We start from the raw sequence: 128300 nt of genomic DNA on the forward strand, positions 1-128300 counted from the left end.
AGGAAGGAAGGAAGGAAGGAAGGAAGGAAGGAAGGAAGGAAGGAAGGAAGGAAGGAAGGAAGGAAGGAAGGAAGGAAGGAAGGAAGGGAAGGAAAAATTTAAATGAATGAATGAATAGATAGATAGATAGATAGATAGATAGATAGATAGATAGATAGATAGATAGAGATAGATGATAGATAGATGATAGATAGATAGATAGATAGATAGATAGATAGATAGATAGATAGATAGATAGATAGATAGATAGATAAAGACAGTTAGATACGTATGTGCTGAGGGGCAGGGAGAGAAGATGAATGAAGGGAGCAAGTCAGGGTGTCGCAGAAGGAAGTGGGAGAAGAGGAGAAGAGGGCGCAGTCCGGGAAGGCTTCTTGGAGGAGATGGGCCTTCAAGAATAATAATAATGTTGGTATTCGTTAAGCGCTTTCTATGTGCCAAGCACTGTTCTAAGCGCTGAGGTAGATACAAGGTCATCACATTGTCCCTCGTAGGGCTCACAGTCTTCATCCCCATTTCACAGACGAGGGAACTGAGGCACAGAGAAGTTTCGTGACATAAGGCTTTGAAGTGGGGGAGGACAATTATGTGTCAGATAGGAGGAGGGAGGGCATTCCAGGCCGGGGGCAGGACGTGGGCGAGAGGTGGGCAGTGAGACCAACGAGATGGAGACGATATGATATTGCTGCCTTTCTACTTGTTTAGTTTGGTTGTCCGTCTCCCCCCTTCTAGACCTTGAGCCCGTCGTTGGGTAGGGATTGACTCTATCTATTGCTGAATTGGACCTTCCAAGCGCTTAGTAAAGTGCTCTGCACAGAGTAAACGCTCAACAGATACCACTGAACGAATGAAGGGAGGAATGGCGGGACGGTGAGAAGGTTGGCGTTAGAGAAATGAAGTGAATGGGTTGGAGGAGGAGAGGAGCGAGATGAGGTAGGAGGGGGCAAGGGGATCAACTGCTTTAAAGCCAAATTAAGTGCCCCGTGCCAGGGTAGATATGTGATCATTCGATTGGACACAAGTACATGGCTCGGTGGAAAGAGCCCCGGCTTGGGAGTCGGCGGTCATGGGTTCGAATCCTGACTTTGCCACTCGTCCGCTGTGTGACTGTGGGCAAGTCGCTTCACTTCTCTGGGCCTCAGTTCCCTCATCTGGAAAATGGGGATGAAGACTGGGAGCCTCACGTGGGACCACCTGATGACCCTGTATCTCCCCCAGCGCTTAGAACGGTGCTCGGCACGTAGTGAGCGCTTAACAAACGCCAACATTATTATTATTATACAGGACCCATAGCCTAGAATGGTCTGGGGACTCACATTCTGGGGACAGTCTTCCATTTTTTTGCACATTTGGAGGGGGGAACTCTTCCAGTGATTTCAAAGTTGAAAATGCCAAGTATATGGAGGGGGAGGAAGAGAATGAGCCCCCTTTTCCTCTGCTTCCCCTCCCCTCCCCATCGCCCTGAATCGCTCCCTTTGCTCTACCCCCCTCCCCACCCCACAGCACCGGTGAATATATGTACGTACCTAGAGTTCTATTTATTTATATTAATGATGTGTCTATGTCCATAATTCTATTTATTTATATCGATGCTATTGGTGCCTGTCTACTTGTGTTGATGTCTGTCCCCCCTTCCTAGACTGTGAGCCCGGAGCGAGCAGGGAATGTCTCTATCTGTTGCTGAATTGTACTTTCCAAGTGCTTAGTAATAATAATGTTAATAATGTTGGTATTTGTTAAGCACTTCCTATGTGCAGAGCGCTGTTCTAAGCGCTGGGGTAGACACGGGGGAATCGGGTTGTCCCACGTGAGGCTCACAGTTAATCCCCATTTTACAGATGAGGGAACTGAGGCCCAGTGAAGTGACTCGCCCACAGTCACACAGCTGACAAGGGGCAGAGCCGGGAGTCGAACCCATGACCTCTGACTCTGAAGCCCAGGCTCTTCCCAGCGTGGCTCAATGCCCTGTACAAGTAAGTGCTCAATAAATATGGGTGGATAATAAAGGTGGTATTTGTTAAGCGCTTACTATCTCTATCTGTTGCCGACTTGTTCATCCCAAGCGCTTAGTACAGTGCTCTGCACATAGTAAGCGCTCAATAAATACTATTGAATGAATACTACGTGCAAAGCACTGTCCTAAACGCTGGGGGGATACAAGGTGATGAGGTTGTCCCACATGGGGCTCACAGTTTTCATCCCCATTTTCCAGATGAGGGAACTGAGGCACAGAGAAGTGAAGTGACTTGCCCAGAGTCACACAGCTGACCAGCGGCAGAGTCGGGATTCGAACCCATGACCTCTGACTCCCAAGCCCGGGCTCTTTCCACCGAGCCACGCTGCTTATGAATTAGGAATATGGGCCACCAAAATAGAACCCCAGAAACTCATCCAACGTGATGGCTGGAAGCTGGAGTCGGCAGCCCCGGGAAGTCGGCGGGGGTCCCTCGGCCTGGGGCAGAGGCGGAGCGGCCTGAGAAGCGGCACGGCCCAGTGGATAGAGCACGGGCCTGGAGTCAGAAGGACCTGGGTTCGATTCCCTGTTCTGCCACTTGTCTGCTGGGTGACCTCGGGCAAGACATTTCATTTCTCTGGGCTTCAGTTACTTCCTCTGAAAAATGGGGGTTAAGATTTAAGATTGTGAGAAGCGGCATGGCTCAGTGGAAAGAGCACGGGCTTTGGAGTCAGAGGTCAGGGGTTCGAATCCCGGCTCGGCCACTCGTCAGCTGTGTGACTGTGGGCGAGTCACTTAATAATAGTAATAATGTTGGTATTTGTTAAGCGCTTACTATGTGCAGAGCACTGTTCTCAGCACTGGGGTAGACACAGGGGAATCAGGTGGTCCCACGTGGGGCTCACAGTCTTAATCCCCATTTTACAGATGAGGGAACTGAGGCGCAGAGAAGTGAAGTGACTTGCCCACAGTCACACAGCTGACGAGTGGCAGAGCCGGGAGTCGAACCCATGACCTCTGACTCCAAAGCCCGTGCTCTTTCCACTGAGCCACGCTGCTTCTCCACTTCACTTCTCGGTGCCTCAGTTACCCCATCTGTAAAATGGGGATGAAGACCGTGAGCCCCACGTGGGACCACCTGATCCCCCTGTGTCTACCCCAGCGCTTAGAACAGTGCTCGGCACGTAGTAAGCGCTTACCAAATACCAACATTATTATTGTGAGCTCCATGTGGGACAGGGACTGTGTCCAACCTGATTACCTTACACCTAACTCAACACCTCCCCTCTCAGGACGGCACCCGGAGGGTTTCCAGTCTTCTACCGGTCTGGGCTACGGGAGGGAGAGTGAAGCAGAGGCCTGTCTGTGCCATTCCGAGCTTGGCCAGTGGCTAGAGAATAGAATAATAATAATAATAACGTTGGTATTTGTTAAGCGCTTACTATGTGCCGAGCACTGTTCTAAGCGCTGGGGTAGACATAGGGGAATCAGGTTGTCCCACGTGGGGCTCACGGTCTTCATCCCCATTTTCCAGATGAGGGAACTGAGGCGCAGGGATATTAAGTGACTCGCCCACAGTCACACAGCCGACAAGTGGCAGAGCCGGGATTCGAACTCATGAGCCCTGACTCCAAAGCCCGTGCTCTTTCCACTGAGCCACGCTGCTTCTCTTGAAGCAATCTCTGCTTCTCTTGAAGCAATCTCTTGAATAGAAGGCAATCCGCTACAAGTAATGTAATATAATAGTGATTGTATTTGTTAAGCATTCATTCATCCATCCAATAGTATTTATTGAGCGCTTACTATGTGCAGAGCACTGTACTAAGCGCTTGGAATGAACAAGTCGGCAACAGATAGAGACGGTCCCCGCCCTCTGACGGGCTCACGGTCTAATCGGGGGAGACGGACGGACGAGAACAGTGGCGATAAATAGAGTCAAGGGGAAGAACATCTTGTAAAAACCGATGGCGACCAAATAGAATCGGCGCTTACCATGTGCCAAGCACTGTTCTAAGCTCTGGGTTAGATAGAGGTTATCAGCCTGTCCCACCTGGGGTTCACAGTCTTAATCCCCATTTTCCAAATGAGGCAACTGAGACACAAAGATGTGATGTGACTGGCCCAAAGTCACCCAGCCGACAAGTGGCGGAGCCGGGATTAGAATCCACCACCTCTGCCTCCCAAGCGCTCAATAAATACTACTGAATGAAGATAGTGAGGGTGTTTGATGATAGTGATGCCTGTCGACTTGTTTTGTTTTATTGTCTGGCCCCCTTCTAGACTGTGAGCCCTCTGTTGGGTCGGGATTGTCTCCACCGGTTGCTCAAACTGTCCGTTCCAAGCACTTAGTCCACTGCTCTGCACATAGTAAGCGCTCAATAAATACTATTGAATGAAGATAGTGATGATATTTGATGATAGTGATGCCTGTCGACTCGTTTGGTTTTATTGTCAGAGAAGCAGCGTGGCTCAGTGGAAAGAGCCCGGGCTTGGGAGTCGGAGGTCATGGGTTCGAATTCCGGCTCGACCACTTGTCAGCTGGGTGACTGTGGGCGAGTCACTTCACTTCTCGGTGCCTCAGTTCCCTCATCTGTAAAATGGGGGTGAAGACTGGGAGCCCCACGTGGGACCGCCTGATTCCCCTGTGTCTACCCCAGCGCTTAGAACGGTGCTCGGCACATAGTAAGCGCTTAACAAATACCAACATTATTATTATTATTATTATTGTCTGTCCCTCCTTCTAGACTGTGAGCCCTTTGTTGGGGCGGGATTGTCTCCACTTGTTGCTCGAACTGTACGTTCCAAGCGCTTAGTCCAGTGCTCTGCACACAGTAAGCGCTTAATAAATACGATTGCATGAATGAATGTTAGAGAGGAGGGAACTGAGGCCCAGAGAAGAGGAGTGACTTGTGAGGAGCAGCGTGGCTCCGTGGAAAGAGCCCGGGCTTGGGAGTCAGAGGTCATGAGTTCGACTCCCGGCTCTGCCACTTGTCAGCTGGGGGACTGTGGGCGAGTCACTTCACTTCGCCTCAGTGACCTCAGCTGTACAATGGGGTTGAAGACCGTGAGCCTCACGTGGGACGACCTGATGCCCCTGTATCTCCCCCAGCGCTTAGAACAGTGCTCTGCACCTAGTAAGCGCTTAACAAATAGCAACTTTATTGTTATGATTATAAGGTCACACAGCAGCTGGGATTAGAAGCAAAGTCCTGATTTGGGACGAGGGGGGCGGGTGAACGACAGGATGATTAGGATCCTGTAAAGGGGCCTCTGAGGTAAATAGCAGTGCGTTGCCAGGGTCGCCTAGGCAACGGCCTCCGGCCGCGGGGGCTCCTGGGACTCGTAGTCCCGCGCCGTGGAGGGGCTCCCGCGGGGCATCCTGGGACCCGTAGTCCTGCGCTGGCGCGGGGACCGCGCGAGCGGGGCCGGCCGCGCGCCGAGCGGAACTACGCGTCCCAGAGGCCCCCGCGCTCGGGAGGAGGAACTACGCTTCCCAGAGGCCCCCGCGCGAGGTCCTCCCTCCCCCCCTCCCCCCGAGGGAAGATGGCGGCGGCGCGGGCGTGGGTGGTGGTGGCGGCGGCGGCGGCGGGGCTGCTGGGGCTGCTGGCCGGGGCGGCGCGGGGCGGGAAGTATTCGCGGGAGACCAACGAGCGGCCGAGGGACGGGGAGTTCCGGGTGCTCAAGCTCAACCAGGTCTGGGAGAAAGCGCAGCGGGTGAGTGTCGGGGGCCAGCGGCGCGCGTCCCCGCCGGCCGGAGCGGGAGCGCGTGGCGGCGGGGGCGCGTCTCGCCGGGGAAACAGCGCCGCCCAGCGGGCGGAGGCCGCCACACGGGGCTCCCGCCGGCCCGTCCTAGGCCTCGGCGGCATCGCCAGGGGGCTGCTGGAGAAGCGCTTCCTAGGTGCGCAGCACTGTTAATAATGCTGGTATTTGTTAAGCGCCTCCTATGGGCCGAGCACTCTTCTGAGCGCTGGGGTAGACCCAGGGGAATCAGGTGGTCCCCCGTGGGGCTCCCGGTCTTCATCCCCATTTTCCAGATGAGGGAACTGAGGCCCGGAGAAGTCAAGTGACTCGCCCACGGTCACCCAGCCGACGAGGGGCAGAGCTGGGAGTCGAACTGTTCTAAGAGACAGGGGAAGAATCATCATAATGTTGGTATTTGTTGAGCGCTTTCTAGGTGCACAGCGCTGTTCTGAGCGCTGGGGGAGAGACAGGGGAATAATCATAATAATGTTGGTATTTGTTGAGCGCTTACTAGGTGCACAGCGCTGTTTTAAGCGCTGGGGGAGAGACAGGGGAATAATCATAATAATGTTGGTATTTGTTGAGCGCTTACTAGGTGCAGAGTGCTGTTCTAAGCGCTGGGGGAGATACAGGGTCATCAGGTTGTCCCACGGGAGGCTCCCAGTCTTCATCCCCATTTCACAGATGAGGTCACTGAGGCCCAGAGAAGTGAAGTGACTTGCCCACGGTCCCACGGCTGACAAGTGGCCGAGCCGGGCTTCGAACCCATGACCTCTGACTCCCAAGCCCGTACACTTTCCACCGAGCCACGCTGCTTCTCTATTGCCCTAGCGCTTAGAACAGTGCTTGACACAGAGTAAGTGCTTAACAAATACCAACCTCATTATTATTATTATTACTGTTGTTATCCTAGTACTTAGAGCAACACTTGGCACAGAGTAAGCGCTGAACAAATACCAGCCTCATTATTATTATTATTATTACTGTTATCATCCTAGTACTTAGAGCAGCGCTTGACCCAGAGTAAGCGCTGAACAAATGCCAACCTCATTATTATTATTATTATTATTACTGTTGTTATCCTAGTACTTAGAGCAGTGCTTGGCAGAGAGTAAGTGCTGAACAAATACCAACATCATTATTATTATTATTATCCTAGCGCTTAGAACAGTGCTTGGCACATAGTAAGCCCTTAATAAATACCAGCATTATTATTGTCATTGCCCTAGCGCTTAGAACAGTGCTTGGCACACAGTAAGCGCTTAACAAACATCATTATTATTGTTATTATCCTAGTACTTAGAACAGTGCTTGGCACAGAGTAAGTGCTGAACGAATACCAACATCATTATTATTATTATTATTATTATTATTATTATTATTATCCTAGTACTTAGAACAGTGCTTGGAACATAGTAAGCGCTGAACGAATGCCAATATTATCCTAACGCTTAGAACAGTGCTTGGCACAGAGTAAGCGCTTAACACATACCAACCTCATTATTATTATTATTATTGTTATTATCCTAGTACTTAGAAAAGCGGAAAGAGCCCGGGCTTTGGAGTCAGAGGTCATGGGTTCGAATCCCGGCTCTGCCACTTGCCAGCTGTGTGACTGTGGGCAAGTCACTTCACGTCTCGGTGCCTCAGTTCCCTCATCTGTAAAATGGGGATGAAGACTGGGAGCCCCACATGGGACGACCTGATTCCCCTCTGTCTACTCCAGCGCTTAGAACAGTGCTCTGCACCTAGTAAGCACTTAACAAATACCAACGTTATTATTATTATTATTCAAATCGGGTTGGAAGCGGTCCCCGTCCCACATGGGCCTCACCGTCTCCATCCCTCATTTGCAGAAGATAATATTCGTTTATTCATTCATTAAGTCGTATTTATTGCGCGCTTACCATGTGCAGAGCACTGTACTAAGCGCTTGGAATGGACAGTTCGGCAACAGAATAATAATAATGAGGATGATGATGGTATTTAAGCGCTTAGGATGTGCCAGGCACCGTACTGAGCACCGGGGTGGGTACAAGCAAATCGGGTTGGAAACGGTCCCCGTCCCACACGGGGTTCTCAATCTCAATCCCCATTTTACAGATAATGATAATAATGATATTGATGGTATTTAAGTGCTCACGATGTGCCAGGCACTGTACTAAGCGCCGGGGTGGAGACATTCAAATCGGGTTGGAAACGGTCCCCGTCCCACGTGGGGTTCACAATCTCAATCCCCATTTTACAGATAATGATGATGATGATGATGATGGTATTTAAGTGCTCACGATGCGCCAGGCACTGTACTAAGCGCTGGGGTGAATCCATATGGGGCTCACAGTCTCAACCCCCATTTTGCAGAGGAGGGAACCGAGGCCCAGAGAAGTGAAGTGACTAGCCCAAGATCACACAGGAAACAAGTGGCGGAGCCGGGATTAGATAATAATGATGGTATTTATTAAGCGCTTACTATGTGCCAGGCACTGTACTAAGCGCTGGGGGAGATATAAGATAATCAGGTCACCATCCCGGTCCCACATAAGGCTGACAGTCTTCACCCCCGTTTTCCAGATGAGGGAACCGAGGCCCAGAGAAGTGAAGTGACTTAATAATAATAATAATAACGTTGGTATTTAATGTTAAGCGCTCACTATGTGCAGAGCACCGTTCTAAGCGCGGGGGGAGATACAGGGTCATCGGGTTGTCCCCCTTGGGGCTCCCGGTCTTCATCCCCATTTTCCAGATGAGGGAACTGAGACACCGAGAAGCGAAGCGACTCGCCCACGGTCACCCGGCCGACGAGGGGCCGAGCCGGGATTTGAACCCGTGACCCCTGACTCCCAAGCCCGGGCTCTTCCCACTGAGCACGCTGCCGTCTCCCAGCAGGCAAGTTGCGGAGCTGAGATTAGATAATGATGATGGTATTTATTAAGGGCTTATCGTGTGCCGGGCACCGTACTGAGCACTGGGGTCGATCCAAGATAATCAGGTCAGACACCATCCCTGTCCCACGTGAGGCTGACGGGCTTCACCCCCGTTTTCCAGATGAGGGAACCGAGGCCCAGAGAAGCGAAGCGACTCGCCCGGCGTCACCCGGCAGACAGGTGGCGGAGCCGGGATTAGAACCCGGGACCTCCGACTCCCAGGCGCGGGTTCTGTCCGCGCCGCCGGGCCGCCTCTCGGTCGCCGGACCCGCAGAGCGAGGGGAGGGACGGTTTTTCCGCCGGAGGGAACCGAGGCCCCGCGACGCGACTCGCCCGAGGTCACCCGGCAGACAGGTGGCGGAGCCGGGATTAGAACCCGGGACCTGCGACTCCCGGGCCCGGGCTCTTGCCGCCAAGTCGCGCCGCGTACTGAGGCAGGCTACTCCTGGGCCCCTCCTCGCGACCGTCGACGGTCGTCCGGGCCTCCGAACGGCCCGGGGCTCTCGGCGCCGGACCCAAGGTTGGACTTAAACCTTGGGCGAGCCGCTTCGCGCCTGGTCGAGCCCAAGGAGAGCTGAACGGGGACGGGGCCGGTGAACCTTCAACGTGACGACGGATGGTAAAGCGAAACGGCGCGGCTCAGTGGAAGGAGCCCCGGGCTTGGGAGTCGGAGGTCGTGGGTTCGAATGCCGGCCCCGCCGCCTGTCGGGTGGGGGACTTGGGGCAAGTCGCTTCGTTCCTTCGTTCAGTGGTATTTACTGAGCGCTTACCGTGCGCGGGGCGCCGGACTGAGCGCTTGGAACGTGCAAGTCGGTGACAGGTAGAGACGGTCCCTGCCCTTGGACGGGCTCATCGGGGGAGGCGTTTGTTTGTTAAGCGCTCACTGTGTGCCGAGCACCGTTCTAGGCGCGGGGGGGAGATACGGGGTCATCAGGTTGTCCCACGGGAGGCTCCCAGTCTTCATCCCCATTTTCCAGAGGAGGTCACTGAGGCCCAGAGAAGTGAAGTGACCTGCCCACAGTGACACGGCTGACGAGTGGCAGAGCGGGGATTCGAACCCATGACCTCTGCCTCCCAAGCCCGGGCTCTTTCCACTGGGCCACGCTGCTTCACTTCTCTGTGCCTCAGTGACCTCATCTGGCAAATGGGGATGAAGACTGTGAGCCTCACGTGGGACAACCTGATTCTCCTGTACCTTAGAACAGCGCTCTGCGCGCAGTAAGCGCTTAACAAATACCACCGGTATTATTATCATCCCCATTTTGCAGATGAGGGAACTGAGGGCCAGCGAAGTGAAGCGGCTTGCCCGAGGCCACACAACAGACAAGTGGCGGAGCCGGGATTAGAACCCGTGACCTTCTGACCCCCAGGCCCGGGTTCTATCCGCTCCGCCGGGCTGCTCCTCGTTTGCCGGACCGGGAGAGTGACGGGAGGGACGGTAACGGGAATGGGAGAATCGCCGTCCCTCTGAAGCATTTACTTTGTGCTAGACACTGTGCCTGACCCACATGGGCCGAGGGTCTAGAGGGCGCCGGGCCTGGGCGTCCGGAGGGCCCGGGTTCGGATCCCGGCTCCGCCACGCGTCTGCTGTGCGAGCTCGGGCAAGTCGCTTCCCTTCTCTGGGCCTCAGTCGCCTCGTCTGTAAGATGGGGGTGAAGACTGCGCTCCCTGAGCGGGAAAGGGACCGTGTTCGACGCGATCTGCTCGTATCCAGTACAGCGCCCGTCACATGGTAGGAACTTTCCCAAGTACCATAAGTAAATGCCCAGAAAGAGAGTGAGAAAGAGAGAGGGGAAGGAAAGAAAGAAGAAAGGGAGGGAGGGAATGAAAAGAAAAGGAAGGAAAGAAAAGAAAAGAAAGGAAGAAGGAAGGAAGGAAGAAGGAAGGAAGGAAGGAAGAAGGAAGGAAGGAAGGAAGGAAGGAAGGAAGGAAGGAAGGAAGGAAGGAAGGAAGGAAGGAAGGAAGGAAAGAAGGAAGGAAGAAGGAAGGGAAGGAAGGAAAAAGAAGGAAGGAAAGAAAAGAAGGGAAGGAGGAAGGAAGGAAGGAAGGAAGGAAGGAAGGAAAGGAAGGAAGGAAGGAAGGAAGGAAGGAAGGAAGGAAGGAAGGAAGGAAGGAAGGAAGGAAGGAAGGAAGGAAGGAAGGAAGGAAGGAGGGAAGGAAATGGAAGGAGGGAAGGAAATGAAAGGAGGGAAGGAAATGAAAGGAGGGAAGGAAATGAAAGGAGGGAAGGAAATGAAAAGAAAGGTAGAAAGGAAAAGAAAGAGAAGGAAGGAAAAGAAAAGAAAGGTAGAAAGGAAAGACAGAATGTTTGTGAGCTGACATGGTGCCCTCCGGTGAAAGGACAAGTCCCTTGTCTGGTTCCCCATTCCCTTCCGGGGTGCGTGGGCTATGTGCTGACCGCTTCTTCTTTCTCTTCTCCTTGCGAGCGGCGCGTGCCCGAGGCACCGGACCGCACCCACAGCCCCCCACCCCCACCGCACCCAAGCCACCACTGCCGTCTGTTGCCGAATCGTCCAATCCAAGCGCTTACTACAGTGCTCTGCACCTAGTAAGCGCTCAGGAAATACGGTTGAATGAATGAATGAATGAATGAATCTGGGGGCCGGGACGGTCAACTGCCCCCGTAGAGCTCTCTGGGTTTCCGTTCTTGTGTTTTTGTGGTATTTGGTAAGCGCTTCCTCCGTGTCAGCCGCTGGCCTCGTGGCTAGAAGCCGGGCCTGGGAGTCAGAAGGTCGTGGGTTCGAATCCCGGCTCCTCCACCTGTCTGCTGGGTGACCTTGGGCAAGTCACTTCACTGGGCCTCAGTTACCTCCTCTATAAAATAATAATAATAATTATGGTGTCTGTTAAGTGCTTACTATGTGCAGAGCGTGGCTCAGTGGAAAGAGCCTGGGATTGGGAGTCAGAGGTCATGGGTTCGACTCCCGGCTCTGCCGCTTGTCAGCTGTGTGACCGTGGGCGAGTCTCTTCGCTTCTCTGGGCCTCAGTGACCTCATCTGTAAAATGGGGATTAACTGTGAGCCTCCCGTGGGACGGCCCGATGACCCGTATCTCCCCCAGCGCTTAGAACGGTGCCCTGCACATGGTAAGCGCTTAACAAATACCAACGTTATTGTCGTTATTCATTCATTCAGTGGCACTGAGAGCTTACTACGTGCAGAGCGCTGTACTAAGCGCTTGGAATGGACGATTCGGCAACAGATGGAGACCGTCCCTGCCCAGTGACGGGCTCCCGGTCTAATCGGGGCCCACAGTCACTATTCTAAGCGCTGGGGTAGATCCAGGGTAACCACACTGTCTCACGTGGGGCTCGCGGTTTTAATCCCCGTTTTCCAGATGAGGTCACTGAGGCCCAGAGAAGTGAAGTGACTTGCCCACAGTCACCCAGCTGACAGGCGTGACGGAGCCGGGATTTGAACCCACGACCTCTGACTCCCAGGCCCGGGCCCTTTCCGCCGAGCCACGCTGCCGACACGCCGGCCCCAGACTCGATATTCCCCTTAGGGCCGCCTCCCCCCCGCCGGGCTCTCCTCGCTGGGGAAGGCCTGGGGGGAGTTCGCCCAATCCACACCCGCTTCGTTTATTAGTAATCATTAATCATTATGGTTTCTGTTAAGCTCTTACAATGTGCCAGGCACTATACTCAGCGCCGGAGTGGATACAGGCAAATCGGGTTTGGACCCAGTCCCTGACCCACATGGGGTTCACGGTCTCAATCCCCATTTTACAGGTGAAGGGACTGAGGCCCGGACGAGGGAAGTGACTTAATGATGTTGGTGCCCGTTAAGCGCTCGCTAGGTGCCGAGCACCGTTCCGAGCGCCGGGGGAGATCCGGGGTCATCGGGCCGTCCCACGGGAGGCTCCCGGTGGATCCCCATTTGACAGATGAGGGACCCGAGGCCCAGAGAAGTGACTCGCCCCGGCCGACGAGCGGCGGGGCCGGGGGTCGAACCCGTGACCTCCGACTCCCGAGCCCGGGCTCTCGCCGCGCCGCTCCTCTAAGGCCACAGCGGCAGGCAGGCGGCGGAGCCGGGATCAGAACCCATGCCCTTCTGACTCCCGGGCCGGGGCCTCGCCGCTTTCCCGGCGGCCGAGCGGCGGCCGACCCCGGGAGCTCTCCCCCTGTCTTTGCCCCCCTTGGTACCTGTCGATCGGTCCGACCTATCGAGCGCTTGCCGTGTGCGGTTGAGAAGCAGCGGGGCTCGGGAGTCGGCGGTCGCGAGTTCGAATCCCGGCCCCCCCCCCCCCCCCCGGCCACTCGTCGGCCGTGGGACCGTGGGCGGATCGCTTCTCCCTGCCTCGGCGACCTCATCGGGAAAACGGGGATCCCCTGGGAGCCTCACGTGGGACGGCCCGACGGCCCCGTCGTCTCCCGCGGCGCTTAGAACGGTGCTCGGCACGTAGCGAGCGCTTCGATGCCGACGCTGGCGTTACTGACCCAGTTCCCCGGGGCCCCCGCCCCGTCCTCCCTCCCCAGCTCCAGCTCTCGGCCGTGAAACTGGCCGAACTCCACAGCGACCTGAAGGTCCAAGAGAAGGACGAGCTCACCTGGAAGAAGCTCAGGGCGGACGGCCTGGACGAGGACGGAGAGAAGGAGGCCCGACTGCGACGCGATTTCCACGGTAACGGGCCCCCCGCGGGGTCGGCGGCGGCCCGCCGTCGCGGCGGGGGAGGCCCCGGGACCCTCGTTCGGTCACTCGGCGCTATTCGCTGAGCGCTCGCCCGGCGCGGAGCGCTGTCCTGGGCGCTTGGAAAGTACGGCGGGGCAGCGGAGAGAGACGATCCCCGCCCACCGACGGGCTCACGGTCTAGAAGCGGGGAGACGGGCGACAAAACAAGTAGGCGGCCATAGCATCGAAATAAACAGACTCATCGGTATATAATAAGGATTCATTCATTCAATAGTATTTACCGAGCGCTTACTATGGGCAGAGCACTGGACTAAGCGCTTGGGAGGAACAAGTCGGCAACGGATAGAGACGGTCCCCGCCGTTTGACGGGCTCACGGTCTGATGATGACAACGTTGGTATTTGTTAAGCGCTTACTATGGGCAGAGCGCCGTTCTAAGCGCTGGGGGGAGATTCAGGGGAATCAGGTGGTCCCACGGGAGGCTCCCGGTCTTCATCCCCATTTTACAGATGAGGGAACTGAGGCCCAGGGAAGTGACTTGCCCACAGTCACCCGGCTGACACGTGGCAGAGCCGGCACTCGAACCCATGACCGCTGACTCCCGAGCCCACGCCCTTTCCACCGAGCCACGCCGCTTCTCTGTATATGCACATCCTCGTCGTTAAAGTAGATCGTCCGAGAAGCGGCGTGGCTCGGTGGAAAGAGCCCGGGCTTTGGGGTCGGCGGTGGTGGGTTCGAATCCCCGCTCGGCCGTTTGTCAGCTGTGTGACTTTGGGCGAGTCGCTTCACCCCTCGGTGCCTCAGTCACCCCATCTGTAAAATGGGGGTGAAGACCGGGAGCCCCGCGTGGGACCACCTGATCCCCCGGTGTCTCCCCCAGCGCTTAGAACGGTGCTCGGCACGTAGTGAGCGCTTAACAAATACCAACGGTATTATTATATGGAAATATACACAAGTGCTGGGGGACGGGGAGGGAGGCGGGGCGGTGGGGAGGGGAGGGGAGGAGGAGCGGAGGAGAAGGGGGCTCGGTGGGGGAAGGCCTCCCGGAGGAGGGGAGCGCTCGGTAGGGCTCCGAAGAGGGGAAGAGAGCGAGTTTGGCGGAGGCGAGGCGGGAGGGGGTTCCGGCACCGCGGGGGGGACGCGGGCCGGGGGTCGACGGCGGGACGGGCGAGGCCGGGGGACGGCCGGGGGGTGAGGGGCGGCGGAGGAGCGGAGCGTGCGGGCCGCACTGGAGAAGGGGCGGGGGGGGGAGGGAGGAGGGGGCCGGGGGATGGACGGCTCGGAGGCCCCTTCGGGGTGGTCCCGTAGCCAAATGCCCACCGATCCGGCTCGGGAAGTAGCCGTGCCCGGCTCCCGGGGAGCTCCGGGCGCGAAGCCATCGTGCCGAGCTTCCGGAGAGCCCCGGGAAGATTTCCTTCCTGCCGAGAAGGGTCTCCCCAGCGCGGGGTCATCGTGGCGGGGCCCGGTGCCCCGACGCCGTCCGTCCATCTCCTCCCGGAGCCCCGGGGTGTCTCCCCCGCTCCCCCCCGGCTAGGCGGGCCTCGAGCGCCGCCTCGGACGGGAGCGGTCCCCGGCAGTGGGAAGCGGATCGCGCCCGGGCTCGCCGTCCGCGCTCGGTGACCCTCCCTTCGGCCTCCAGTGATCCTCACGAGATACGGGCTGGACGGCAAGAAGGACGCCCAGCCGGCGGACACCAACTTCATCGACGGCGGCTCGGAGAGCGACGTCCTGGACGACCCGCGGCTGGAGAAGCTCTGGAACAAGGTATACGGGCAAGCGGTCGGCGGGTCGATCGATCGGCCGGCCGACCGGCAGGTCGGTCGATGGGTTCTTCGCCTGTCGGACCGGTCGCGCGCTCGATTGGTTGACGGGTCGTTTGGTTGACCGGTCGGTCCATCGACGGACTGGATGCCGTCGCTTTTTTTTTTCTTTTTGCTCACATGTTTGATTTTAACGGTATTCGTTAAGCCCGTACCGGTCGTCGGGCACCGTATAGGTATTGCGTCCCCATTTTGCAGATGGGGGAACTGAGGCCCAAGGGAGTAAAGCGACTTGCCCGAAGTCGCACGCGGTAGGAGACCGAGAGCCCGTCGGTGGGCAGGGACCGTCTCTGTTGCCGAACTGTCCGTTCCGGGCGCTTAGTACAGTGCTCTGCTCGTGGTAGGCGCTCGGTAAATGCTATGGAATGAATGAACGGAGCCGAAATTAAAACCCAGATCCGCCGACTCCCGGGCCCGTGCCTTTTCCACTGGGCCGGGCTGCTTCCCTGTTCCAATGAGTAATAACGGCGTTCGTTAAGCCGAGCGCCGTTCTAAGCGCCCTTCTAAGCGCCGAGGGGGATGCAAGGTGATGAGGTTGTCCCACGTGGAGCTCGCGGTCTTAATCCCCATTTAACAGGTGAGGGAACCGAGGCACAGAGAAATGAAGCCCCTTGCGCAAAGTCAGTTGAGGAGGGGCGGAGCCGGGATTCGAACCCGCGACCTCCGAAGCCCGGGGCTCTCTCCGCCGAGCCCCGCTGCCTCCCTCTCCCAGGCGCGCAGCGCTGTGCGCGAAGTAAGCAGTGAGTGGCAGGGATCGACCGAGGGATGGCTGGATTCGCCGGGGCTCTGTCGTTTTTCGGATTCCTTTTCTCCGTAGGCCAAAACGTCCGGGAAGTTCTCCGGCGAGGAGCTGGATAAGCTGTGGCGAGAATTCGAGCATCACAAGGAGAAAGTCGAGGAGTACAACATGCTCCTGGAGACCGTGAGCCGGATAGAAGGTGCTGGTCGCCACGCCGGGGAGGCGGAGGGGGCCGGGGCACCCCCCCCCACCCCCCCCCCCCCTTCGTACATCCGGCCGTACTTATTGAGCGCTTAGCCCGCGACGGGCTCCCGGTCTAGAGGCGGGAGGCAGACACCAACGCGAGTAAACGGACGTCAGCCTAAATAATGACGGTGGTATCCGGCTAAACGCTTCCTACGTGCAGAGCACCGTTGTCAGCGCCGGGGGAGACACGGGGGCATCGGGTCGTCCCGCGGGAGCCTCGCGGGCTTCATCCCCATTTCCCAGGCGAGGGAACTGAGGCACGGGGAAGTGACCCGCCCGCGGCCACACGGCCGGCAAGCGGCGGGGGCGGGGTTCGAACCCACGGCCTCCCGACTCCCGGGCCCTCTCCGCTGGGTTATGGATGTTTACACGTATATAGGAGGGTGGTGGGGCGGGATTCCCGCCGTGGAAGGTCGAGGGCGGGTGAGGCAGGCTGACTTGATTATAAATAATAATAGTAATCATAACTGCGCTAGTTGTTAAGCCCTTGCTACGGGCCAGGCGCCGTACCGAGAGCTGGGGTGGATAGAATTGAGAGGCAGCGTGGCTCGGCGGAAAGAGCACGGGCTTCGGAGTCAGGGCTCATGAGTTCGAATCCCGGCTCTGCCACTCGTCGGCCGTGTGACCGCGGGCGAGTCACTTCACTTCTCGGTGCCTCAGTTCCCTCATCTGGAAAATGGGGATGAAGACCGGGAGCCCCAGGTGGGACGACCCGATTCCCCTGGGTCTCCCCCAGCGCTTAGAACGGTGCTCGGCACATAGTGAGCGCTTAACAAATACCAACGTTATTATTATTAGAATCAAATGGGGTTGGACTCAGTCCCCGACCCTCGCGGGGCTCACGGTCTCCAGCCCCATTGGCCGACGAGAAGCAGCGCGGCTCAGCGGGGAGAGCCCGGGCTTGGGAGTCGGAGGTCACGGGTTCGAATCCCCCCGGCTCCGCCGCTCGTCGGCTGTGTGCCTTTGAGCAAGTCACTTGACTTCCCTGTGCCTCAGTGACCTCATCTGTAAAACGGGGATTAAAACCGTGAGCCCCGGGCGGGGCAGCCGGATTCATTCAGTGGTATCCATCGAGCGCTTACCGCGTGCAGAGCCCTGGACTGAGCGCTTGGAATGAACGAGTCGGCAACAGATAGAGACGGTCCCTGCCCTCTGACGGGCGCACGGTCTAATTGATGAGCTTGTAATAATAATAATAATAACAATAATAATGTTGGTATTTGTTAAGCGCTGACTATGTGCCGAGCACTGTTCTAAGCGCTGGGGTAAACACAGGGGAATCAGGTGGTCCCACGTGGGGCTCAGGGTCTTCATCCCCATTTTCCAGATGAGGTCACTGAGGCCCAGAGAAGTGAAGTGACTCGCCCACGGTCACTCAGCTGACAAGCGGCCGAGCCGGGATTTGAACTCATGACCTCTGACTCCAAAGCCCAGGCTCTTTCCACTGAGCCACGCTGCTCCTCGGATTCCCCCCAGCGCGTAGAACAGTGCTTGGCACATGGTGAGCGCTTAACCAATACCATCATTATTATCATCACGAGGGAGCCGAGGCCCAGAGAGGTGAAGTGACCGGCCCTCGGGCACGCGACAGACGAGTGGCCGGGATCAGAACCCCTGACCTTCTGACGCCCAGGCGCGGGCCCTACCCACTAGGCCACGCTGCATCTCCTGATTTTCTTCCGGCTCCCCTCGCACCCGCCCCGGCCGACGGGTCCGACGCCTGCCAGGGCCGGGGGTGACTGCCAGCCCCAGGGCGCCGGGCAGCGGAGGGGCAGCACGGCCTAGCGACCGGCTCCCTGCGGGCCGGGAACGCGTCCGATCGTATATCGGCCTCTCCCAGCGCGCTTAACGCAGTGCTCCGCGGACGGGGAAGCAGCGTGGCTCAGTGGAAAGAGCCCGGGCTTCGGAGTGGGGGGGGGGGGGGTCGTGGGTTCGACTCCCGGCTCCGCCGCCTGTCAGCCGGGTGACTGTGGGCGACTCGCTTCGCTTCTCTGGGCCTCAGTGACCTCATCTGGAAAATGGGGATTAACCGGGAGCCTCCCGTGGGACGACCCGATGAGCCCGTATCTCCCCCGGCGCTTAGAACGGGGCTCTGCCCGTAGTGAGCGCTTAACAAATACCGACATCGTTATTATTATTATTATTATAGTTAGGGCTCCATAAATGCAGTTAATAATAATAACGAGGCCAGGCCTGGGAGCCTGGAAGGACTTGGGTTAATAATCATCACGATATTGTTAAGCGCTTACTATGTGCAGAGCACCGTTCTAAGCGCTGGGGGGATACAAGGTCATCAGGGTGTCCCACGTAGGGCTCACAGTCGTCATCCCCATTTTCCAGATGAGGGCACTGAGGCCCAGAGAAGTGAAGCGACTCGCCCGCAGTCGCACAGCTGCCGAGGGGCAGAAGCGGCATTAGAATCCGTGACCTCTGACTCCGAAGCCCGGGCTCCGGCCTGCTGGGGGACCTTGGGCGGGTCACTTCACTTCTCTGGGCCTCAGCGCCCTCAGCCGTAAAATGGGGATGAAGACTGAGAGCCCCATGAGGGACAGGGACTGGGTCCAACCTGATTAGTTTGTACCTACCCCGGTGCTTCGAACAGTGCCCGGCACGGGGAAGCAGCGTGGCTCAGTGGACAGACCCCGGGCTTGGGAGTCAGAGGTCGTGGGTTCTAATCCCGGCTCCGCCACCTGTCTGCTGTGTGACCTGGGGCAAGTGACTTCACTTCTCTGTGCCTCCGTGCCCTCATCTGTCAAATGAGGCTGAAGACCGTGAGCCTCACGTGGGACGACCCGATTCCCCCGTATCTCCCCCGGCGCTTAGTACGGTGCTCTGCACCTGGTAAGCGCTTAACAAATACCCTAATAATAATGTGGTAAGGGCTTAACAAGTACCATAAATAAATTGGAAAAAGAAACCAAAAACGCGCTCGGACATTTGGCAGAAAAAAACGATCATTCGCCAGCGCGGAGAAGTGAACGTGTGGCCTGAGCCGACTGTCGAATCCGACGTGAGGGGCGGTGGGGGTGGGGGGGGGGGGGGTCATACATTCATTCGGCCATATTTATTGCGTGCTTACTGCGTGCGAAGCACCGTACTAAACACTTGGGAGAGTACACAGTGACAATAAACAGACACGTTCCCTGCCTACAGCGAGTTTACAATCTCATGCCCTAGTGGATAGAACCTGGGCCCGGGAGTGAGAAGGACCTGGGTTCTCATCGCGGCTCCACCCCTTGTCTGCCGTGTGATCCTGGGCAAGTCACTTCACTCCTCTGGGCCTCAGTTCTCCGCAAAAGGGGGATAAAAAAAAAAAAATTACGGCATTGGTTAAGCACTTACTGGGTGCAAAGCACCGTTCTAAGCTCTGGAGTTGATACAAGGAAATCGGGACGTCCCCCGTGGGGCTCCCGGTCTTCATCCCCATTTGACAGGTGAGGTCACTGAGGCCCAGAGAAGTGACTTGTCCAGAGTCACCCGGCTGACAAGGGCCAGAGCGGGGATTCGAACCCGTGACCTCTGACTCCCAAGCCCGGGCTCCTTCCACCGAGCCACGCCGCTCGTGAGTAGAGGCCTCCGGCGGGTGGCGAGGGGCGGGGGGTTCCTCCCACGCTGGCGACCGCCGGGTTTGGTGTCGGACCCCCTTTTCTCCGCCCAGAGATCCACAAGAACGCGATCGGCCCGGCGCACGAGGTTCCGGTGAAGGAGGACGTCCTGCAGGGCAAGCACGCCGACCTCAAAGACAAGCTGCGCAGCATCCACCAGGGCTTCGACCGCCTCCGCACCGTCAGCCACCGGGGCTACGACGCCAGCAGCGGTCAGGGCCGCGCCCGGGGGCGGGTCCCGGCGGGGGGGGGGGGGGGCCCGGGGGACTCCGGGGTTTGGACTGGGAGCCCCCGGGGGACAGGGATCGCCTCTATCTGTTCCCGAATAATGTTGGTATTCAATCAGTTCATTCAATAGTATTTAGTGAGCGCTTACTATGTGGTATCTCCGTTCTAAGCGCTGGGGGGAGGGGCGGGGGATACGGGGTTCGACTCCCCGCTCCGCCCCTTGTCAGCCGGGTGACTGTGGGCGACTCACTTCGCTTCTCTGGGCCTCAGTGACCTCATCTGGAAAATGGGGATGAACCGGGAGCCTCCCGCGGGCCGACCCGATGACCCCGTATCTCCCCCGGCGCTTAGAACGGGGCTCTGCACATCGCGAGCGCTTGACAGATACGAGTATTATCATTATTACAGGGTCATCGGGTTGTGCCACGTGAGGCTCACCGTCTTAATCCCCTTTTTCCAGATGAGGTCACTGAGGCCCAGTGAAGTGACTCGCCCACAGTCCCACAGCCGACAAGTGGCAGAGCGGGGATTCGAACCCACGACCCCTGACTCCCAAGCCCGGGCTTTTCCCGCTGAGCCGTGCTGCTTCCCGTTCCCGTTGGAATGCTTGTACATTCCCGGCGCTTAGTACATAGTGGGCCCTCGGTAAATACGCTTGAATGAACGAGAGGGACCCCCCCCCCCCCCACCCGAGCCCCCCGGGCTCCCGGCCAGCTCGTGCCAAAGCTTAGAATGATAATATCATTATTATTATGGTATTAACGTTGGTATCTGTCAAGCGCTTACTCTGTGCCGAGCGCCGTTCTAAGCGCCGGGGGAGATACGGGGTCATCGGGTCGGCCCGCGGGAGGCTCGCGCCTAATCCCCGTTTAACGGATGAGGGAACCGAAGCCCAGAGAAGGGAAGCGACTCGCCCACGGTCACGCAGCCGACAAGGGGAATTCGAACCCGTGCCCGCTGCGTGCATAGCGATAAGGGTCCTCATTAAGCGCTTACCCCGCGCCGGGCACCGTTCTAGGTCAGTCGGGTCGGACGCGGTCCCCGCCTCACCCGGGGCTACCGGACCCCATGGCTCGGTGGCAAGAGCCCGGCCTCGGGAGCCCGAGGTCGTGGGTTCTGATCCCGGCGCTGCTGCCTGTCAGCTGTGGGACTCTGGGCGAGTCGCTTCACTTCTCTGGGCCTCAGTCAGCCCATCTGTAAAATGGGGATCGAGACTGCGAGCCCCACGTGGGACAACCCGATCGACCTTGTATCCCCCCCCCAGCGGTTAGAACGGCGCTTCGCGCGCAGTAAGCGCTTAACTGATGCCATCATCGTAGTAAGCGCATAACGGATACCGTTATCCATCTGACAGGGATCTGAGTGCCCCGTTCGATGAGGGAGCTGAGGCCCAGAGAATAATAATAACGTTGGGATTCGTTAAGCGCTCACTAAGTGCCGAGCACCGTTCTAAGCGCTGTGGGGGGAGATACGGGGTCATCAGGTTGTCCCCCGTGGGGCTCCCGGTCTTCGTCCCCATTTTCCAGATGAGGGAACTGGGGCCCGGAGAAGTCAAGTGGCTCGCCCGAAGTCACACAGCTGACAGCCTGCGGAGCGGGATTAGAACCCTTGACCTCTGACTCCCAGGCCCGGGCTCTCAGTAGTCTCGGGGTTCATAATAACAATGGTAACGTTGGTATCCGTTAAGCGCTGACTATGCGCCGAGCACCGTTCCGAGCGCTGGGGGAGACGCAGGGGAATCAGGCCGTCCCACGTGAGGCTCCCGGTCTTCGTCCCCATTTTCCAGATGAGGTCACTGAGGCCCGGAGAAGTCAAGCGCCTCGCCCACAGTCCCGCGGCTGCCAAGCGGCGGAGCCGGGAGTCGAACCCATGATCTCCGACTCCCAAGCGCGGGCTCTTTCCACTGAGCCACGCTGCTTCTGACGCGGTCCTATTTATCGAGCGCTTACCGTGTGCAGAACGCTGCACTAAGCGCTTGGGAAAGTACGATACGACAATAAACGGTGACGTCGGGTGCTCGCTCATCCTTTCCTTTAAAACCTCCGCAGAGGGGCCGGGGCGGGGCGGGCTTCTCCAGCCGGGCGCGCCTGTGGTTTTTTCATTCATTCCTTCGTTCAGCCGTATTCACTGAGCGCTTCCCGCGTGCGGAGCGCCGTACTGAGCGCTCGGAAAGCACAGTTGTTTCCCCCCCCCCCCCGCTAGAGTTCGAGGAGCCGCGAGTGATCGACCTGTGGGACCTGGCCCGGACGGCCAACTTCACCAAGAAGGAGCTGGAATCTTTCCGGGTAGGACGAGACCCCGGCGGCAAGACCTCCCCTCCCCTCCCGCGCCCCGGGAGAAGGACCGACAGAGTCGGGGGACGCGACCCCCGCCCTCCGGCCCGGCTCCGTGGAAAGAGCCCGGGCTCGGGAGTCAGAGGTCGTGGGTCCCAATCCCGGCTCCGCCGCTCGGCAGCTGGGTGACTTGGGGCCAGGCGCCTCGCTCGGCGACCTCAGCCGGGAAGTGGGGATGAAGAGCGGGAGCCCCGCGGGGGGACGACCTGATCACCCGGCGCTCAGAACGGTGCTTGGCACACAGTGAGCGCTCCACGAAGACCGCAGTCCGAAATCACCGTCATCCAAAAGCTTTGATCCGGCCAGCCTCGGCGGCGGTCCCGGAGGGGGAGCCGGGAGCCCCTCGCCCACCCCCCGGGCTCGCCGGGGGCGGGGGGGGGGGGGGGTCGTCGCGCTCAGCCTCGTCGCCATCGGGGCCGCGCCCGACCGGCGGCTCGTTGCGGGCGGGGGACGTGTCCCTTTATTATTGGACTGTGCCTTTCCCAGCGCTCAGTACAGTGCTCCGCACACGGTAAGTGCTCGGGAAATAAGGCTGAGTGAACTGTGACACTGCCGCCTCCCGAGCGCTTATACGGTGCCTGCGGTCAGGCGTATTTATTGAGCGTTGAGCGCTTACTGTCTGCTAAGCACTCGGGCGAAGCGGCGCGGCTCAGTGCGAGGAGCCCGGGCTCGGGAGTCAGAAGTCCTGGGTTCTGATCCCGGCTCCGCCGCTTGTCTGATGGGCGACCTTGGGCCAGTCACTTAACTTCTCTGTGCCTCAGTGACCTCATCTGTCAAATGGAGATTAAGACCGGGAGCCCCACGTGGGACAACCCGATCACCTTGTATCTCCCCCGGCGCCTAGAACAGTGCTTGGCACGTAGTAAGCGCTTAACAAATACCATCGTCGTCGTCGTCATTACCGTGAGCCCCACAAGGGACGGGGGCTGTGCCCAACCTGATTTGCTTGTCACAATAATAATAATAATAATCATGATGATGATGTTGGTATTCGTTAAGCGCTTACTATGTGCAGGGCACCGTTCTAAGCGCTGGGAGAGAGACCGGGTCATCGGGCTGTCCCACGTGAGGCTCACGGTCTTCAGCCCCCTTTGACAGATGAGGGAACTGAGGCACAGGGAAGTGTAGTGACTCGCCCACAGTCACACAGCTGACGGGCGGCAGAGCCGGGAGTCGAACCCGTGACCTCTGACTCCGAAGCTCTTTCCACTGAGCCACGCTGCTTCCCTTGCTTGTATCCACCCCAGCGCTTAGTACAGTGCCTGGCACATAGTAAGCGCCTAACTACCGCAGTTATTAACAGACACGTTCCCTTCCCTCGAGGTAACGGTGTAGAGACGAGCTGACCGCAGCGAGCGCTCAATAAATAGGACCGACGGCCCGCTTCAGGCGGCTCAGTCCGAATCAACCGTCTGGCCTTGCCAAGGGCTCGTATTTATTGAGCACCCGCCGCACGGGGGGCACTGTAGTAGGCTCCTTCCCGGGGGGGGGCGGGGGGCAGGGAGACCTCGACGGCCCAGGCCGAGCCCGGCCTTCCTCGCGTCCGCCGTCCGAGCCCGGCCCCCGGCCGCTCACCGAGACGCCCGTCGTCGGGTAGGGACTGTCTCCCTCTGTTGCCGCATTGTGCTTTATTGATGATGATAATAATAATGTCGGTATCCGTTAAGCGCTCACTATGTGCCGAGCACCGTTCTAAGCGCCGGGGTAGACACGGGGGAATCGGGTCGTCCCACGTGGGGCTCACGGTCTTCGTCCCCATTTTCCAGATGAGGGAACTGAGGCACCGAGAAGTGAAGTGACTGGCCCGCGGTCACCCGGCTGACCGAGCGGCGGAGCCGGGAATCGAACCCGTGACCTCCGCCTCCCAAGCCCGGGCTCTTTCCCCCGAGCCCCGCTGCTTCCCACAGTCCCACAGCTGACCGGGGGGGGGGGGGCGGAGCCGGGATCGGAACCCGTGACCCCCGCCTCCCAAGCCCGGGCTCTTTCCCCCGAGCCCCGCTGCTTCCCACAGTCCCACAGCTGACCGGGGGGGGGGGGGGGGGCGGAGCCGGGATCGGAACCCGTGACCCCCGCCTCCCAAGCCCGGGCTCTTTCCCCCGAGCCCCGCCCGCCTTCCGGTGCTTTGCCCGCGGCGAGCGCTCAGTAAATAGCGTCGGATGAACGACTGAGTGAATCTCCGCCGCCGCCACAGGAGGAGCTCAGACACTTCGAGGCGAAGATCGAAAAGCACCAGCACTACCAGAAGCAGCTGGAGATCTCCCAGGAGAAACTGAGGCACCTGGCGGGCACCGGCGACAAGGAGCACCTGAGCCACAACAAGGAGAAGTACGCCCTGCTGGAGGAGAAGACCAAGGCGCTGGGCTACAAGGTGAGGGCCGGGGGCTCGGTCGGGGGCCCCTCACCCGGCTAAATCGTAACAACTGAGGCGTCTAAGCGCCCGCTGCGCGCCAGGCACCGTGCTAAGCGCCGGGGCGGACAAGCGGATCGGGGTGGATACCGTCCCCGGCCCACGTGGGATTCCCGGCCTTGACCTCGATTTCACCAAGAAGCAGCTCGGCTCGGCGGGGAGAGCCCGGGCTTGGGAGGCGGGGGTCGTGGGTTCGGATGCCGGCTCCGCCGCCCGTCAGCTGGGGGGCTGTGGGAAGCAGCGGGGCCCGGTGGAATGAGCCCGGGCTTGGGAGGCGGAGGTCGTGCGTTCGAAACCCGGCTCCGCCACGCGGCAGCTGGGGGGCCGGGGGGCGAGTCACTTCACTTCTCTGGGTCTCAGCGACCTCATCCGGAAAATGGGGATGAAGACTGTGAGCCTCGCGTGGGACGACCCGATCACCCCGTATGTCACCTAGTAAGCGCTTAACAAGTACCGACATCGTTATTATTATTATTATTACTTCACTTCTCTGGGTCTCAGTCCCCTCATCTGGAAGATGGGGATTAAGACAGGCTCACGTGGGACGACCCGATGACCCTGTATCTGTCCCAGCGCTTAGAACGGTGCTCTGCACGTAGTAAGCGCTTAACGAATACCGACATCGTTATTATTATCACTTGACTTCTCTGGGCCTCAGTTCCCTCATCTGGAAAATGGGGATGAAGACTGTGAGCCCCACGTGGGACAACCTCACTCCCCTGTATCTGCCCCCGCGCTTAGAACGGTGCTCTGCACGTAGTAAGCGCTTAACAGTGAGGGAACCGAGGTCCAGAGAAGTGAAGTGGCTTGCCCAGGCCGCACGGCAGGCTGGTGGCGGAGCCGGGATTAGAACCCGGGTCCTCCGGCCTCCCAGGCCCGGGGTCCAGCCACTTAGGCCACGCTGCTTTCTGCGCCGCTCGTACTTGCTCCTTCATTCATCCTCCCTCCCATCCCCACAGCACACATGTATGGATGGTGATGGTGTTGGTATCCGTTAAGCGCTCACTAGGCGCCGAGCACCGTGCTAAGCGCCGGGGGAGATACGGGGTCATCGGGTCGTCCCACGGGAGGCTCACGGTCTTCAACCCCATTTTCCAGATGAGGTCACCGAGGCGAAGTGAAGTGACTGGCCCGCGGTCACCCAGCTGACGAGTGGCGGAGCCGGGATTCGAACCCACGACCTCCGGCTCCCCAGCCCGGGCCCTTTCCACCGAGCCACGCGGCTTCTCCGAGCCACGCCGCTCTGTACAGCCCTGCAGTTCGTCGATTTCTGTATTCTCGTTAAGGTCTCTCTCCTCCTCTAGACTGTGAGCCCTTTGCGGGCGTCGGTTTGTTGTTATAGCGTACTCTCCCGAGCGCTTAGTACAGCGCTCTGCACACTGCAAGCGCTCAATAAATAACAGCTGAATGAACGAAGGAGTGCTTCCCGGCCCTCTGGGCCACCCCGGAGAAGGCCCCACGCCTCCGGGGACTTTCCATCCCCGCACGGCTCTCCCGGGTGGGTGGGGGGTCATTCGATCGTATTTATTGAGCGCCTGCCGTGTGCAGAGCGCTGTGCTGAGCGCTTGGGAGAGGACAGCGGAACCCATTTCCCGCCCCCAGTGAGCTTACACTGGGAGAAGCAGCGTGGCTCAGCGGAAAGAGCCTGGGCTCGGGGGCCAGGGGTCATGGGTTCGACTCCCGCCTCTGCCACCCGTCAGCTGGGTGACCGTGGGCGAGTCACTTCACTTCTCGGTGCCTCAGTTCCCTCATCTGGAAAATGGGGGTGAAGACTGGGAGCCTCCCGGACAACCGGATTCCCCTGTATCTCCCCCCCAGCGCTTAGAACGGTGCTCTGCACGTAGTAAGCGCTTAACAGATACCAACATCATTGAGAAGCAGCGTGGCTCAGTGGAAAGAGCATGGGCTCTGGAGTCCGAGGTCATAGGTTCGAATTCCGGCCCCGCCGCTCGGCGGCTGTGTGACTGTGGGCGAGTCGCTTCGCTTCTCTGGGCCTCAGTTCCCTCATCTGTAAAATGGGGATGAAGACCGGGAGCCCCACGTGGGACAGCCTGATTCCCAGCACAGTGGCCGGGTGGACGGAGTCCTAAGGTCTTGGGTTCTAATCCCGGTTCCTCCACTCCGCCCTGGGGCCTTGGGCGAGGCACTTCACTTCTCTGCACCTCAGTTTCCCCATCTGTACGATGGGGGTTGAGACCGTGAGCCCGCTGTCGGACCTCGACCGCGTCCAACCCGATCCGCTTGCGTCCGCCCCTGCCTTAGTACAGCGCGGTGAAACAGCGTGGCTCGGTGGAAAGAGGCCGGGCTTGGGAGTCAGAGGTCGTGGGTTCGGGTGCCGGCCCCGCCACTTGTCGGCTGGGTGACTTTGGGCGGGTCACTTCACTTCGCTGGGCCTCAGTGACCTCATCTGTCAAATGGGGATAGAGACTGGGAGCCCCAGGTGGGACAGCCTCATTACCTCGTATTTATTTACTCATTCATTCACTTGTATTTATTGAGCGCTTAGTAAGTGCTTGGAAAGTACAATTTGGCAACAGGTAGAAACAATCCCTACCCAACGACGGGGCCCGCCGTCTTGAAGGGGGAATTGTAATAACGACGGTATCTGTTAAGCGCTTACTTTGTGTCGAGCCCCGTTCTAAGCGCTGGGGTAGATCCAGGGTCATCGGGTCGTCCCACAGTGGGGCTCCCGGTCTTCATCCCCATTTTTACAGACGAAGTCACCGAGGCCCAGAGAAGTGGAGTGGCTTGCCCAGCGTCACCCAGCTCACAAGTGGGAGAGCTGAGATTAGAACCCACCATCTCTGACTCCCAAACCCGGGCTCATTTCCCTGGGCCACGCCCCAGTGCTCGGAACAGTGCTCGGCCTATAGGAAGCGCTTAACAAATACCATTATTAGTATTATTGTTCATTCAGTAGTATCGATTGAGCGCCTACTCTGGGCAGAGCACCGGACTAAGCGCTCGGAATGAACAAAGTCGGCAACGGATGGGGACGGTCCCCGCCGCCTGACGGGCTCACGGTCCGATCGGGGGAGACGGACGGACGAGGACGATGGCGACAGAGAGAGTCGGGGGGAGGGACGTCTCGTAAAAACCGATGGCGACTAAATAGAATCGAGGCGATGGACATCTCGTTAACAGAATAAATAGGGTGACGGAAATATACACAGTTGAGCGGCTGAGCACCTGGCGCACAGTAAGCCCCGAACGAATGCCGTCATTATTAGTAGTCTCTTAAAGAAGCAGCGGGGCTCGGTGGAAAGAGCACGGGCTTCGGAGTCAGAGGTCCCGGCCCTGCCACTTGTCAGCTGTGGGACTGTGGGCAAGTCACTTCTCCGGGCCTCAGTTCCCTCATCTGGAAAATGGGGGTTAATAATCACGTTGGTATTTGTTAAGCGCTTACCGTGGGCCGAGCACCGTTCTAAGCGCTGGGGGAGACACAGGGGAAGCAGGTTGTCCCACGTGGGGCTCCCGGTCTTCATCCCCATTTTCCAGATGAGGGAACTGAGGCCCGGAGAAGTGAAGTGACTCGCCCACAGTCACACAGCTGCCAAGTGGCAGAGCCGGGATTCGAGCCATTGACCTCTGACTCCAAAGCCCACGCTCTTTGGAGGCTTTGGATTAAGAGTGTGAGCCCCACGTGGGACAACCTGATTCCCTGTGTCTACCCCAGCGCTTAGAACAGCGCTCTGCACCCAGTAAGCGCTTAACAGATACCAGCGTTATCATGATTATTCTTATCATTCTCGTCCGTGGCACCATTTTAGGTGAAAAAGCACCTCCAGGACCTGTCCACCCGCATCTCCAGAGGCCTGCAGCACAACGAGCTCTAAAGGGGGAGATCCTCGGGTCGAACCGGGCGGACCCCGGCTGCGCTCCGTGGGGTCCCGGGAAGGACGCCGTGACCCCCCCCCCCGCCCCCCAAATGGACCCCGGAGGCACAGCTCCGTCCCCCGGCTTGCTTCACGCGCCGGAGCCTCTCTTCACCTTCTTCTCCCCCGTCGGCGCTCGGCCCCACGTGAGCGGCGTTGACGTCCCGAGCTTCGGAACCGATCCCGTAGTCCCGGCTCTTTAAACCCGCTCCCGAAAACCCTGGGGGGGAGAAGCCCGGGGCGTGAACCGAAGCCTCCCCTCCCCACGCTGAGATTAGAACCCGGGGCTTCGGCCAGCCGACGCGGGGCTCTTCACGCGTTGCCGTGTTGAGCCATCTCCTTGCCTCACCTTCCACCGCACCTTTTCCTCGCTTCCCGGCCAGGTTTTGCAAGACGACGACGATCATAATGATAGCTGTGGCGTCTGTTAAGCGGTCGGTCTGGGCCGGGCACTGTACTAAGCGCTGGGGTGGAGATAAGCGAAGGGGGTTGGATCCAGTCCCTGTCCCACACGGGGCTCGCGGTCTCCCTCCCCGTTTTCCAGATGAGGGGACCGAGGCCCAGAGAAGTGAACCGACGTGCCCGAGGCCACCCAGCAGACACGTGGCGGAGCCGGGATTGGAGAACGGCAGGTCCTTCCGACTCCAGGCCCCTATTCTGTTATCCGCTAGGCCACGCTGCTTCTCCCGGTGTTTAGCCCTCCTTCTCCCTAATAAAAATGGTGTTTGAAGCGCTTACTTGGTGCCCGTCCCCAACCGGGCGTTTCCTCCGTGACACGTAAAGTCAGAGCGAGCCCGCCGGAGTTAGCGTGGAAAGTGTCCTTGGTTTTTGGTTTTTTTTTTTATTTTTCCCCACGCGCAGGGGAGCGACACATCCAGGCTCCCGCTCACACCTGCCCCACCGAGGGTCCACCGCGATCCCGCGGGAGAAGGTTGGGAGACCATCCCGGCCACGCGGCCGCCTCGGCCCGCCCCTTCCCTCTGACGCTGCGTCCGCGCCGACCCGTTGCCGGGTCCCCCCCCCCCTCGAGTCCACCTCGCCCTCTTTCCCGACGAAGTTGGAGAAAGGACGTCTACCCCCCTTTCCCCCCCCATAAGGATGCTGGTGGTATTGGTTAAACGCTTACTTTGTGCCAAGCACCCGGGTAAGTAGAAGATCATCGGGTCAGACACGGTCCCCCGGGGGGGCCTCAAAGTCTGATTCAGTAGTTCATTCAATAGTATTGATTGAGCGCTCCCTATGTGCAGAGCACTGTACTAAGCGCTTGGAATGAACGGGTCGGCAACAGATAGAGACGGTCCCTGCCCTTTAAGTGGGAAGAATGGTTATTTAGTCCCTGTTTTACAGGTGAGGAAACTGAGGCCCAGAGAAGCAAAGCGACTCGCCCCCTCAAAGTGCAAGTGGGAAGAATGGTTATAATAATGATAATGTTGGTATTTGTTAAGCGCCTACTGTGGGCCGAGCACTGTTCTAAGCGCTGGGGTGGACACGGGGGAATCAGGATGTCCCACGGGGGGCTCACAGTCTTCATCCCCATGTTACAGATGAGGTCACCGAGGCCCAGAGAAGTGAAGCGACTCGCCCACAGTCCCACAGCTGCCAAGTGGCCGAGCAGGGATTCGAACTGATGACCTCTGACTCCAGAGCCCGGGCTCTTGCCACTGAGCCACGCTGCTTCTCTGTTTGGTCCCGATTTTACAGATGAGGAAACCGAGGCGCAGGGGAGCAAAGCGACTCACCCGAAGTCACGCACGGCAGACGGGCGGCGGAGCCGGGATTAGAATCCAGGTCTTCTGACTCCCAGGCCCGGGCTCTTTCCGCTAGACCGCCCTGCCTCTCCCCATCTGCTGTTGATCAGGCCCAGCTGAAGACTCGCGTCCCTCGTATCATTCATTCGGTCGTATTCAAGCGCTTACCGGGTGCAGAGCACTGTACTAGACGCTTGGGAAAGGCCAATACGACACTAAACGGTGACTTTCCCTACCCACAGTGAGCTTGAAGTCTAGACTGGGGGAGACGGACATTGGTAGAAAGAAATAAATGACAGATGGAGATGTGAGGTGGGGGGCTGGGAGGGGGGAATGAATAAAAGGAGCGAAGGAGGGCGACGTAGAAGGGAGTGGGAGATGAGGAAGAGTGGGGTTTAATCTGGGAAGGCCTCCTGGAGGAGGTGGGTCTTCAGTAAGTTCTGACGACAGTCTGGTCGGAGCAGGGTCCCCCCCCACCAGTCCTGGGGGCCGGAAGAAATGGGGAGGGGGAGCCGAACAGCCGAGATGGGATCCCTGCTGACTGTGGACAGAGCTTGCCTCAGCCAGGGGAGCCCGCCCCCCCCCCCCCCAAACCGTAACTGTGGTATTTTCTGAGCGCTTAGTACGTTCCAGGCCCTTGTTCTCGTCCGTCCGTCTCCCCCGATTAGACCGTAAACCCGGCAAAGGGCAGGGACCGTCTCTGTTACCGATCTGTAATAATAATAATGTCGGTATCTGTTAAGCGCTTCCTATGTGCAGAGCACCGTTGTAAGCGCTGGGGGAGACACAGGGGGATCAGGTTGTGCCACGTGGGCCTCACGGTCTTAATCCCCATTTTCCAGATGAGGTAACTGAGGCCCAGAGAATAATAATAATAATGTTGGTATCTGTTAAGCGCTTACTATGTGCCGAGCACCGTTCTAAGCGCTGGGGGAGACACAGGGGAATCGGGCTGTCCCACGTGGGGCTCCCAGTCTTCATCCCCGTTTTCCAGATGAGGGAACTGAGGCCCAGAGATGTGAAGTGACTCGCCCACAGTCACCCAGCTGACAAGTGGTAGAGCTGGGATTCAAACTCATGACCTCTGACTCCAAAGCCCGGGCTCTTTTCCACTGAGCCGCACATTCCAAGCGCTTAGTCCAGTGCTCTGCCCATAGGAAGCGCTCAATAGATACTATCGAATGAATGAGTACTAAGCGCTGGGGTAGATAAAGCAAATCGGGCTGGACGCAGTCCCTGTTCCACACGGGGCTCGTGGTCTCCACCCCCGTTTTCCAGAAGAGGCAACTGAGGCCCGGAGAAGCGAAGTGACGGAGGTCACCCAGAAGACAAGTGGCGGAGCCGGGACTGGAAGCCTTTAGAATGGTATTTATTGAGTGTTCGGCGGGCGCAGAGCACTGGACTAATCATTCCGTGAGGTAAGTGAAAGAAAGTTGAAAAATCCAATAGCCAAGATCCGAAAAGATCTCCGTGGACATCTGGAAGAGATGCCAAAGAAGCCCTTGCGGATGTCTCCCTAATAACCGACACGCCGGAAAATCAGCCCCACTGCGGGCAGGAGGGTGTCTGTCGTACTCTCCCAAGCGCTTAGTACAGTGCCCTGCTCCTAGCAAGTGCTCCATAAATACGATCGGATGAAACGCCTAACTCGAAACTAGTTTTTCCCCCCAATCTCCTCCCCACCACGTCAGGAGGCCAAAGCGTAACTCTATCCTCACGAGAAGCAGCCTGGCCTAGCGGAAAGAGCTCGTGCCCGGGAGTCGGGAGGACCTGGGTTCTGATCCGGCCCCGCCCCTTGCCTGCTGTGTGACCCTGGGCAAGTCATTTCATTTCTCCGGGCCTCGGTGACCTCATCTGGAAAATGGGGGTGAAGACTGTGAGCCCCAGGTGAAACAGGGACTGGGCCCAATCCAATTAGCTTCCACCTACCCCAGTGCTTAGTACAGGGCCGGGCACGTAGTAAGCGTGTATACGTGTACACACGAGAAGCAGCGTGGCTCAGTGGAAAGAGCCCGGGCTTGGGAGTCAGAGGTCACGGGTTCGACTCCCGGCTCTGCCGCCCGTCGGCTGTGTGACTGTGGGCGAGTCACTTCACTTCTCTGGGCCTCAGTTCCCTCGTCTGGAAAATGGGCATTAAGACCGTAAGCCTCAAGCGGGACGACCCGATGACCCTGTGTCTCCCCCAGCGCTTAGAACGGTGCTCTGCGCATAGTAAATGCTCAACAAATACCAACATCATCATCATTATTACATATATATGTGTATACAGTACATACGGACACATAGAAAGCGCTTAAATGCCCGAATCAATAGTAACATCGTCATCCTTCCCACCCCCTCGGCCCCTCGCCGGCCCGAACGGGGAGGCCGGGGGCCGGGACGGTGCCTCCCGTCCTATCACCCCCGTCCCGTGGCCAACCGGGCCCTCCCGGGTCGGACCCCGAGACCCCCTGGACGTTCTGTGGCGGGGAGATGGAGGAAAATCCACCGGGGCCCAGGCCCCGTCCACGCAGCGGGAGGGAAACAGTGCGGATCGTAGCCCCCTCCTCCACACGGGGAAACTGAGCCGTGGAAAATAATAATAATAATGTTGGTATCTGTTAAGCGCTTACTATGTGCCGAGCACCGTTGTAAGCGCTGGGGGAGACACAGGGGAATCAGGTTGTCCCACGTGGGGTTCACAGTCTTAATCCCCATTTTACAGATGAGGGAACTGAGGCACAGAGAAGTTGGGCGAAGCGACTAACCCCAAGTCACCCGGCGGAGCCCGCGCGAGGATCCGGCAGGCCGGGCTCTGGCCGGCTTTGTGCAGACCTCAGAAATCCAGCTGCTCTCTCGGCGCTTAGAACAGTGCTTGGCACCTAGGAGGCGCTTAACGAATACCGTCGTCATTATTCCTAGTTTCTTTTTTCTCTGCAACGGTATCTGTTAGGCACTTACTGAGCGTCGGGGTAGAGACCGGCTAGTCGGGTTGAACGCGGTCCCGCGGGGGGGGGGCCTCGCGGTCTTCGTCCCCGTTTTCCAGATGGGGTCACCGAGGCCCAGAGAAGCGCAGCGACTCGCTTCCTCAGCGGACGAGCGGCGGGGGACGGGATCGGATCCCAGATCCTCGTGATTCCCGGCCCGGGATGCGGTCCGCTAAGGCCCCGTCGGCGGGGGTGCCGGGGGCGGGGGCCGAGAGGTCCGGGGTCCTCGTGGAGGAGGCCTCGGGGGGGGTCACGGCTGAGCCCCCTTCCTCCGGGGGTCCGGCTGGGGCGGGCGTCGCTCCCGGGCCCGGGCGTGGCGTGCGCCCACCTCGTGCGCCGTCCGGGTGGCGGCGATGTCGACGTGGGCGTAGCTGGTGGATTCGGCGCCTGCAACGGAGCGGGACCTCGGTCGGGGGGACGCGACCGCCAGCCCGGCCTCACTGCGGCGCGCGGGGGACCCGCCCGGGACCACCCAGGGGGACTGGCCGGCTACGGCGCGGCTCAGTGGAAAGAGCCGGGCTTGGGGGTCAGAGGTCATGGGTTCTAATCCCGGCTCTGCCACTCAGCTGTGTGACTGTGGGCGAGTCACTTCACTTCTCTGGGCCTCCGTTGCCTCGTCTGTAAACGGGGATCAACTGTGAGCCTCACGTGGGACCACCTGATGATCCCGTATCTCCCCCAGCGCTTAGAACGGTGCTCTGCACGTAGTAAGCGCTTAACAGACACCAACATTATCATCATTACCGCACACCAACCAGGCCCAGGGAGCGGGGGGTTCTGTGTCTGGAGCACCCACTGGGTGCAGGGCACTGTACTGAGCGATAGGGAAAATGCAAAACCCAGCCCGCACACTTTGCTCCTCCAACCCCAACCGACTCATTAAACCGCCGTCTCGTCTAGCTTTCAATTCATTCATTCTTATTCATTCAGTCGTATTTATTGAGCGCTTACTGTGTGCAGAGCACTGCACTAAGCGCTTGGAATGGACAATTGGGCAACAGATAGAGACAATCCCTGCCCATCGACGGGCTCACGGTCTAGATGGCCTTCCCCTCGATTCTATCTATCGCCATCGTTCTCGTCCGTCCGTCTCCCCCGATCAGACCGTGAGCCCGTCAGAGGGCGGGGACCGTCCTTATCTGTTGCCGATCTGTCCATTCCAAGCGCTTAGTCCAGTGCTCTTCACATAGTGAGCGCTCAATAAATACTATCGAATGAATGACTAGAAGGGGGAGACGGACAACGAAACGAAAGAAGTGGACAGGCGGCAATAGCATCTAACTCACCGCTGACCCGTGGCCCACGTCCTGCCTCTGTCCTGGAACACCCACCGTCTCGTATTCATTCGATCGTATTTATTGAGCGCTTACCGTGTGCAGGGCGCTCTACTAAGCGCTCGGAATGTACAAGTCGGCAACAGATAGAGACCGTCCCTGCCCAACGACGGGCTCACAGTCTAGAAGGGGGAGACGGACAACAAAACAAAAGAAGTGGACAGGCGTCAACAGCATCTAGCTCACCGCCGACCGGGTCCCGTCTCCGGCCTGGATCACCCACCGTCCTCATAATCATCAGATCATCAGTCTCCGCTCCTTCAAAGCTTTAGTCAAAGCACACCTCCTCCAAGAGGCCTTCCCAGATTAACCCCCCCCCTTTCCTCTTCTCCCTCCCCTCTGCATCACCCTGACTCGTTCCCTTTATTCATCCCCCGCTCCCGGCCGCACACCACTTATGTCCCCATCTGTCATTTATTTCTATTCATATCTGTCCCCCCCTCTAGACTTTAAAACGCACGGTGGGCAGGAAATGTGTCTGTCTATTGGTTTATTCTACTCTCCCAAGGACTTAGAACAGAGCTCGCTGCACACAGTGAGGGGTCCGTTCACTCATTCGATCCTATTTATTGAGCGCTCACTGTGGGCAGAGCATTGTACTGAGCGCTTGGAAAGTACAATCCAGCAATATTGGCTCAGTGGAAAGAGCACGGGCTTTGGAGTCAGGGCTCATGAGCTCGAATCCCAGCTCTGCCACTTGTCGGCTGTGGGACCGTGGGCGAGTCACTTCACTTCTCTGGGCCTCAGTTCCCTCATCTGTAAAATGGGGATGAAGACCGTGAGCCCCACGTGGGACGACCCGATTCCCCTATGTCTACCCCAGCGCTTAGAACAGTGCTCGGCACATAGTAAGCACTTAACAAATACCAACATTATTATTCTGAGAAGCAGCGTGGCGCAGTGGAAAGAGCACGGGCTTTGGAGTCAGGGCTCATGAGTTCGAATCCCAGCTCTGCCACTCGTCAGCTGTGTGACTGTGGGCGAGTCACTTAACTTCTCTGTGCCTCCGTGACCTCATCTGTAAAATGGGGATGAAGACTGTGAGCCCCACGTGGGACAACCTGATTCCCCTGTGTCTACCCCAGCGCTTAGAACAGTGCTCGGCACATAGTAAGCGCTTAATAAATACCAACATTATTATTATTATTATTATTAATAAAGAAAGACAATCGCTGCCCACAGAGGGCTGGCGATCGACTGACCGACGGATTCGCTTCACCCGCTTACGTGCACTTCGCTGATTTATTTCTTTATATTAATGTCTGTGTCCCCCTCTAGACCGGAAACTCCTTCTGGACAGGAAACATCTAGCAATTCATTCCTTCATTCACTCAGTAGCATTGATTGAGCGCTTACTATGTGCGGAGCACCGTACTGAGCGCTCGGAATGTCCAAATCGGTACCGGACAGAGACGGTCCCCGCCCTCTGACGGGCTCCCGGTCTGATCGGGGGAGACGGACGGACGAGGACGATGGCGCTAAATGGAATCGAGGGGATGGACGTCTCATTAAAACGATAGCAGATAAATAGAATCGAGGCGATGTACATCTCACTGACAAAATAAATAGGGTGATGAAAATCTATACGGTTGAGCGGACGAGGACGGTGCCCGGGGGATGGGAAGGGAGAGGCGGAGGAGCGGAGGGAAAGAGGGAAATTCCGTCGCGTCGTGTTCTCCGAAGCACTTAGTAAACACTCGATAAATACAACTGATTGATTTCCCCCCCCCCACAAGTAATAAACACTTTCTTCAGAGCACTGTGCTGAGCACTTGGGAGAATACAACAGAGTAGGTCCCCGCCCTCAAGGAACTCGCAGGGGAAGACTCTGAGCCAGAAGGGGCAGTGGGGTCTAGAGGCCGGGCCCAGGAGTCAGAGGACCCTGAGTTCTAATGCCGCCTCCACTGGTCTGCTCTGTGACCTTGGGTAAGTGTATATACGAGGGCATTTGTTAAGCGCTTACTATGTGCCGAGCACTGTTCTAAGTGCTGGGGGAGAAACAAGTTAATCCAGTTGATTCTTGATTCTATTTATCGCCATCGTTCTCGTCCGTCCGTCTCCCCCGATGAGACCTTGAGCCCGTCAGAGGGGAGGGACCGTCTCTATCTGGTACCGATCTGTCCGTTCCAAGCGCTTAGTACAGTGCTCTGCACATAGTAAGCGCTCAATAAACACTATTGAATGAATGAATGAATGAAAGTTGTCCCACGTGGGGCTCACAGTCTTAATCCCCATTTTCCAGATGAGGTAACTGAGGCCCAGAGAAGTCAAGTGACTTGCCCAAAGTCACACAGCTGATCAGTGGCAGAGCCGGGATTAGAACCCATGACCTCTGACTCCCAAGCCCGGGCTCTTTCCACTATGCCATGCTGCTTCTCTAAGTCACTTCACCTCTCTGGGCCTCAGTTACCTCATCAATAAAATGGGGATTAAGTCTGTGACCCCTGTGTGGGACAGGGATTACGCTTGATCCAATTATCTTGTAGCTACCCCAACGCTTAGTACAGTGCCCGGCACATAAAAAGCACATAAAAATTGCCACTAAAAATAAAAAGGGGGAGGAATGCAGAAGGTACATCGATCAATGGTATTTAATCAGTTGATTTACTGAGTGCTCACCAGTGATCTCCTTCTTGCCAAATCCAACCACCTCTACTCCATAATAATGTTGGTATTTGTTAAGCGCTTGCTATGTGCCGAGCATTCATTCATCCATTCGATAGCATTTATTGAACGCTTACTTAGCTTGCAGAGCACTGTACTAAGGGCTCGGAACGAACAAGTCGGCAACGGATAGAGACGGTCCCTGCCCTTCGACGGGCTTACGGTCTAATCGGGGGAGCACTGTTCTAAGCGCCGGGGTAGACGCAGGGGAATCAGGTTGTCCCACGTGGGGCTCACGGTCTTCATCCCCATTTGACAGATGAGGTCACTGAGGCACCGAGAAGTGAAGTGACTCGCCCGCAGTCACACAGCCGACGAGTGGCCGAGCCGGGATCCGAACCCATGACCTCTGACTCCCAAGCCCGGGCTCTTTCCACTGAGCCACGCTGCTTCTCTAATCCTAATCTCCATCCTAATCCTCCTCGACCTCTCAGCTGCCTCTGACACTGTCGACCATCCCCTTCTCCTGGAAATGTTACCCAAGCTCGGCTTCACGGACTCCGTCCTCTCCCAGTTCTCCTCCTGTTCTCTCTGGTCGTTCATTCTCGGTCTCCTCGGGGGGCTCCCCCTCCGCCTCCCACCCCCTAGCTCTGGGGGTCCCTCGAGGTTCAGTCCTGGGTCCCCTTCTCTTCTCCATCTCCACCCACTCCCTCGGAGAACTCGTTCGCTCCCGCGGCTTCAACGACCACCTCGACGCGGGTGATTCCCAGATCTCCATCTCCGGCCCCGATCTCTCTCCCTCTCTCCAGTCTGGCATCTCCTCCTGCCTTCGAGGCGACTCTACTTGGACGTCCTCCCGTCACCTCAAACTTAACACGTCCAAAACAGAGCTCCTGATCGTCACCCGCTCCCCCCCCCCCAACCCTGTCCTCCCCTTGACTTTCCCATCACTGTAGACGGCACCACCGTCCTTCCCGTCTCACCGGCCGGAAACCCTGGCGTCACCCTTGACTCCTGTCATTCAACCCACATATTCATTCATTCATTCATTCAATAATATTCATGGAGCGCTTACTATGTGCAGAGCACTGTACTAAGCGCTTGGAACGGACAAATCGGTAACAGATAAGACGGTCCCTGCCCACCGACGGCCTTACGGTCTAATCGGGGGAGACGGGCAGACGAGAACAATAGCGATAAATCGTTCTTATAAATTGACATATTCAATCTGTCACTAAATCCTGTCGGTCACCTAGACCGTGAGCCCATCACTAGGCAGGGATGGTCTCTCTCTGTTGCCGAATTGTGCATTCCAAGCGCTTAGTACAGTGCTCTGCACATAGTAAGCGCTCAATAAATACTATTGAACGAGTAATGAATCTTCACAACAAAAATCTGCCCTTTCCTCTCCATCCAAACTGCTGACACATTAATACAGTCACTTATCTGATGCCACCTGGATGACGGCATCAGCCTCCTCGCTGACCCTCCAGCCCCCTGTCTCTCCCCACTCCAGTCCATACTTCACTCTGCTGCCCGGATCATTTTTCTACAAAAACACTCAGGACATGTCACCTCCCTCCTCAAGAAACTCCAGGGGTTGATCGTCCACCTCTGTATCAAACAAAAACGCATCTTCGTTGGTTTTAAAGCCCTCCATTACCTCGTCCCCTCCCGCCTCCAGAAGCGGCGGGGCTCAGTGGAAAGAGCACCGGCTGGGAAGTCAGAGATGGTGGGTTCTAATCCCGGCTCCACCACTGTCAACTGTGTGACCTTGGGGAAGTCACTTCACTTCTCTGAGCCTCAGTTCCCTCCTCTGTAAAATGGGGATGAAGACAGTGAGCCCCAAGTGGGACAACCTGATTATTTTGTATCTATCCCAGGGCTAAGGACCCGTGCTTGGCACACAGTAATAACGTTGGTATCGGTTAAGCGCTTACTACGTGCAGAGCACCGTTCTAAGCGCTGGGGGAGATACAGGGGAATCAGGTCGTCCCGCTCCCAGTCTTCATCCCCATTTTCCAGATGAGGTAACTGAGGCCCAGAGCAGCGAAGTGACTCGCCCACAGTCGCACAGCTGCCAGGTGGCGGAGCCGGGATTCAAACCCATGACCGCTGACTCCCAAGCCCGGGCTCTTTCCGCTGAGCCACGCTGCTTCTAAGCACACGGTAAGCACATAACCAATACCGTCATCATTATTACGATTATTACCTCACTTCACTTCTCTCCTACAGCCCAGCCCACACATTCCACTCCTCTGGCGCCACTAACCTTCTCAGCGGGCCTCCGTCTGGCCTGTCTCTCCGCCGACCCCCGGCCCCCGGCCCGCCTCTGGCCCGCAACGCCCTCCCTCCTCAAATCCCACTGACAATCCCTCTCGTCCTCTTCAAAGCCTCACTGAAGGCCCCTCTCCTCCGAGAGGCCTTCCCTGACTGAGCCCCCCTTTTCCTCATCTCCCACTCCCTTCTGCGTCACCCTGACTTGCTCCCTTGGCTCTTCCCCACCTTCCCAGCCCCCTCAACCTATCCACATATCTGTCATTTCTTTCCTTGCTTTGATGTCTGTCTCCCCCAGTCTATACTCTCAGCTTGTTGTGGGCAAGGATCGGGTCTGTTTATTGTTGTACTGTACTCTCTCAAGCGCTTAGTACAGTGCTCTGCACGCAGCAAGCACTAAAGTGCCTGCCACAAAGTAAGCGCTCAACAGATACCATAATTATTATTATATAAATACGACTGAAAAAATGAATGTGCGGAGCACTGTAATAATATTGTTGGTATTTGTTAAGCGCTCACTATGTGCAGAGCACCGTTCTAAGCGCTGGGGGAGATACGGGGTCATCGGGTTGTCCCACGTGAGGCTCGCAGTCTTCATCCCCATTTTGACAGATGAGGTCACTGAGGCCCAGAGAAGGGAAGTGACTCGCCCACAGTCACCCAGCTGACAAATGGCAGAGCAGGGATTCGAACCCATGGCCTCTGACTCCCAAGCCCGGGCTCTTGCCACTGAGCCAAGCTGCTTCTGTACTAAGGGCTCAGGAGAAAACAATACAATAAATTGTACATGTCCTGCTTATACCACACCCATTAGTGTGGCCTGCAAAACTGAAATTCCTGGGAGAAAATAATAATGATAATATTTGTCAAGCCCTTATTCTAAGCGCTAGGGGAGGAATGGGTTAGACTGGACACAGTCTCTTTCCCATATGGGGCTCACAATCTAAATAAGAGGGAGAACAGGTCGTTAATCCCCATTCTGCAGATGGGAAAACTGAGGCACAAAGGAGGTCACGCAGCAGCTACGTGGCAGAGCGGAGATTAGAACCCAGGTCCTCTGACTCCCAGGCCTGTATTCTTTCCATTAGGCCATGCTGCTTCTCAGGGAAGGAACAGAATGATACTAACTGTGGTATTTAATAAGAAGAATTACGGTATTTGTTAAGCGCTTATTATGTGCCAGGCACCGTACTAAGCACTGGGTGGATCCAAGCAAATCGGGTCGGACACAGTCCCTGTCCTCCCTGGGGCTCACAGTCTCCATCCCCATTTTACAGACGAGGGAACTGAGGCTCGCACAGAGAACTAAACTGACGTCCAAAGCCACACAGCAGACAAGTGACGGAGCTGGGATTAGAACCCATGACCTTCTGAATCCCAGGACCGTGCTCTATCCATTACACTATACTACTTGGCTATTTCTGAAGCACTTACCGTGTGTCAAGCACTGTGCTAAGCAAAGGGATAAATACGAGATAATTAGGATAATTAGAGAAGCGGCGTGGCTCAGTGGAAAGAGGCCGGGCTTGGGAGCCGGAGGTCATGGGTTCGAATCCCGGCTCTGCCACTTGTCAGCTGTGTGACTGTGGGCGAGTCACCTCACTTCTCTGGGCCTCAGTGACCTCATCTGGAAAATGGGGATTAACCGTGAGCCTCACGTGGGACGACCTGATTCCCCTGTATCTACCTCAGCGCTTAGAACAGTGCTCTGCGCATAGTAAGCGCTTAACAAATACCAACATTTATGTAGGTCCCACACAGGGCTCACCGTGTCAGTAATGAAGCAAATAATGGTATTTATTGAGTGCTTGCTATGTGCAGAGTACTGTACTACGCGCTTGGGAGAGTACAATGCAACAGAATTAGTGGACAGGTTCCCTGCCCCTGACGAGTTAACAGTCTAGAGGGGGAGAAAATCTAAATAATCGAAATAACTGATACTATATAATTTAAAGATATAATAATAATAATGTTGGTATTTGTTAAGCGCTCACTATGTGCAGAGCACTGTTCTAAGCGCTGGGGTAGACCCAGGGGAATCAGGTTGTCCCACGTAGGGCTCACAGTCTTCATCCCCATTTTACAGATGAGGTCACTGAGGCACCGAGAAGTCAAGTGACTTGCCCAAGGTCACCCAGCAGACAAGTGGCAGAGCTGGGATTCGAACTCATGACCTCTGACTCCAAAGCCCGTGCTCTTTCCACTGAGCCACGCTGCTTATATATAAGCGGTGTTTTTTTGGGTGTGGGGCGAATATCGAATATCCGCAGGTCACAGATTCAAACGCATAGACGACGCAGAAAGTAATTAATCAGGAGAACAGTTATTCAATCCCCACTTTGCAGATGAAGGAATCGAGGCACAGGGAAGTTAAGCGTGGCCTAGAGGATAGAGCCGGGGCCTGGGAGTCAGGAGGTCATGGGTTCGAATCCCGGCTCCGCCACTTGTCTGCTGTGTGACCTCGGGCAAATCACTTCACTTCTCTGGGCCTCAGTTCCCTCGTCTGTAAAATGAGGATTGAGACTGTGAGCCCCACGTGGAACAGGGACTGTGTGTCCAACCCAATTTGCTTGTATCCACCCCGGCGCTTAGTACAGTGCCTGGCACAAAGTAAGCGCTTAACAAATACCGTAATTATTATTATTATTAAGTGGCTTGCCCAAGATCACACAGCAGACCAGCAGCGGGGCCTGGATTATATTCCATCAGTGGGATTTTCTGAGCGCTTACTATGTGCCAATCACTGTTCTAAGTGCTTGGGAGAGAACAATACAAGAGACTAAGTGCTTAGTACAGTGCTCTGCACACAGTAAGTGCTCAATAAATATGATTGAATGAATGCATAAACAGACACGTTGCCTTAAAGTCCAGAGGGGAGGCAGAAATTAATATGAATAAAGGGATCAGAACCCAGGTTCTTCTGATTTCCAGGTCTCTGCGGTCTCCAGATCAGTGCTCTTTGAGCTCACTGTGAGCAGGAGTGTGACTGGTGTTGTATCGTACTCTCCCATGCACTTAGTCCAGTGCTTTGCACACAGTAAGCGCTCAGTGAATGCGATCGAATGAATGAATGAATGAATGAATGAGGCTTCATTGTCCGGGAGGGGTGGCCAGGAGGTCAAGGAAACCCCTGTCCCCTCTCTTTCCCCCGGGGCTCCCAGTCTCAGTCCCCATTTTACAGATGAGGGAACTGAGGCCCAGAAAAGTGAATCGACTTGCCCAAGGTCACACGGCAGACAAGTGGAGCAGTGGGATTAGAACCCATGACTCCCAGGCCCTGACTCTATCCGCTCCGCCACGCTGCTTGCTTGTGAGCGAGAGGATTCGACAGTCTCCATAGACATCTGGGGAAGCAGCGTGCCTCCGTGGAAAGAGCCTGGGCTTCGGAGTCAGTGGTCATGGGTTCGACTCCCGGCTCTGCCACTTGACAGCTGTGTGACTGTGGGCGAGTCACTTTCCTTCTCTGTGCCTCAGTGAGCTCGTCTGTAAAATGGGGATTAACTGTGAGCCTCACGTGGGACGACCCGATGACCCCGTATCTCCCCCAGCGCTTAGAACAGTGCTCTGCACAGAGTAAGCGCTTAACAAATACCAACATTATTATTATTACATCTCTCTGAGGTCCTCCCTTCTAATTCCGGCTTTGGAGGGCGACCTCTACACCATCCCCGGTCCCCTCCTTTTTAATTTCTGAGCCCGTCTTCCACACTGTGAGCCCGTCGTCGGGTAGGGATCGTCTCTCTGGCGCCGAGCTGTACTTTCCAAGCGCTTAGTACAGTGCTCTGCACACAGTAAGCGCTCGAGAGGTAGGATTAAATGAATGAGCTGGGAGGCACGGGCCCTGTCTACCCTTTCTGGAGTCACCCCTCCCTTCCGCGCGTCGCCCCGACTCGCTCCCTTTTCTCTCCCCGCATCTTCCTGCCCCACACCGCTCAGGGATATCGCTGTCATTTTATTTGTTCATATTGATGCCCGTTTACCTGTACTGATGCCTGCCTCCCCCCCTCTAGACCGTGAGCCCGTTGTGGGCAGGGATTGTCTCTCTTTATCGCTGCACTGTCCTCTCCAAGCGCTTAGTACAGTGCTCCGCACACGGTAAGCGCTCAGTAAATGGATCGAGTGAACCAACGGACGGAGGTCCTCACCTCTAATTCCCGAGCCGGGGTCCCGAAGTCCCAGCTCCACGTAGTGAAGCTGCTTTTGGGCCGTGGGGCTGACGGGAATATTTTCGTAAGGGGCAGTGGATGTGGCCGTTGAGGCCGCTGCTTCGCCGGGCGGTCTTTCTGCTGCGCCTCCGGCCGTCGGATCTTCCGGGGGACCCCCTGGCCCGAACGGAATGATAATCTTAATAATTATGATGGCGATTTTTAAGCCCTTACCATGTGCCGGGCACTTTACTAGTAACAAACTAATCAGTTGGACACGGTCCCCGTCCCGCGTGGGGCTCACGGTCTTCATCCCCGTTTTAGAGATGAGGGAACTGAGGCCCAGACAAGGGAAGTGACTTGCCCAAGGTCACACAGCGGACGAGGGGCGGAGTCGAGATTGGAACCCATCACCTTCTGGCTCACAGGCCCGGGTTCTATGCACTAGATCATGCAGAAGAGGGGAGACGGCCCGAGTCGGGGGAAAGGGGGGCGCAAGCGATTTCAGGGGACTGGAAGATGAGAAGCATAAAGAAAATAATAATAACGATGATGACGGTAATTTTCGAGTGCTTACGATGTGCACTGGGGTAGATACAAGCTGATCAGGTGGGACACAGTCTCTGTTTCCCATGGGGCTCACAGTCTTCACCCCCATTTGACAGTTGAGGGAACTGAGGCCTAGACTTGCCCAAGATGACAAGTGGAGACAGGTGGAGCCGGGATTAGAACTCGGGTCCTTCTGACTTTCAAGCCTGGCTTTTATCCACTGGACTGTGCTGCTTCTTGATCCAAGAGGAAAATAGCCCCAACCAACCCAGCCCCATGTCCGGATCCCTTATTTATTTATTTCTATTCATTTCTGTCTCCCCTCTAGACCATAAGCTCATTGTGGGCAGGGAAGGGATCTGTATAGTGCTGCATTGTTCTCTCCCAAGCGCTTAGTACAGCGCTCTGCACACAGTAAGCGCTCAATAAATACAGTTGAAGGAATGAATGAACCAACCAATTGCATCCATTTTTTTTGGTACTTTTTAAGCGTTTCCTGTGAGCCAGGCACTGTTCTAAGCGCCGGGGTAGAAACAAAGTAATCAGGTTGTCTCAGGTGGGGCTCAAAGTCTTAATCCCCAGTTTACAGATGAGAAAACTGAGGCACAAGTGACTTGTCCAAGGTCACCCAGCTGACAAGCGGCGGAGTCAGAATCAGCACCCGTGACCTCTGACTCCCAAGCCAGCGCTCCTTCCACTAAGCCACGCTGCTTCTCTGAGCAGCTCAGTACACAGTGAGTGCTCAATAAATGCAATTGAACAAATGAACAAACCTTTCTGTATCCTTTTCTTATGGTATTTGTTACTAATAATTATAGTATTTGTTAAGCGCTATGTGCCAAGCACTGTTCTAAGCGCTGGGGGAGATACAAGGTAATCAGGTTGTCCCATGTGGGGCTCTTAATCCCCATTTTACAGATGAGGTAACTGAGGCACAGAGAAGTGAAGTGACTTGCCCAAGGTCACGCGATAGGCAAGTGCCGGAGCCGGGATTAGAACCCATGACCTTCTGACTCCCAGGCCTGTCCTCTATCCACGAGGCCTTTCAATAGTTAAGCACTTACTATATGCCAGACACTGTACTAAGCTCAAGATAACTGGGTTCATTCATTCATTCATTCATTCAATAGTATTTATTGAGCACTTACTATGTGCAGAGCACTGTACTAAGCGCTTGGAATGGACAAATCGGTAACAGATACAGTCCCTGCCCTTTGATGGGTTTACAGTCTAATTGGGGGGGCTTACAGTCTAATCGTTGAACACAGTGTGTGTCCCACATAGGGCTCAAAGTCTTAAAACCCACTTTACAGATGAGGTAAGTGAGGCCCAGAGAAACGAAGTGACTTACCCCAAGTCACCCAGCTGACAAGTGGCAGAGCCGGGATTAGAACCCACGTCCTCTGACTCCCAAGCCCAAGCTCTTTCCACTGAGCCACACGACTTTTCCAATCTAGAGGGTAGCAGTGATTCAATTAATCAATCAATGAATCACATTTACTAAGCACTTACTGGGTGCAGAACTGTGTACTAGACCCTTGAAAGAATATAATATTGCCAAGTTGGTAGGCAGTTTCCCTGCCCGCAAGAAGCTTACACTCTAGAGGGGGAGACACACAAGAGGGAAGCAGCGGGACTCAGTGGAAAGAGCCCGGGCTTGGGAGTCAGAGGTTGTGGGTTCTAATCCCGGCTCCGCCACTTGTCTGCTGTGTGACTTTGGGCAAGTCACTTCACTTCTCTGTGCCTCAGTTCCCTCATCTTTCAAATGGGGATGAAGACCGTGAGCCCCACGTGGGACAACCTGATGACCTTGCGTCTCCCCCAGCGCTTAGGACTGTGTCGGCACATAGTAAGCGCTTAACAGATATCATCATTATTACTATTATTATGGTTATTACTAAATAAATTAGGGATATGTCCATAGTGCCATGGGAAATCCAGCACTGAATCCCAGTTGATGGAAAAACCATCTCACAGCAAACGACAAAAAACTTTTTGCCTACCTGGGAGAGTGAAGAATCCAGGAGGTAAGTCAGCCATTCCCTAAAAAGAACGAGAAAGGGGCCATTTATTCAATCGAATTTATCGAGCGTTTACCGTGTGCGGAGCACTGTACTAAGCGGTTGGAAAATCCAATTCTAGTGAGACATTTCATCGCGAATTCCGCGTTAAGGACAGTCCAGAAGAATTGGCGGTGAAGAAAGTCACAGTGATTCACTCGTAAAATGTGTCAATTTTAGGCATCTGCGGGATTCACATCACCCATTTGCGAGGGAGAAAGAAAGCAAGAGTGAGAGCAACCAGAGATAGAGAGAGGGCCAGACAGCTTAGTACAGCGTCTTGCACAAGGTAAGCGCTCAATAAATACCATCGAGTGAATGACAGTGAGAGAGGAAAGACAATGAGAGAGAGAAAAACTATGATCTTTAATACGCAATGGTCTGGAATTTTACACTAGCTCTCACATCAGGATTCAGAAAGAAGCGGCGTGGCTCAGTGGTAAGAGCCCGGGTTTGGGAGTCAGAGGACCTGGATTCTAATCCCGGTTCCTCCGCTTGTCTGCTGTGTGACCTTGGGCAAGCCACCTAACTTCTCTGTGCCTCTATTCCCTCATCTGTCAAATGGGGATTAAGACCGTGAGCCCCACGGGGGACAACCTGATGACCTTGTATCTACTCCAGCGCTTAGAACAGTGCTCGGCACAAAGTAAGCGCTTAACAAGTACCATCATTATTATTATTGTTAGGTCGAGATAAACACGAGAAAACTTTCAGGAGGGCTTTGCTCCCTTTCTCACGCTCCGCACCCACGAGAAGCGCTCGAAAAATCCCACCGATGGATTCCTCGAATGTTTCAATTGATCGATCGATGGTATTTATTGAGCGCTTACTGTGTGCCGAGCACTGTCCTAAGCGCTTCAGCCTCTGAACTACAGAATGGTGAGGTGTGACTCCAACTGCATTAAAAGGCTTTTCACAAAGATGCTAAGAGGGTGGACCCGAACCTCTGCTCCCCAAACTGTAGAAATGACAAGGGGCGTGTGAGTGATGTCGCACCCGGAGCAGCCCGAGGATATCCAGAACTCCTCACCATTGGCTTCCAAGCCGTCCATCCCCCGGCCCCCTCGTCCCTCCCCTCCCTCCTCTCCTTCTCCATCGCAGGCCGCACGCTCCGCTCCTCCGCCGCCCCTAACCTCCTCCCCGGGCCTCCTTCTCACCCGTCCCGCCGTCGTCCCCCGGCCCACGTCCCGCCGCCGTCCTGGAAGGCCCTCCCTCCTCACAGCCGCCAAACTAGCACACTTCCCCCCCTTCCAAGCTCTACTGAGACCTCCCCTCCTCCAGGAAGCCTTCCCACACTGAGCCTCCCTTTTCCTCCATTCCCCCTGCCCTCCCCATCACCCCGACTCCCTCCCTCTGCTCTATCCCCCCCCCCCCCCGCCTCACAGCACTTGTGTATATATGGACATATTTATTGTTCTATTTTATTATGTTTATAGACCTATAATTCTATTTATTCATATTGATGGTATTGATGCCTGTCTACTTGTTCCGTTTTGTCTTGTCTAGACCGTGAGCCCGTTGTTGGGCAGGGATTATCTCTATCTGTCACCGAATTGTACTTTCCAAGCGCTTAGTACGGGCTCTGCCCACGGTAAGCGCTCAATAAATACAATTTAATGAATGAACGATGAGCACTGCTCTTTGCAAAAGTCCATCCAAGCCTCCGAAGGTCAAAGGTTCTAATCCCGGCTCCGTCGCTTGTCTGGTGTGCGACCTTGGGCCGGTCACTTCACTGGGCCTCAGTGACCTCATCTGTAAAAGGGGGATTGACACTGTGAGCCCCACACGGGACAGAAGGCTTAACAGCCTCTTCCTTCTCAGGGGCAAGGCTGGAAAAATGATTAAGTCACACTGCTCTGTGATCTTGGGCAAGTCGCTTTACTTCTCTATGCCACAGTTTCCTCCTCCATGAAAGAGCAATCACTCGATGGTATTTATTGAGCGCTTACTATGTGCTGAGCCCCTTTCTAATTTGGCTGGGAGCCCTACGTAGGACGGGGACTGTGTCAGACCTGATATTCACCCTGGCACTTAGTACAGTGTTAGGCACATAGTAAGTGCTTAACAGATGCACTTGTGTATATATCTATAATCCTATTTACTTATAATTAATGCTGGTTTGCTTGTTTCGATGTGTATATATGGATAATTCTATATATTTATATTGACGCAACTGATGCCTGTTTCCTTGTTTAGATGTCTGGGAAGCAGCGTGGCTCAGTGGAAAGAGCCTGGGCTTCGGAGTCAGAGGTCATGAGTTCGACTCCCGGCTCTGCCACTTGTCAGCCGTGTCACCTTAGGCAAGTCATTTCACTTCTCTGTGCCTCAGTTATCTCATCTGTAAAATGGGGATTAACTGTGAGCCTCATGTGGGACAACCTGATTACCCTATATCTCCCCCAGCGCTTAGAACAGTGCTCTGCACATAGTAAGTGCTTAACAAATACCAACATTATTATTATTATTATGTCTGTCTCCCCCCTTCTAGACTATAAGCCCGCTGTGAGCAGGGATTGTGGGCAAGTCACTTCACTTCTCTGTGCCTCAGTGACCTCATCTGTAAAATGGGGATTAACTGTGAGCCTCACGTGGGACAACCTGATGACCCTGGATCTCCCCCAGTGCTTAGAACAGTGCTCTGCACATAGTAAGCGCTTAACAAATACCAACATTATTACTGTCTGTCTTAGATGCTGAATCGTACTTTCCAAGTGCTTAGTACAGTGCTCTGCACGCAGTAAGCACTCCGTAAATATGATTGAATGAATGAATGAATGAATGACAGGGACTGTGTCCAACCCAGTTTGCTTATATCCACCCCAATGCTTAGTACAGTGCCTGGTACATAGTAAGCGCTTAACAAATATTATTGTTACTGCTATGATTAATACCAGCACAGGCGCCACTTCCGAGTCACGGCACTCAGCAACAGGAGTCGTGGAGGAGGGAAGCAAGCTGGGTGCTGGAAAAAAATCACCAGAAAGACAGAGGGGCCTGGTGTGCCCCGTCCAAACCAGACTGGGGACAGACGAACCAGATGGGCGTCCAACCTATCCCACCGTGTTGGCTCCGGCCACGGAAAAAATGCTCCACCGCTCTCTGCAATCACATCCTACAGACCACCACTCTCACCACCTTCGAAGCCTCATTCATTCATTCGATTGTATTTATTGAGCACCTACTGTATGCAAAGCACTGTACTAAATACTTGGGAGAGGACAGTGTAACAGTAAACAGACACATTCCCTCCGAGAGGCCTTCCCTGATTGAGCCCTCATTTCCTCTTCTCCCACTCCTTTCTGCATCACCTATGGACTTGGATCTGTCCCCTTTAAGCACTTGATATTCAGCCCATCAGTCAATCAATCAATCAGTGGTATTTTTTTTTTGGTATTTGTTAAGCGCTTACTATGTGCAGAGCACTGTTCTAAGCGCTGGGGGAGATACAGGGTAATCAGGTCGCCCCACATGAGGCTCACAATCTTAATCCTCATTTTACAGATGAGGTAACCGAGGCCCAGAGAAGTTAAGTGACTTGCCCACAATCACACAGCTGACAAGTGGCAGAGCCGGGATTCGAACCCATGCCCTCTGACTCCCAAGCCCGGGCTCTTTCCACTGAGCCACGCTGCTTCCCTGCTCATTTATTGAGAGCTCACTGTGCGCAGAGCACTATACTAAGCGCTCGGAAGAGTTCTAAATAACGTTGGTAGACACGTTTCCCGCTACCCACAGACCCTCAGCCTTTCAATCAATCAGTAGTATTTACTGAGCACTTACTGTGTGCAGAGACCTGTACGGTAATAATCATAATAATAATACTGATATTTACGAAGAGATCACTATGTTCCAGGCACTGTACTGAGCGCTGGGGTGGATACAAGCAAATGGAGATGGACACGGTCCCTGTCCCATGTGGGGCTCCCAATCTCAATCGCCATTTTCCAGATGAGGAAACTGAGGCCCAGAGAAGTAAAGCGATTCGCCCGGTCACCCAGCAGACAAGTGGCGGAGCCGGCAATAGAACCCGTGACCTTCTGACTTCCCAGGCCCGGGCTCTATCCTTTACACCACGCTGCTTACAGACACATTCCATGCCCACGACAAGTTTGCAGTCCAGAAGAGACAGATATCAGTAGAAATCAATACATGACAGATCTGGACAGAAGTGGTGTGGGGCTGGGAAGGGGGGATGAACAAAAGGAGCAAGTCAGAGCGACGCAGAAGGGAGTGGGAGATGAGGGAAAGTGGGGGTTTAGTCAGGGAAGCCTTCTTGGAGGAGACGGGCCTTCGGTAAGGCTTAAAGAGGTTGAAGGGAGAGGAATTGTCTTTCAGATTTGAGGAAGGAGGGCGTTCCAGGCCAGAGGCAGAACGCGGGTGAAGAGTCGGTGCTGAGATAGACCAGATTGAGGCACCGCAAGAAGTTTAGTATTAGAGGAGCGAAGCGTGAGGTAGGAGGGAGCAAGATGGCGGAGGGCTTTAAAGCCGATGATGAGGACTTTCCCGGGAGTCAGAAGGATCTGGGTTCTAATCCCGGCCCTGCCACTTGTCAGCTGTGGGACCTTGGACAAGTCACGTCATTCCTCTGGGCCTGTGTTACCTCATCGGTCAAATGGGGATTAAGACCGTGAGCCCCGTGTGGGACGGGGACTGCGTCCGACCCGATCTGCTTGACGGATAGTAAGTGGAGTCCGGATGCGGAGGTGGGTGGGCAACCGCTGGAGGTTCTTGAGGAGAGGGGAGACGTGGCCTGAACGGCTTTTGTAGAAAAGTGATCCGGGCAGCAGGGCGAGGTAAGGACCGGAGTGGGGAGAGACAGGAGGCCGGGAGGTCAGCGAGCAGCAGTCAAGGCAAAAGAGGATAAATGATTTGGATTAACGTGGTAGGAGTTTGGATGGAGAGGAATGGGCGGATTTTAGCGATGTCGTGAAGGTCGAACCGACAGGATTTAGTGAAGGATTGACTATGTGGGTTGAATGAGAGAGAAGAGTTAAGGATAACCTAAGTCCATAAATGCCTGTCTCCCCCTCTGGACTGTGAAATCCTTGTCTACCAACTCTATTGTACTGTTCTCTCCTAAGCGCTCAGTCCACAATAAGCGTTCATAAGTCAACTCCTCACTGTCCCCCGTCCACGCCTTTCCCGCCGTCGACCTCTGGCCCACGTCCTCTCGCTGTCTTGGAACGCCCTTCCTCCTCACCTCCGCCAAACTAACTCTCTTCCCCTCTTCAAAGCCTTACTGAGAGCTCACCTCCTCCAGGAGGCCTTCCCGGACTGAGCTTCCCCATTTCCCTCTGCTCCCTCTGCTGCCTCTCTGCCCCCCCTCACCTCCCCTCAGCTAAGCCCCCTTTCCCCCCTTCCCTCCCCCTCTCCCTCCCCCTCCGCACTCTGCTCATTTGGATAGATTTTTATGACCCTATTTATTTTGTTAATGAGGTGTCCATCCCCTTCATTCTATTTATCGCGATTATGTTGTCTTGTTTTCGTCCGTCCGTCTCCCTCGATTAGACCGTGAGCCCGTCACTGGGCAGGGATTGTCTCTATCTGTTTCCGAATTGTCCATTCCAAGCGCTTAGTCCAGTGCTCTGCACATAGTAAGCGCTCAATAAATACTATTGAATCAATGAATAAGTACCCCAGGTTGAGCGATTCCCTTATCCATAACCGATTTTAACGTACAAACATCTCCTTAGACTGTAAACTCCTTGTGGGCGGGGATCAAGTCCTTGGATTCATCTGGATTCACCCGAGGGCTTGAGTATAGTGCTCAGCCACACAGCGAGTGCCTAATGAATATTATTGATTGAGAAGCAGCGTGGCTCAGTGGAAAGACCACGGGCTTGGGAGTCAGAGGTCACGGGTTCGAATCCCGGCTCAGCCACTTGTCAGCTGTGTGACTGTGGGCAAGTCACTTCACTTCTCTGTGCCTCAGTTACCTCATCTGTAAAACGGGGGTTAAGACTGTGAGCCCCACGTGGGACAACCTGATTTCCCTGTGTCTACTCCAGTGCTTAGAACAGTGCTCTGCACATAGTAAGCGCTTAACAAATACCAACATTATTATCGATTATTAGCATTTGAGGGAGTTGTGGGGAAAGAGGATCCAATGGGCCAGACAGGGGCAGCGCCACCTAAGAAACTTTCAATTTTTTAATTTTTTTTTTTTTTCCCCAGAAGATTGAGGGACTGAGAAGAGGGAAGGAGATTAAATTAGATTTTAGCTTCCTCCTTCTGCAGCCTCCTTTCATTCATTCATTCAATCGTATTTATTATTGTTATTATTATTATGGCATTTGTTAAGTGCTTACTATGTGCCAAGCACCCTTCTAAGAGCCGCGGTAAATACAAGGTCATCAGATGGTCCCACGCGGGGTTCCCAGTCTCCATCCCCATTTTACAGATGAGGTAACTGAGGCATAGAGAAGTTAAATGGCTTGCCCAAGATCACACAGTAGACAAGAGGAGGAGCCGGGATTAGAACCCACACCCTCTGACTCCCATGCCCGGGTTCTTTCCACTAAGCCACGCTGCTTCTCATTGAGCGCTTATTGTGTGCAAAGCACTGTACTAAGCGCTTGGGAAAGTACGATACAATAACAGACACAGTCCCTTCTCATAAATAATGTTGGTATTTGTTAAGCACTTACTATGTGCAGAGCACTGTTCTAAGCACTGGGGGAGATACAGGGTCATCAGGTTGTCCCATGTGAGGCTCACAGTTAATCCCCACTTTTCAGATGAGGTAACTGAGGCACAGAGAAGTGAAGTGACTTGCCCACAGTCACACAACTCTCACAACACAGAGACAAGGTGAGCTTGGAGTCGATTAGACTGTAAGCTCATCAAAGGGCAGGGACTGTCTCTATCTGTTACCGATTTGTACATTCCCAGTGCTTAGTACAGTGTTCTGCACATAGTAAGCACTCAATAAATACTATTGAATGAATGAATGAGTCTCCATAAAATTCCTTAAAATAAAAGTCCTTCTAGACTGTGAGCCCCTTGTTGGGTAGGGATTGTCTCTATTGCTAAATTGTACTTTCCCAGCGCTTAGTAAAGCGCTCTGCACACAATAAGTGCTCAAAAAATACAATTGAATAAATGAATAAAATTATTTATGATAATAGCAATTGTGATATTTCATTCAATCGTATTTATTGAGAGCTTACTGTGTGCAGAGCACTATACTAAGCGCTTGGGAAAGTACAATACAGCAATAAACAGTGACATTCCCTGCCTACGACGTGCTCACAGACTCCATTTACTATGTGTCAGGCACTGCACTAAGCACTGGGGTGGATATAAGCATATCGGGTTGGACGCAGTCCCTGTCCCACATGGGGCTCACAGTCTTAATCCCCATTCGACCGATGAGGTAACATAGGCCCAAAGAAATGAAGTGACTTGTCCAAGGTCACACAGCTGACAAGTGGCAGAGCGGGGATTAGAATCCAGATCCTTCTGACTCCCAGGCCTGTGCTCTTTCCACTAGGTCATGATTTAATCATGATTTTTCTATTTATATTCAGGGAAGCAGCATGGCCTAGTGAAATAGGGATGGGAGCCCCCCGGATTCTAATTCCACCTCCACCACTTGACTGTTGTGTGACCTCGGGCAAGTCACTTAACTTCTCTGTGCCTCAGTTTCCTTAGGTGTAAAATGAGGAATCGATACCAGTTCTCAATCAGTCATTGGTATTTATTTCCTCTTTATCCTGTTGGCTAAGTGCTTACCATGTGCCAGGCACTGTACTAAACGCTGGGATCGATATGAGATAATCAGCTGGGAAACGGTCCAAGTCCCACATGGGGCTCACAGTCCTAATTCCCATTTTGCAGGAGAGGTAACTGAGGCACAGAAAACTTAAATGACTTGATCGAGACCACGTCATCATCTCTAGCCCCGTTTCAATCTCTGCCTTCACCCACCCACTGGCCACAACCTTCATTCGCTCATTCAATCATATTTATTAAGCACTTATCGTGTGCAGACCCCTGTACGAAGCGCTCGGGAAAGTACGATACAACAATAAAGATACAACAATCCCTGCCCACAACGAGCTTCCAACCTTCTCACCTGCCTTCTCTCCCACACACCTCCCAAATCTGTCCTGGTCCCCGACAGAGCCTTCCCCTCTTTTGACCCTTTCCGATTTTCTCCCCACTTGGCCCCCCTACCCTAACCACCTTTCCTTGATGACCAAATCGACGCTCGCAACACCACCCTCTCTACTGAACTCAACTCTCTGGGTCCCCCATCCCTTCGCCGATCTCGTGCCACTAACCCACAGCTCCGGATCGTCTCCACAGTCCGTTTCCTTCGCTTTTGGGCAGGACCCGCCGAGCGCTGCTGGCGAAAAATCCAGATAACAGACCAATCCAGAATCCAGACCTCGTCCACCTTATGTTCCTCCTTGCTTGATTTACTTTTGCCCTTTCCTCTGCCGGGCAACATTTCTCCTTACCGAATCTCATTCCCCTTGCTCTCGCCGGTTGTTTCGGATGTTAAATGCCTACTCAAACCTTCCGTCTCCCCCAACTCTTGCCCCTAATGACTTGATCACCCACTTTATTGGGAAAATTGAAGCCATGAGGCGTGCTCTATCCATCCCACCCCATCTTCAACTCTCCAGTCTTCCCAAGCTGTATCTCTAGAGATCTCCTGCCTTCTCTCAAAATCCGCCCCCTCACCTGCGCCTCTGACCATCCCCTCACACCTTATCAAAATACTTGCCGCCCCCTCCTTTCTTCCCTCCCTGACCACCATCTTCAAAATACTTGCCGGCCCCTCCCTTCTTCCCTCCCTGACCACCATCTTCAACTGTTCACTCTCCAGTGGCTTTTCCCCCACTGCTTTTCAACATGTCCACGTCTCTCCCATCCTAAAAAAAAAACCCCTCCCTTGACCCCACGGCCCCCTCCAGTTACCGCCCCATCTCCGTCCCACCATTCCTCTCCATGTTAATGAGGTATCCATCTCCTTGATTCTATTTATTATGATTAAGTTTTCTTGTTTTTGTCCATCTGCCTCCCCCGATTAGACCGTAAGCCCGTCAATGGGCAGGGATTGTCTCTATCTGTTGCTGAATTGTACATTCCAAGCACTTAGTACAGTGCTCTGCACATAGTAAGTGCTCAATAAATACTACCGAATGAAGGAAACCCCTTGAGTGAGTTGTCTACATACGCTGCCTGCAGTAGGCCACCATTCTCCAGTCAGTCAGGCGATCATATTTATGGAGCAATTAATAATAATGTTGGTATCTGTTAAGTGCTTACTATGTGCCGAGCGCCGTTCTAAGCGCTGGGGTAGATACAGGGTAATCAGGTTGTCCCACGTGGGGCTCACAGTCTTCATCCCCATTTTACAGATGAGGTAACTGAGGCACCAAGAAGTCAAGTGACTTGCCCAGGGTCACACAGCAGACATACGGCAGAGCCGGGATTAGAACCCGTGAGCTTCTGACTCCCAAGCCCGGGCTCTTTCCACTGAGCCACTTAATATGTGCAGAGGACTGCACTAAGCGCTTATCACTCTTGATTCGTCTATCTCCAGTCCACTTGTGCCCTTAGATTCTGAGCTCCTTTGAGCGACGAGGACTTTGTCTAATTCCCACCTGGGAATTCTCTCCCAGTGCTTACTAATCCTCCCCCGAGTGGACTGTGCGCCCGTCAAAGGGCAGGGACTGTCTCTATCTGTTACCAATTTGTACATTCCAAGCGCTTAGTACAGTGCTCTGCACATAATAAGCGCTCAATAAATACTACTGAATGAACTACAGTGCTCGGCCCGCTTCTTCAAATGCTGTCGAATCGTTTCCGATCCATAGCCACCCTCTCCAGAACGTCCCGTCTTCTGCCATTCCAATGTGGGCAGCAATAGACTTTTCTCCATAAAGACACGGAAGCCTTCTTCTGCGCAGTAAAAACTTGAGTCCCCGCCGTTGTCTCCGATCAACGTTTTGATCATTTGATCATCCGCCTTGGAATCTTTCCCATGCCGCCGCTGCCCAGCACTGATTAATTGATTTGGTCTGATACTTCGGTTTAAACCTTTCCATTCTGGGCAGCCCTGGGTGGCCTAGCTCTAAACTTCATCGGCGTTGGCAAAATACGGCGTCGATTCAGAGAACTCTGCACACAATATATGTTTTAATCAACCAATACTATTTTTGAGCACTTATTCATTCAGTCGTATTTATTGAGCGCTTGCTGTGTGCAGAGCACTGTGCTAAGCACTTGGAAAGTACGATTCAGCAACGGAGACAATCCATGTTCACAACACGTGTGCAGAGCACCGTACTAAGCGCTTATCACTCCTGATTTGTCCGTCTCCAAACCTACTCGCTGTTTATACTCTTAGATTGTGAACGTCCAATCTAATCGCCACCTGGGGATTCTCTCCCAGTGCTTAGTACGGTGCTCGGTACGTAGTAAGTGCTTAATTAATCAAGTCCTGGGGAGACTACAATATAACAGAGTTGGTAGGGACATTCCCTGCCCACGACAGGATTACAGTCTAGAGAGAGACAGGCGTTAATAGAAATAAATATAAATTATAGCTATGTACGTAAATGCTGTGGGGTTGAGGCCGGGGTGAATAAAGGGTGCAAATCTAATTGCAAGAGTGCACACAGAAGGGAGTGGGAAAAGAGGAAATCAGAGCTTTTTCAAGGAAGGACTTTTTTTTTATTTTAACAGTATCTGTTAAGTGCTTACTGTGATTCAAACACTGTTCTAAGCACTGGGGTAAATCCAAGTGACTTAGGTGGGACACGGTCCCTGTCCCGCATGGGGCTCACAGTCGAAGTAGGAGGGAGAAAAGAACTGAGGCCAGAGAAGCAAAGTGACTTGCTGAAGATCACACAGCAAGCTAATGAACTTGGGTGAATCATTTCACTTCTCTGGGCCTCAGTTTCTTCATCCTGAAAATGGGGCCTCAAGACCTGCTTTTTTTTTTTTTGATGGTATTTCAGTGCTTACTATTTGCCAGCCACTGTACTACAATTAGAATGGACACAGTCCCCGTCCCACAAGGGGCTCAGAGTCTTAGTCTCCTTTTCCAGATGAGGAACTTGGACCGAGAAGTGAAAGTGGTTTGCCCAAGGTCACACAGCAGACAAGTGGCAGAGGCAGGATTAGAACCCAGGCCTTCCATGACTAAGCCCTCCTTTTCTCTTCTCCTGGCCTAGTGGAAAGAGCCCGGGCCTGGGAGTCAGAGGCTGTGGGTTCTAATAATAATAATAATGATGATGATGATGGTATTTGTTAAGCGCTTACTATGTGGCAAGCACTGTTCTAAGCACTAGTGGAGATACAAGGTGATCAGGTTGTCACATGTGGGGCTCATAGTCTTCTTCCCCATTTTACAGAAGAGGTCACTGAGGCATAGAGAAATGACGCGACTTGCCCAAAGTCACACAACTGACAAGTGGCCGAGCCGGGGTTAGAACCCACGACCTCTGACTACCAAGCCCGGGCTCTTTCCACTGAGCCGTGCTGCCTCTCGGATCTGGGTTCTACTCCCGGCTCCGCCGCTTGTCTGCTGTGTGACTTTGGGCAAGACATTTAACTTCTCTGTGCCGCAGCCACCTCATCTGGAAAATGGGGATTGAGACCGCGGGCCCCACGTGGGACAACCTGATGACCTTGTGTCTTCCCCGGTGCTTAGAACAGTGCTTGACACACAGTAAGGGCTTAAGAAATACCATCATCATTATTATTATTTGCAGGGCGCTGTAGTAAGAGCTTGGGAGAGTACAACACAATAATAGAATAGACACATTCCTTGTTCAAAACGAACAACTAAAGATCTTTCCTGTAAATCCAGAATTGAATGCAATCCCAGCATCACGTTACCCAAACAAGGACCCTAGCCAACACTGCAATGAAAGATGAAGAAGCAGAAAATTGAATCAGAAAACTAAGAATTCCTACAGGAATCCATTCATTCATTCAGTAGTATTTATTGAGCGCTTACTATGTGCAAAGCACTGTACTAAGTGCTTGGAATGGACAATTCAGCAACAGATAGAGACAAACCCTGCCCAGTGACGGGCTCACAGTCTAAACGGGGGAGTCAGACAGCAAAGCAAAACAGAACAAAACAATCAAGACAACATCATCAACATAAATAGAATCAAGGGGATGTACTTGATGTCTATCTCCAGTCCACTTGTGCCCTTAGATTCTGAGCTCCTTTGAGGGACGAGGACTCTGTCTAATTCCCACCTGGGAATTCTCTCCCGGTGCTTACTACGGTGCTCGGCGCTCTTCTTCAGACGCTGTCGAATCGTTTCCGATCCATAGCCACCCTCTCCAGAACGACACATCTTCCCGTCTGATGTGAAACGGGGACGTGTCCATCCAGATGACCTCGTATCTACCCCAGCACTTAGTACAGAGTCTGGCACATAGTAAAGTGCTTAAGAAAAAGCACAGTAATTATTATTATTACTGATTAATTGAGCAAAGATGCACTTTGCCAGGTAGCGCACCCCTGCCCACCCTCTTGCTTACTGCTTTCCATGCCCCAGAGGGAACACAACCGGCAAAGGCCCCGGGCAAGCCACCGGCACTATTATCAACTACTCCTCCGTACAGCTTCTCATCAGCTTCTCATCACTCTACTGAGACTGCTCTCTCAAAGGTCACCCGTGACCTCTTTCTTACCAAATCCAACGGCTCCTACTCTATCCTCATCCTCCTTGACCTCTCAGCCGCCTTTGACACCGTAGACCATCTCCTTCTCCTCCACTCCTTATCTCACCTTGGCTTCACGGACTCCGTCCTCTCCCGGTTCTCCTCTTACCTCTCTGGCCGGTCATTCTTGGTCTCCTTCGTGGACTCCTCCTCCTCCTCCCATCCTCTAACTGTCGGGGTTCCCCGAGGGTCAGTTCTCGGCCCTCTTCCGTTCTCCATTTACACTCACTCCCTCGGTGAACTCATTCGCTCTCACGGCTTCGACTACCATCTCTACGCAGATGACACGCAGATCTACATCTTAGGCCCCCTGTTCCTCCCCCTCCCCCAGCTCTCACCCCCAATGATCTGGCCACCTATTTCCTCACGAAAATCAACACAATCGGGTCTGAGCTCCCCAAAGTCACCCCTCCGCCTCTCCCCTCCCCCCCACCGACCCCCTCCCCTACTTTCCCATCCTTCCCCGCGGTATCCTCAGAGGAGATCTCCTCCCTCCTCGCAAGCGCCACCCCCTCCGCCTGCGCCTCGGACCCTATTCCCTCTCACCTTATTAAAACCGTCGCCCCTGCCCTCCTACCTTCCTTAACTTCTATTTTTAACCACTCGATCTCTAACGGCTCCTTCCCCGCTGCCTTCAAACACGCCCACGTCTCCCCCATCCTAAAAAAACCCGCTCTCGACCCCACTTCCCCCTCCAGTCATCGCCCTATCTCCCTACTACCCTTCCTTTCCAAGATCCTAGAACGAGTCGTCTACGATCCATGCTTGGAATTCCTCAACTCCCATCCTCTCCTAGACCCCCTCCGATCTGGCTTCCGTCCCCTCCTCTCTACCGAGACCGCTCTCTCTAAGGTCACCCACGACCTCCTTCTTGCCAGATCCAATGGCTCCTACTCCATTCTGATCCTCCTTTACCTCTCTGCTGCCTTTGACACCGTCGACCAACCCTCCTCCTCCATACCTTATCTCACCTTGGCTTCATGAACTCCGTCCTCTCCCGGTTCTCCTCTTACCTCTCTGGCCGATCATTCTCGGTCTCCTTCGCCGGAGCCTCCTCCCCGTCCCATTCTTTAACTGTCGGAGTTCCTCGAGGGTCAGTTCTCGGCCCTCTTCCGTTCTCCATTTACACTCACTCCCTCGGCGAACTCATCCGCTCTCATGGCTTCGACTACCATCTCTACGCAGATGACACGCAGATCTACATCTCCGCCCCCGTCCTCTCCCCCTCCCTTCGGGCTCGCATCTCCTCCCGCCTCCGGGACGTCTCCGCCCGGATGTCGGCCCGCCACCTAAAACTCGACGTGAGCGAGACCGAGCTCCTCATCTTCCCTCCCGAACCCGGTCCTCTCCCGGACTTCTCTATCACCGTGGATGGCGCGACCGTCCTTCCCGTCTCTCGGGCCCGCGATCTCGGTGTCGTCCTCGACTCGTCTCTCTCGTTCACCCCACGCGTCCTATCCGTTACCGAGACCTGCCGGTTTCACCTTTACAATATCGCCGAGATCCGCCCTTTCCTCTCCACCCAAACGGCTACCTTACCGTTACAGGCTCTCGTTATATCCCGGCTAGACTACCGTGTCGGCCTTCTCTCCGACCTCCCTTCCTCCTCTCTCGCCCCGCTCCGGTCTATTCTTCACTCCGCCGCCCGGCTCATCTTCCCGCAGAGACGATTTGGGCATGTCACTCCCCTTCTTAAACGACTCCAGTGGTTGCCTATCGACCTCCGCTCCAAACAAAAACTCCTCACTCTAGGCTTCGAGGCTCTCCGTCACCTCCCCCCTTCCTACCTCTCCTCCCTTCTCTCTTTCCACCGCCCACCCCGCACACTCCGCTCCTCCGCCGCCCAACTCCTTGCCCTCCCTCGGTCTCACCCGTCCCGCCGTCGACGCCCGGGCCGCGTCTTCCCGCGGTCCCGGAATGCCCTCCCTCCTCACCTCCGCCAAACTGATTCTCTTCCCCTCTTCGAAACCCTACTTAAAGCTCACCTCCTCCGAGAGGCCTTACCAGACTGAGCTCCCCTTCTCCCTCTACTCCCTCTGCCACCCCCCCTTTACCTCTCCGCAGCTAAAGCCTCATTTTCCCCTTTTCCGTCTGCTCCTCCACCTCTCCCTTCCCATCCCCACGGCACCGTACTCGTCCGCTCGACTGTATATATCTTCGTTACCCTATTTATTTTGTTAATGAATTGTACATCGCCTCGATTCTATTTAGTCGCCATCGGTTTTTACGAGATGTTCTTCCCCTCGACTCTATCTATCGCCATCGTTCTCGTCTGTCCGTCTCCCCCGATTAGACCGTAAGCCCGTCAAACGGCAGGGACTGTCTCTGTTGCCGACTTGTTCATCCCAAGCGCTTAGTACAGTGCTCTGCACATAGTAAGCGCTCAATAAATACTATTGAATGAATGAATGAATGAACATCTCCGCCCCTGTCCTCTCCCCCTCCCTTCAGGCTCGTATCTCCTCCTACCTCTGGGACGTCTCTACCTGGATGTCGGCCCGCCACCTAAAACTCAACATGTCCAAGACTGAGCTCCTTATCTTCCCTCCCAAGCCCTGTCTTCTTCCTGACTTCCCCGTCACCGTGGACGGTACGACCATCCTTCCCGTCTCTCAGGCCCGCAACCTCGGTGCCATCCTCGACTCGGCTCTCTCGTTCACCCCACACATCCAACCGTCACCAAGACCTGCCAGTCTCACTTTTATAATATCGCCAAGATCCGCCTTTTCCTCTCCACCCAAATGGCTATCTTACCGGTATGGGCTCTCATCATATCCCGGCTGGATTATCGTGTGAGCCTTCTCTCTGATCTCCCTTCCTCCCTTCTCTCCCCACTCCGGTCTATTCTTCATTCCACTGCCCGGCTCATTTTCCTGCAGAAACGCTCTGGGCCTGTCACTCCTCTCCTTAAAAACCTCCAGTGGTTGCCCATCGACCTCTGCACAAAACAAAAACTTCTCACTCTAGTCTACAAGGCTGTCCATCACCTTGCCCTCTCCTACCTCTCCTCCCTTCTCTTTTTCTACTGCCCACCCCGCACGCTCCGCTCCTCTGCCGCTCACCTCTTCACCGTCCCCCGTTCTCGCCCATCCCGCCGCCATCGACCACTGGCCCACGTTTTCGCGCTGTCCTGGAACGCCCTCCCTCCTCACCTCCGCCAAACTCATTCTCTTCCCCTCTTCAAAGCCCTACTGAGAACTCACCTCCTCCAAGAGGCCTTCCCACACTGAGCTTCCCCTTTTCCCTCTGCTCCCTCTGCTCCCTCTCTACCCCCCGCTTCACCTCCGCTCAGCTAAGCCCCCTTCTCCCCCTTTCCCTCTGCTCCTCCCCCTCTCTCTTCCCCTCCCCTCAGCACTGTGCTCGTCTGCTCATTTGTATATATTTTTATTACTCTATTTATTTTGTTAATGAGATGTCCATCCCCTTGATTCTATTTATTGCTATTGTTTTTGTCCTTCTGTCTCCCCCGATTAGACCATAAGCCCGTCAATGGGCAGGGATTGTCTCTATCTGTTGCCAAATTGTCCATTCCAAGTGCTTAGTCCAGTGCTCTGCACATAGTAAGCTCTCAATAAATAGTATTGAATGAATGAATGAATCCGGTAGTCTTCACGACCAGATGGAGGGTCGTCATCATTGTGAGATGACGGACAGGCAGGTGGACCCTCTTGTCAGGAAGGACGGAGCTGGGTCTCGTGACAAGATCGAACAGATAGGATCCAGAATAATGATGATAATAATTACTTGTTAAGCGCTTACTATATGCCACACACCGTTTTAAGCACTGGGGTATATACAAGTTAATCAAATTGGACACAATCCCCATCCCATTATGGGCTCACAGTCTTAATCCCCATTTTTTACAGATAAGGTCACTGAGACACAGAGAAGTGAAGTGATTTGTCCAAGGTGACATAACAGAAAAGCGGCGGAGCAGGGATTAGAACAGATAATAATTTTGGTATTTGTTAAGCGTTTATTATGTGCAGGGCACTGTTCTAAGCGCTGGGGTACATACAGGGTAATCAGGTTGTCCCACTTGAGGCTCACAGTCTTCCTCCCCATTTTGCAGATGAGGTAACTGAGGCACAGAGAAGTGAAGTGACTCGCCCAAAGTCACACAGCTGACAAGTGGCGGAGTCGGGATTAGAACCCACGACCTCTGACTCCCAAGCCCGGGCTCTTTCCACTGAGCCACGCTGCTTCTCTAAAGAACCTGGTTAAAGAGCTCAATCGAGAATTCCAGCGCTCTGACGGGACGGACCAACGGGAATATTATAACGGCATATGTGAAGAAATGGAAGTCGATAAAAAATGTGGGCGGACAAGATCACTATTTCGGAAGATTAAGGAAATCAAGGGAATATAGCGGATTGGCTCTGTCAAAAGCAAAGATGGACCGAAGATAAACGACGCCCGTGGAATCAAACAGAGATGGAAAGAATGCACACGGGAACTATACCAGAAAAATAGCAATATTCTAGAAATATCTGAAGAAGTTCCTGGTGAATTAGAGCCACTCTTCCTGGAAACAGATGAACAGTTAGGATCCGTAATGATAATGATAATAATTAATAAGTCAGCTTTACACTGTCTCGCCAAAAATAAGGCAGCTGGCTCTGATAGGCTTCCTACTGAGGTGTTCCAGGCAGTCGGAGAGGAATCGGTTAAAGTCCTTACCAAATTACGTCAACAGGTCTGGCTAACGACTCCACGGCCATCCGATTGGAAGAGATCAGTTTAGGTTCCGATAACGAAGAAAGAAGATACAACTAAATGCGACCATTATCGTACAGTTTCCTTGCTCTCACACGCCAGCAAGGTACCACGAAAAGTTATACGGCGTCGAACGGAGGCCTCCACGGAACGCGAATTGCCCGATGTACAAGCAGGAATCCGGAAAGGACGAGGGACGTGAGATGTTATTGCCTATGTCCGTTGGATGATTGGAAGGGCGAGAGATATCAAAAGGAAGTCAGCCTGTGCCTTATTGATCATAGTAAGGCCTTTGACCGCGTGGATCATGAGACGCTCCGGAGCACATTAAGGAAAGTGGGAATGCTGAAACATCTAGTGGGAATTCTGAAACATCACCTCGCCCCTTCCTACCTCTCCTCCCTTCTATCTTTCTACCGCCCACCCCGCACGCTCCGCTCCTCCGCCGCCCGCCTCCTCGCCGTCCCCCGGTCTCGCCCGTCCCACCGTCGACCCCCGGGTCGCGTCCTCCCGCGGTCCCGGAACGCCCTCCCTCCTCACCTCCGCCAGACTGATCCTCTTTCCCTCTTCGAAACCCTACTTAAAACTCACCTCCTCCGAGAGGCCTTCCCAGACCGAGCTCCTCTTCTCCCTCTACTCCCTCTGCCACCCCCCCTTCACCTCTCCGCAGCTTAACCCTCTTGTCCCCCCATCTCCCTCTGCTCCTCCCCCTCTCCCTTCCCCTCCCCTCGGCACCGTACTCGTCTGCTTGAATGTATATATTTTCATCACCCTATTTATTTTGTTAATGAATTGTACATCGCCTCGATTCTATTTAGTCGCCATCGGTTTTTATTTAGTCGCCATCGGTTTTTACGAGATGTTCTTCCCCTCGACTCTATCTATCGCCATAGTTCTCGTCTGTCCGTCTCCCCCGATTAGACCGTAAACCCGGCAAAGGGCCGGGACCGTCTCTATCTGCTGCGACTTGTTCATTCCAAGCGCTTAGTACAGTGCTCTGCACATAGTAAGCGCTCAATAAATACTATTGAATGAATGAATGAATGAATCTAGGCAAGCAGCATGGCTTAGTGGAAAGAGCTTGGGAGTTAGAGGTCGTGGGTTCTAATCCCGGCCCCGCCACTGGTCAGCTGTGTGATTTTGGGCAAGTCACTTCACTTCTCTGTGCCTCAGTTACCTCATCTGGAAAATGGAGATTAAGGCTGTGAGCCCCACGTGGGACAACCTGATTACTTTGTATCTACCCCAGTGCTTAGAACAGTGCCCGGCACAAAGTAAGCACTTAAATACCATTATTATTATTATTATTATCTAATTGAATTAATAAGGAACCTGTATGTTGAACGGGAGGCTACAATAAGAACAAAATATAGAGAAACCGACCGGTATAAGACAAGGATGTATATTATCACCTCATCTGTTCATCCTTTATGCTGAATACCTAATGAGAGAAGCCCGATTGGATGAAGACGAAGGAAGAGTAAAGATTGGAAGATGGAATATAAACAACCTTTCTTATGCTGATGACACTACCCTAAAAATAATAATAATAATAATAGTATTTGTTAAGCATTTACTATGTGCCAAGCACTATTCTAAGCCCTGGCATAAATACAAACTAATCAGGTTGGGTACAGTTCCTATCCCACAGGAGGTTCACAGTCTTCATCCCCACTTTACAGATGAGGGAACTGAGAAGTGAAGTGACTCGCCCAAGATCACACAGCAGGCAAGTGGCAGAGTCGGGATTAGAAGCCACGTCCTCTGACTCTCAAACCCGGACTCTTGCCAGTAGGTCATACTGCTTCCCGCTAGCAGAAAGTGAAAAAGATTTGAAGGGCTTATTATTATAAGTTAAGGAAGAGAGCAAAAAGATGGGCCTATACTTGAATTCCAGAAAACAAAGATCACGACAACTTGAAGTTTTAACATATTTTTAGAGGATGAAGAGAAGATAGCAATAGTTGACCATTTTTCCCTCCTGAGAATGATAATCAATAATAAAGGAGCTAGTAGTCAAGAAATATGCCCAAGATTCATTTAGGAAGACTTGTTATGAAGAGCCTGGAAAGAGTCATGAAGTGTTCTGACATAGCAATGGTCTCAAAAATTCAAATTGTCAATTCTGTGGTGTTTCCAGGGACATTGCCTGGGTCTGAAAGCTGGACAGTGAAAAAACAGGAGACAACAAACGTTGATTCTTTTGAAATGTGGTATTGGAGAAGGCTTTTGAAAATACCATGGACCTCCCCAAAACAAATGGATTTTAGAGCAAATTAAGCCAAAGTGGTCTTTGGAAGGCCAAATGACTCGTCTTAGATGAGCATATTTTGGACACACAATCGGGGGGCTGATTCTCTGGAGAAGACACTAATGGAAGGAAAAGTCCAGGGAAAAGGTGGAAGATGCAGCCCCGCAACGAGATGGAGAGAGACCAGAACGACGATAACGGAAGAACCGCTAGGAAGGTGACGGATGACGGCAGAAGACAGGACGTTCTGGAGGAAATAGATCCATAGAGTCGTTATCAATCGGAAATGACGCGACGGCACTGGATAATAATAATAATAGTCGGTGCCAGGCACCGTACTAAGCACTGGGGTGGAAACAAGCAAATCAGATTGGATGCAGTCCCTGTTCCACACGGCGCTCACAGTCTCAATCCCCATTTTATAGAAGAGGTAACTGAAGCACAGAAAATAATAATAATATTTGTTACATGTGTGCCAGGGACCGTACTGAGCGCTGGGGTGGATACAAGCAAATTAGATTGGACACAGTCCCTGTCCTACATGGGATTCACAGTCTGAAATAACCAGCATTATTGACAGATGAGGGAAATGAGGCACACAGAAATGAAGTGACTCGTCCAAGGTCACACAGTAGCCAAGTGGCAGAGCTGGGATTAGGGAAGCAGCGTGGCTCAGTGGAAAGAGCACGGGCTTTGGAGTCAGAGGTCATGAGTTCGAATCCCGGCTCGGCCACTTGTCAGCTGTGTGACTGTGGGCAAGTCACTTCACTTCTCTGGGCCTCAGTTACCTCATCTGTAAAATGGGGATTAAGACTGTGAGCCCCATGTGGGACAACCTGATTCCCCTATGTCTACCCCAGCGCTTAGAACAGTGCTCTGCACATAGTAAGCGCTTAACAAATACCAACATCATTAATGATGGTGCTGATTCAGAACTTACTATGTGCTGAGCTGTGGGGCGGCTACAAAGAAGCTTGCAGTCTAATAGAGAGGGAGAGCCGGGATTTGTCCATCTTAATTATTTGTCCAAATTAATTATCTCCTATCTACCCCAGTGCTTAGAACAGTGCTTGGCACATAGTAAGCATTTAACAAATACCGTAATTATTATTATTATTATTGTTCTAAGCTCTGGGGTAGATACGAGGAAATCAGGTTGGACACAGTCCTCGTCCCACAGTCTTAGTCCTCATTTTCCAGATGAGGGAACTGAGGCCCAGAGAAGTGAAGTGATTCGCCCAAGGTCGCCCAGCAGAAGACGAGCGGTGGAGTCGGGATCAGAACCCAGGTCCTCTTACTCCCAGGCCCGTATCCTTTCCACTAGGCCGTGCTGCTAGAGGAAGAGACGGACATTAAAATAAATTATGGATCTGGATGTGGGGCTGAGGATGACGGAGAAGAGAGAGGGATTAGAACAGAGGTGCTCAGATTCCCAGCCCCTCCCACTTTCCTCTAGTTTGCGCTGTCGTCCACTCTACTCCCTTCCACCTCCTGGCCCGGGAGCCCCGGGTTGGGCATTAATTTATTCCTATTAATGTCTGTCTCCACCTCTAGACCGTTAAGCTTGTTGTGGGCAGGGAATGGGTCTCTGTTGTTTTGTACTCTCCCAAGCGTTTAGTACAGTGCTCTGCACACGGTAAGCACTCGATAAATGTGATTAACTGACTGATTGACCGCCTGTGGCCTTCCACGTGATCTGAGCCCGAGATCTGGGTGCCCCGAGGGTCTCCGTTGAGCGTGCGGACCCTGCGGGAATGGTCAGGGGCAGCTGCCAGACACAGTCGTCGTCATCATCTATCGTATTTATCGAGCACTTGCTGTGTGCAGAGCACTGTACTAAGCGCTTGGGAGAGTACAATGCAACAATAAACCAACATTCACTCATTCAATTGTATTTATTGAGCGCTGACTGTGTGCAGAGCACGGCGCACAGGCCACTCCCCTTTGTGCCGCTAACCTTCTCACCGGGCCTCCATCTCGCCTGTCTCACCGCCGACCCCCGGCCCCCGGCCCGCCTCTGGCCCGGAACGCCCTCCCTCCTCAAATCCCACTGACAATCACTCTTCCCCCCTTCAAAGCCCTACTGAAAGCTCACCTCCTCCAGGAGGCCTTCCCAGACTGAGCCCCACTTTTCCTCAGCTCCTCCTCCCTTCCGCGTCACCTCGACTCGCTCCCTTTGCTTTCCCCCGGCCCCTGCCCCAAAGCACTTATGTGTATATATATATATCTTTATATCTATATTTATTCTATATAAATGGAATTATAGATATATCTATATAAATAAATAGAATTATAGATCTATATAATCTATATCTATGCTATTTCTCTATTTATTTATTCTATATATATCTATCTATATCTATTCTATTTACTTATATTGATGCCTGTTTACTTGTACTGATGTCTCTTTCCCCCGCCTAGACTGTGAGCCCGGTGTGGGCAGCGATTGTCTCTATCTGTTGCTGAACTGTACTTTCCAAGCGCTTAGGACAGTGCTCTGCACACAGTAAGTGCCCAATAAACATGAATGAATGAATGAATGGAGGCGGGGAGACAGTTACCAATATAAATAAACAAATTATAGACACATTCCCTGCTCACAACAAGCTTCCATGAGGAACCAGGGCCTGCTTCCTTCCACCCAGCCCAGTTTGGGATTACCAAAAATCATCTTTTTAAGAGCGAATGAATGGTCACTAGTGCCCCTCAAGCCATTATGATGATGATGATTATTATTATTAATCATCATCATCATAATGGCATCGGTTGAGCCCTTACCATATGCCAGTCACTGTACTAAGCACGGGGTGGATACAAGCAAATCGGGTTGGACACGGTCCCGCGTCGAGCTCACGGTCTCGATCCCCGTTTGAAGCAGCGTGGCTTAATGGCAAGAGCCCAGGCTTGGGAGTCAGAGGTCGTGGGTTCTAATCCCACCCCCTCCGCTTATCATCTGTGTGACTTTGGGCAAGCCGCTTCACTTCTCTGGGCCTCAGTTCCCTCATCTGTAAGATGGGGATGAAGACTGTGAGTCCGATGTGGGACAACCTGATTACCTTGGATCTCCCACGCTTAGAACAGTGCTTTGCACATAATAATTTGGCTTAACAAATGCCATCATAATAATAGTAATAATAAGTTAGGAAGCAGTTAACAAATACCATCGTTCATTAATTCATTTGACGGACGAGGTCACTGAGGCTCAGAGAAGAGAAGCGACTGGGCCAAGGTCACGCAGCAGACAAGTGGCGGGCCAGCAGGCCTGGTCGGGTTTATTTTGAGCCTCCCCCCGCCCGGCTCACATCCCCTCCGGAAAGCGAGCAGGACGACAACCCAGACGGCAGCGCTCCTGACCCCCCCGGCCTATTTTTAAACCTGTAATAGAGAACGCGCCTCGCTGCCGTCCTGGTCCGGTGCCCGGGAACAGCTGGCACCGTCTGGTTCCGACTGGTCGCCCTCGGCCCAGGACGGGAGGGAGGGCTCGGAGAGGCCGGCAGGAGCTCCGCATAGCTCAGACTCCCGGGAGCCAGCTTCTCCGCATCGGGATCGGGGTCGGGTCCAGCCGGGAGCACCGGAATTACTCACCTCCCCACGAGGGTGACGACGAGGTCCTCGTTAAGCGCTTACTACGTGCCGAGCGCTGTCCTACCTGGGTTCTAATCTTGGGTCCGCCACACGTCTGCCCCGTGACCTCGGGCGAGTCGTTCATTCATTCAATAGTATTTATTGAGCGCTTACTATGTGCAGAGCACTGGACTAAGCGCTTGGAATGGACAAATCGGCAACAGATAGAAACAGTCCCTGCCCTTTGACGGGCTTACGGTCTAAGGTCGCTTCACTCCTCTGGACCTCAGTTCCCTCATCTGGAAAATGGGGATAAGCATGTGAGCTCCATGTGGGATAGAGCCTCTGCCCAACCTGATTAACTTGTAACAATAATAATAATAATGTTGGTATTTGTTAAGCGCTTACTACGTGCAGAGCACTGTTCTAAGCGCTGGGGGAGATACAGGGTCATCGGGTTGTCCCACGTGAGGCTCACAGTCTTCATCCCCATTTTACAGATGAGGGAACTGAGGCCCAGAGAAGTTAAGTGACTTGCCCAGAGTCACACAGATGACAAGCGGCACAGCCGGGATTCGAACCCATGACCACTGACTCCCAAGCCCGGACTCTTTCCACCGAGCTACGCTGCTTCACTGCGCTTAGAAGAGTGCTTGAAGCACATTAAGTGCTTAACAACTATCATGATTATTATTACTGTTATTAGGTATAAGGTAATCAAGTTGGACACAGTCCCTGTCCCACCTGGGGCTCAAACTCTTCATCCTCATTTTACAGATGAGGGAACTGAGGCACAGAGAAGTGAAGTGACTTGCCCAGGGTCACCCAGCAGACAAACGGCAACATAAAGAAGAAGCATAGAGAAGCAGTGTGACCTAGTGGAAAGAGCCCTGGTTTGGGAGTCAGAGGTCGTGGATTCTAATCCCGGCTCCGCCACTTGTCAGCTGTGTGACTTTGGGCAAGTCACTTCACTTCTCGGTGCCTCGGTTCCCTCATCTGTAAAATAGGGATTGAGACTGTGAGCCCCACGAGGGACCACCTGATGACCTCGTATCAACCCCAGCGCTCGGCACCTAGTAAGTGCATAACAGATTCCGGCATCGTCATTACGATGTCCGTCTGTCTCCCCCAGATAGACTGTGAGCCCGTCGTTGGGCAGGGATGGTCTCTATCTGTTACCGATCTGTCCATTCCAAGCGCTTAGTACAGTGCTCTGCACATAGTAAACCCTCAATAAATACTATTGAATGAATGGATGAATTATTATTATTATAATAAAGCCGGAGGGGACGGGGAATTCGGCCCGGCGAAGAAGCCTAAACAAGACCGTAAGGGAAGGTCCCGAGCGACATTCGAGACCCTCCCCGCTCCCCCGGCTGCGGGGTGGGAACGTGCTGAGCTCCTCTGCCAAATCTCAGGGCTTTGGCTAAAAACCTTCCCAAGCCCCAAGCCCCGTCCTGAGCCCGGGCCCGGGCCGGCCTGTCGAGGCCGCACACGCTTCTGGCTAACTTCCAGCTAGTTCGGAAAACACAACTGCTCAGCGGCCACATGCCACAACTCCACAGAAATAATGATAACGATGATGAATGATAATAAATAAATAATAATGAGAAGCAGCGTGCCTCAGTGGAAAGAACCCGGGCTTGGGAGTCAGAGGGCACGGGTTCCAAACCCGACTCCGCCGCTTGTCAGCTGTGTGACTGTGGGCAAGTCACTTCACTTCTCTGCGCCTCAGTCACCTCATCTGTAAAAAGGGGATTAAGACTGTGAGCCCCACGAGGGACAACCTGATCTGTTACCCCCAGAGCTTAGAACAGTGCTTTTCACATAGTAAGCGATTAACAAATACCGTCATTATTATTATTATTATTATTGTTATAGTCCCTGTGGCATTTGTTAAGTGCTTACTATGCATCAGGCACTGTTCTAAGCGCTGGGGTAAAGAAGCAGTGTAGCTCAGTGGCAAAAGCCCGGGCTTGGGAGTCAGAGGTCATGGGTTCGAATCCCAGCTCTGCCACTTGTTAGCTGTGTGACTGGGGGCAAGTCATTTCACTTCTCTGGGCCTCAGTTCCCTCATCTGGAAAATGGGGATGAAGTCTGTGAGCCTCACGTGGGACAACCTTATTCCCCTGTGTCTACCCCAGCGCTTAGAACAGTGTTCTGCACATAGTAAGCGCTTAACAAATCCCAACATTGTAATTATTATTGTTATTACAAGATAATTGGATTGGACACAATCTTTGTTACACATAGGACTCGCCGTCTTAGCTCCCGTTTTATAGATGAGGAAATTGAGGCCCGGAGAAGTGAAGTGACTTGCCCAAGGTCACACGGCAGGCATGTGGAGGAGCCAGGATTAGAACTCACATCCTCTCACTCCCAGGCCCGTGTTCTTTCCACTAGACCATTTTCATGTGTGATTTCTCCGTCAAAGGGTAAGTGCCCTGCAAGCAGGGAATGCGACTCATGCTTCTATTGTACTTTCCCAAGATCTTAGTACAGTGCTCTGCAAATGATAAGCGCTCAATAAATACAATGGTTGATTAGTGCAGTGCCCGGAACCCAGAGGGTGCTCAATAAATACAACTTCTACGACGACAACTATGTCCAATTAACATCCCGGCTGCCCTCCCTAACCCAGCAGAGAGGTCCCGGGCCTGGGAGTCAGAGGTCATGGATTCGAACCCCAGGTCTGCTACTTGTCAGCTGTGTGACTGTGGGCGAGTCACTTCACTTCTCTGGGCCTCAGTGATCTCATCTTTAAAATGGAGATTAGGATTGTGAGCCTCACGTGGGACAACCTGATTCCCCTGTGTCTCCCCCAGCGCTTAGAACAGTGCTCTGCACATAGTAAACGCTTAACAAATACCAAGATTATTCAATTAGACTGTAAGCCTGTCACTGGGGAGGGATTGTCTCTATCTGTTGCCGAACTGTACATTCCAAGCGCTTAGTACAGTGCTCTGCACATAGTAAGCGCTCAATAAATACTATTGAATGAATGAATTTTGCAAATGAGGGAACTGAGGCAAAGAGAAGTGAACTGACCTGCCCAAGGTCACACAACAGACAAGTGGAAGAGCCGGGATCAGAACTCTGGTCCTCCGATTCCCAGGCCCGTGCTCTTTTCACCGTTACGCTGCTTCAGGAAGGTTTATGACTTTACAGACCAAGTCCAAATGAATCTTGGCTACGTGCCCTGCGTTGTGGTAAGCACTCCCTGGTTCAAACTGTTTTCCACTTCCAATTTAAAAAATGGTGGTATTTGTTAAGCGCCTACTATGTGCACTGTTCTAAGCGCTGGGGGATACAAGGGGATCATGTTGTCCCACGTGGGGCTCACAGTTTTAATCCCCATTTTACAGATGAGGTGACTGAGGCACAGAGAAGCGAAGTGACTTGCCCAAAGTCACACAGCTGGCAAGCGGCAGAGCCGGGATTAGAACCCACGACCTCTGACTCCCAAGCCCGGGCTCTTTCCACTGAGCCGTGCCGTCAGCCTCCTCCCGGACCTCCCTGCCTCCTTCCCTCCCCATCTCCCCGACTCCCTCCCTCTGCTCTTCCCTCACCCTGTCCCACAGCACTTGTGTATATATCTACGTATACACAAGTAGGGAAGCAGCGTGGCTCAGTGGAAAGAGCCTGGGCTTCGGTGTCAGTGGTCATGGGTTCGAATCCCTGCTCTGCCACTTGTCAGCCGTGTGACTGTGGGCAACTCACTTCACTTCTCTGTGCCTCAGTTCCCTCATCTGTAAAATGGAGATTAACTGTGAGCCTCACGTGGGATGACCTGATGACCCTGTATCTACCCCAGTGCTTAGAACAGTGCTCTGCACATAGTAAGCGCTTAACATTCATTCATTCAATAGTATTTATTGAGCGCTTACTATGTGCAGAGCACTGTACTAAGCGCTTGGAATGAACAAGTAGGCAACAGATAGAGACGGTCCCTGCCGTTTGACGGACTTACGGTCTAATCAAATACCAACATTATTATTATCTACATATTTATCATTCTATTTGTTTTATTAATAATGTATATATGTCTATAATTCTATTTATTTATATTGACGCTATTGATGCCCGTCTATTTGTTTTGCTTTGTTTTGTTATCTGTCTCCCCCCTTCTAGACTTTGAGCCCTTTGTGGGCAGGGATCGTCTCTCTTTGTTGCCAAATTGTACTTTCTAAGCGCTTAGTACAGTGCTCTGCACGCAGTTAAGTCCTCAATAAATGTGATTGAATGAATGAATGAAACAGACACATTCCTTGTCCACATCGAGTTTACGGTCTAGAGGGGAGACAGACATTAATAGAAATAAATGATAAATATGGACGTTAAGTGGTGCGGGGCGGGGAGGGCGGGGAAGAACAAAGAGAATGAGTGAGGGCGACGCAGAAGGGAGCGGGAGATGAGGAAAAGCGGGGCTTAGTCAGGGAAGGCCTCTTGGAGGAGGCGCGCCGTCCACAAGGCTTTGAAGAGGGGGAGAGTCATTGTCCGTGGGATTTGAGGAAGGAGGGCGTCCCGGGCCAGAGGCAGGAGGTGGGCCGGGGTCGACGGCGAGATTGGTGAGATGGAGGCCCGGGGAGAAGGTTGGCGTTAAAAGAGCAAAATGTGCAGGCTGGGTGGGAGTAGGACAGTGGCGGGGTTAGAACAGTGCCTGGCACCTAGTAAGAGTTTAACAAATACCATTAAAATGAAAAGCCTGAGTGGCCAACTTGGTCACTAAAACTAAAAAATATGTGAAACCACCAGCCGTGGAAATAACAGTAATAGAGAGGCGGCACGTCCCAGAGGGAAGAGCACAGGTCTGGGAGGTGGAGGACCTGGGTTCTAATCCCGGCTCTGCCTCATGCCTGCTGTGTGAATTTAGGCAAGTCTCTTGTCAGTCGATCGTATTTTTTGAGTACTTACTGTGTGCAGGGCACTTTAGTAAGCGCTTGGGAGAGTACCGTAAATAAAATAAAATTGTGGTATTTGTTAAGCGCTTACTATGTGCAAAGCACTGTTCTAAGCGCTGGGGGATACAAGGTGATCAGGTTGTCCCACATGGGGCTCACAGTTTTAATCCCCATTTGAGAGATGAGGTGACTGAGGCACAGAGAAGTTAAGTGACTTGCCCAAGGTCACACAGCTGACTAACGGCGGAGTCGGGATTAGAACCCGTGACCTTTGGCTCCCAAGCCCGCGCTCTTTCCACTGAGCCACGCCGCTTCTCTAACAACGTAACAGACACATTCCCTGCCCACAGGGAGTTTACAATTTAGAAGTCTTCTCTGTGCCTCAGTTTTCTCAGCTGTAAAAAGGAAATTAAATCCGGCTCCCTCTTATTTTGACAGTGAGTCCCATGAGGGACAGGGACCGGGTCCGACTTGATTATTTTGCATCTACCCGAGTGCTTAGTACACAGTGAATAGAGCCCGGGACTGGAAGTCAGAAGGTCATGGGTTCTAATCCCAGCTCCGCCACTTGTCTGCTGCATAAACTTGGGCAAGGCACTTCACTTCTCTCTGCCTCAGTTACCTCATCTGGAAAAATGGGGATTGAGACTGTCCCTGTGGGACTGGGACTGTATCCAACCCAATTTGTTTGTATCCACCCCAGTGCTTAGTACAGTGCCTGGCCTGTAGTAAGCTCTTAACCGATACCATAATCATCATTAGTATTTTTATTATTAATAATACTTGTATTTGTTAAGAGCTTACTATGTTCTAAGTGCTGGGGAGGATACAAGGTGATCAGGTTGTCCCACGTGGAGCTCACCGTCTTCATTCCCATTTTCCAGATGAGGGAACTGAGGCCCAGAGAAGTGAAGTGACTTGCCCAAAGTCACACAGCTGACAAGCGGCGGAGCCGGGATTAGAACCCATGACCTCTGAGTACTAAGCCCGGGCTCCTTCTACTGAGCCACGCTGCTTCTCACGCTGCTTGTATCCACCCCAGCGTTTAGTACAGTGCCTGGCCCATAGTAAGCTCTTAACCAATCCCCTAATTATCATTAGTATTATTATTATATCCTAAGCACTTAACAAAATTTACAATAGCGATGACACAAACATAAAGCTTTTTTTTCAAAAATATCTATACACACAGGCACAAATTCATTCATTCATTCATTCAATAGTATTTATTGAGCGCTTACTATGTGCAGAGCACTGTACTAAGCGCTTGGAATGGACAAATCGGTAACAGATAGAGACAGTCCCTGCCCTCTGACGGGCTCACGGTCTAATCGGGGGAGACGGACGGACAAGAACAAGGGCAATAAATAGAATCAAGGGGAAGAACATATCGTTAAAACAATAGCAAATAAATAGAATCAAGGCGATGTACATCTCATTAACAAAATAAATAGGGTAATGAAGATATATATACAAACGGCAGGGACCGTCTCTATCTGTTACCGACTTGTTCATTCCAAGCGCTTAGTACGGTGCTCTGCACATAGTAAGCGCTCAATAAATACTATTGAATATATATATATATGCCAACCCCCACAGACATGGACACACGTGCACGACCGCACATGTACACACATATCCACTCGCGGACGCACACCCGCACACCCACCCCCACCCGCCATCGTTTTCCAGGTGGCTGGTTGCCCTGACTACCGGATGTGAGAGGTCGGCCCCCGTCGCCCTGCCCTGTGGAAGTTTTCCGGTGCAGGAGTCTGGTAAACTCACCCACCTCCTCCCTGCAGACCTCCAAGGGGCTGAAGCAGCCCAGGGCAGACCGCGGAACTAGGCGCTCAGAGTGTCATTTGACCACTCACCCAGCCCGCTCCAGGTGACCCCAGCCGGTCCAGAGCCCGGGTCACTGAGGTGACCCTGGATCGTGCCGGAGTCTGGAAGGTTGAGGGGACCCCGGCCGGTCCAGAGCCTGGGTCGCTGAGGGGACATCGGATTGATCCAGAACCGGGGCTGCTGAGGTGACCCCGGATCGGGCCAGAATCTGGGCCACTGAGGTGACCCCAGATCATTCCAGAGACCGGACCGCTGAGGTGGCCCCAACCGGTCCAGAAACCAGGTCGCTGAAGGGACACCGGATCGATCCAGAACCCCGATGGCTGAGGCGACCCCCGAGCGGGCCAGAATCCAGGCTGCTGAGGTGACCCCATCCAGTCCAGAACCTGGGCCCCTGAGGTGACCCCGGATCGTTCCAGAGTCCAGACTGCTGAGGGGACCCCGGCCAGTCCAGAGCCTGGCTCGCTGAGGCAGATTAAACCAGAATCAGGGTTGCTGAGGTGACGCCGGATCGGGCCAGAATCTGGGCCACTGCGGTGACCCCAGATCATTCCAGAGACCGGACCGCTGAGGTGACCCCAACCGGTCCAGAAACTAGGGCGATCCAGAACCCCGATTGCTGAGGTGACTCCTGAGCGGGCCAGAATCTAGGCTGCTGAGGTGACCCCATCCAGACCAGAACCTGGGGCTCTGAGGTGACCCCAGATGGTTCCCGAATCTGGACCACTGAGGTGACCCCAACTGTTTCAGAATCCGGGCCGCTGAGGTGACCCCCGAGCGGGCCAGAATCACGACCGCTGAGGTGATCCCGGCCAGTCCAGAGCCCGGCCCTCCGAGGTGACCCTGGATCGTTCCAGAGTCCGGACCGCCGAGGTGACCCCGGCCGGCCCAGAACCTAGATCGCTGAGGTGACCCCGGATCAATCCAGAATCCGGGCCCCTGAGGTGACCCCGGATGGATCTAGAATCCGGGCCCCTGAGGTGATCCCAGGCGATCCAGAGCCCAGGCTGCTGAAATGACCTTAGCTGGGCCAGAGCTCAGACTACACAATCCGCTTTCTTCCCAGAATTTCCAGATTTAGGCTGCTCTTTCAGCGGAGTGTCTGGGGTTGGGGTTTCCTTCGGGAAGCAGCATGGCCTAGTGGGAAGAGCGCAGGCTTGGGAATCAGAGATCATGGGTTCTAATCCCAGCTCTGTCACTTATCTACTGTGTGATCTTGGGCAAATCACTTAACTTCTCTGTGCCTCAGCTACCTCATCTGTAAAATAGGGATTAGGATAACAATAATAATGATAATGATGGCATTTATGAAGCGCTCACTATGTGTCGAGCAATGTTCTAAGCGCTGGGGTTGATACGAGGTAATCGGGTTGTCCCTCGTGGGGCTCACAGTCCCCATTTTACAGATGAGGGAACTGAGACCCAGAGAAGTGAAGTGACTTGCCCCAAGTCACACAGCTGACAAATGACGGAGCTGAGATCAGAACCCACGATCTCTGACTCCCCAGCCCGAGCTCTTTCCAATGAGCCTCGCTGCTTCTCATAAGAGTGTGAACTTCATGTGTGAGTGCGACCTTCATGTGGGAACAGGGGACTGTGTCCAACCTGATGATCTTGGATCTACCCCAGAGCTTAGAACAGCGCTTGGCACATAGTAAGAACTTAACAAAGACCATCATTACTATTACTCTGCCAGGTCCAGCTGGTGTTGAAGCCACCAGGCCTAGTTTAGGAGTACGAGCCATCATATCTACCAAGAGGTGGGGGCTCTGGGGGCTATAAATCCCTTAATGTGGGGGAGCCGGGCTTGGAGAGGAGGCAGCTAAGGAAAGGGCTCCGGAAGCTGGATTCTAGTGCTCCAGAAAGAATCCAGAAAACCATTTCCTTGCCAGCCCCTTCCCTCCGCTCCAGACTCACTCAGCGCGAGGTCACGGGGCTGCCTCACCGCTAGCCTCGTGTCCGAGAGGATCCAACCCTCAGAAAGCGCGGGCCTGGCAGTCACAAGGACCTGGATTCTATCCCTGCCCCTTGTCCTGTGTGGCCTCGGGCAAGTCACTTCACTTCTCTGGGTCTCAGTTCCCTCATCTGGAAAATGGAGATTAAGACCGTGAGCCCGGTGTGGGACAGGGACTGTGTCCAGCTCAATTACCTTGTATGAACCCGGCGCTTAGTACATTGCCCGGCACATAATGAGCGCTTAATAAATACCAGAATTACTATTATTACCTGAGGCCCCGGGTAGGGGAGAAGTTACACCCGCCTCGGATCCCAGGACTGGAGGCAAGGCTTTTCTCCGACCTGCCGATCCCGCTGCGGAGAATGGTGCCGGATCCTGAACGGCCTTGAATCCCGGCTGCAACCGAAAGAGACAGAGGAGGCCAGCAGCCCCCATCTCGGACACGCTCACACGACCAGGATCGGGGCGAAGAAACTCTTCACCGTCTCCTCGCTTTAAAGCCGTCCATCCCCTCGCCCCCTCCTACCTCACCTTGCTACGTTCCTACTCCGACCCAGCCCGCACACTTGACTCCTCTAATGCCAACCTCCTCTCTGTAGCTCCATCTCCTCTATCTCACCGCCGACCTCTTGACCGCATCCTGCCTCTTGCCCGGAACGTTCTCCCTCCTCAAATCCCCCAGACAATGACTCTCCCCTCCTTCAAAGCCTTATTAAAGGCCCATCTCCTCCAAGAGGCCCTCCCTGACTAAGCCCTCCTCTCCTCTTCTCCCCCTCCCTCTGTATCGCTCAGACTTGCTTCCTTTAATCATCCCCCCACTCCCAATCCCACACTGCCTATGTACAGATCCACAATTTATCATATTAACGCCTGCCTCCCCATCTAGACTGTAAGCTCGTCGTGGGCAGGGAATGTCTGTTTATTGTTATATCATCCTCTCCCAAGCGCTTAGAACAGTGCTCTGCACCCAGTAAGCCCTCAATAAATACGATTGATAGTTTGATTGACAGACAAAGGACATTGGCCAAGCGGAAAAGGACAGAAAAGGAGAAGCGGTGTGGCCAATCAAGCCAACGAATTGAGGGCTTATCATGGGCAGAGCGTCGTACTCAGCGCTTAGGAGACTCCAGGAGGACAGAACTGGTAGACATTTTCCCTGCCCACAATGAGCTTACAGCCTAGAGGGGTCTCGTGGAGTGAGCCCAGGACTGGGGATGGTAATTCCAGCTCTGCCGCTTGCCTTCCGTATGACCTCGAGCGACCCCTTCTCCGGGCCTCGGTTTTCTCACCTGTAAAATGGGGATTAAATACCCATCTCCCTCCCCCCCGTAGACCGTGTGTCCCCCCCACACCCCCGAGACAGAGACCGTGTCCAATCCGCACCTACGGTATCTACCCCTGGCCCTCGGCACGACGCTCAGCACACAGCAAGCTCTTGGCAGAAACCACAATTACTGGGGACAAAGTGGTAGGAAAAGAAAATTTTATTTCCAAGCTAAGGAGGTATTACAAACGTCTGAAGAATAAAAAAAATATAAAGAGCATCCGAGGCGTCACGCGACAGTAACGTTACAGAAGGCGATATTTAAAGGCCGGCCGCGGCGTCCATCCCAAATCAACCGGCGCGGCGAGGACGGAAAAGAAACACAGCGAGAGATCCAAAGACGACAAAATAAGGAAAAACCTCCAACGGGCTTACGGCGGACGGGAGCTGCGGGTGAAGGCGTTTCGACGCTGCATCTGAAATCTCAGAAATGAAGATCCGCCAGCGAGGCGAACGAGCTCGTGAAACCCGGGGATGAGCGGGGCTCTGCCGCCCCGGCTGCGAGAGGCTGGAAGGTTAAAAGAGGTCTCCTGTGCCCCGACCTTCCAACCCCCTCTCTGCTAAGAGCCTCTGTTTCTTCTAGTCAGTCATATTTATGGAGCGCTTACTGGGTGCAAAGCGATGTACTAAGCACTTGGGAGGCGATAATACGACAAAAGAACGGACACATTGCCTGTCCACGACAAACTAACGCCGGATGTGTCTCCGTGTGTGTGTCTGCTGGGGCTCGCCCACCACCAGAAGGTCCTTTGTCCCCCCCCGGGGGATGGACATTACTGAGCTACACCCGCTCTCCCCGGCCAACCGGAATTCCGGATGGATGTGCCAAATGCCGGCCACCGACCCTCCGGACCGCCGGGATCCCAAAGCGGGGCCCTCGGGCCCGCGAGGGAGACGTGACGTGACATCGTGGAGAGGTTCTGCTCCCCTCGTGCCTCGGGACACGTCCAAATCGTGATCCTGCCTCTCCTTCCCCCTCTCCCAGAGGTCCGGCCGGCCACCCAGCTCTCCCAGATCTTGGGCAGAGCTGAACGAGACAACCATCCATTTACACCGGGAGCCCCATGGAGATCGGGACCTCGGTCCTCCCTGTGATCTGGTATAGGATAATAATCACTGTGACGTTTGGTAAGCGCTTTCTAAGTGCCAGGTACTGTACTAAGTGCTCCGGTGGGTACAGGAAAATCGGGTCGGACGCAGTCCCTGTCCTTCGTGGGGCTCACAGGCTCAATCCCCTTTTATGCGAGGGAACCGAGGCACAGAAAAGTAAGGTGACTTTGCCCAAGGTCACACAGCAGACAAGTGACGTAGCCAGGATTAGAACCCATGATCTTCTGCCTCCCAGGCCCGTGCTCTATCCACTACGCCAGGGCTTAATCTAGCGCTTAGCCCACTGTAAGGTCTGAACAAACACCCTAATCAAGATCACTATTAGTATTATTGAGAAGTGTCTTGGCCTAGTAGAAAGAGCATGAGCCTGGCAATCAGGGATGAGACATGGGTTCTAATTCTGACTCGGCCACTTTTTTTAAAATGTGGTGTTGGGGTTTTTTTTAGCACTTACTATACTATATGCCAGACACTGTATTAACCACTAGAGTAGATATAAACTAATTAGGTTGGACCCAATCCGTGTCCCCCATGGGGCTCACAGAACTCATTCCTATTTTACAGGTGAGGTAACTGAGGCGCAGAGAAGATAAGTGATTTGCCCCAGACCACACAACAGACGAGTGGCGAGGCTGGGATTGGAACCCAGGGCCTTCTGACTCCGAGGCCCGGGCTCCATCCACTAGGCCAGGCTGCTTCTCTGCCGTGTGACCTTAGGCACTTAACTCGGGGCCTTGATTCCCTCATCTGTTAAATGGGGATTCAATTCCTGTTCTCCCTCCCATTACACGGGGAAGCAGCGTGGCTCAGTGGAAAGAGCCTGGGCTTCGGAGTCAGAGGTCACGGGTTCGATTCCCGGCTCCGCCACTGGTCAGCTGTGTGACTGTGGGCAAGTCGCTTCACTTCTCTGTGCCTCAGTTACCTCATCTGTAAAATGGGGATTAACTGTGAGCCTCAGGTGGGACAACCTGATGACCCTGTATCTACCCCAGCGTTTAGAACAGTGCTCTGCTCATAGTAAGTGCTTAACAAACAAATACCAACATTATTACACTTATGAGGCTCGTGTGGGACAGTGGCTTAGTACAGTGCTTGGCACATAGTAAACACTGAACAAATACCACAGTTTTGATCACGGGCAGGGAATGTCACTGTTTATTGTTATACTGTACTTTCCCAAGCGCTTAGTACAGTGCTCTGTACCCAGTAAGTGCTCAATAAATATGATTTTGAATGAGTGAATGAATATTATTATTGAAAAGCAGCATGATCTAGTGGAAGGTGCAAGGATCAGGTATTAGACTTGGGTTCTCATCCCCGCTCTGCCACTCGTCTGCCCCGTGACCTTAGGAGAGTCACTTAACTCCTCTGGGCCTCAGTTTCCTCATCGGTAAAAGGGAGGGATTCAATACCTGTTATCCCTTAGACAGTGAGCCCCGTGTGGGACAGGGACTGGGTCCGACCAGGTATCCACCCCAGTGCCTAGAATGAAAAAGCGCTTAACTGGTACTCCACCGGCGAGCTGAGGCGGCGAGCGCTGCCGGGAGACCGGGAGAAGCTTCTCTCTTGTCCGCAGAAGGCCCCGCCTGCTCTGAGGGGTTTTGGGTTCCTCAGGGCCAGCGGAGGTCCCACGACACGTCTCCATGAGTTCTTGGGAGCCGATCCCGGCCCCGGGGAGGGACGGGGGAGACAGATCACCTCCCAGTCGATCAGTGGTACTTTCTGAGTGCTTACAGGGTACAGAGCACTGTATTAAGCACCAAGAAGGGCCAGAGAACCCAGACCTCTTCCCCACGGAGCAGGAGCCGGGGCCCATGAGCCGCAAAAACTCTGGAGGCCGTGTCTGGGGCAGACCAATCGATCAATCGGTGGTACTTATTGAGTGTTTACTCGGTACAGAGCACTGTACTACGTGCCAGGGAGGGTTGGGGAAGTCAGACGTCTTCCCCACGGAGCGGCGTCAGGGCCTGCGAGCCGGGAAGATTCCGGAGGCCGTGGCTGGGGCGGATCAACCGATCAATCGATGGTATTCACTGAGCGCTTTCAGGGCACAGAGCACCGTACTAAGCACCAGGGACGGCCAGAGGAGCTCAGACCTCTTCCCGTCGGAACAGGCGGCGGGAAAACTCCGGAGGCCGGGGCCGGGGCGGATCATCCAATCGATCCATGGTATTTACTAAGGCTTACAGGGTACGGAGCGCTGTGCTAAGCACTTGGAGATCTTATCTTTTCGAATGGCCCGGGATGCAGACTGACAAGGAGGGACGTTTCGGTAGTGTTGGCGAGCGGCCAGCAGACTCCCACCTAACAGAGCCACGCTGGGAGGGCTACGGGAGAAGGATGGAGACGACGGGGCAACGGGACAGCTGACGGACGGGGACCGAGGACGCGTTTTAAGGACCCGGTCCAACAAATCGTCAGCTAATAATAATAATAACGTTATTATTACTCCGTACTGTGTGCGGAGCCGGGATTAGAACCCACGACCTCTGACTCCCACGCCCGGGTTCTTTCCACTGCTTCTCACCGCTCCGGCCTGCTGAGTACGGGAGTCAGTGAGCTCCCTGTGGGCAGGGGAGTGTGTCTGTTGTTCTCTTGCGCTCCCCCAAGTGCTTAGTACAGTGTTTAGCTCACAGTAAGCACTCGATATATACGAATCAATGAAAGAACCAATGAGGTCGGATGAGCGCGGTGAAGCCGAGAAGGGGGCGACTTAAACGCTCCGCGGGGAAAGAGAGACGAGGAGGTGAAAGAGAAGGCAGAGAAAGGCACTGCAGACATTAAAGCACAGCAACACAACAAGGACAATTTTTTGTGTACCCCACGTGGCCGGCCCCGGGGATCCCACACCTCCCTTTTCAGCCACGCGAGTGCTCGAGGTTGAACTTCACCCTCCGGGGCACCTTCTCCGTTTTTTTTCTTTATGGCATTTGTTGAGCGCTTACTAGGCGCCAGGCACTGTACTAAGCGCTGGGTAGACACAAGCTAATCGGGTTGGACACAGTCCCTGTCCAGCGAGGGGCTCCCAGTCTTCATCCCCATTTTCCAGGGAGGGCACTGAGGCCCAGAGAAGCGAAGTGACTTGCCCAGGGTCACAGAGCAGGCGGGGGGGGGGGGGGGGAGCCGGGATTAGAACCCAGGTCCTTCCGACTCCCAGCCTCCTAGGCCGTGCTGCTTCTCACCACAAAGCTCACACATACACACACACGGAGCCACCACGTATGGCCCCCACACACGGAAAATAAAACACATGCAATACCGGCCGGTACGTCTGTTGAAACGAAGCACCGAGGAGCCCCGAAGCCTCAATTCTGACCCCTCCGATCTCATTTCCCGCAGACGGCGACTAACACATCTCTCTCCTGCGGCCTCCCTCCTTCCCGATTATCTCCCCCGCCGGCTCACCGCCCTCACCTGACCCGCTCTCCATCTCATCACCGCCCACCTGCTAAGCACTCAGAAAATACGACTGAACGAACACCGTCCCCTCCCAAGCGCTTAGTACAGCGCTGGGTACACGGGAAGCGCTCGATAAATACGATCGACTGGGTAACTGCTACCCGAGCGTCTCGCCCACCTTGCCCCGAGCGCTGGACTCCTTCCATCAGCTCCGCCATCCTCTCCCCGGGAGAGGTCTTCCCCGCTGCAAATATCGGGGGACGCCCCCCTCCGCCCCGTCTCCCGGCAAGACCCCAGGAAGAAATCAAGTGGTTAGTACAGTGCTCTGCACATAGTAGGCGCTCAATAAATACAATTGAATGAATGAAATCGCTCAGGAGGAGGAGGCAGGGAGGCCTAGTGGAAAGAGCGCACGTCCGAGAGGCAAAAGGCCAAGATTTGAGTCCCAGCTCTGCCCCTTGGGCGAGCCGTCTCACCTTCCCGGGCCTCAGACTGTGATCCCCAGGTGGGACAGGGATTGGGTCTGAGATGATGATCTTGTATCTACTTCAGCGCTTAGTACATTTCTTGACACAGAGTAGGAGCTTAATAACAATAATAATAATAATAATAATGTTGGTATTAAGCGCTCACTATGTGCCGAGCACCGTTCTAAGGTTAACCAACACCACAGTGATTATTTCCTCCTCTGGGCCACAGGGCACAATCACCACTCTCCCTTTCAGGTGACCTGCTGATTTCTGTACCCACCCTAATGTTTAGCAAAGTGCTTGGCACAGAGTAGGCCCTTAACAAACACCACAGTGAGCATTTCCTCCTCTTGGCAACGGGGCACAGTCGCTGCTTTCCTTCCTTGATAATAATGATGGTACTGGTTAAGCGCTTACTATGGGGCAAGCACTGTTCTAAGCGCTGGGGTAGATACAGGGTAATCGCTGTGTCCCACGTGGGGCTCACCGTCTTAATCCCCGTTTTCCAGATGAGGTCACTGAGGCCCAGAGAAGTGAAGTGACTCGCCCACGGTCACTCAGCAGACACGTGGCGGAGCCGGGATTAGAATCCACGACCTCTGACTCCCAAGCCCGGGCTCGTTCCATGGAGCCAAGCCGCTTCTCGACTCGTTGACCCGATGATCTCGCATCTACCTCAGTACTTAACAGAGTGCTCGGCACAGAGTAGGAGCTTAACAGACACCCCAGTGATCATTTCCTGCTCTGGGCAACGGAACACAGTCGCCTCTCTCCCTTTCAGGTGACCTGAGGATCTGGTACCTATCCCAGCGCTTAGTAAAATGCTTGGCACAGAGTAGGCCCTTAAACACCACAGTGAGCATTTCCTCTTCCTGGCAATGAGGCACAGTCGCTGCTCTCCCTCCCCATTGACCCGATGATCTAGTATCCACCCCAGGGTTTAGCACGGTGCTCAGCGCAGAGTCGGCACTTAAGAAACACCATAACGATCACTTCCTCTTCTGGGAAAAGGGGCACGATCGCCGCTCTCCCACCCTGTGAGCCCCACGTGGGGCAGGGCCGGTTTCCGATCTGATTACGCGGGCTCTGCCCGTCCCCGGCCCCCCAGTCCGGGCCCGGATGGATTCCCCTGGCTGGGCGGGGGTGGGGGGGTTCGGGGGTCCCCCAAACAACAGCACGTGGGTCACGCCTCCAGAGGGAGAGAGGCGCCCCTCGCAACCGACCGGGCCACGCCGGGGATCCCCCGACGGTCCGCACCCCACGGGACGGTCGTCTGGAGTCTCTCCTCCGGGTGACCTCTCCCGGGGTCAGGGGGTCCCGCGGGTCAGGGTCGGGGGGTTACCTGGAGCCCGCCGCAGACCGGACAGGCCGCCAACGGAGTCCTCGGGGTCCCGGGTTGGGGACGGCTCCGGTCGACGACCCCCGGCCCGGAGGGGCGATCTCGGGGGGTCGTCCGGGAGGGGTCCTCCGGGGGGTCCTCCGGGGGTCCCTCCGGGGCCTGGGCGGGCAGCAGCCGGCGTGGGGTGTCGTAGAGGTGGCGAGCCGAGGTGGGCACCTGGTAGTCGCCGGCGGGGCGGGATGGGCAGCCGCAGAAGGCCGGGTCGGGGCCCGGGGAGGCCAGCGGGCCCGGGCCCGAGGCGGCCACGGGCCCGGGGCACGAGTCCAGGCTGCCCAGGCAGGAGGAGAAGCTGCCCGAGTAGGAGGAGCGGCTGGCCGTGGCGATGCCACTGTCCAGCGAGCCCTGCCGGCCGGACTCCAGCAGCGGCCTGTCCGGCGGGGATCTCAACGGCAGGAGGCCGGCCCGGGCCTCCTCGCCGGCCGCCGCCGCCGGCGCCCCTCTCCCGGGGCCCTCCGGGGTCCCCCCGGCCGGACCCCCGGCCTCCGCCCACGCCGGGGCCCGGCCCCCGGCGTCCGAGTGGCTGGTGTCCGACGACGAGCTGGACAGGCTCCGGTCGTCTCCTGCAAAGGGACCGCATTCGTTCGTTCGATCGGTGGTATTTAGGAGAAGCGGCGAGGCCTACCCGCTCAGGATGGCACCCGGAGAGTTTCCCGGCCTCCACTACGCTCAATTTTGAGAGGGAGAGTGCAACTGAGGCCTACCCATCCCATTCCCAGCCTGGCCAGTGGCTAGCGGGCGGCAGGCCGTCGGCTACCGCTCCACACTCCCCCGTGCCGGGCAGCGGAGGCCCGGGAGAGAGTCGAGGGTGGAGACTCGGGTCTCTTGAGCAGACGGCGGTGATGGTCAACCACTTCCAGATTTTTTCCCAAGAAAACTCCGTGGATCCACCACCAGTACGACTGCAGATGGAAAACGGGCCGCTCTGGGAGAGATTTGTCCGTGGTGTCGCTCTGGGTCGGAAACGACTCGACGCCGTAAGACAACTGTGGCTTAGTGGACAGAGTATGGGCTTGGGAGTCAGAGGACAGGGGTTCTAATTATTATTATTATTATTACTATGGTATTTGTTAAGCGCTTACTATGTGCCAGGAACCGTACTGAGCAATGGGATGGGTACAATAATAACCATAATGATGGTATTTGTTAAGCATTTACTATGTGCCAAGCACTGTTCCAAGTGCTGGGAGAGATACAGGCTTATCAGGTTGTCCCGCGTGGGGCTCACGGTCTTCTTCTTAGAGAAGCAGCGTGGTTCAGTGGAAGGAGCCCGGGTTTGGGAGTCAGAGGTCATGAGTTCGATTTCCGGCTCCGCCACTTGTGAGCCGCGTGACTGTGGGCAAGTCACTGAACTTCTCTGTGCCTCAGTTAATCAAATGGGGATTAAGTGGGAGCCTCGCGTGGGACAACCTGATTCCCCTCTATCTACCCCAGCGCTTAGAACAGTGTTCTGCACATAGTAAGCGCTTAACAAATACCAACATTATTATTCTTATTCTCCATTTACCAGATGAGGGAACTGAGGCCCAGAGAGTGAAGTGACTTGCCCGAGGTCACCCAGCAGACAAGCGGTGGAGCCGGGATTAGAACCCACAACTTTTTGACTAGCATCCCTGTGTTCTATCCTCTCTGCCATGCTGCTTCCCAATCTGCTTCCCATTCTGCTTCTAAACCCGGCAAGCAATCTAACTCCTCTCTGCCTCAGTTACCTCATCTGGAAAATGGGGATGAATAATAAGAATAATCATGTTGGTCTTTGTTACGCGCTTACTATGTGCAGAGCCCTGTTCTAAGCGCCGGGGGAGATAGCGGGTCATCGGGTTGTCCCACGTGAGGCTCACAGTTAATCCCCATTTTCCCTTATCTGGAAAATGGGGAAGAAGACTGGGAGCCCCAAACAGATTGCCTTGTAGCTACCCCAGTGCTTAGAACAGTGCTTGGCACATAGTAAGCACCTAACGAATACCACAATTACTATCATTATTATTAGCGGGTGCAGAGCACTGTAAGCCGGCGATTAGACCGTAAGCCCGTCAAAGGGCAGGGACTGTCTCTGTTACCAATTTGTAATAATAATAATAATAATAATGTTGGTATTCGTTAAGCGCTTACTATGTGCCGAGCACTGTTCTAAGCGCTGGGGTAGACATAGGGGAATCAGGTTGTCCCACGTGGGGCTCACAGTCTTAATCCCCATTTTACAGATGAGGGAACTGAGGCACCGAGAAGTTAAGTGACTTGCCCACAGTCACACAGCCGACAAGTGGCAGAGCTGGGATTCCATTTGTCCATTCCAAGCGCTTAGTACAGTGCTCTGCACATAGTAAGCGCTCAATAAATACTATTGAATGAATGAACTGAATGTCTGGGAGAGGACAACTATAAATAGACACAATCCCTGCCCACAACGAGCTCACAGTCTAAGCGCCGGGAGGTTCTCATGACCTGTGGGGAACTTACCCAATTTGCTCCCTTTGTTCTTCCCCCCTCTCAGCCCCACTTATGACCAGGTCTGTCCTTTCATTTATTTCGATTCACATCTGTCTCCCGCCCTCAGACTGTAAGCTCGTAGTGGGCAGAGAACGTCACGGGGTATTGTTGTGGTGTCCTTTCCCAAGTGCTTAGGACAGTGCTCTGCACAGAGTAAGCGCTCAGTAAATCAGATTGAATTGAACGTTTGGCTGGACCGGGTCAGAGGCGGGACAGATGGACGCAGGAGTGACCAAGAACCTCCTCATGGGAGGCAGCCGGACCCAGGGTATACAGCACCACCCCAGCGCTTAGAGCAGTGCTTGACACATAGTGAGCGCTTAAAGATCCCCATCATTAGCAGCCTGGCTTAGTGGAAAGAGCGTGGGCTTGAGAGTCAGAGGACATAGGTTCTAATCCCAGCTCTGCCACTTGTCTACTCTGTGACGTTGGGCAAGCAATTTAACTCCTCTCTGCCTCAGTTACCTCATCTGGAAAATGGGGATGAATAATAATAATAACAATGTTGGTATTTGTTAAGCGCTTACTATGTGCCGAGCACTGTTCTAAGCGCTGGGGGAGATAGAGGGTCATCAGGTGAGGCTCACAGTTAATCCCCATTTTACAGACGAGGTAACTGAGGCACAGAGAAGCGGAGCGACTCGCCCACAGTCACACAGCTGACAAGCCGCAGAGCCGGGAGTCGAACTCATGACCTCTGACTCCGAAGCCCAGGCTCTTTCCACTGAGCCAGCCCCATGTGGGACAACCTGATGACCTTGTATCTAACCCAGCGCTTAGAACAGTGCTTGGCCCATAGTAAGCACTTAATAAATACCATTATTATTACTATCATTGTTATCATTATTATTGGGACCCCTCTCCATCTCCAGGTGGAAAGTGGGAGGAGAGAAGTGGGAGGTGAAAGGTGGGAGTAGAGAATGGGAACTAGGGGTAGAAACAGTGTGGCTCAGTGGAAAGAGCCTGGGATTTGGAGTCAGAGGTTATGGGTTCGACTCCCGGCTCTGCCACCTGTCAGCTGGGTGACTGTGGGCGAGTCGCTTCACTTCTCTATTCCTCAGTTCCCTCATCTGTAAAATGGGGATGAAGACTGTGAGCCTCACGTGGGACAACCTGATTGCCCTGTATCTACCCCAGCGCTTATAACAGTGCTCTGCACACAGTAAGCGCTTAACAAATACCAACATCGATTAGACTGTAAGCCCGTCAAATGGCAGGGACTGTCTCTATCTGTTGCCTACTTGTTCATTCCAAGCGCTTAGTACAGTGCTCTGCACATAGTAAGCGCTCAATAAATACTACTGAATGAAAGAGAGAGGCAGGAGGTGGAAGGTGGGAGAAGAAAAATGGGAGGTGGAAGGTGGGAGAAGAGAAGTGGGAGGTGGGCGTAGAAAGAGGGAGGCAGGAGGTGGAAGGTGGAGAAGAGAAGTGGGAGAGAGGTGAGAGGAGAGAAAATTGGAAGGAGGAAGGTGGGAGGAGAGAAAATTGGGAGGAGGAAGGTGGGAGGAGGGAAGTGACAGATAGGCATAGAAATGGGAGGAGAAAAGTGGGAAGTGGAAAGTGGGAGGAGAGAAGTGAGAGGTACGGGTAGAAAGAGAGAGGGATGAGGTGGAAGGAGGGAGGAGAGAAGCGGGAGGTAGGTCTAGAGAGAGGTGGGTGGAGATAAAATTGGGAGGAGGAAGGTGGGAGGAGATAAAATTGGGAGGAAGAAGGTGAGAGGAGAAAAGTGACAGGTAGGCGTAGAGATAGAGGAGAAAAGTGGGAAACGGAAGGTGGGAGGAGAGAAGTGAGATGTAGGCGTAGGAAGAGAGAGAGGGACGAGGTGGAAGGCAGGAGGAGAAAAGTGGGAAGTGAAAGGTGCGAGAGAAAGGTGGGAGGAAAAAAGGGGCAGGTGTAGAGAGAGGTGGGAGAAAAGAAAAGCAGAGGAGAAAAGTGGGAAGTGGAAGGTGGGAAAGAAGTGAGAGGTGCGTGTAGGAAGAGAAAGGGATGAGATGGAATGTGGGAAGAGAAAAGTGGAAGGCAGGTCTAGAGAGGTTAACTCGTCCCTCTAGACTGTAAACTTGTTGTGGACAGGGAATGTGTCTGCTTCTTGTTGTACTGTCCTCTCCCAGCACTCAGTACAGTGCTCTGCACACAGTAAGGGCTCAATAAATACGACTGAACGAAAGAATGAAAAGGTGGGAGGAAAAGAAGTGGGAGGCGGAGGGCGGGAGGAGAGGGTGGGAGGTGAGCAAAGAAAGGAGAGATGAAGGAGGTGGAAGGGGAGAGGAGAAAAATGGGAAGTGGAAGGTGAGAGGAGAGCGTGGGAGGAAGGCGTGGAAAGAGAGAGGCAGGAGGTAGAAGGGGAGAGGAGAAAAGCGGGAAATCGCGGAAGCGAGGAAGGGGAGGAAGGGGAGGAAGGTGGGAGGAGAGAAGGGGAAGGCAGGAGCTGGAAGAGGGGGGAGGCAAGACATGAGAAGAAGCAGTGTGGCCTAGTGCGTACAGCGCAAGCCTGGGAGTCAGAAGGACCCGGGTTCTAATCCTGGCTCTTCCATTAGTCAATCGTATTTATGGAGCACTTACTGTGGGCAGAGCACTGTACTAAGCGCTTGGGAGAGGACACTACAACAATGTAACAGACACCATCTCTTCACTTCTCCAGGCCTCAGTTCCCTCATCTGTAAAATGGGGGTTGACAGGGAGCCTCACGTGGGACGACCCGATTCCCCTGTATCTCCCCCGGCGCTTAGAACGGTGCTCTGCACGTAGTAAGCGCTTAACAGATACCAACAGTATCATTATTTCTCTCCAGACTTCTTGAGCGAGTTGTTTCTAACCCGCTGTCTCCACTTCCCCTCCTCCAATTCTCTCCTAGACCCCCTCCGATCTGGCTCCTACCCCCTCCACTCCATAGAAACAATTCTCTCTCGGGACCTTATCACCCTATTTATTTTGATAATGAGGTGTCCATTCCCTTGATTCTATTTATCGTGATGATGTTGTGTTGATTATGTCCGTCCGCCTCCCCCGATTAGGGATGGTCTCTCTCTGTTGCCGAATTGTCCATTCCAAGCGCTCAGTACAGTGCTCTGCACATAGTAAGCGCTCAATAAATACAATTGAATGAATGAATATCCTTTATTTATTTATTTCTATCAATGTCCGTCTCCCCCCAGCCTGTGAGCTTGTTGTGGGCAGGGAATGCCACTGTTTATTGTTGTGTTGAACTTTCCCAAATGCTTAGTACAGTGCTCTGCACACAATAAGCGCTCCATAAAATCGACTGACTAACGGTATTTGTTAAGTGTTTACTGTGTGCCCAGAACCATATTAAGTACGCGACATTTATTTACACTGTCTCCCCGTAGTATGTGCTTAATACCATAATTATTGTAACTATTAGACTGTCAGCTCGTTGTGGGCAGGGAATTGTCTGTTGTATTGTTATATTGGACTCTCCTCAGGACTCAGACCAGTGCTCTCCACAAAGTAAGTGCTCGATAAATACCACTGACTGACCAACTATAAGTATTTGTTATTATTATTATTATTAGTACGGTATTGTTAAGTACTTCCTATGTGCCAGGCACTCTACTAAGCGCTGGGGTGGATACAAGCAACTCAGGTTGGACATAGTCCCTGTCCCACATGGGGTTCCCAGTCTCAATGCCCATTTTCCAGATGAGGGAACTGAGGCCCAGAGAATAATAATGTTGGTATTTGTTAAGCGCTTACTACGAGCAGAGCACCGTTCTAAGCGCTGGGGGAGATACAGGGTCATCAGCTTGTCCCACGTGGGGCTCACAGTTAATGCCCATTTTACAGATGAGGGAACTGAGGCCCAGAGAAGTGAAGTGACTCGCCCACAGTCACACAGCTGACAAGTGGCAGATCCGGGGCTCGAACCCATGACCTCTGACTCCCAAGCCCGGGCTCTGTCCACTGAGCCACGCTGAAGTGAAGTGAGCTGCCCAAGGTCATAAAGCAGACAAGTGGCAGAACCGGGATTAGAACTCCTGACCTTCTCTCTATCCACTCTATCCACTACACCAGGCTGCTTCTCGAAGAGCTGACTGTGTGTCAGGCACTGTACTGTGCCACCCATTATTCATTTATTATTATTATTGTTATTATTAATGACCACCTCCCCATAGTAAGCGCTTAACAGTTACCATAATCCTTATAATTATTAGACTGTCAGCTCACTGTAGGCAGGGAACGTGTCTGTTCTATTGCTAATACTAATTAATTATTAATTATGGTATCTGTTAAGCGCTTACTATGTGCCGAGCGCTGTTCTAAGCTCTGGGGTAGAGAGAAGGTCATCGGGTTGTCCCACATAGGGCTCACAGTCTTCATCCCCATTTTACAGAGGAGGGAACTGAGGCACTGAGAAGTTAAGTGAGTTGTCCAAGGTGACACAGCAGACAAGTGGCAGAGCGGGATTAGAACCCACGTCCACTGACTCCCAAGCCAAGCCGCTTTCCACTTAGCCATGCCGCTTCCTAGTTAATAGCTGTATTGTGCTCTCCCCAGCGCTCTGTCCAGGGCTCTGCACACAGTAAGTGCTCCCCAACTGGGATCGACCGACTGACTAAGGGTATTTGTAGGGGAAGCAGGGTGGCTCAGTGGAAAAAGCCTGGGCTTCGGAGTCAGAGGTCATGAGTTCGACTCCCGGCTCCGCCACTTGTCAGCTGTGGGACTGTGGGCGAGTCACTTCACTTCTCTGGGCCTCAGTTACCTCATCTGTAAAATTCCCCCGATTAGACCGTAAGCCCGTCAAAGGGCAGGGACTGTCTCTGTTGCCGACTTGTCCATTCCGAGCGCTTAGTCCAGTGCTCTGCACATAGTAAGCGCTCAATAAATACTATTGAACGAATGAATGAATAAGTCAGAGGTCGTGGGCTCCAATCCCGGCTCCGCCACTTGTCAGCTGTGTGACTTTGGGCGAGTCACTACACTGTACGTCAGGGACCTCATCTGGAAAATGGGGATGAAGACTGTGAGCCCCACGTGGGACAACCTGATGACCTTGTATCTCCCCCCAGGACTTAGAACAGTGCTTGGCACACAGTAAGCGCTTAACAAATGCCTTTATCATTATTATTATGACGTACTGCCCGTCCGGCTGAGCGAGCGAGGCGGGTGTCTGCGGGGGTGCCCAGCCGTGGAGAGGAGGGGGTTCTTACCTCCGCTGCAGGGGCGGCTGGAATGAGAGAGGAGGCTGAGCCGCTTCTCCAGCTGCAAGGTCTCGTGGGCCATTCTCTCCTCCGCCGACGTCGGGTCCACATCTGTGAGGATGGAGCACCGAACCCACACCGTCAAAATGTGGACAGCGCGTCCACCTCCCCCAGGGCCTCCCTGCCGCCCCCGAGAAAACCCCTGTGAGGTCAACGAGGGCAGAGGGAAGAGCGGGTTTACAGTAATAATGATTAATAATAATAATAACAATGTTGGTATTTGTTAAGCGCTTACTACGTACAGAGCACTGTTCTAAGCGCTGGGGTAGACACAGGGGAATCAGGTTGTCCCACGTGGGGCTCACAGTCTTCATTCCCATTTTACAGATGAGGGAACTGAGGCACAGAGAAGTGAAGTGACTCGCCCACAGTCACACAGCTAAGTGGCAGAGCCGGGATTTGAACTCATGACCTCTGACTCCAAAGCCCGTGCTCTTTCCACTGAGCCACGCCGCTTACGATGTGCCAGGCACTGTTCTAGGAGCTGGGCTGGATACAAGTCCATCAGGTTGTCCCACGTGGGGCTCACAGTCTTCATCCCCATTTGACAGATGAGAGAACTGAGGCAGAGACGTTAAGCGACTTGCCCAAAGTCACACAGCTGATGAGTGGCAGGGGCGGGATTAGAACCCACAACCTCTGACTCCAAAGCGGGGGTTCTTGCCACTAAGTCATGCTGCTTCTCTTTGCCAGGCACTGTACTAAGCAAGCAATCACGGTGGACACGGAAAGCTCGGTGTGGGCAGGGATTGTCTCTCTTTATTGCTGAATTGTACTTTCCAAGCGCTTAGTACAGTGCTCCGCACACAGCGTGCGCTCAATAAATACAAGTGAATGAATGAATGAGGCTCACGGTCTCAATCCCCATTTTCCAGATGAGGCAACTGAAGCTCATAGAAGTGAAGCGACTGGCCCAGGGTCACACAGCAGACAAGTGGCGGAGTCGGGATTAGAACCCAGGTCCTCTGACCTCCCAGGCCCAGACTCTTCCCACTAAGCCCCGCTACTTCCAGATAATTCAACAGAGAAGAACATGATGATGAGGAAAAAGCGGGCTTTTTTTAACATGAATTTTTCAGATTGGCCAATGTGAGGGAACAGCTAATTACCTTGGAACAACCCTGTACTTGGCACAGTGCTTAGCACACGAATAGGTAAGCAGCCTAGTGGATGGAGCCCGGATCTGCAAGTCAGAAGGACCTGGGTTCTAATCCTAGCTCCACCACTGGTCTGCTGTGTGACCTTGGGCAAGTCACTTCACTTCTCTTGGCTTCAGTTACCTCATCTGGAAAATGGGGATTAAGTCGGTGGATCCCACGTGGCCTCCAACCCAACTTCCTTGTATCTAACCTCAGCGTTTAGAACAGTGCCTGGCACATGGTAAGCACTTAGCAAATGCAACTATCATCATCACGGGAAGCAGCGTGGCTTAGTGGAAAGAGCTCAGGCTCGGGAGTCAGAGGTCATGGGTTCTAATCCCGGCTCTGCCACTTATCAGCTGGGTGACTTCGGGCAAGTCACTTCACTTCTCTGGGCCTCAGTTATCTCTTCTGCAAAATGGAAATTAAAACTGTGAGCCTCCTGTGGGACAATCTCATTACCTCCTATCTACCGCAGCACTTAGAACGGTGCTGGGATAGAGAGAGGATAATCAGGCCCCACATGAGGCTCGCAGTCCCGACACGGGGCAGGGCAATCATCGAATCTCCATTTTGCGGGTGAGAACTGAGGTACAGAGAGGTTCAATGACTGGCCTCAGTTTCCTCATCTGTAAAATCAGGATTATATACCTGTTCTCCCTCCCACTTACCCGGTGAGCCCCAAGTGGGACAGGGATGGTGTCCACGATCAGTTATCCCAGGGCTCATCACAGAACTTAATAAATAGTAAGAGTCTACAGAACACCACTTTTTATTATTATTATTACTGTGCCGTCAAGTCGTTTCCAATTCATAGCGACTCCGTGGATAGACTTTCTCCAGAACGTCACGTCCTCTGCCATAATCCGCAACCTAACGGTTCTTCCGTTCTCATTGTCGAGGTCTCTGTCGAGCTGCCGACCTATCTGCCTCTTCCACCTTTTCCCTGGACTTTTCCTAGCATTACTGTCTTCAGAGAATCTGTCCTCCCGATGAGATTAGACCGTAAGCCCATCAGTGGGCAGGGATCGTCTCTATCCGTTGCCGAACTGTCCATTCCAAGTGCTCAGAAGAGTGCTCTGCACATAGTAAGCGCTCAATAAATACTGTTGAATGAATGAATGTGTCCAAAATCTGCTCCTCTAAGTCTAGTCATTTGGCCTTCCAGAGACCACTTGGGTTTAATTTGTTTCAAAATCCATTGGTTTGCTTTTGGGGGCGTCCATCGTATTCGCGAAATCCTTTTCCAGCACCACATTTCAAAAGAATCGATGTACCACTATTATTATTAATATCTGTTCTATTATAATAATATGTAAATGAATTAATAATATAACCATGTAATATCATCTTTTAGACCGTGAGCCCGTTGTTGGGCGAGGATTGTCTCTATCTGTTGCTGAATTGTACATTCCAAGCACTTAGTACAGTGCTCTGCACACAGTAAGCGCTCGACACGATTGAATGAATTACATTATTATTATGATCATGGCTCCTGTAGGAAACTGTCCTGTGTCTAAAGTATCTTCCAATCAGCACTCCATCTTCATGGATTTCAATTGCATCTGTTGAGCGCTTACTGCGCGCAAAGCACTGTACTAAGCGCTTGGGAGAGGACGATAATAATAATAATGACGTTGGCATTTGTTAAGCGCTTACTAGGTGCCGAGCACTGTTCTAAGCCCTGGGGGAGATACAGGGTCATCAGGTCGTCCCACGTGAGGCTCACAGTGAATCCCCATTTTCCAGATGAGGTCACTGAGGCCCAGAGAAGTGAAGTGACTCGCCCACAGTCCCCCAGCTGACAAGTGGCAGAGCCGGGAGTCGAACTCATGACCTCCGACTCCCAAGCCCGGGCTCTTTCCGCTGAGCCACGCCGCTTCTCTAACAACAACAACCGGCACATCCCTGCCCACGACGAGCTCACGGTCTGGAGGGATGGATCGCAAGCGCTAGCCACGACGGCACAACACAGCAGTAAACTGTATCCTAAGTACTGTGGTATTGGTTGAGCGTTCGCTAGGTGCCAAGCACTGCTCTAAGCACTGAGGTAGATGGGGGTTGATAAGACCCCACGGTCTAAGCAGGAGGGAGACAGGTATTGAATTCCCCCTGGTGCAGATGAGGGAACTGAGGCAGAGAGAAGTGAAGTGATTTCCCCAAGGCACGCAGCAGACAAGCGGCGGAGGCGGGATTAGAACCCACGACCTCCTGACTTCCGGGCCTGTGCTCTAGCCACTGGGCCGCACTGCTTCCCTGCAAGTCGAAAATCAGAATGGTCCCTACCGAAACACAGGACTCCTAATGGATGAGTCTCTTGGGCATCATACATTCACTCAGTGGCATTTATTGAGCATTTACTGGGTGCAGAGCACCGTATTAAGTGATTGGAAGTGTACAGCGTGGCTTAGTGGAAAGAGCCTGGGCTTTGGTTCGAATCCCGACTCTGCTACTTGTCAGCCGTGTGACTGTGGGCGAGTCACTTCACTTCTCTGGGCCTCAGTGACCTCATCTATAAAACGGGGATTAACCGTGAGCCTCACGTGGGACGACCCGATGACCCCGTATCTCCCCCGGCGCTTAGAACGGTGCTCGGCACCTAGTGAGCGCTTAACAGATACCAACATTATCATTACAATATAAAAATGAAAAGTCCCATTCCCTTCCCACAAAGAGCTCGCAGTCTAGAGCGTGTCTCTCAGGTCTCTCCCTCTTTCCGGCGCTTAGAACAGTGCTTGGCACATAGTAAGCGCTCAACAAATGCCATCAGTATTAAAACCAGCTCCCAAATGTGCCCGCTGGAGAAGCGGTGGGTTCGTTTTCCAGCTCTGCGCTTGGGCAGGAGGGAAGCTGCGGGTTCCGGGGAGCCGCAGGAGTTCAATCTCTCCCTCAGCCTTGGCTCCGGCCTGGTCTGTACTTCACTCTGCCGCCCGGTTCATTTTCTAAGAAAACGTTCTGAACGTGTCACCCCGCTCCTCAAAGATCTCCAGCCCATCGACCTTCATATCCAACAGAAACTCCTCACTGTTGGCTTCAGAGCCGTCCATCCCCTGACCCCCTCCTCCCTCCCCTCTCTCCTCCTCCATCCCGACCCGCACACTCCCCTCCTCCGCCGCTGCTAATAATAATAATAATGATGATGGTATCTGTTAAGCGCTTACTATGTGCAGGGCGCTGTTCTAAGCACTGGGAGGGATACAAGGCGATCAGGTTGTCCCACGTGGGGCTCACAGTCTTCAGCCCCATTTTCCAGATGAGGTAACTGAGGCACAGCCCAAAGTCACACGGCTGACAGGCCGCAGAGCCGGGATTAGAACCCATGACCTCTGACTCCCAAGGCCGGGCTCTATCCACTGAGCCACGCTGCTTCTCACTCACCTCCTCCCTGGGCCTCCTTCTCGCCCGTCCCGCCATCGACCCCTGGCCCACGTCCTACCTCTGGCCCGGGACGGCCCTCCCTCCTCACATCCGCCGAACTACCTCTCTTCCCCCTCTTCAAAGCCCTACTGAGCGGTCACCTCCTCCAGGACGCCTTCCCACACTGAGCCGCCCTCTTCCTCAGCTCCCCCTCCCTTAGAGAAGCAGCGTGGCTCAGTGGAGAGAGCACGGGCTTTGGAGTCAGGGCTCATGAGTTCGAATCCCGGCTCTGCCACTTGTCGGCTGTGTGACTGTGGGCAAGTCACTTCACTTCTCTGGGCCTCAGTTCCCTCATCTGTAAAATGGGGATGAACACCGTGAGCCCCACGTGGGACGACCTGATTCCCCTGTGTCTACCCCAGCGCTTAGAACAGTGCTCGGCACATAGTAAGCGCTTAACAAATACCAACATTATTATTATTCTGCGTCACCCAGACTTTCCCCCTTTGCTTTTCCCCCCGTCCCAGCCCCCCATCACTGATGCGTCTATCTGTCATTTCATTTACCTGCACTGTTGTCTGTCTCCCCTCCTAGGACTGTCAGCTTCTTGGGGGCGGGGAAGTTAACTGTTTCTTCTCTTGTACTTTGCCAAGCGCTTAGTAATAATAATGATGGTATCTGTTAAGCGCTTACTATGTGCAAAGCACTGTTCTAAGCGCTGGGGGATACAAGGTGATCAGGTGGTCCCACGTGGGGCTCACAATCAATCTCCATTTTCCAGATGAGGTCACTGAGGCCCAGAGAAGAAGTGACTTGCCCAAAGTCACACAGCTGACAAGCGGCGGAGTCGGGATTAGAACCCACGACCTCTGACTCCCAAGCCCGGGCTCTTTCCTCTGAGCCACGCTGCTTCTACAGTGCTGTGAGCCCGTTGTCGGGCCGGGATTACCTCTGTTTTTGCGCTGAATTTTACTTTCCAAGCGCTTAGAACAGTGCTCTGCCCACAGTAAGCGCTCAATAAATACGATTGAATGAATGAATAAATGCTTAATAAATAGGATTGATTGAACGAATGAATGAAGGGGGGGGGTCCTGCAGGTGAGGGAGGCCCTCGAGCCTCCAGCAGGGGGCGCCACTGCACCGTCCTACCCCGTCCAATGCGGGCCAAGGAAAGGGAGAAAATGGGATTATTCAATCAATCCTATTTATTGAGCGCTTCCTGGCCGCAGAGCGCTGTACTAAACGCTTGGGAGACAACAATATAAACGACAGACAGACACATTCCCTGCCCACAATGACCTCACGGTCTAGAGGCAGTTGGGCTCAAGTGGAAAGAGGCCGGGCTTGGGAGTCGGAGGTCGTGGGTTCTAATCCCGGCTCTGCCACTTGTCTGCTGTGTGACTTTGGGCAAGTCACTTCGCTTCTCCGGAACTCAGTGACCTCCTCTGGAAAATGGGGATGAAGCCTGGGAGCCCCACGTGGGACAACCTGACTACCTTGTATCTCCTCCAGTGCTTGGCACATAGTAAGCGCTTCACACCATCATTATCATTATTAAAATGGGGATGAAGCCTGTGAGCCCCACGTGGGACAACGTGATGACCTTGTATCCCCCCCAGAGCTTAGAACAGTGCTTGGCACGTAGTAAGCGCTTAACAAATACCATCATTATTATTATTAAAAAGAGGATGAAGCCTGTGAGCCCCACGTGGGACAACCTGATGACCTTGTATCTCCCCCAGCGCTTAGAACAGTGCTTGGCACGTAGTAAGCGCTTAACAAATGCCATCATTATAGGGGGAGACAGACATCACTCTAATCCGACAGACGATGACTCTCCCCCACCTTCAAAGCTTTACTGAAGGCCCATCTCCTCCGAGAGGCCTTCCCTGACTAAGCCCCACTTTTCCTCATCTCCCACTCCCTTCTGCGTCGCCCTGACTTTGTCCCTTTGCTCCTCCCCCCTCTCCCTGCCCACTTTTGTCCAGATCTGTCATTTTATTTACTTCTTTTGATGTCTGTCTCCCCCATTCTAGATCGTGAGCTCATTGTGGGCGGGGATTGTCACTGTTTACTGTTGTAAAAATAACTGTACTTATTAAGCGCTTACTATGTGCCTTGAACTGTACTTAGCGCTGGGGAGGATACAAGCAAATTAGCTTGGACCCAGTCCCTGTCCCATATGGGGCTCACAGTCTCAATCCCCATTTGACAGATGAGGTAACTGAGGTATAGAGAAGTGACTTGCCCTGTACTTTCCCAAGTGCTTAGCACAGTGCTCTGCACGTAGCAAGTGCTCAATACAACTGAATGAACGAACAAATAAATAGGTAAATTGAGAAGCAGCATGGTTTAGTGGAAAGAGCCCAGGCTTGGGAGTCATTCATTCAATAGTATTGATTGAGTGCTTACTATGTGCAGAGCACTGTACTAAGCGCTTGGAATGAACAAGTCGGCAACAGATAGAGACGGTCCCTGCCGTTTGATGGGCTTACGGTTAATTGGGGGAGACGGACAGACAAGAACAAAGGCAATAAATAGAGTCAAGGGGAAGAACATCTCGTAAAAACAATAGTCAGAGGTCGTGGGTTAATAATAATAATAATGTTGGTATTTGTTAAGCGCTTACTATGTGCAGAGCACTGTTCTAAGCGCTGGGGTAGATACAGGGTAATCAGGTCATCCCACGTGGGGCTCACAGTCTTAATCCCCATTTGACAGATGAGGTAACTGAGGCACAGAGAAGTGAAGTGACTTGCCCACAGTCACCCAGCTGCCAAGTGGCAGAGCCGGGATTCGAACCCATGACCTCTGACTCCCAAGCCGGGGCTCTTTCCACTGAGCCACGCTGCTTCTCTAATCCCGGCTCCGCCACTCGTCAGCTGCGTGACTTTGAGCAAGCCCCGTCACTCCTCCGGGCCTCAGTTACCTCATCTTAAAATGGGGATTAATAATAATGTTGGTATTTGTTAAGCACTTACTATGTGCAGAGCACTTTTCTAAGCGCTGGGGTAGATACAGGGTAATCAGGTCGTCCCACGTGAGGCTCACAGTCTTACTCCCCATTTTACAGATGAGGTCACTGAGGCACCGAGAAGCGAAGCGACTCGCCCACAGTCACCCAGCTGACGAGTGGCAGAGCCGGGATTCGAACCCACGATCTCTGACTCCCGAGCCTGGGCTCTTTCCACTGAGCCACGCTGCTTCTCGTGGATTAAGGCTGTGTGGCCCACATGGGACAACCTGATCACCTTCTATCTACCCCTGCACTTAGAACAGTGCTTGGCCCATAGTAAGCACCCAAACTCCGTAACGATAATAATAATAAATACGATTGACCAACTGACGGGCATTCCCCCACCCGTGCCCTCCACGTGTCGGCAGGAAAACAGCCAGAATCGACGTCCGCCAAGGCCACGGGGACCCTCGTCCCCCTCCCGCAGTGGAATAGGCGGCCTCCTCGGCGGTGGGCCACGGTGGGGGGTGGGGAGGGACCCCCCCCCCGGGGTCCAGAGGGCGGTCTGTGGGGGGCAAGAGGGGACTGGCGTTCACCTGGCAGGGCGGGCCGCAGTCCGAACGGGCCTTTGGTCGGAGAGATGCCTCGGACGATGCAGTCGAACAGGAAGCTGAGCTGCTCGCCGTCCGGGCAGCAGAGGAAGAAGACTCCGGCCCCTGCAAGAGAGCGGCGGGCTGTGGGTCCCGCCACCGGGCCCGCACCAGACCCCCTCCCGGGACCCCACGGCTCTGCCCCACAAGGCCAAGGAAGCCCCGGGCCCACCGGCCCGGTGCCGCCGGGGACTCTCAGACCCCTGGGTCTGAGAAGCAGCGTGGCTCAGTGGAAAAAGTCAGAGGTCATGGGTTCGAATCCCGGCTCTGCCACTTGGCAGCTGGGTGACTGTGGGCAAGTCACTTAATTTCTCTGTGCCTCAGTTCCCTCATCTGGAAAATGGGGATTAACTGTGAGCCTCACGGGGGACAACCTGATTACCCTCTATCTACCCCAGCGCTTAGAACAGTGCTCTGCACATAGTAAGCGCTTAACAAATGCCAACATTACACCCTGGGCTGGCCCTCTGGCTCCGGGGTCTTGCCCGCTGACCCCTGCCCTTCTCACGACCCGACACCCCACCCGACCCTAGTTCCCCCGCGAGACCTTGGCATACCGAGAAGCAGTGCGGCCTAGTGGATAGGGCCTGGGCCCGGGAACCAGAAGGACCTGGCTTCTAATGCCAATCTAATGGGATCATCTATTTATTTTATTTTTTTAATTTTATTAATCTGTATCTATCTATAATTCGATTTATCTATGTTGATGCCATTGATGCCTGCCTACTTGTTTTGCTGCCTGTCTCCCCCTTCTAGACTGTGAGCCCGTCGTCGGGCAGGGATTGTCTCCATCTGTTGCCGAACTGTCCTTTCCAAGTGCTTAGTACAGTGCTCGGCACACAGTAAGCGCTCAATATATATAACGATGAATGATTGAATCGTCTCTATTTGTTGCCAAATTTTACTTTCATTCATTCAGTAGTATTTATTGAGCGCTTACTATGTGCAGAGCCCTTAGTCCAAGCGCTTAGTACAGTCCTCTGCACACAGTAAGCACTCAATAAATACGATTGGATGAATGAATGGATATTGCAGGCTCCGCCACTTGTCCGCTGGGTGACTTTGGGCAAGTCACTTCTGCTCTATGCCTCAGTTGCCTCATCTGGAAAATGAGGATTAAGTGGGACATGGACTGTGACCAACCTTGTATCTACCCCAGGGCTTAGAACAGTGCCTGACACGTAGAAAGTAATAATTACGGGATTTGTTAAGCGCTCACTATGTGCCGGCCACTGCGTTAAGTGCTGGGTGCCTAAAAAACACCATAAAAAAAACACAGGGGTTGACAATAACAGAGGCCCACAGAGGTGAAGTGACTTATCCAAGGTCACTCAGCAGCTCAGGGGAAAGAGAGGGAGCCAGAACCCAGGGCTTGTAACTTCTAAGCTCAGACTTCTCCCCCGGGTCCTACCGGGTTCTGCTACCTCAATTAATCAATCAATCAGTCAATCAGTGGTAGCTGTCAATCTGTCAAGCACCGTTCTAAGTGCTGGGGTAGATACAATGTCATCAGCATCGAGAAGCAGTGTGGCTCAATGGAAAGAGCACGGGCTTTGGAGTCAGAGATCATGGGTTCGAATCCCGGCTCTGCCACTTGTCAGCTGTGTGACTGGGGGCAAGTCACTTCACTTCTCTGGGCCTCAGTCCCTCATCTGTAAAATGGGGATTAACTGCGAGCCTCACGTGGGACAACCTGATGACCCTGTATCTCCCCCAGCGCTTAGAACAGTGCTCTGCAAAGAGTAAGCGCTTAACAGATACCAGCATTATTATTTATTATCATCAGGTTGTCCCACGTGGGGCTCACAGTCTTCATCCCCATTTTCCAGATGAGGTAACCGGGGCACAGAGAAGTCAAGTGACTTGCCCAAAGTCGCACAGCTGACACGTGGCGGAGGCAGGATTAGAACCCATGACCTCTGACTTCCAAGCCCGGGCTCTTTCCACTAAGCCACGCTGCTTCTCTATAGCAGAGAAGAGGAAGAGGCAGGAGGAGGAGAAAGAAGACAACCCTTGCTCCTCCCCATTTCTCCCCCCCGCCCCCACCAGGACAGCACTTACCTGTATATTATTATTCATTTATTCATTCAATCATATTTATTGACCGCTTACTCTCTGCAGAGCACTGTACTAAGCGCTTGGAATTCTAATCTCGGCTCTTCAACTCATCTGCTAAGTGGCCTTCGTCGAGTCACTTCATTTCTCTGGGCCTCAGTTCCCTCATCTGAAAATGGGGACGGAGACTGTGAGCCCCGCGTGGGATAACCTGATTATTTTGGATCTGCCCAAGCCCTTAATCGAGTGTTTGGCACATTCATTCATTCAATCACATTTAGTGAGCACTTACTGTGTGCAGAGCACTGTACTAAGCGCATGAAATAATGTTGGTATTTGTTAAGCGCTTACTATGTGCCGAGCACTGTTCTAAGCGCTGGGGTAGACATAGGGGAATCAGGTTGTCCCACGTGGGGCTCACAGTCTTAATCCCCATTTTACAGATGAGGGAACTGAGGCACAGAGAAGTTAAGTGACTCGCCCACAGTCACACAGCCGACAAGTGGCAGAGCTGGGATTCGAACTCATGAGCCCTGACTCCAAAGCCCGTGCTCTTTCCACTGAGCCACGCTCCTTCTCCAACCATCCCTCCCCAACGTCAGGCTCACAGTCTAAAAGGGGAAGACAGACAGCAAGTAGTCAGGTAATATATGTATATATTTGTGCATATTTGTTGCTCTATTAATGATATGTCAATATCTATGATTCCATTCGATTCCGTTGCTGAATTATACCTTCCAAGCCCTCAGTAGGGTGTTCTGCACACAGTAGGCGCTCAATAAATACTATTGAATGAATGAATATTTATCTATTTTGATGGCGTTGGTGCCGGACTACTTGTTTGGTTCTGCTGTCCCCCGTTTTAGACTGAGGGCCCGTCGTTGGGTAGGGATTGTTAATCAGGTGTCCATCCCCTTGATTCTATTGATGGTGATGATATTATCTTGTTTTTGTTTCATTCCGTTTCGCTCTGCCGTCCATCTCCCCCGATTAATAATAATAATAATAATGTTGGTATTTGTTAAGCGCTTACTATGTGCCAAGCACTGTTCTAAGCGCTGGGGTAGATACAAGGTCATCAGGCTGTCCCACGTAGGGCTCAGTCTTCATCCCCATTTTACAGATGAGGTGACCGAGGCACAGAGAAGCGACACGCCCAGGGTCACACAGCTGACAAGCGGCGGAGCGGGGATTAGAACCCATGACCTCTGACTCCTAAGCCCGGGCCCTTACCACTGAGCCACGCTGCCCGTCATCGGGCAGGGACGGTCTCTATCTGTGGCCGAACTGCCCATTCCAAGTGCTTAGTACAGTGCTCTGCACCTGGTAAGCGCTCAATAAATACTACTGAATGAATGCATGAGTGAGTGAATGAAAAGAGGAGGAGGAGGGAGGGGAGGCGGTGGTTCGGGCGTCAGTGCGGCGGGCCCGCTGCCCAGGCTTAGCTGTGAATGAGGGCAGCGGCGGCACCGGGTCTGAGGGCCAGCAGGCCGCTGACGTCGGCGGGGTCGCTCGGTCGCCGGCCGGGGGCCGGGCCCGGCAGGAACCGGCCTCCCAGACCCTCAGCCCGTCCCTGGGCGGGGATTGTCTCCATCTGGTGCCCAATTGTCCATTCCGAGCGCTTAGTACAGTGCTCCGCACCTAGTAGGCCCTCAATAAATACGATTGAATGAATGAATAGCGTTCCAGCTGGAATGCTGAGAGGCTGGGAGCCAGTGTGGCCACGGAGACGGTCCCAGCAGGGCCTGCTCCCCTGGCGGAGCGGGTTCGCGCAAAGAAAGGCGCTTAGAACAGGGCTCTGCGCACAGTAAGCGCTCAATAAGCGCGACTGAACGAATCACCGAATGGAAGGAACGAGAAGCGCTGAGGTCTAGTGGGAAGACTAGGCTAGACTGTGAGCCCGTCACTGGGCAGGAATTGACTCTAGCTGTTGCCAAACTGTAATAATAATAATAATTATAATGTTGGTATGTAAGCGCTTACTATGTGCAGAGCACTGTTCTAAGAGCTGGGGGAGATCCAGGGTCATCAGGTTGTCCCGCGTGAGGCTCACGGTCTTCATCCCCATTTTACAGATGAGGCCCAGAGAAGTGAAGTGACTCGCCCACAGTCACACAGCTGACAAGGGGCAGAGCCAGGATTCGAACCCATGCCCTCTTATTCCCAAGCCCGGGCTCTTTCCACTGAGCCACACTGCTTCTCTACATATACCGTAGAGAACTGTACATTCCAAGTGCTTAGTACAGTGCTCTGCACATAGTAAGCGCTCAATAAATCCGACTGAATGAAAGAGCCCAGGCCTGGGAGTCAGAAGGTCATGGGTTCTAATCTCCACTCTGGTGCTTGTCTGCTTGGTGACCTTGGGGAAGTTGCTTTAAAATCCTCTGGGGCTCAGTTCCCTCCCTCAAATGGAGATTGAGACCGTGAGCCCCACGTGGGATAGGGACCGTGTCCAACCTGATTGGCTTGTATCCACCCCAGTGCTTCGTACAGTGCCTGGCACCTAGTAAGCATTTAGTAAATACAATAATACTAATAAAAATAATAATGATAGTGGTATTTGTGAAGCGCTTACTATGTGCAAAGCACTGTTCTAAGCGCAGCAGGAATAAAAGGTGATCAGGTTGTCCCACATGGGGCTCACAGTCTTTAATCCCCATTTTACAGATGAGGTAACTGAGGCACAGAGAAGGGAAGTGACTTGCCCACAGTCACACAGCCGGCAAGTGGCGGAGCCGGGATTCGAACCCATAATAATGTTGGTATTTGTTAAGTGCTTACTATGTGCAAAGCATTCATTCATTCAATAGTATTTATTGAGCGCTTACTATGTGCAGAGCACTGTACTAAGCACTTGGAATGGACAGTTCGGCAACAGATAGAGACAGTCCCCGCCCTCTGACGGGCTCACGGTCTAATCGGGGGAGACGGGCGGACGAGAACGATGGCGATAAATAGAATCGAGGGGAAGAGCATCTCATTAAAACAATAGCAGATAAATAGAATCAAGCACTGTTTGAAGCACTGGGGGGATACAAGGTGGTCAGGTTGTCCCTCATGGGGCTCCCAGTCTTCATCCCCATTTTACAGATGAGGTAACGGAGGCTCAGAGAATAATAATGTTGGTATTTGTTAAGCGTTTACTATGTGCCGAGCACTGTTCTAAGCGCTGGGGTAGACACAGGGGAATCAGGTTGTCCCACGTGGGGCTCACAGTTTTAATCCCCATTTTACAGATGCGGGAACTGAGGCACCGAGAAGTGAAGTGACTTGCCCAAAGTCACACAGCTGACAAGCGGCAGAGCCGGGATTCAAACCCATGACCTCTGACTCCAAAGTGAAGTGACTTGTCCCAAGTCACACAGCTGACAAGCGGCGGAGCCGGGATTAGAACCCATGACCTCTGACTCCCCAGCCCGGGCTCTTTCCACCGAGCCACGCTGCTTCTCTAATATCATCATCATCATCATAGTAAGCTCTCTATAAATACCACCGACGGTCTGATTGACGACTGTAACCTTGTCCTCTACACTGTAAGCTCATCCTCTACACCATAAACTCGTGGAGAGGGAAGTGTCTATTACATTTCATTCTCCCAGACGCTTAGTACAGTGCTCTGCACACAGTAAGCACTCAGTAAGGTCACTGTGGGCTGGGACTGGGACTGTTATATTGTGATATTGGACTCTCCCACACAGTACAGTGCTCTGCACACAGTCAGTGCTCAGTAAGCTTGTTGTGGGCAGGGAATGTGTTACATTGTTATATAGTACTCTCCCATACGCTTAGTACAGTGCTCTGCATACACTAAATGTTCAGTAATCCAAATGCTTAGTACAGTGCTGCACACAGTCAATGCTCAGTAAGCTCATGGTGGGCAAGGAATGTCTTTATCTATCTGGTGGTGGGCAGGGAATGTGTGTGTTTACTGTTGTATTGTCCTCTCCCAAGCGCTTAGTACAGTGCTCTGCGCACAGTAAGCGCTCAATAAATGTGATACGATGGACAGGCTGAGTGATTGATTGGTGCTGGAGGGCTGGGGACCGGATGGGGGAGGGGGGCGTCTCAAACAGTGGGTGAGGCCTGGACCCGGGGCAGGGCATAAGAGAAGCAGCGTGGCTCAGTGGAAAGAGCCCGGGCTCGGGAGTCAGAGGTCATGGGTTCTAATCCAGACTCCGCCACCTGTCAGCTGTGTGACTTCGGGCAAGGCCCTTCACTTTTCTGTACCTCAGTTACCCCATCTGTAAAATGGGGGTTAAGACTGTGAACCCCACGTGGGACAACCTGATCACCTTGTATCTACCCCAGTGCTTAGAAAAGTGCTGGGCACATAGTAAGCACTTAACATTAACATCGTTATTGAGCAGCACTGTTCAGTGGAAAGAGCACAGGCTTGGGCGTCAGAGGTCATGGGTTCTAATCTCCACTCCGCCACTAGTCAGCTGTGTGACTCTGGGCCTCAGGTAATTCATCTGTAAAATGGGGATTAATAATAATTATAATGTTAGTATTTGCTAAGCGCTTACTATGTGCCAAGCACTGTTGCCCAAGGTCACACAGCTGACAAGCGGCAGAGCGGGGATTAGAACCCATGACCTCTGACTCTCAAGCACGGGCTCTATCCATTACGGCAGGCTGCTTGATGTGAGCCCGACGTGGGACAACCTGATTACCTTGTACCTACTCCAGAGCTTAGAACAGGGCTTGACACATACTAAGAGCTTAACAAATACCAATATTATCATTATTATTATTATTATTATTATTAGGGGGAAGAGCCTGATAGGGGACAGGGCCCGGGCAGGGGGTGAGACCTTGGGGCCTTCCGACAGTGCGGTGGCACAGTAAAGTGGTGCAGCTGTTGGCTGGGGCTGGGGGAGGGGAAAGAGACCCGGAGGGAGACAGAGATGGAGAGATGGGGCAGAGAGACTGGAGAAGGAGGACGAGAGGCTGAGAGACAGAGACACAGAGGGAGGCGGGGAGACAGTGACAGAAAAAGCTGGGCACAAAGGCACAGGGGAAGACAGAGAAAATCAGAGACAGAGAGAGATGGGTGAAGAGACAGAGGGAAAGACAGAGACAGAGAGAGAGGGAGAAAGAGACGGGCAAAGGGGCAGAGGGAAAGCCGGAAAATGAGACACAAAGAGAGAGAAAAAGAGACAGAGAGAAGGAGACAGGCAAAAGGGCAGAGGGAAAGACAGGAAATGAGACACAGAGACAGAGGGACAGAGACAGAGAGAGACAGAGGGAGACAGAGGGAGACAGAGGGAGAGAGACAGAGGGAGAGACAGAGAGGGAGAGACAGAGAGGGAGAGACAGAGAGAGAGAGACAGAGAGAAAGAAACAGGCAAAAGGGCAGAGGGAAAGACAGAGAGAAAGAGAGAGACAGAGAGGGAAAGAGAGAGACAGAGAGGGAAAGAGAGAGACAGAGAGGGAAAGAGATGGGCAAAAAGGCAGAGGGAAATACAGAGAATGAGACAGAGGGAAAAAGACAGATAGAGAAAGAAGGGCAAGAAGGCAGAGGGAAAGAGAAAACAAAGAGAGAAAGAGATGGGTGAAGAGACAGATTGAGAGGCAGAGAAAATGAGAGACAGAGAGAAGGAGAGATGGGGAGAGATGGGGAGAGACAAAGAGAAAAAGATGGGCACAAAGGCAGAGGAAAAAAGATAGAGAAAGAAAAAGAGAGAGAAAGACAAAGAGAAAGAGATGGGCAAAAGGGCAGAGGGAAAGACGGAGAGACGGAAAGAAAGAGATGGGGTAGAGACGGGGGAGAAACAGAGAGAGGGAGAAAGAGACGGGCAAAAAGGCAGAGGGAGATTCAGACAGAAAGAGACAGAGAGAGAAAGAGACAGAGAGAGAAAGAGATGGGTGAAGAGACTGAGGGAAAGACAGAGAGACAGAGAGAAGGAGAGGGGTGAAGACATGGGGAGAGACAGAGAAAGGCAGAGAGAAAATGATGGGAACAAAGGCAGAGGAAAAAAGACAGAGAGACAGAGAGAAAGAGATGGGCAAAAAGGCAGAGGAAAAGCCAGAAAAGAGACAGACAGAGAAAGAGATAGGCAAAGAAACAGGGAGAGACAGAGGAAGGCAGAGAGATGGGCACAAAGGCAGACAAAAAAAGACAGAGAAAGAAAAAGAGACACAGAGAGACAGAGAGAAAGACACAGGCAAAACAGCAGAGGGAAAGACAGAAAAGAGACAGAGAGAAAGAGATGCATGAAGAGACAGAGGGAGAGACAGAGAAAGAGAGAGACAGAGAGAGACAGGGAAAGAGAGACAGAGAGAAGGAGAGAGAGAGAAAGAGGCAGAGAGAAAGAGAAGGGCAAAGCAGCGGAAGGAAAGACAGAAAAGAGACAGAGGAATAGAGACAGAGAGACAGAGAAAAAGAGACAGAAAGAGAAGGGCAAAGCAGCAGAAGGAAAGACAGAAAAGAGACAGAGAAATAGAGACACAGAGAGACAGAGAAAAAGAGTAGGCCAAAGAGGTAGAGGGAAAGAGAGAAAGAGATGGGCAAAAAGGCAGAAGGAAAAGACAAAAAAAAGAGCCAGAGAAAAAAGAGACAGAGAGAAAGGAAAAGAGACGGACAAAGAGGCAGAGGGGAAAGACACAGAGAGGCAGAGGGAAAGGGACGGGCAAGGAGGCAGAGAGAGAGACAGGGAGGGGAAGAGAAAAGGGAGAGACAAAGAGATGAGCAGAGGGAAAGAGAGAGAGACAAACAGAGAGAAAGAGAGAAAGAAAGTCAGGGAAACAGAGAGAAACCCAGGCCGAGAAAGAGGCCTTCTTTCTGCTGTCCGGCGGACGGCTCGTCTTCCCAAGGTCCAGCTGGGGGCCGGGCGAGCGAAGGGGCCAGCAGTGACTCAGCAGGAGCTGCTCCCGGGCCGAGGGCCTGCCGGGCCGCTGAGCTCTGGGCTTTGGGCGGACTCTCTCTCCTTTCACCCCTCGAACTCAGTCCTGTGAGGCCTCAACTGCCCACCCGCCTTCTGTCTGCCGCAGCGCCAAACCAGTCTCTAATTCCTCGGGTTTGGAGGGCGCGTTTATTTCCAAAACGCCCTCACGCTACCGCACTCATTTTCGCCAGGAGCTGCAGGCTGGGGGACAGAAAGAGGCTGCTGATTCCCCCACCGGCCGAACCCGCCGGAAAATCCTCCTCCTCCTGGAAGCCTCGGCGTAGCGGGGAGAGCCCGGGCCTAGGAGTCAGAAGATCATGGGTTCTGATCCCGGCTCTGCCACTGGTCTGCTGTGTGACCCCGGGTAAGTCACATGACCTCTCTGGGCCTCACTTTACCTTATCTGCCAAATGAGGATAGAGTCTGCGAGCCTCACGTGGGACAGGGACTGTGTCCAACCTGATTTGCTTGTATAATAATAATGTTGGTATTTGTTAAGCGCTCACCATGTGCAGAGCACCGTTCTAAGCTCTGGGATAGATACGGGGTCTTCAGATTTCCCCTCGTGAGACTCATAGTCTTAATCGTCTTTTTACAGATGAGGTAACAGGCACAGAGAAGTGAAGTGACTTGCCCACAGTCACCCGGCTGACAAGTGGCACGGCCGGGATTCGAACCCATGATCTCCGACTCCCAAGCCCAGGCTCTGTCCACTGAGCACAGGCCTGGGAATCAGGTGGTCATGGATTCTAATCCCTGCTCCGCCCCTTGTCTGCTGGGTGACCTTGGACAAGTCACTTCATTTCTCTGTGCCTCAGCTACCTCATCTGTAAAATGGGGCTTGAGACCGTGAGCCCCATATGGGACAGGGACTGTGTCCACCCCAACACTTAGTACAGTGCCTGGCACATAGTAAGTGCTTAACAAATACCATAATTATTATTATTGTTGTTACAGTGTCTGGCACACAGTAAACACTTAAAAACCATAATTATTATCATCTTTATTATTCAGTTCCAACTCCACACAACCTCCTGTAGCCCTCTCAACTTCCATACCCCAGTAAATAGCCGCATCGGTACTCTCAAAGGCTCAGCACAGTGCTCTGCACACAGTACGGGGCTCAATAAATACTATCGATCGACGGATTGATTACTTAGAGCTCCCTGGCGATGCAAGGCGGTGTCCCAAATGCCAGGGAAGTACGAAACAGAGAAGCTGGTATTTGTTAAGCGCTTACTCTGTGCGGAGCACCGTTCTAAGCGCTGGGGTAGGCACAGGGTCATCGGGTTGTCCCACGTGAGGCTCACAGTCTTCATCCCCATTTGACAGATGAGGTAACTGAGGCACAGAGGGCTTAAGTGACTTGCCCACGGTCACCCAGCTGACAGGTGGCGGAGCCGGGATTCGAACCCATGACCTCTGACTCCCAAGCCCGGGCTCTTTCCACTGAGCCACGCTGTGTCCTCTACCCCCAAGGAGTTTACAGTAGAGAAAACAGCACGGTGTAGTTGCTAGAGCCCGGGCCTGAGAGTCAGAAGGTCACGGGTTCTAATCCCCGCTCTACCGCTTGTCTGCTGTGTGACTTTGGGCGAGCCGCTTCACTTCCCCGGGCCTCAGTTTCCTCATCAGGAAAATGAGGATTGAGACCGTGAGCCCCACGTGGGACGGGCACTGGGTCCAACCCGATTTTCTTTGTTTCCACCCCAGCACTTAATACAGTGCCTGGTACATAGTAAGCGCTGACCAAATACCATAATTATTAGGCGTCGCAGGCATAAACATCGATATTTACTTGGATTAATCTACGTGTAATAGAATATACAACTTAAATATACAGCCGTGCTCAAGATGGGTAGACAGAAGTACACAAGTAAGTTCATGTGCAGGGTATGACTCTGTAATACGTTCCTCTCCCAAGCGCTCACTGCAGTGCTCTGCACACAATAAGTGTTCAATAAGTACGGTCGATGGATCGATAAGTGCTGGAGATCTTGAAATTATTTTGTTTCTGTCTCCCCTGCGGGGTTATAAACTCCCTGAGATAAGCCGTGGAAAGAGCCCGGGCTTGGGAGTCAGAGGTCATGGGTTCGAATCCCGGCTCCGCCACTTGTCAGCTGGGTGACCGTGGGCAAGTCACTTAACTCCTCTGGGCCTCAGTGACCTCATCTGTCAAATGGGGATGAAGACCGTGAGCCTCACGTGGGACAACCCGATGACCCTGTATCTACCTCGGCGCTTAGAACAGTGCTCTGCACATAGTAAGCGCTTAAATACCAACATTACTATTATTATGGAAGGTTTCTAAGAACTCTGCTTGTCCTCTACCAGTAGCTCAACGCAGAGCCTCGCCCAGGCACACTGTAGGCGCTCAATAAATCCGACTGAAGGAATGAATGAGAGGCGCTCAGTAAATGGGATGATTGATGACATTCACTTGACTAGCCCAGGGCCCGCAGGCTGGATAACAGGCTGGGAAATAGCGTAAAAAAATGGCACAGCTGCTTCAATTCAGACGGCAGCTGTCTGAAGCCACGTCAAATGGCTTCTTCCAAGCTGTTGGCCTCCCGAAATCCTGAAAGGGCGGTCGTTGTAAATAATAGAATACCAACTCTGTTTGAGGGTAATAACCACAATTATTACGGGATTTATTAAGTATTTACTAAGCCCCGACTACTATACTAAGCTCTGGGGTAGATATAAGCTAATCAGGTCAGACGCAGTCACTGTCGCACAGTTTTTGGGGGGTATTTGTTAATAATAATAATAATGTTGGTATCTGTTAAGCGCTTACTATGTGCAGAGCACTGTTCTAAGCCCTGGGGGGGATACAAGGTGATCAGGTTGTCCCACGGGAGGCTCACGGTCTTCAACCCCATTTTACAGATGAGGGAACTGAGGCCCAGAGAAGTGAAGTGACTTGCCCACAGTCTCACAGCTGACAAGGGGCAGAGCGTGATTCGAGCCCATGACCTCCGACTCCCAAGCCCGGGCTCTTTCCATTGAGCCACGCTGCTTCTCTGAATTTCGATAATGTCATTATCATAATAACATAATATACTGCATATAATATTATTCTATGTTATATAATATTGTTTATTAAAGCAGCGTGGCTCAGTGGAAAGAGTCCAGGCTTGGGGTCAGAAGTCATGGGTTGGAATCCCCGCTCTGCCACTTGTCAGTGTGTGACCGTGGGCAAGTCGCTTAACTTCTCTGTGCCTCGGTTACCTCATCTGTAAAATGGGGATTAACTGTGAGCCTCACGTGGGACAACCTGATTCCCCTGCATCTCCCCCAGCGCTTAGAACAGTGCTCTGCAGATAGTAAGCACTTAACAAATACAAACATTATTATATTATTATGATATTTAATAATAATGGTATTTAAGCCCTTACTTTGTGCCAGGCACTGTACTAAGCACTGGCACTTACTATGTGCAAGTACTGTTCATTCATTCAATCGGATTTATTGAGCGCTTACTATGTGCAGAGCACTGTACTGTTTGGAATGTACAATTCGGCAGCAGATAGAGACCATCCCTGCCCAAACAACGGGCTCACTGTTCTACGTGCTGGGGTGGATACAGCAAATCGGGATAGACACAGTCCCTGTCCCACGTGGGGCTCACAGTCGCCATCCCCATTTCACAGATGAGGGAACTGAGGCACAGAGGATGAGAAGTGACTTGACCAAGGTCACACAGCAGGCAAGTGGCAGAGCAAGGATTAGAACCCGTGACCTGCTGATTCCCAGGCCCCCGCTCTAGCCACTGCATCATGTTCGTTGAGCGCTTACTATATGCCAGGCGAATATACATGAGTACTTGAGTCATGAGCTTGACTCCTGGCTCTGCCACTTGTCAGCTGTGTGACTGTGGGCAAGTCACTGAACTTCTCTCTGCCTCAGTGACCTCATCTGTAAAATGGGGATTAAGGCTGTGAGCCCCACATGGGACAATCGGATTCCACTGTGTCTACTCCAGCGCTTAGAACAGTGCTCTGCACCTAGTAAGCGCTTAACAAATACCAACATTATTATTATTACAAGCTATCTGGTTGGACACGAGTCACAGGTCATGGGTTCCAATCCCGTCCCCGTTCAGGACAGTGCTTGATGCCAAACAGCACTTATATAGCTCAATTATTACTATCTGTAAAAGTAGTTCAATCAATCCAGCACTCAGAACAGGGCTTGGCACATAGTAAGCGCCTAACAAATACCATCTTTATTATTATTTATTGAATGCCTACCATGTGCAGATCACTATACAAGTATGTGGGTGCCTATAACACAATAGAGTTGTAGATACGATCCCTGCTCTCAAGGAATTTACATGAAGGTATTTAGGAGAAGCCGCATGGCAGAGTGGGTAGGGCCCGGGCGTCCGAAGGTCATGAGTTCTAGTCCCACTCCTCCACTTGCCTGCAGTGTGACCTTGGACAAGTCACTTCACTTCTGTGGGCCTCAGTTCCCTCATCTGTAAAACGGGGATTGAGACGGTGAGCCCCATGTGGGACGGGGACTGTGACCAACCCGCTTTGCAGTATCCACCCCAGCGCTTACTACAGTGCTTGGCACAAAGTAAGTGCTTAACAAATGCCGTAATTATTATTATTATTGAACATCCAATCAACTGTGCACTCACTGAACTTAATGCAATATTGTACGCTAAGCGTTCGCTGCCACACCGATCCAATCACTCATCCTCTCCCTCCTGCATGACGGCATCGGCCTCCTCGCCGACCTCCCGGCCTCCTGCCTCTCCCCACTCCAGTCCAGACTTCACTCTGCCGCCCGGATCATTTTTCTACAAAAACGTTCAGTCCACGGCTCTCCACTCCTCAGGAACCTCCAGGGGTTGCCCACCCACCTCCACATCAAACAGAAACTCCTCACCATGGTCTCGAAAGCCCTCAGGCCTAGTGGATAGAGTCCGGGCCTGGAGGTCAGAGGTCATGGGTTCTAATTCCGGCTCTGCCCCTTGTCTGCTGTGCCTCCCTGGGCAAGCCTCTTCACTTTTCTGGGCCTCAGTTCCCTCATCTGGGAAATGGGGATGAAGACTGTGAGCTCCCTGTGGGACGGGGACTGTGTCCAACCCGATTATCTTGTATTCATTCATTCAATCGTATTTATTGAGCACTTACTGTGTGAAAAGCACTGTATTAAGCACTTGGGAGAGTACAATATAACAACATACAGACACATTCCAGCCCACAACGAGCTCACAGTCATACTCTATCTACCCCAGCATTTAGAACAGGGCCGTGCTCTATCCACTACGCCATGCTGCTTCTCCCTTACAATAAGAATAATAATAATATTTAAGCACTTACTACATGCCAGACACTATATTAAGCACCAGCTGCACATATCCTTACCCTCTGCCATTTTCCACATCTGTAATTAAATTTAATGTCTGTCTTCCCCTCTAGACCATAAGCTCCTTGTGAGTAGGGATCATATCGGCCAACTCTATTGGCCTGCTTTTTCCCAACTTCTTAGTACAGTGCTCTGCACAAGGTAAATACCCAATAAATTCCATGGATCAATTGATTGATTGAGAAAGCACCACAGAAGCACAAGATGCATTCACTGGCCACCAGGAACTCACCCTCTAAATGGGGCAGAGGGAGATGGGATTTTCCCCCTTGTGCAGCTGAGCGAGGAATTCCCAAAGGAACCGCCTCTATCCACGCTGTCAAAGAAGGCAGAGTCAAATGGCCCTTATTTTATTTTATTTCATCTCCTCTCCTTCCTTTCCCTCCTCCAAGCCACCTCCCCCCCCCCTTTCCTCTCTGGATTTATTGGAATCAATCAATCCATCAATCAATTGTATTGGAAGCAGCTTGGTCTAGCGGGTAGAGCACAGGCCTTGCCATCAGAAGGACCTGGGTTCTCACCATGGCTCCATCACATTTCTGCTGCAGTGACTTGCCCGAGGTCACTTCTCGAGGCCTCAGTTACCTCATCTGGAAACTGGGCGTTAAGACCGCCAGCCCCCCATGGGACAAGGACTGTGTTCAACCCGAATTCCTTGTAACCACTCTAGCGCTTAGTACAGTTCCTGGCGCACAGAAAGGGCTTCGATTAAGTGCAGAACAAGTACTATAATAATAATTATTATTATTACCTGGGCTTCAGTTACCTCATCCGTAAAAGGGGGATTAAGAATGCGAGCCCTATGTGGGACAGGGACAGTGTCAAACCTGATTAGTTTGTTTTTACCCAACCCAGTGCTTAGAACAGTGCAGGGTAATAATGTAGGTATTTGTTAAGCGCTTCCTATGTGCAGAGCACTGTTCTAAGCGCTGGGGGAGATACAGGGTAATCGGGTTGTCCCACGTGGGGCTCACAGTTAATCCCTATTTTACAGATGAGGTAACTGAGGCCCCGAGAAGTGAAGCGACTTGCCCAAGGTCACACAGCTGACATGTGGCAGAGCTGGCATTCGAACCCATGACCTCTGACTCCCAAGCCCGGGCTCTTTCCACTGAGCCACGCTGCTTCTCCACATAGTAAGCACTTTACAAATACCGTTAAAAAAATCACTCGGATTGAAAATTTACTCTGGGTAAAGCACTATACTAAGCGTTTGGAAGAGTACAATGCAACAGAGCTGATAGATGTTCCCTGTCCACAACGAGCTTATTGTGCTCTTACAATACGTTGATTGATACTGATTGATTCATATATTGAAGGAGCGCTTACTTTGTGCAAAGCACTGTACTAAGCATTTGGGAGAGTACAATAACACTGAGTTGGTATACCTGTTCCCTGCCCACAATAAACTTATTGGGCGCTTACAATATATTGATTGATATTGATTAAACGCTTGGGAGAGTATAGTACAAGCAACGGAAATATTCCCCGCCCACAACGAGTCTAGAGGGAGGATGGTAAAAGAAGCAACTATCTGTTCTGTTGAGGTGGAATATTCCAGTCATGACAGAATCAACGTGGCCTAGTGGAAAGTGCCCGGGGTTGGGAGTCGGAGGTAATGGGTTCATTCATTCATTCAATAGTATTTATCGAGCGCTTACTATGTGCAGAGCACTGGACTAAGCGCTTGGAATGGACAAATCGGTAACAGATAGAGACGGTCCCTGCCCTTTGACGGGCTTACGGCCTAATCGGGGGAGACGGACAGACTTCTACTAATCCCAGCTCCGCCGCTTGTCAGCTGTGTGACTTTGGGAAAGTCACTTCACCACTCGGGGCCTCAGTTCCCTCATCTGGAAAATGGAGATCTGACTGCCACAACCTGATTACCTCCTCTCTACCTCAGCACTCCGAATAGTGCTCGGCGGGTAGTAAGAGCTTAACAAATGCCATTATTGTCATTATTATTAATGAGGCCCAAGAGTCTAGGAGATTCTTGATGGGTCGCTAATAACCAACCGATCAATCAGTGGTATTTATGGAGCACCTCCTGAGTGCGGGACACCGCAGGCAGAGCTTAATAATAATAATGACGGTATTTGTTAATCGCTTACTATGCGCCAAGCACTGTTCTAAGCGCTGGGGGGATACAAGGTAATCCCGTTGTCCCATGTGGGGCTCCCGGTCTTCATCCCCATTTGACAGATGAGGTAACTGAGGCCCAGAGAAGTGTAGTGACTTGCCCAAAGTCACACAGCTGACAAGCGTACATCCCCTTGATTCTATTTATTGTGACAATGCTGTCTTGTTTTTGTTTTCTTCTGTATTGCTCTGCCGTCTGTCTCCCCCGATTAATAATAATAATAATAACGTTGGTATTTGTTAAGCGCTTACTATGTGCCGAGCACCGTTCTAAGCACTGGGGTAGACATAGGGGAATCAGGTCGTCCCACGTGGGGCTCACGGTCTTCATCCCCATTTTACAGATGAGGGAACTGAGGCACAGAGAAGTTAAGTGACTCGCCCGCAGTCACACAGCCGACAAGTGGCAGAGCTGGGATTCGAACTCATGAGCCCTGACTCCAAAGCCCGGGCTCTTTCCACTGAGCCACGCTGCTTCCCTAGTGATTAGACCGTGAGCCCATCACTGGGCAGGGACCGTCTCTATCTGTTGCCGAACTGTCCATTCCAAGCGCTTAGTCCAGTGCTCTGCACACAGTAAGCGCTCAATCAATACTATTGAATGAATGAATGAAAGTGGCAGAGCCGGGATTAGCTTAGTCTAAGAGGGATCTTTCCCGCCGCGGAGATGGCGAACGTGGATTAAGAAAGAGAACCGGGTTCGGAGTCGTTCTCGGCCCGGAGCGGGATGTTTCTGGAAGCGCCGCTTTCTCCCCTAAGAGCAGTCAGAAATAACATTCCCCCATTCCCCAGACCAGGCCCCGTCGCCGAGGCTTCCTTACCGACAAAGCCACATCCAGCAAAGACATTCCTCTCCCCTCCCTGCTTCTCAACTTACTTTCTGGCTCCAACTTTGGTTTAGGAAAAGGACCTTAACCCTTCAGTGCCTCTCAGAGAACAGTCCCCGACCCCGCAGAGGTTTCAATCCATTCTATCTTAAATCTCTTCCCTCCTAGACTATAAGATAAATGATAATAATAATTGCATTACTGCACTTACTATGGGCCAAGCACTGGTCTTAAGCACTGGGGGAGATGCGAGGTCATCAGGTTGTCCCACGTGGGGCTCACAGCCTTAATCCCCATTTTAATAATAATAACGATGGTATCTGTTTAGCGCTTACTACGTGCCAAGCACTGTTCTAAGCACTGGAGGAGATAAAAGGCCATCGGGTTGTCCCACGTGAGGCTCACAGGCTTCATCCCCATTTTAATAATAATAACGATGGCAATTGTTAAGCGCTTATTACGTGCCAAGCACTGTTCTAAGCACTGGAGGAGATCCAAGGTCATCGGGTTGTCCCACGTAGGGCTCCCAGGCTTCATCCTCATTTTAATAATAATAACGATGGTATTTGGTAAGCGCTTACTATGTGCCAGCACTGTTCTAAGCACTGGGGGAGAGACAAGGCGATCAGGTTCATTCATTCATTGGATAGTATTTATCGAGCGCTTACTATGTGCAGAGCACTGGACTGAGCGCTTGGAATGAACAAGTCGGCAACAGATATAGTCCCTGCCGTTTGACGGGCTCATCAGGTTTCCCACGTGGGGTTCCCAGTCTTCATCCCCATTTTACAGATGAGATAACTGAGGCCCAGAGATGTGAAGTGACTGTCACACAGCTGACAGCTGGCTGAGTCAGGATTAGAACTCATGACCTCCGACTCCCGACCCCGTGCCCTTTCCACTGAGCCACGCTGCTGCTCAGATGAGGTAACAGAGAAGCTAAGTGATTCGAGGGAATGTCTGCTAATTCTGCTATATTGTCATCTCCCAAGCACTTAGTAGAGTGCTCTGCACATAGCAAGCGCTTAACAAATACCACCGATTGCTGATTTACGGGTAGCAGCAAGGCGAAATACATAGAGCACAAGCCTGGGAGTCAATTGCCAGGGGTTCTAATCCCATCTAATCTCACCTCACTTCTCTGTGCCTCAGTTCCCTCATCTGTAAAATGAGGATGGAGACTGTGAGCCCCACGTGGGACGGGGATTGGGTCCAACCTGATTTGTTTGTATCCACCCAAGTACTCAGTATAGTGCCTGGCACATAGTAAGTGCTTAAACAAATGCCATCGTTATCACTATTATTGTTCGTTATGTCAGCGTGGCTCAGTGGAAAGAGCCTGGGCTTCGGAGTCGGAGGTCATGAGTTCGACTCCCGGCTCTGCCACTCGTCAGCTGTGTGTGACTGTGGGCAAGTCACTTCACTTCTCTGTGACTCAGTTCCCTCATCTGTAAAATGGGGATTAAGTGTGAGCCTCCCATGGGACAACCTGATGACCCTGTAGCTACCCCAGCGCTTAGAACGGCGCTCGGCACATAGTAAGCGCTTAACAAATACCAACATTATTATTACTCCCCCAAGCGCTTAGTCCACCGCTCAGCATAGAGCAAGTGCTCAATAAATACCACTGATTCACTGATTATAATGTACTTTCCCAAAAGCTTAGTACAGTGCTCTGCCTGTAGTAGTAATAATAATAATAATAATGATGATGGTATTTGTTAAGTGCTTACTATGTGCCAAGCACTGTTCTAAGCTCTGGGGTACATACAGGGTAATCAGGTTGTCCCACGTGGGGCTCACAGTCTTACTCCCCATTTTCCAGTTGAGGGAACTGAGGCACAGAGAAATGAAGTGACTTGCCCAAGGTCACACAGCAGACAAGAGGCGGAGGCGGGATTAGAACCCTGGTCCTCTGACTCCCAAGCCCGGGCTCTTTCCACTAAGCCACGCTGCTTCTCTAGTAAGCGCTCAATAAATACCATTAATTGATTGATTATATTGTATTTTCCCAAAAGCTTAGTACGATGATCTGCACATAATAAGTGTTCAATAAATACCACTGAGCAAATGATTATATTATACTCTCCCAAGCACTAGTACAGTGCTCTGCACATAGTGAGCACTCAGTAATTGTCACTCATCGATTCCGGACTCCCGGGGGTGAGAGAGCTTAAAGCCAAACCCATTCAAAACAATGACAAGAGCAATAACAATCATAGCTAATATTAATATATCAATAACAGAGGTGGTATTTGTCAAGTGCTTTTTATATGGCCTTCGTTAAGGTCCTTCTACGTGCCAAGCACTGTACTGAGCGCTGGGGTAGTTACAAGCAAACAGATCGGACACAGTCCCTGTCCCACGTGGGGCTCGCAGTCTTAATCTCCATTTTGCAGAAGAGGGAACTGAGGCACAGAGAAGTGAACTGACTTGCCCAAGGTCACCCAGAGGACAAGTGTGATCTCGTTATTGGGCAGGGATTATCTCTACCTGTTGTCGAATTGTAGACTCCAAGTGTTTAGTACAGTGCTCTGCACATAGTAAGCACTCAATAAATACTACTGAATGAAAAGCGGTGAAGCGAGGATTAGAACCCAGGTCCCTCTCATGCCCGGTTCTTTCCACTAAGCCAAACTGCTTCACCAGTGCTTACTATATGCCAGGCACAGTGCTAAGCACTGAGGTAGACACAAGATAATCAAGTCGGGACTCCGTTCCACACGAGGCTCACATCTAAGAAGGAGGGAGAAAGGGTATTGAATCCCCATTTTACAGATGATGAAATGGAGGCCCGAGAAGCTAAGTGACTTGCCCTTGAGAAGCACCTTGGCTCAGTGGAAAGAGCCCGGGCTTGGGAGTCAGAGGTCATGGGTTCGAATCCCGGCTCTGCCTCTTGTCAGCTGGGTGACTGTGGGCAAGTCACTTCACTTCTCTGGGCCTCAGTGACCTCATCTGTAAAATGGGATTAAGACTGTGAGCCCCACGTGGGACAACCCGATGCCCCCGTGTCTACCCCGGCGCTTAGAACGGTGCTCTGCACATAGTAAGCGCTTAACAAATACCAACATTATTATTATTATTGCCCAAGGTCACACCTTGTATTCATCTTTCCAAAGTTCTTTCACAGTAACGATCTCATTAATCGTCCCAACCTCCGCTTTCGGTGGGGCGAGGCAGGTGTTATCAGCCCCATTTTATAGTTGGAGACACTGAGGCCCAGAGAGAGTAAGTGACTTGCCCAAGATCCCAGGGAATTTAATGGGGGGGAGGGAAGACTCCAAACACCTAGCGTACCCCCAGAGAGAGGATTCATTTATTCATTCAATCCTATTTTTTGAGCACTTACTGGGTGCAGAGCACTGTACTAAGCGCTTGGGAGAGCACAAAACAGCAATGAACAGACACATTCCCTGTCCACGACGAGCTGAGGGGGAGACAGACATTAATATAAAGAAATTAAATGGTGGGGGAAGAGAGGGGAAGGGAGGGGAGTCTCCAAACTCCTAATGTTCCTCCAGAGAGGAGATAAATTCTGGGGGGAATCTGGATCAGAGAGGATTAACAAGGCGGGAGGGGAGTCTCCAAACAGCGAGTGTACCCCCAGAGAGAAAAGGGAGCGTGGCTCAGTGGAAAGAGCACGGGCTTTGGAGTCAGAGGTCATGGGTTCGAATGCCGGCTCTGCCACTTGGCAGCTGTGTGACCGTGGGCAAGTCACTTCACTTCTCTGGGCCTCAGTGACCTCATCTGTAAAACGGGGATGAAGCCTGGGAGCGTCACGTGGGACAACCTGATTACCCTATATCTACCCCAGCACTCAGAACAGTGCTCTGCACATAGTAAGCGCTTAACCAATACAACATAAAAATACCACTTGGACAGAGTCCCTGTCCCACATGGGGCTCACAGTCTCCATCCTCATTTTATAGGTGAGGTAACTGAGGCCCAGAGAAATGTAGTGACTTGTCCAAGGTCACAGAGCAGACAGGGGGTGGAACGGGGATTAGAACCCAGGTCCTTCTGACTCCCAGGCCTGGGTTTTTCCACTAGGCCGTGCTCCATCAGCGCCCCCATCGTGAGCGAACTCCTTTTCAGCCTCAACCCGTTTCTGATCCAGTCTCTGCTCTTCCCGGCCACCACTGAATCCTGCCTCACCCCAGATGACAGACAACCTCCCCTGCTCGTCTCTCCCGGCGGGGTTGGGGAGAGGAGCCACGGAGGAGCCTCGGAGTGGACAGAGCCGGAGCCTGGGAGTCAGAAGTTCATGGGTTCTAAATCTGGGTCCGCCACTTAATGATAATAATAATAATAATTATTATTATGGCATTTGTTAAGCACTTACTATGTGGCAAGCATTGTTCTAAGCACTGGGGGAGATAGAAGGTAATCGGGGTGTCCCACATAGGACTCACAGACTTCATCCCCATTTTACAGAGGAGGGAACTGAGAAGCTTCTATTTAGTCGCCATTGTTTTTACGAGATGTTCTTCCCCTCGACTCTATTTATCGCCATCGTTCTCGTCTGCCCGTCTCCCCCGATTAGACCGTGAGCCCGTCAAACGGCGGGGACTGTTTCTATCTGTTGCCGACTCGTTCATTCCAAGCGCTTAGTACAGTGCTCTGCACAAAGTAAGCGCTCAATAAATACTATTGAATGAATGAATGAATGAAGCGACTTGCCCAAAGTCACACAGCTGACAAGTGGCAGAAGCGGCATTAGAACTCATGACCTCTGACTCCCAAGCCCAGGCTCTTTCCACTAAGCCAACGCTGCTTCTCCAGCTCCTCCACTTGTCTGCTGTGTGACCTTGGGCAAGTCACTTTACTTCTCTGTGCTTCAGTTATATTATCAATAAAATGGGGATTGAGACTGTGAAACCCATGTGGGACAGGGACTGTGTCCAGCCCGATTTGCTTGTATCTATCCCAGCGCTTAGTACAGTGCCTGGCACATAGTAAGCAGTTAATAAACACCACAATAACAATAATAATAATAATCTTCTCCCACTCCCCAAAAATTCATTGGGAAAGGGGGAGAAGTTGGCCTCCTCCTTGCCCCCCAACATTGCTTTTGCACCTTCCCAACCCCCGGTCTTCTCGTTCCCTTCCTTTGAAGCTCATATCGGCCACCTCCACCACCCAGTCCAGTGTGACCTTGGACAAGTCACTTAATTTCTCTGGGCCTCAGTCACCTCATCTGTAAAATGGGGATTAAGACTGTGAGCCCTAGGTGGGACAGGGACTGGGTCCAACCTGATTAGTTTGTATCCACCCCAGCGTTAAGAATAGTCCTTGACGCATAGGAAGCACTTGACAAATACCATTAACATTATTATCATCATTATCACTCATCATTCTTTCCCAAGACCTGGGTCCCACCTCCAATTTTCTGGACCATTTTGACACCGATCTCACCTTCCTTCTCTCCTTCTCCATTCCTTTATCGATCTTCAGGGGCTTCAGTATCCACATGGATACTCCTAATCACATTTCTACTTTCTGCTTTCTCTCATTTCTCAATGCCATCAACCTCCCACACACCCCCTACACCGCAAATCTGTCCTGTTCCTCGACAGAGGCCTCTGGTCTCTCAACCCCCTGAAATTATTCCAGGTTATCACGCCCCATTTCACTCATTTGTATTAATTGAGTGTTTACTGTGTGCAGGGAACTGTACTAAGTGCTTGGGAGAGGACAACACAACAAAAAACAGATGCATTCCCTGCCCGTAACGAGTGACTTGACTCCTCTCTGTCGTTCAACCCACCTATTCAATCCATCACCAAATCCTGTCGGTCCCACCTTCACAACATCACTAAAATCCGCCCATTTCTCCCCATCCAAACCGCTGCCATGTTAATATAATCGCTCATCCTATCCTACCTGATTACTGTATCAGCCTCCTTGCTTATCACCCAGCGTCCTGTCCCTCCTCACTCCAGTCCATACTTCACTCCGCTGCCCAGATCATTTTTCTACAGAAACGTTCAGGACCCTCCTCAAAAAGAATCCACCTCCATATCAAACAAAAACTCCTCACTGTTGGCTTCAAAGCTGTCCATCCCTTTGCCTCCTCCTACTTCACCTCGTTTCTCTCTTTCTCCATCCCAACCCACACCCTCCGCTCCTCCGCCGCTAGTTTCCTCCTCCCTGGGCCTCCTTCTTGCCCATCCCGCCGTCGACCCCCGGCCCACGTCCTGCCTCTGGCCTGGAATGCCCTCCCTCCTCAAATCCCATAGACAATGACTCTCCCCCTCTTCAAAGCCTTACTGAAGGCCCACCTCCTCCAAGAGGCCTTCCCAGACTAAGTCCCCCTTTTCCTCATCTCCCACTCCCTTCTGAGTCACCCTGACTTGCTCCCTTGGCTCTTCCTTTCTCCCAGCCCCATAGCACTTATGTACATAGCTGTCATTTTAATGTAATGTATCCGTCCTCTCCTGGTTCTCTTCTTATCTCTCTGGTCGATCATTCTCGGTCTCCTTCGCGGGCTCTTCCTCCCCCTCCCATCCCCTAACTGTAAGGGTCCCTCAAGGTTCAGCTCTTGGTCCCCTTCTATTCTCCATCTACACGCACCCCCTTGGAGAACTCATTCACTCCCACGGCTTGAACCATCATCTCTATGCAGACGACGCCCAAATCTCTATCTCCTCCCCTGTTCTCTCTCCCTCTCTCCAGGCTCGTATCTCCTCCTGCCTTCAGGACGTCTCCACCTGGTTGTCCTCCCCCCACCTCAAACTCAACATGTCCAAGACGGAGCTCCTCATCTTCCTTCCCAAACCCTGTCCTCTCCCTGACTCCCCCGTCACTGTGGACAGGACAACCATCCTTCCCATCTCACAAGTCCATAATCTTGATGCCATGCTTGACTCCGCTCTCCCGTTCACCCCACACATCCAATCCATCACCAAATCCTGCCGTTCTCACCTTCACAACATCATCATTTCTTTTCCATCCAAATCGCTACCGTGTTAGTACAGTCACTCATCCTGTCCCTACCGGATGACTGCGTCAGCCTCCTTTCTGACCGCCCAACCTCCTGTCTCTCCCCACTTCAGTTCATACTTCACTCTGCTACCCAGATTATCTTTCTACAGAAACATTCAGGGCACATCACCCCACTCCTCAAAAATCTCCAGTGGTTGCCTATCAAGCTCCATAACAGACAAAAACTCCTCTCTATTGGTTTCAGAGCTCTCCATCCCCTTGTCCCTTCTTACCTCACCTCCCTTCTCTCCTTCTCCATCCCACCCACACACTCCGCTCCTCCGGTGTCCCTAATCTTCTCACTGGGCCTCCTTCTCACCTGCCCCGCCGTCGACCCCTGGCCCACGACCTACTGACCTGGCCCGGAACGCCCTCCCTCCTCAAATCTGACAGGCAACGACTCTTCCCCCCTTCAAAGCCCTACTGAAGGCTCACCTGCTCCAAGAGGCCTTCCCAGGCTAAGCTCCCCCTTCCCTCAGCTCCCCCTCCCTTCCTCGTCACCTCGACTCTCTCCCTTTGCTCTCCATCCCCCTCCCCATCCCACAGCACTTGTGTATATATGTATATATCTATAATTTTATTTTGTTTATATTGATGCCTGTTTACTTGTTTTGATAGGTATATATCTGTAATTCTATTTATTTATACTGATGCCTATTTACTCGTTTTGATGTCTGTCTTCCCCTTTCTGTACTGTGAATCCGGTGTGGGCAGGGATTGTCTCTCTCTGTTGATGAATTGTTCTCTCCAAGCACTTCGTAGGGTGCTCTGCACACAGTAAGCGCTAAATAAATATGAATTAATTCAATAAATTTGTACTGATGTCTGTCTCCCCCCGTAGACTGTAAGCTTATTGTGGGTAAGGGAATGCGACTGTTTTTTGTGGTATTGTACTTTCCGAAGCACTTAATACAGTGCCCTGCACACAATAAGTGCTCAATTAATACTACTGAATGAGTGAAAGAGTAGGCAGGGGAAGGGGAGACAGACATTAATACAAACTCATCTCCATACCCAAACTTCTTGTTGTCTTATGCTGTCGAGACGTGTCCGACCTACAGCGACACCATGGACCCGTCTCCCACAACGCCCCACCTGCGATCATTCCGGTAGTGGATCCACAGAATTTTCTTGGGAAAAATCCGGAAGTGGTTTACCATTGCCGCCTTCCACGCAGTGAACTCGAGTCTCCGCCCTCGACTCTCTCCCGTGCCGCTGCTGCCCAGCACGGGGGAGTTTTGAGTTGTAGCCGATGGCCTGCTGCTCACTAGCCACTGCCCAAGCTGGGAATGGAATGGACAGGCCTCTGCTTCACTCTCCCTCCTGTAGTCATGACTGTAGAGGACTGGCAACTCTCCAGGTGTGACCCTGAGCGGGGCCATATCCGAACTACCTTCTCTTAAAGCACGTATCCAGGCCTTTTCACTGAACTCAACTCCCTCGCTCCCCTGCCCCTCTGCCAATCTCATAACACTAACCGCCAACCCTGGATCGCCTCCACAGTCGGCTTCCTTCTCTCCTGGGCCGGAGCTGCAGAGCGCGGCTGGCGGAAATCCAGACGCCAGGCCGACCTCATCCATCTTAAACATCTTCACCTGCTATAACTCTGCCCTCTCTTCCACCCAGAAATACCACTTCTCCTCTGTCATCGACTTCCAAGCCTCCTGCCCGCCTCAACTATCCCTGACTTTTAACTCCTTCCTGAAACTCCCAGTGGCCCCACCTCCCCCTCTCTCCTGAAGACCTCGCCAACCACTTTCTTGACAGAATCAAAAACTATCAGGCAGGACTCCCCCGAATCTCCAAATAATAATAATTACGGTACTTGTTAAACATGTACTACGTGCCAAGCACCGCTCTGAGCTCTGAGATAGATATAAGCTAATCGGTTGGACACAGTCCCTGTCTGCCATGGGACTCACATTCTTAATCCCCATTTTACAGATGAGGTAACTGAGACCCAGAGAAGTTCAGTGACTTGACTAAGGTCACGCCGCAGATAACACGGTGGAGCTGGGATTAGAACTCAGGTCCTTCTGACTCCCAGGCCCGTGATCTATCCACTAAGGCACACTGCTTCTCTTCTTCTCTCCACCTCCCTCCTACCCCCACATCAATTCTCTCATCTCCCCAACTTCCACTAGCCTGCAAAATCTACCCCCTCCACCTGATCCTCTGCCCTATCCCTTCACACCTTCGAAAATCACTTCATTCATTCATTCAACCGTATTAATTGAGCGCTTACTGTGTGCAGAGCACTGTACTAGGCACTTGGGAGAGTACAATACAACAACAAACAGACGTATTTCCTGCCCACAGCGAGTTTACAGCCTGGAGGGAGCTTCACTCTTCTCCCCTCCCTGACCACCATCTTCAATCAGTCAATTATCTCTTC

The 128300-nt window shown here is 53.0% G+C and overlaps 2 protein-coding genes across 2 annotated transcripts; one reads left to right on the plus strand and one right to left on the minus strand.

Moving 5' to 3' along the window:
• Positions 1-5497: 5497 nt before the first annotated feature.
• Positions 5498-28626, plus strand: LRPAP1 (LDL receptor related protein associated protein 1). Its single transcript, XM_029063599.1, has 8 exons — positions 5498-5668; positions 13097-13241; positions 14889-15013; positions 15887-16007; positions 19713-19871; positions 22090-22172; positions 24412-24588; positions 28398-28626. The coding sequence occupies exons 1-8, from the start codon at positions 5498-5500 to the stop codon at positions 28461-28463; spliced, it is 1047 nt and encodes a 348-aa protein (XP_028919432.1). The 3' UTR covers positions 28464-28626.
• An 18472-nt stretch (positions 28627-47098) lies between these two features.
• On the minus strand, positions 47099-105280 carry LOC114811266 (protein Dok-7). Its single transcript, XM_039911982.1, has 5 exons — positions 105157-105280; positions 101578-101697; positions 93479-93580; positions 85767-86383; positions 47099-47143 (listed from the first exon to the last, which is right to left on the minus strand). Exons 1-5 carry the CDS (start codon positions 105278-105280, stop codon positions 47099-47101), a joined length of 1008 nt encoding a protein of 335 aa, XP_039767916.1.
• Positions 105281-128300: the final 23020 nt, after the last annotated feature.

This window comes from Ornithorhynchus anatinus, chromosome 4 (genome assembly GCF_004115215.2).
Source record: "Ornithorhynchus anatinus isolate Pmale09 chromosome 4, mOrnAna1.pri.v4, whole genome shotgun sequence".
Taxonomy (NCBI): Eukaryota; Metazoa; Chordata; class Mammalia; order Monotremata; family Ornithorhynchidae; genus Ornithorhynchus; species Ornithorhynchus anatinus.

Excerpts from the sequence above, each read along its gene's own strand:
- LOC114811266 (XM_039911982.1), bottom strand. The coding sequence starts at position 105,280 with ATGGAGACAATCCCCGCCCAGGGACGGGCTGAGGGTCTGGGAGGCCGG. Across the intron at positions 101,698-105,156 it reads CCTGCTGGCCCTCAGACCCG|GGGCCGGAGTCTTCTTCCTC; the intron begins GTGCCGCCGCTG and ends GCTCTCTTGCAG. Across the intron at positions 47,144-85,766 it reads CGGTCTGCGGCGGGCTCCAG|TTTGGGGAGCAGAGGTTCGG; the intron begins GTAACCCCCCGA and ends TCATTTCTACAG.
- LRPAP1 (XM_029063599.1), top strand. The coding sequence starts at position 5,498 with ATGGCGGCGGCGCGGGCGTGGGTGGTGGTGGCGGCGGCGGCGGCGGGG. Across the intron at positions 13,242-14,888 it reads ACTGCGACGCGATTTCCACG|TGATCCTCACGAGATACGGG; the intron begins GTAACGGGCCCC and ends TTCGGCCTCCAG. Across the intron at positions 19,872-22,089 it reads GGGCTACGACGCCAGCAGCG|AGTTCGAGGAGCCGCGAGTG; the intron begins GTCAGGGCCGCG and ends CCCCCCCGCTAG.